This window comes from Protomyctophum bolini (assembly GCF_963924005.1).
Source record: "Protomyctophum bolini genome assembly, chromosome: 5".
NCBI lineage: Eukaryota > Metazoa > Chordata > Actinopteri > Myctophiformes > Myctophidae > Protomyctophum > Protomyctophum bolini.
This window is the reverse complement of record NC_137866.1, coordinates 212,679-340,178: the sequence shown is the minus strand read 5'-3', so window position 1 is coordinate 340,178 and position 127,500 is coordinate 212,679. Positions and strand designations below refer to the sequence as shown.

The window sequence follows — 127,500 nt, the reverse complement described above, 5'->3', positions numbered from 1 at the left end:
AGCTGTCAGTAACCTTTCTCAAACGTCTTGCTTTGTGTTTTTTTTTTATATAATCCTATTTTTTTATATACAAATGTTATACTGTTGCTCAAAACAAGGTTCAGTCAACAGTAGCTCCCAGATGGAAGAATGTCTCCAATAAATAAAGTGAACTTTCTCACCTAAAAACAAACAAAGAAAACAGTTGCTTAGGAACTAAGAGAGAAGAAATGTGAAGTGAACTCTGCTTGGCTCAGTTTGTAACAAATTAACCGCCTTTAATGTGATTTATTTTCCAGGAGGTTTAACAACACAACCTTTCTTTCTTTCTTTCTTTCTTGCTCTGGAGGCACCGTTACAGTGAAATATCTTTTCCCTCAAACAAAGTTCCCTTTCAGAGAGAAAGATAAATGTAGGAAAGGCCTACAAACACGTGGTCACATGACTAACCACAAGCGCATTTAATTATACTTGTGAGGACATCAACAGCATCGAAAATAACCATGAAAATAACCATGTTTTTAATATTGAGGTCCAGGAGAATAACCATGTTTTTAATGTGAGGTCTAGGAGAATAACCATGTTTTCAATATGAGGTCTAGGAGAATAACCATATTTTTAATATGAGGTCCAGGAGAATAACCATGTTTTTAATATGAGGTCCAGGAGAATAACCATGTTTTTAATGTGAGGTCTAGGAGAATAACCATGTTTTTAATGTGAGGTCCATGTTTTTAATATGAGGTCCAGATGAATAACCATGTTTTTAATGTGAGGTCCATGTTTCCCAATGACCTTGGACAATGTCCCAACTGTACAAATGTCCCAAACATAAACATTATCATGATGTCTATTTTATAAACCATAAAACAATAATTTCTCCTGAGGTCCACCTGGCTCTGCTCCAGAGAAATGGTCCCATTCTGCCATCTAGTGGTGAGTAAATGGACCGGTCCCAATGTCTATTTGTGAAGTTTTACTATACTTGTGAGGACAGTTTCATCACAAACTCAAGGAATTTTACCTGCAATAATTCTTGCAGGTCTAAAGTACAAAACAGCTGCAGTGCAACATCAACTGAAGCGTTCAAAATACAACATCATTGATGACTGAGTCATACTGAATGTGATCAGTTACTTTACAGTATCATTAACATATAGTATTAGGAATAGACCAGTTTAGTAAATACGTCACAGATACGTCACACCTGCTTCAAACCACCGCTAAATATGGAGACATAACGTCACAGATACGTCACAGATACGTCACAGATGATCGACTCGCACACATGATCAATCTATTTTACGAGACACGCTGTTAGTTCTGCTCTCGTCGCCGCCTGTGTTCATGGAAGGAACGACAACAGCTCTCTTTATGCGCCGCCGTCATGGAGCGAGACTCGCTAACGCACACAGAGCTAAAGTCGCTAACACACAGAGCTAACTCGCCAACACACTGAGAACTAACTTGCTGACTAACGCACAGGGAGCTAAAGTCGCTGAGGCAGAGAGTGAGACTTGCTAACACAGAGATAAAGTCGCTAGCGTACAGAGCTATCTTGCTAACCCACAGAGAGCTAAAGTCGCTGAGGCACAGAGGGCTAACTCGCTAACGCACACAGAGCGCAGATCTTCCTAAAGCGCAGAGACCGAGACTCACTAACACAGAGCTAAAGTCGCTAACAGGTATCGCAGATCTTTGGCCATGAGGGAACACTACGGAGGCTTCGCCACCAGCCTGGTGACTGACGTGGAGGAGTGCGTCCTCCTCAGAGACTCGTCCGACACGGAGAACAAACATCCCAAAGTCGCGGCGGCGCCGGCGGCCGTCGCGGGGCCCCGCCTCCGCGGCGCCGAGCTGCGTAACGTCCTGCTGCTGCTGTTCCTCTACGTCCTGCAGGGGGTGCCGTTGGGCCTGGCCGGGTCCATCCCGCTCATCCTCCAGAGCAGGAACGTCAGCTACACGGACCAGGCCTTCTTCAGCCTGGTGTTCTGGCCCTTCAGCCTCAAGCTGCTGTGGGCGCCCCTAGTGGACGCGTTGTACGTGAGGCGCGTCGGACGCAGGAAGACCTGGCTGGTTCCCACGCAGTACCTCCTGGGTCTGTTCATGCTCTACCTCTCCGTGACGGCCGAGACGCTGCTGCAGGGCCCCGGGGGGCCCCACGGGGGGCCCGGCGGGGGGCCCGACGTGGTCACGCTGACGGCCGTGTTCTTGGCGCTGGCGTTCCTGGCGGCCACGCAGGACATCGCGGTGGACGGCTGGGCGCTCACCATGCTGTCGCGGGACAACGTGGGCTACGCCTCCACCGTGAACTCGGTGGGCCAGACGGCGGGGTACTTCCTGGGCAACGTGTTCTTCCTGGTGCTGGAGAGCGCCGACTTCTGCAACAAGTACCTCCGCTCGGCCCCGCGGCCCCGCGGCATCGTCACGCTGTCGGGCTTCCTGTTCTTCTGGGGCGTGGCCTTCCTGGTGTCCACCACGCTGATGGCGCTCCTCAAGAAGGAGAAGGGCAGCAGCGCAGCGCGGAGTAGTTCGGAACGCGAACAGCGCTCTTGCTTCTCCGCCCCGCCGTCGGAGAAGAAGAAGCAGCGAGCCGCGGCGGCCCCGGAGGCGGAGCCGCAGGGCGTGCTCCAGACCTACCGCCTGCTCTACCACATCGTCCGCATGCCTCAGGTGTCGGCGCTGTGCGGCCTCCTCCTCACCGCCAAGGTGGGCTTCGCGGCGGCCGAAGCGGTGACGGGGCTGAAGCTCATCGAGGCGGGCGTTCCCAAGGAGCAGCTGGCCGTCCTGGCCGTCACCATGGTGCCCTTGCAGCTGGCGCTGCCCCTCCTCATCAGCCGCTACACGGCGGGCCCGCGGCCCCTCGACGTGTACTGCCGGGCCTTCCCCGTCCGCCTCGGCGCGGGCCTGGCGTACGCGGCGCTGGTGTGGTGGACGCCCACCGTCCTCCGCGAGGGCGGCGGCTTCCCCGCCTACTACTACGGCCTGCTGCTGCTGGCCTACGGCCTGCAGCAGGGGGCGCTGTACAGCATGTACGTGTCCAGCATGGCCTTCTACACGCAGGTGAGCGACCCGCTGATCGGCGGGACCTACATGACGCTGCTCAACACGGTCACCAACCTGGGCGGCGTCTGGCCGTCCACGCTGGCGCTGTGGCTGGTCGACCCGCTCACCGTGAGGGAGTGCCGTCCGGCAGGGGGCGGGGCCGGGGCCGCCGCGGGGGGCGGGGCCGGGGCCGGCGGGCAGAGCTGCGGCTCGGCGGAGAGCACCGGGCGGTGCGCGGCGGCGGGCGGAGCCTGCGTCACCGTGCTGGACGGATACTACATCGAGGCGGCGGTCTGCTTCGCCCTCGGCCTGGCCTGGTGGGCGTGGCTGGGGAAGAGGATGAGACGCCTGCAGGACCAGAGCCCCACGGCATGGAGGTGCAAGATGAACCACTAGCGCCCCCTGGAGGACCAGAGCCCTCTGGAGGTGCTTAACGGTCGATTGAAATGTGATCATACATTTCCCAAACAACGTCGTAACCTGGTCGTAACCCATGTCTTTGGCTTTCTTTTTTTTCTCCTATGAACAGCTTTGAGGGGCTCTATCCTGAACACATTAAGTTGTTCATGAGATGATGTATGATGATTGATGATGTATAATGATATAAGACAGGCCCCCTTCCTATACACACACAGACAGACAGACAGACAGACAGACAGACCTTTAAGCCATAAAAAGAACAAAACATCTTAACGTCTCCTAGATGTTTTGTGTTGGTTATTCATTAATAGCAGAACGGCCAATTAATGATACGTTGATGTGAAAAAGGTTGAACAGCAACCAATGGCTGAAGGGAGTGGGAAGGGAGTGAAGGGAGTGGGAATACATGAAGCATAATATTATAATATATGAATCATAATATAGGAAGCAACAACAACAATAACAACAACAACAACAACAACAAGGGTCTCACTGAGTCACTGCACAACCTTGACCTTCTAACAGAATGCTGTCATCATCAGACGAGATAACAAGGTTCACATGAACAGGATTCTGGTTGTTCTCAGAAAGATACAGAGTCCTGAGGCATCAGTGACTCAACTGAGAGAGAGGATTCCCACAACACTATCTATGGTTGACTCCTCCACACACACACGCACACACACACACACACACACACACACACACACACACACGCACGCACGCACGCACGCACGCACAACCCTCACGAACACCGGTTGACTCCTCCACACAAGACCACAGAGCCCAGAAACCACAGCTGGCCTGCAGAGGGTTGCACTGATGATGACACTTGGGCCTCTCTTCCACCAAAACAACTTTTAATAATGAGTAAAGTAAGCAATTATTAGCTCCATTTAATCACACTTCTTACATCTCGCTGTAATTGTTTTGTCCAGCTGATGTTTACTGGTATTGTATAGGTTTTTTTGTATGGATAGTTTAAGTTTTATCACCGTTTTTACCAGCCTGCTGAGTGCTGAGGGACTACAGATGAACATTAGCTTCTGGCTAACTTGTTGATTAATAAGAAAGAAAGAAAGAAAGAAAAAGAAAGAATAATAATTATTATTATTATTAGTAATAAAACCACAGACAATGATTTCCCCTCATTTTACAGCTCAATATACAATATATAGGCTTTGCTTCCACCTTGTGGTGATTACGGCACATTGCAGTATACATACAACATTGTTCATGTAGTTGCAGTTTGGTCCACAGACTCCACACTGGACCAGACCAGGGTTACAGTTTAACCACAATCCACAAAGCTTGTTGTTAAAGAAATAATTGGGCTAGAGTTATTATAATTATTATAATGATATATAATAATTAGGATGGCCCGTTTACATGGACTACAGACGCGTTGTGAGCTTGTAAGTCTTATATTTTCGGCGCGCGACACCGCCGTAGTTCTTCTAGCGTCCAGCCACCCGTGGTGTATGGAACATGTAGTTCTTAGAGGCTTAGAATGTAGTTCTCCTAGCGACCCGTGGTGTATGGAACATGTAGTTCTTAGAGGCTTAGAATGTAGTTCTCCAAGCGACCCGTGGTGGATGGAACATGTAGTTCATAAGTGTAGTCCTTGTGGCCACGTCCGGAATTATTGTGAAGAGAAACCGGAAGCTTTCACGTGGAGTTTGATGTGAAACTTAACACAAGACTCTGTTTTATTGTGAAGAGTAAACGGAAGTGGGCACGTGGTTACTAAAGGTGTAACTTGACGCAGTTAGCCAGTTAGCATGCTAGCATGCTAGCATAATGTCAACCTGATGCTCTGTTGTGTTCTACGATCGAAAATAGACCTACAAGCTCACAACGCGTCTCATTGTATTTTAGCTAAACTAGCGCCATATTGTGTAATAATAATAATAATGCGAATAATAACAAATTATAATAATAATAAAGTATAGGCCTATATTAATATTATTTAAATTAACCACACGAACATAAACCGTTCAACAGTTACAATAATAGATTATTATTATTGATGATGTTTAGTAACTTATTCAACTATCAACATTATTATATAATTTATTGTCTCATTATAAACGCTGTAGATTCATAGTTAAACTTTATTATGGCTTTGTGGTTAAACTGATTATTCTGCAATGTGCCGTTATCACCACAGGGCGGCAGCAAAGACTTACATTTTACCAATATGTTGTAAAATGAGTGGAAATCACGGTGGCTTCAATGACATTTAGCCTCTCAGACCCATTTGAGCCACGGACCACCATTTGATGACATTTAGCCTCTCAGTACCATTAGGAGAGATAACATGATGTTGGTACCATTAGGAGAGATAACATGATGTTGGTACCATTAAGAGAGATAAAACAGGCAAACGTTGATCAAAATAACAATTATTCTACATTCTCTCATTGTGTAGACTTCTAGTAATGCAGATGTTTAACAATAATTTAACTCTTAAATAAGAGAGCATGAAATTAAATTTGGTTTTGTATTGAGTTGTGCTTGAAATGTACCGTCATTCTCCAATCTGTTAATATTATCAATCAATCAATCAATCAATCATCTCAAGAGTTAAAAACGGGTCCATATGGTTACTCTCCATCATTTAGCTGCATGGGGACCACCTGGAACCTCCTCAAGGACCGCTGGTGGTCCGCGGACCACTGGTTGACTTGAAAACCACTGACCCTAGTTACTGTTGAGCTCTTCGTTTAGCTCTAGAGCCCGCCCTACCACATCCGGTAATTTAACATAAGTCTACAATGGCTGTTTCCGTATCTGCTGTAGACCGGATACGCAAGCTGAACCAGAAATCATACCGGCTCTGATCTGACGCAACATTACGTCAGGGTAAACCACGCCCCTTCTGATGTCAACACAAGCACCGATTGGCTCTCTAGTACTTTGAGTAGAGGAAGTAGCGTGCCTTGTTGCCATGTCTGCTCATTATAAGTGACTTTCAGAAAATGTATTATTACAATTGAAACGTATTTAATGTTATGGACCCTCAGATTATATGCATTGTATTTGTCTTTAACTTGGGTAGAAATACTACTACTAATACTAAACCTTTCCATACCAGGGACCCCCATAAGAGAAGGTTTTTACGGCTATAGCAGTGATTCTCAACCTGTTTAATTTCAAGGACCTCCAGTTTGACATGCATTAAGTCTACGGACCCCCATTTAATGGCATTTCTATCTCTGGGACGGTGGGACCCCCCTTTTATATGGTCAAATCAATGTTAGTTTATATACACATTTTATTTATTTTGATAATAGCAGATCTACAAGTAACAAGTTCACAACGCGTCAAGACGGTGACGCGTTGTGAGCTTGTAGATCTGCTATTTCCCTCGTCTCTTCCAGTCTTCATAGACTCTGCTTGCTTATTTCTCAGAACGTGGCAACCCCCGGTGGCGTGTGACAGCGTGTGTGTGAGCGCGTGCTCGCTGTAGTGTGTCAGTGCGTGTGATCCAACATGGCGGACAGTGTGATCCTCTTCATGTCCATCGGACTGAGCGAGCAGAAAGCTAAAGAAACTGCAAAGAACGAGGCTCTGAGCAACACCCTGAGGGACGCCATCATACAGGTACAATACATATACATTTATATGATACAACTAATGTAGTTTATACTGGTTTTACTGTACATTTATAGACATCTGATGAGCTGAGGTTCCTCAAACTAACCCCACCATGCTATCCACATGTTACTGTTCATTCATGTTATATACCTGTTTATAAACAAATATAACATTTATAAAACTAGTTTAGTTAAAGCTAGTGAGGTGTCTCTAACCAACCCTACCATGCTATCCACATGTTACTGTTATACATGTTAATAAGAAATATAGGCTATCATTTATAAAACTACTAGTTTAGTTAAAGCTAGTGTGTTGACTGAGGGTCTCAGTAACCATGTTAACGAAGCTGTGGACCAGAGATAGTTGCTTCCACATGTTATTCTGTTATACCGGTATGTTAATAATATATAACAAATGTATCATTTATAAAACTAGTTTAGTTAAAATAGTGTTACTGTAACTGCTATGGACCAGAGATAGTTGCTTCCACATGTTACTGTTAGTGTTAATTCATGTTATATATCTGTTTATAAACAAATATATCATTTATAAAACTAGTTTAGTTAAAATAGTGTTACTGTAACTTAACTCTGGTCCATAGCTCGTAGAAGCAGTAGAAGGTTATGAATCAGAGCTAACTGTAACTATGCTATGGACCAGAGATAGTTGCTTCATCTCAACTTACTTTATTATTCTGATGGTCTGACATTTTATTAATATTATATGAACATATAAGCACATTGTCTAGTTGACATTTAAGGCATCAGTATTATTGACATCTTAATGATCATACCTAGTGACATCATGTACATGACATCATGTTCTGTATGAAATAAAATAGATTAATTCATGTAAGGAGACTCTAGACTAGTCCAAGCTATGTAACATTACAGGTACTTTGGTAAATAATGCCATTAAAGCCGGGGACCCCCAGGGGTCCTTGAGTGAGTTCCAGGGGGTCCCCAGTTAAATGATAGTTTGGAACCAAATGGACCCTTATGGGTCTGTAACTCTGAGAGTGTAACACATGGAACCAAATGAACCCTTATGGGTCTGTAACTCTGAGAGTGTAACACATGGAACCAAATGAACCCTTATGGGTCTGTAACTCTGAGAGTGTACAAATAGAACCAAATGGACCCTTATGGGTCTGTAACTCTGAGAGTGTAACACATGGAACCAAATGGACCCTTATGGGTCTGTAACTCTGAGAGTGTAACACATGGAACCAAATGGACCCTTATGGGTCTCTAACTCTGAGAGTGTAACACATGGAACCAAATGGACCCTTATGGGTCTGTAACTCTGAGAGTGTACAAATAGAACCAAATGGACCCTTACGGGTCTGTAACTCTGAGAGTGTAACACATGGAACCAAATGGACCCTTATGGGTCTGTAACTCTGAGAGTGTAACACATGGAACCAAATGGACCCTTAGGGGTCTGTAACTCTGAGAGTATAACACATGGAACCAAATGGACCCTTAGGGGTCTGTAACTCTGAGAGTATAACCCATGGAACCAAATGGACCCTTAGGGGTCTGTAACTCTGAGAGTATAACCCATGGAACCAAATGGACCCTTAGGGGTCTGTAACTCTGAGAGTGTACACATGGAACCAAATGGACCCTTATGGGTCTGTAACTCTGAGAGTGTACACATGGAACCAAATGGACCCTTATGGGTCTGTAACTCTGAGAGTGTACAAATAGAACCAAATGGACCCTTAGGGGTCTGTAACTCTGAGAGTGTAACACATGGAACCAAATGGACCCTTATGGGTCTGTAACTCTGAGAGTGTACACATGGAACCAAATGGACCCTTAGGGGTCTGTAACTCTGAGAGTATAACACATGGAACCAAATGGACCCTTAGGGGTCTGTAACTCTGAGAGTATAACACATGGAACCAAATGGACCCTTAGGGGTCTGTAACTCTGAGAGTGTACACATGGAACCAAATGGACCCTTAGGGGTCTGTAACTCTGAGAGTATAACACATGGAACCAAATGGACCCTTAGGGGTCTGTAACTCTGAGAGTGTACACATGGAACCAAATGGACCCTTAGGGGTCTGTAACTCTGAGAGTATAACACATGGAACCAAATGGACCCTTAGGGGTCTGTAACTCTGAGAGTGTAACACATGGAACCAAATGGACCCTTATGGGTCTGTAACTCTGAGAGTGTAACACATGGAACCAAATGGACCCTTAGGGGTCTGTAACTCTGAGAGTGTACACATGGAACCAAATGGACCCTTATGGGTCTGTAACTCTGAGAGTGTACACATGGAACCAAATGGACCTGTTACACTCAGATATAGAAATGCCATTGAATGGGGGACGGGGGTCCGACTCCGTAGACTAACGCATGTCAAACTGGGGGTCCTTGACATAAAAATGGTTTCAAATCACTGCTAGAGGCCCAGGCGGTGGCGTAACCGTCTGGTAATCCAGTCGCAGTGTGCCGCGGGTTCGACTCCCGAGCCCGACACGGCCTTTACTGCATGTCTTCCCCCCCCCATCTCTCTCGCGTTTCCTGTCAGCCTACTGTCTGTCCCTTCAAAATACCAATAAAAGGCGTAAGCCACAAAAAAATATCTTAAAAAAAAAGAAGAAATCACTGCTAGAGTCGTAAACATCTTCTCTTATGGGGGGGTCCCTGCAATGGCCTGCATGACATATATATTTTCTAATGGGGGGTCCGCCGGGCGCGGGTTAATGAGTGTCAATTTGGGGGTCTGTCTGTCTGTCTGTCTGTCTGTCTGTCTGTCTGTCTGTCTGTCTGTCTGTCTGTCTGTCTGTCTGTCCGTCTGTGTCCCTAATGTTAATGCATCCCATAATATTCATTAACAATCCTCTAACATTAAAGGCATGATAGTACACGTCACTTTACCCTGTGTTTACGTAACAAAACGCACAGTTCTTTATTGTATCTATAGCGTAGCAGCAGTTATCTAATCAGTCACTGGTGGTGGCCATAGTACATAGCATAGTAGTATATATGTATAGTTCATATGTATAGTTTCATTATATAGATATTCCACTGTTACTTTCTTAGCTTACGCATGTTTCTTGATAAATGCTTTTATGTGATGTATTCCCATGCTTTTGTTCTTGCTTAATGTAAGTCGCTCTGGATTAAGAGCGTCTGCTAAATGCCTAAATTGTAAATTGTAAATTGTGGTGGTGGTTTATTACCTGTTAAGGCTCATACATAGTCTGGATTTTCACCGGAGAGGTGGTCACCTCACCACCGGAGTGGTGGTCACCTCACCACCGGAGTGGTGGTCACCTCACCACCGGAGTGGTGGTCACCTCACCACCAGAGTGGTGGTCACCTCACCACCAAAAATCCAGACTATGAAGTATGAATAGGCCTTTAGCCGTTAGGGTTAGGGTTAGCTGTGATTTATTACCTGCTGAACAAACTCTTTGTTTTGGTTTCCTGGCTTCCAAAAAACGACAGTGAAAAACTGAAAACTGGATGATGTGTTTCTGTAGTTTGGTAAACGGCACCATGGCTTCAAAATGAAATGCATGCTATTGTTTAGTTATTTAACCCATTTTGGACTGAGGTCGATGAAAAAAAAGGTTTCTAAATCCTAACATTTTCCTGAAAAACGTATGTTTCTATGTCAGTTGGTGCTCAACCTTTTTCATGTCAAGGACCCCCAGAATTATCTCTATTGGGCCACGTTAAAAATGTTTGCTCTGAAATATATATTCAATGATTTGCGCAACATTTTAACGATCTTTCAAAAATAGCAGACCTACAAGCTCGTAGCGCGCCACTAAGAGCTTGTAGATCTGCTATTTTTCGTAGCGCGCCACTATGAGCTTGTAGATCTGCTATTTTTCAATAGCTAAATTATAAAATAATGTTTAAAACACCAAAATGGATTAAACACAGGGAAAGGTTGCATACTGTTCCTATTTCTACCATAACGTGGCTTCACTCATTTCTACTGTACATGCTGAGTACAGTAGTGCATCCCGTGGATGCAGAGGTCGTTGTTTTATTACTTTAAGTACTCGGCCGATACCGAGTACCAATACGAGTACTTTTAATTTTTGTTGAGTAACCACTTATTCTTTTATTTCACCCCCTTTTTCTCAGAGCTGCAGATGGATCTCCGATATACACTAGTCAGTTGTCATGTACTGTATGCTTGTAGATCTGCTGTTTTTGGTGATCTGCTGCAGTGTTGGGTCAGACTTGCTCCTGTTGCATTCGTTCAGCCTCGGGTCACCTACTCGGGTCAGAGTATGGGGGCCGGTTCAGAGCACGAGGACTTGAGGACCGAGTAGCCGGTACCAGGCCCGAGTAGCCGGTACCAGGACCGAGTAGCCGGTACCAGGACCGAGTAGCCGGTACCAGGACCGAGTAGCCGGTACCAGTGTCTGTATCGGAAACATCTCTAGAGAAAATGGCATGTACAGCATATGGCTGGGACAGTACTCTGAGTCTTCTGTATGTTAAGCCTTCTGCGAACGCCGCACGTCAAAACAGCCGCCTCCGTTATTTTCAATGAACCTATCCTCCCACACCGGCAGCGTCCGACGCGCGTTCACGCCTCGCCTGGCGCTCCGATACGCCACTGTTCTATTTTCCAGGCGTTGCCGTGCCGCGTCGCTGTGCACCTGGTGTGTGTTGGGCTTAACAGGGAAAAGGTGATTCCTCTTGCAATACCTGTATTACGGCATTCTCCTAGTCCTAGTCTATGTCCTAGTCTATGTCCTAGTCTATGTCCTAGTCTATGTCCTAGTCTATGTCCTAGTCTATGGCCAGTGAATAAATGGCTGCAACACACAACACAGGGGGAGTTATTCACATGGCTACAGTACATACTTAGTAGACTAATGCATGTCAAACTGGGGGTCCTTAAATTAAACAGGTTTGAGAATCACTGCTAGAGACGTAAAATAATTCTCTCATGGGGGTCCCTGGCATATCTTTTCACATGGGGGTCTGCAGACTAATAAGTGTTGATTTGGGGGTCCTTGACATGAACAAGTTTGCGAACCACTGCTCTAGTCTACACCATGGTTCTTATCTTATATTATGTTAACATTAGGACAGGTCCGTGGGTACTCTCCTCTACACCATGGTTAGGGTTATCTTATGTTAACATTATGTTGTCTCTCTCTAGGCTCAGAATGTCAGCGGACCAGAGCTGGACAGGGCCGTGGGGACTCTCCTCTACACCATGGTTAGGGTTATCTTATGTTAACATTATGTTGTCTCTCTCTAGGCTCAGAATGTCAGCGGACCAGAGCTGGACAGGGCCGTGGGGACTCTCCTCTACACCATGGTTAGGGTTATCTTATGTTAACATTATGTTGTCTCTCTCTAGGCTCAGAATGTCAGCGGACCAGAGCTGGACAGGGCCGTGGGGACTCTCCTCTACACCATGGTTAGGGTTATCTTATGTTAACATTATGTTGTCTCTCTCTAGGCTCAGAATGTCAGCGGACCAGAGCTGGACAGGGCCGTGGGGACTCTCCTCTACACCATGGCCTCTCGCCTCAAAGACACCAAGCGACTGGCCTTCCTGTCGGAAAACATTGCCCGACGCAGGATCACCACTGAACTGCAACTGGCAGGTAGGTCAGGTTTAGGGTTAACCCTAACCCAGGTAGGTCAGGTTTAGGGTTAACCCTAACCCAGGGGCCTATTTCACGAAACTTGGATTAGAGATTAAGCCGGGCTTTAACACATATCCTGGCTTAATATATCCTGGATCAGTGCTTAACCGGTTTCATGAAAGCTGGTTGATCTTGCCAGATTAACTTAACCAGTTAACCTGGATATGTTGAGGCTTGATTCGGTTTCATGAAAGTGATGCTACATTAGTTACCATGGAAACTTATGCTTTAGACTTAGCCTGCTCCGGACCAGGCTAACAGCAGGTTTAACCTAATCCTGATGTCTTTACTGTTCATTAAGCAGTCAAACTGATCACAAACCAATTATGTTTTCCAGATTTATTCAATTATTATGGGTTAATGTTGCCTTATTTGTATCGGTCTGCATTAAAGGACTAATTTAAGCACTATATAAAATCAAATAACCAAAATATATAGGCTGCACAACATCATGACAGCTTGTGAGCTTGTAGATCAGCTGCTTTTGGTGAATGTTTCCCATGAATAGGTTTGCTGTCGTGCAAGTGCACGGTTAAGAATAATTATATTATATTATTATTCTTTTTAAAAGTGAAAACTACTAAATATTACCATTACTCATTGTTTTACAACATATTGTAACGTTTCACCCACTACTAGTCCTACATACTTACACCTAGAAACCCCATTCAAACCTATTTAGGTTCATCCTACGGTGGACATGTGTGCCTGAAAAGGAATCTTTGAAATGTTTCATAGTTTTAGAAATATAGTGCTTTCAAATTTGAGACATTTATAGGCAGATAGTGGCACTTCAAAAGATAACTTTCACCTAGAAACTCCATTCACACTTTGTAAAATTCAGCTTACTGTGGAAACACATGCTGGAACTTTTTACTTTGAAATGTTTTGTAGTTTCTGAGTTATTTAACTTAAACGCCCAATGCATTCTCAATGGCAATAGCACAAACTTTGGCATGCTAAATGAACCCATGAACCTATGAACCTCACCAGTCTGGCCCCTGTCTGGAAAACAACCCCCTTCCCCAAAGGTAGCTCCCTCAGAGGAGGGAGTTATGGCCAAATATCACAATGTGACAATATCATTATGCTTACAATATTAAGAATTCTGTTTTAAGTTAATAGTAGTGGTAAAATGTAAACTATATTTTTGGGGTAGTTAATCATTCAGTCTATCCACTATTGAGAGTATGTTCTCTCTTTAATTACAGCAGCAGTATTTATTTTAGAAGCTTAAGTCCTTGTATCAGTAAGTCTTGAATAGATTAGTAAAGATAATGAGATATACAGAAGGGGGCTGTAATGCAACTATTAAGGATGCAAACTGCCTTAATACCCCATGAAGAAGAAGGATCAGTAAATCTTTGATCCACAGAAGGGGTCTAGAGACAAAAAGCCAGACTGTCTATTAAGCCAGGCTTGCTGATCCCGGCTCGCCAAATCCACCAATTCTGAGCCTCGCTTGGCTTTAGTGGAACGGAATAAACCAGGCTGTAAAGATCAGGATTTAAAAAGCCTGGCTTTGGCCTATATCCTGGATTAGTTAATCCAAGATTCGTGAAATAGGCCCCAGGTAGGTCAGGTTTAATAATAATAATAATAATAATAATAAAACTTTATTTGTATAGCACCTTTCATGACATGAAATGCAGCTCACAGTGCTTTAGAGAAAAATGGAGAATAAAAGAAAAGCAAGGCAACAACATTAAAAACAAGCAGTAATGCAATACAGTGAGGACATGCATAACAAAAATAAAAAATAAAAGATCAATTAAAAGCAATGTTGTAGAAGTGGGTCTTGAGCTGAGCTTTAAAAATGTCTACAGAGGCTGCCTGACGAAGGTACAGTGGGAGTTTGTTCCATGCCGACGGCCCGTAGAAGCAAAAAGCTGCTTCCCCGTATTTTTTAGTTGCCATTTTCTTTGGCGAAGCGAGCAGGCCAGCAGTGGAAGACCTTGCAGTCAGAACTACAGACTCACTCCCAATCTGTAATCACCCCCCCCCCCACAGCGGCGTTGGACTTCGTGAAGAACCACCACCCTCAGGATCCCATCCACCAGAGGGACTTTGAGACGGCGTGTGGAGTGGGCGTGGTCATCACACCAGAACAGATTGAAAACGCAGTGAGTGATCAATAATATTGTGTTCTGATCGGATCGATACTAAGAGGCACAAGCTGATTGGTTGTCTCCCGGTATGGAGCGTATGATTGGTTGTCTCCCGGTATGGAGCGTATGGACTGTCAATCAGATGATAATAATAGCACCTTTCATGACATTAAATGCAGCTCCAAGTGCTTTACAGAACAATGGAGAAAAAAAAGAGAAGCATAAACATTATAATAATAGCAGTGATGCAGTGAAGACATAAACATGGGAGGTTGTTAAACTACAGAGGCTGCCTGTCGAAGGTACAGTGGGAGTTTGTTAAACTACAGAGGCTGCCTGTCGAAGGTACAGTGGGAGTTTGTTAAACTACAGAGGCTGCCTGTCGAAGGTACAGTGGGAGTTTGTTAAACTACAGAGGCTGCCTGTCGAAGGTACAGTGGGAGTTTGATAAACTACAGAGGCTGCCTGTCGAAGGTACAGTGGGAGTTTGTTAAACTACAGAGGCTGCCTGTCGAAGGTACAGTGGGAGTTTGTCGAAGATGTGAACGAAGCCTTTTTTCCAATTTAACAAATTATACATTAATAATGAATTTATTTGTGAATTAAAAATGCGAAAACGCACCCTGGGCGCAAGTATTTTTCTTAATGAACGGCAATTAAAGATATTTATGGGGGGGGGGGGGGGGTAATATCTCACAACAGGTAAGGGCTAGTTATAAGAGTTGTGATTGGCCAGAATGTGATGATGCAATGATGATGGTGTCCACTAGGTGGAGACGGTGATTCAGAAACACAAGGAGCAGCTCTTAAAGGAACGGTACCGCTACAACATGGGCCTGCTCATGGGTAATATGACCTCTCACCTTTCACTATGACAGGGACCCGTCCCCCATCTTACAATATGTTGTTCCAGGGACCCCCATCTTACAATATGTTGTTCCAGGGACCCCCATCTGAAAATATGTTGTTCCAGGGACCCCCATCTGAAAATATGTTGTTCCAGGGACCCCCATCTGAAAATATGTTGTTCCAGGGACCCCCATCTTACAATATGTTGTTCCAGGGACCCCCATCTTACAATATGTTGTTCCAGGGACCCCCATCTGAAAATATGTTGTTCCAGGGACCCCCATCTGAAAATATGTTGTTCCAGGGACCCCCATCTGAAAATATGTTGTTCCAGGGACCGCCCCCATCTTACAATATATTGTTCCAGCCCCCCCAGGAGCAAAGATATGAGTTAAAAATGTTCACTTTGGAAGAATATATATTCAAAGATTTGCACAAGTTTTCACGATTTATCAAAAATAGCAGATCTACAAGTTGAAAAACCTGGACATAAACCTGTGTTCCTCCTTAGTGAAAGTTAACCCTTTGTGTTCCTTAAAGGGGAAGCGCGCGCCGGACTCAAATGGGCCGACGGGAAGATCATCAAGAACGAGGTGGACATTCAGGTGAGTTTAGAATAGAGCGCCCTCTACTGTCAGTAGAGGGCGCCATAGGGGGGTTTTAGATCTCTTCATATAAGAACTGTGTTTGAAAAACAAACCGATCACCCCGGCCTTTTCACTCATATAATAATAATAATAATAAAGCTTTATTTGTATAGCACCTTATAAGAACAAGTCACAAAGTGCTTTTACAGAGAGACGGATATAAAAACATAGCAAGGAGGCACACAATAGAAGAAAATACATGACAATAACAACAAGAAATCAATAAAATCACAAATCACATGGGTAGGGGATTGAATGCAGCTTTGTAGAAATGAGTTTTAAGGAGTGATTTAAAACGGGGCACAGACTCGGCAAGCCTGATCTCTAGGGGCAAGGCATTCAACTGAAGGTGGAAATGTACAAATATACCCAAAGAGTAACAAAATAAGCGTTCGAAACGAGTCAGACTACATTTCCGGGTAGGCGGGGTTGCTGTAGCTGCCTGTCGCACAACAGAAACTGTTAATTAGGTTTATTTTTATTTTTATTTATTGATATTCAATATACGTTAGTACGAGTCGAGTGACTCGCCAGCTGAGCTTACGTCAACGAGGAATCTCAGGAACGCAATGTGTCGACAGCTGGGCGTGACGTATATTAGCAGCGACATTGCCTTCATATGTAGTTTCAAGGCTTTTGCGGCCACATTAATTCCATTTTCTCCAGAAACTGGTTGTATCAAATATTAATGAACATCATTAACGACACACGGTTTATTTTTCAAACACAGTTCTTATATGAAGCGACCTAAAATCCCCCTATGGTGATTTCAATGCAAACTAGAACATACTTGCTTGTTGCACACTAGTAGGCCATAGATGGTAAAGAGTATGTAGTTGTAATTTGATTAGCAGTATACTGTGGTTACTTGGTGCCAAAAAGTGACAGCCGTCAACTATTCTTTTGTGTATGCAAATCTGTGCCTGGTTTGCTGGGACCAGATTACACATTTTTCTTACGTCATCGTTGAGAGCTGGGACCAGAGTACATGGTGTGTATATGTATGACTAGCTCTCAATGATGACGTAAGAGAAATGGTCATCTGTGTAATCTGGTCCCAGCAAACCAGGCACAGATTTGCTTACACAGAAAAGTGGTTGATGGCTGTCACGTTGAAGAGACCGGGCGAAATTATTACTTGCGCGCTCTGCTTGCGCAAGTAATAAAGAGCTTTATGGAAGTTATCATTAGTTTGTATGTGTATCTATAGCTGTCCAATGACAACAGCATGGCTTAATGTCTTAGAATACAGATTATAGCTGTCCATTGACAACAAATGTCTTGTGTTTGGGATGAATGGATGGATGTGTTGTGTTTGCCTCTCAGGTGTTGCACCTCCTGGGTCCAAAGACAGAGGCTGACCTTGAGAAGAAACCCAAGGTAGAAAATTATAATCTTTATTTGATCGTCGTGCGTGCGTGCGCGCGTGTGTGTGTGCGTGCGTGCGTGCGTGCGTGCGTCTGTGCGTGCGTGCGTGCGTGCGTGCGTGCGTGCGTGCGTGCGTACGTGCGTGCGTCTGTGCGTGCGTGCGTGCGTGCGTGCGTGTGTGCAGAGGGGACTAAACGTACGCATGTGCGTTGAGTCCCCTCTGCAGCTTGGCTGGGATAAAGCCTGAGTGTCGTTCAGTTCCACTTGTGTTTTGCATTCTCTCGTGTTGTATAATAAAAGATGACTGGTTGTTACGCTGTTGCCGTTACGCCGTGTGGGTGGGGGGGGGGGGGAAGCCCGGTATGTTTTGGTACGGCCCGCCACTGTGGTTCAGTGAAGGTAATAGTGATGTTCTTCATGCAGGTCCAGAAGAACAAAGCTCCTGACAGTGACGTGAAGAAAGAGGAGGAGGCCGTGAACGGTAAGGAGTTAAACATGTGGTCTATGTCCTTAGTTAAACTAACTGTTAGTTAACTGTTAGTCTCTGTCGGCTGGACTTTAACTGTTAGCACGAAGCCCACCAGAACCGTAGAAAACGTAGGGTTAAATTAGTACCCTAGCCTGCCAGAACCTGAGCCTACGTTTTCCAGGGTTTACATTCTTTAATCCATGTTTTTATCCGATCGAATCGTTAGCTACCTTTCGTTCGCACGCACATGCACTCTCGTTGGAGAACTCCGTCCCATTAAATAGTTCCGCCCAGGATGGAGATTAACTGTTGAAGTTAGTCTACAAGCTAAGTGTACATTTGAGCTTGCTTCAATGCTTTTGTGGGACACTGTAGTATGATGAAGTACGGCGTTAGTTGAGGACAGAAAACACAAATGTAAAATGTGCAGATGATGAGAGGATCTTTACCAAAGGCTGTGATGTTCAGGGGAGGTGAAAGACTGTATAATAGTGTACTATACATGCATTATTGCATTCAGTGATGTATACAGTGATGCATTATATCTAAATGCATATGAAGTTGTATGTATAGTTAGTTAGTTAGTTAGTATTACAAATGTATAACTGTAAAGGTGATCCCTGTGTTGTTCAGGGGAGGTGAAAGACTGTGTATATTAGGGCTGACTTTTATTTAACAATTAAACAGCGCCTGAAACAGGCATTACCTCTCCATCAAATAAAAATATATATAATCCAAACTCCTCTGTCAATTGTAAACGAACGGTAACATGAATGAACTCTTCAAGACGTGTCAGAAATAAAATCAACCACGGTTGATTTTATTGATCATAAAGTTAATGTGACTGTGAGTGTGTGTATGGGAAAAAATATATAAACTTCACAGATTATAGCTCACTTGGAATTATAACAATCTGTTGAGTATTGCCTGAATAATGCCACTAGTGAAATCCCATTTTTTTTATCGACATGCGATGCCGATGGATAAATCCCACATAGTTAAATTACCTCATAGTCATGCTGCATGAGCTGTTGGTCGATGAAGAATTATAATGCAAGGTTTGTCAATCATATTATGGTTTATGGTTGAAAGTAAACCATAATAAGTAAACTTTAAGAAGAGATCTGCAGACTGCAGTGCAGAGTGCATGAGAGCAGCTCCGCTTGCTAATTGAGTTGACATTTGCGCAACTTCACTGCATGGCATTACAGTAATTAGTTATTTGCCAGCACCTGCTCCAATATAGGACTAAATCAAACTGTATTTATATAGCACATTTAAAACAATAAAAGCTGACCAAAGTGCTGTAGGCCTACAGGCTGAAACAAGTGGAGCATCACCATCGGCGCACAAAAAAAAACATAATTAAAAGAAAAAAACACAGGCAAATAGTATAGGCTACATAATTACAATAATACGATCAGGTGCAATTAAATGCCAAAGAGAAAAGGTGTTTTGGTCTAGATCTGTATAGGAGCTGCTCTGCTGCATGGGAGTTCACAGTGATGGAACAGGTCAGTCTTCAGACAAGAAAAAAAAAAGATATCGCTGGCAACGGCAAAATCAATTCTCCGCATCGCCAAAATAAATCTATAGGCCTAGTTTCATTCGTGCCATTATACTCAGCCAATATGCACAACGCAGCGCATGAGATTGCAGATCTTTGAATTTTCGGTGCGCGCACTGAGCGCACTCACCATGTGAATCCAAGCAGGTCCTCACAAGTATAATGTACACCCCCAGGCTCCACAAGGTTCTCAGCGCAATGGCGCATCGATAAAAGTTGGGATTTTATAGTGGTATTATTCAGGCAATACTCAACAGATTGTTATAATTCCAAGTGATCTATAATCTGTGAAGTTTATATTTTCATTTGGGTGTAAGTAATGTTTTTATATGACTTATCAAACATGGTAGCCTATATTTAATGTCCACTGAGCTGTGGTGCATACGCTTGCCTACACTCTCTCAATTAGGGATTTTCCCAGCGGTCATTTTCACTCTCGTGTAGCCTACAACCTTTATTCAAATAGGGTATTTTAAAATGCAACCACACTTTCGATTTATTTTTCCTGGCTCCTGGGACTGCAGCTGCACTTGTTCAGTTGACTTCCTTGTTGTTAACACGGGAAAAGAGGAGGCGTTGTGAGGTGCTGCGAGGCGCAAGCATGGCTCGCGGACCAAATGGGGCCGCTTTTTTTTAATGACTATTCGATTCAAAATTAAAAAATCGATTCCCGTGTGTATCGATTGAACGTCGATTAATCAGCCCTGGGTCAGCCCTAGTGTATATGCAGTACACAGTGTACTATACACTAGTACACACATACAGTGATATATATGCATTAGAGTATAATGTATAACTGTAAAGGTGATCCCTGTGTTGTTCAGGGGAGGTGAAAGACTGTGTATGCAGTACACAGTGTACTATACACTACACACATGCAGTGATATATACACTACACACATACAGTGATATATACACTACACACATACAGTGATATATACACTACACACATACAGTGATATATAATGTATAACTATAAAGGTGATCCCTGTGTTGTTCAGGGGAGGTGAAAACTGAAGCCAAGTCTCTGATGGAGCAGCTGAGAGGAGAGGCTCTGAAGTTCCATAAACCAGGTGAACACTTTGATCATCAGTCTAAGAATATAGAACATATAAATAGTCCTCTATTGATATTACATGTTTCACCTAAGACCTTGGAGTGCCTTGGATTCTTTTCTTTTCAAAGTCTGCAGGTTTAATAATGTAGTTTTATCGTGTCTTTAGGAGAGAACTATAAGACGGAGGGCTACGTGGTCACAGCCAACACCATGGACCTTCTGAAGAAACACCTGGAGATCACAGGAGAACAGGTATGGAACACACCTGGACATCACAGGAGAACAGGTATGGAACACACCTGGACATCACAGGTGTGAAATGGATGCTAGGTTTAGGTTTCAGAATATGGATTTTATTTACTTTATTTGGGACAATGCTCATTAATCAACATTTCAGTTTTCACTTCTGTGTAAATGTGCCAGAGTTAGCCATAAGCTAATTTACAACTGTAGTCCCTGAGAAGGCTCTTAAAATGGCACATACAGTACAATACAGTACAATACAACAACAATAAAACATTGCACAGGGACAAAAACACGTACAGTACAGTACAGTACAGTACAGTACAAATCAGAATATGGATGCTAGGTTCATGTTGTGACGTTATTGTTCAAATGAACAGGGTTTGAATTAAATAGTCTCCATTGTGTTTTAGATCCGAACCCGCTTCCCTCCAGAGCCCAACGGCATCCTGCACATCGGACACGCCAAGGCCATCAACTTCAACTTTGGTTATGCTAAGGTACGGATACCTTATCCATACCTTATATCGGTTATGCTAAGGTACGCTAGCATCCTACGTTTATACCTTATTGATATAAATGTATACCTTCTTGGTATAAATGCTCCCCCCGCAGGCCAACAGCGGTATTTGTTTCCTGAGGTACGACGACACAAACCCAGAGAAAGAGGAAGAGAAATATTTCACAGGAATCAAAAACATGGTGGAGTGGCTGGGTGAGTTACCATGACAACTGTTACTATGACAACAACAACAATAATACATGGTGGAGTGGCTGGGTGGGTTACCATGACAACTGTTACTATGACAACAACAACAATAATACATGGTGGAGTGGCTGGGTGGGTTACCATGACAACCATACTGTTACTATGACAACAACAACAATAATACATGGTGGAGTGGCTGGGTGGGTTACCATGACAACCTTACTGTTACTATGACAACAACAATAATACATGGTGGAGTGGCTGGGTGGGTTACCATGACAACCATACTGTTACTATGACAACAATAATACATGGTGGAGTGGCTGGGTGGGTTACCATGACAACCTTACTGTTACTATGACAACAACCACAATAATACATGGTGGAGTGGCTGGGTGGGTTACCATGACAACTGTTACTATGACAACAACCACAATAATACATGGTGGAGTGGCTGGGTGGGTTACCATGACAACTGTTACTATGACAACAACAACAATAATACATGGTGGAGTGGCTGGGTGGGTTACCATGACAACCTTACTGTTACTATGACAACAACAATAATACATGGTGGAGTGGCTGGGTGGGTTACCATGACAACCTTACTGTTACTATGACAACAACAACAATAATACATGGTGGAGTGGCTGGGTGGGTTACCATGACAACTGTTACTATGACAACAACAACAATAATACATGGTGGAGTGGCTGGGTGGGTTACCATGACAACTGTTACTATGACAACAACAACAATAATACATGGTGGAGTGGCTGGGTGGGTTACCATTAGGGTTGGGATTCGTTAGGATTTTAACGGTTCCGGATCCTTCCCGGATCCCTCTTAACGGTTCCGGTTCCTAACGGTTCCCTTAACGGATCCTAATATTATTATTTTCCCCTTTTTTCTGACATAGATTATGCTTATATTATAACTAACCTAACCAAGTACATAATAAACACAAATTCATTAATTCAATTATTGAAAATGCACTTTACAATTATGAGGTGGCACTGTTATTTAAACTTCACCACCAGCACCAGCAGCAGCTAGCCACCACAACAATATCATTGTTGCAATTTGTACTGTATATTAAATATACAGTACAGAGTACACAATAATGATATTGTTGTAGTGACAAATGTTGTCTATAATGTTCAAATTAATTTAATATGAATACCCTAATGGAACAAGCCATAGTGCTTTCTTGGATTATAGCAGACCTTCTATTGAAGTGTAGGCTACGTTCCTGTGCTTTTTCTCCGCAAATTGTTTATAAAGTAATCAATCTATGGCGGTATATGCACCTAAAGTTAAACGCTGGGCTCTCAACAGCCACACGATTAATTTATAGCCAAATCAAAAGCAGTTGAGTTGCATAAGTTGTAAAAGTAAGTGCAGACAAATTGATTTGGCTCTATAGTTAACGTGATTCATAAAATACAGTTGTACAATACGCCTAATGAAAAGCTCTGTAGACGTTAGTAGTTTTTATTTTCCATTACGTTACTAGCCTGGGGAAAGTAAACCAGCCTTGCATCAGATCGTCCCCCGCCGGCTGTGGTGGAGCTGCGGGGAGAGCGGGCACGGCTTTCCGCATGGCTCTCAAACGCGATGTGTAGGCATATTGATTTTGAGATGTTTCCTCAATGTGGACGTGGTACAAGTTGCAACAACCTTTGCTGGCAACTATCACATTTATTGCACTTTGCGTGCTCACTGCTCAGCCTCAGTCATGACTCATTTCCCTCTCTGTTAACCACACTTTGGCGACATACTGTCCCACTCGCTCCACAGTGGTCGCTGAATGCACAGAACAGTGGGCGAATCCCAACCCTAGTTACCATGACAACCATACTGTTACTATGACAACAACAACAATAATACATGGTGGAGTGGCTGGGTGGGTTACCATGACAGATAGGGTCCAAGGGTTAGGGGCTAGCTGTACACAGACAGACGGACACACACACACACACACACACACACACACACACACACACACACACACACACACACACACACACACACACACACACGCGCGGACGGAGTGCAAAGCATGCTATGGGGAGACAATAATAATTCTGCTTTGTGTCATACAGGCTATGAACCTCATGCTATCACCCATGTATTATAATAATAATAATAATAATAATTATGTGTCATACAGGCTATGAACCTCATGCTATCACCCATGTATTATAATAATAATAATAATAATAATAATAATAATAATAATTATGTGTCATACAGGCTATGAACCTCATGCTATCACCCATGCGTCAGACAACTTCCAGCAGCTGTATGACCTGGCTGTGGATCTGATTCGCAGGTGAGTTAAAGTTAATGTTATGTTGAGGTTAAGTTTAGGCTTATCAGCTGTATGACCTCCAGGTAAGATAAGGTCTTAATCTTTTTTTATTTGCATTTTTATTAGGTCATATTATTGGGCTTGTTTTGGCTTGTTTTTGGAGGTGGGTTGGCTTATTTCTCTCGCCAGAGTTGGCAACAATAGATACGACGATTATCTATTTCTTATTATCTATTATTTATTTAGAGCACTGGTTCCCAAAGCTTTTTCACGTCAAGGACCTCCAGATTGACCCTCATTATAGGACCCTGCTTAAAGAGATATTCACTCATTAGCCCCGCTTAAAGAGATATTCACTCATTAGCCCTGCTTAAAGAGATATTCACTCATTAGGCCTGCTTAAAGAGATATTCACTCATTAGCCCCGCTTAAAGAGATATTCACTCATTAGCCCCGCTTAAAGAGATATTCACTCATTAGCCCGCTTAAAGAGATATTCAGTCATTAGCCCCGCTTAAAGAGATATTCACTCATTAGCCCCGCTTAAAGAGATATTCACTCATTAGCCCCGCTTAAAGAGATATTCACTCATTAGCCCCGCTTAAAGAGATATTCACTCATTAGCCCCGCTTAAAGAGATATTCACTCATTAGCCCCGTTTAAAGAGATATTCACTCATTAGCCCCGTTTAAAGAGATATTCACTCATTAGCCCCGTTTAAAGAGATATTCACTCATTAGCCCCGCTTAAAGAGATATTCACTCATTAGCCCCGTTTGAAGAGATATTCACTCATTAGCCCCGCTTAAAGAGATATTCACTCATTAGCCCCGCTTAAAGAGATATTCACTCATTAGCCCCGTTTAAAGAGATATTCACTCATTAGCCCCGTTTGAAGAGATATTCACTCATTAGCCCCGCTTAAAGAGATATTCACTCATTAGCCCCGCTTAAAGAGATATTCACTCATTAGCCCCGCTTAAAGAGATATTCACTCATTAGCCCCGTTTAAAGAGATATTCACTCATTAGCCCCGTTTGAAGAGATATTCACTCATTAGCCCCGCTTAAAGAGATATTCACTCATTAGCCCCGCTTAAAGAGATATTCACTCATTAGCCCCGCTTAAAGAGATATTCACTCATTAGCCCCGCTTAAAGAGATATTCACTCATTAGCCCCGTTTAAAGAGATATTCACTCATTAGCCCCGCTTAAAGAGATATTCACTCATTAGCCCCGCTTAAAGAGATATTCACTCATTAGCCCCGTTTGAAGAGATATTCACTCATTAGCCCCGCTTAAAGAGATATTCACTCATTAGCCCGCTTAAAGAGATATTCACTCATTAGCCCCGCTTAAAGAGATATTCACTCATTAGCCCCGTTTAAAGAGATATTCACTCATTAGCCCCGCTTGAAGAGATATTCACTCATTAGCCCCGCTTAAAGAGATATTCACTCATTAGCCCCGTTTGAAGAGATATTCACTCATTAGCCCCGTTTGAAGAGATATTCACTCATTAGCCCCGTTTGAAGAGATATTCACTCATTAGCCCCGCTTAAAGAGATATTCACTCATTAGCCCCGTTTGAAGAGATATTCACTCATTAGCCCCGCTTAAAGAGATATTCACTCATTAGCCCCGCTTAAAGAGATATTCACTCATTAGCCCCGTTTAAAGAGATATTCACTCATTAGCCCCGCTTAAAGAGATATTCACTCATTAGCCCCGTTTGAAGAGATATTCACTCATTAGCCCCGTTTGAAGAGATATTCACTCATTAGCCCCGCTTAAAGAGATATTCACTCATTAGCCCCGCTTAAAGAGATATTCACTCATTAGCCCCGTTTGAAGAGATATTCACTCATTAGCCCCGTTTGAAGAGATATTCACTCATTAGCCCCGCTTAAAGAGATATTCACTCATTAGCCCCGCTTAAAGAGATTCACTCATTAGGCCTGCTTGAAGAGATATTCACTCATTAGCCCCGCTTAAAGAGATTCACTCATTAGGCCTGCTTGAAGAGATATTCACTCATTAGCCCCGCTTAAAGAGATATTCACTCATTAGCCCCGTTTGAAGAGATATTCACTCATTAGCCCGCTTAAAGAGATTCACTCATTAGCCCCGTTTGAAGAGATATTCCAGGGACCCCCATTTGAAGAGATATTCCAGGGACCCCCATTTGAAGAGATATTCCATGGACCCCCATAAGAGAAGCTGTAATTCTCAACCCGTTTAATTTCAACACTCTCAGAGTTACAGACCTTGCCATAAGGGTCCATTTGGTTCCATTTGTACACTCTCAGAGTTACAGACCCATAAGTGTCCATTTGGTTCCATTTGTACACTCTCAGAGTTACAGACCCATAAGGTTCCATTTGCTTCCTAACTATCATTTAGCTGGGGACTCCCTCAAGGACCCCTGGGGGTCCACGGACCCCACTAGTAGAGCCGGTAACAGAGTAGTAGTATGATGTATCTGCTACTGTTGATGATTCGTCTCCGCCTCCTGCAGAGGCCACGCCTACGTGTGCCACCAGAGGGGGGAGGAGCTTAAGGGCCACAACGTGCCCCCGTCCCCATGGAGAGAGCGCCCCCTAGAGGAGTCCCTGGTGCTGTTCGACAGGATGAGACGAGGCCTGTTCGCCGAGGGAGAGGCAACGCTGAGGATGAAGATTGTGATGGAGGACGGGAAGATGGACCCTGTGGCTTATCGTATTAAATACACTGTCCATCACAGGACTGGAGACGCATGGTACGTTAATACTACAATACTATACAAGATGGACCCTGTGGCTTATCGTATTAAATACACTGTCCATCACAGGACTGGAGACGCATGGTACGTTAATACTACAATACTACTAACTATACTATACAAGATGGACCCTGTGGCTTATCGTATTAAATACACTGTCCATCACAGGACTGGAGACGCATGGTACGTTAATACTACAATACTACTAACTATACTATACAATAATATACAAGATGGACCCTGTGGCTTATCGTATTAAATACACTGTCCATCACAGGACTGGAGACGCATGGTACGTTAATACTACAATACTACTAACTATACAATACTATACAAGATGGACCCTGTGGCTTATCGTATTAAATACACTGTCCATCACAGGACTGGAGACGCATGGTACGTTAATACTACAATACTACTAACTATACTATACAATAATATACAAGATGGACCCTGTGGCTTATCGTATTAAATACACTGTCCATCACAGGACTGGAGACGCATGGTACGTTAATACTACAATACTACTAACTATACTATACAAGATGGACCCTGTGGCTTATCGTATTAAATACACTGTCCATCACAGGACTGGAGACGCATGGTACGTTAATACTACAATACTACTAACTATACAATACTATACAAGATGAACCCTGTGGCTTATCGTATTAAATATAATGTTCACCACCGTACTCGTGACGCATGGTACATTAATACTACTACTACTACTACAAAAACTCGCACTTCCTCGATAGTGCGAGAACAATACTACACAATACTGTACAAGATGGACCATGTGGCGTACCGTACACATTTAGTAGTAGTGCACTACACGTTTAACACAATTTTCGCTAATCCTTTCAATCCTCCACAACAGAGAAAGGCTAATGTGATGAAGTCCATAATCTTCTCATTGTGGTTTTTAGAGTTGGCACAATCCATCCACGGGCCATTTATCTTTGTTCTCTTTTTCAAATGATGTTTCTAATAACTGATGCCTTTTTCTTTGCAGCCAACTACGGGTGTAACGATCTAGTAACTGCATTGAAATATCGATTTTAATAATCTGTATCGAATCGTTTTGCTATGCAAATAATGGTTTGTATCAATGCTACATTTTGCCGTTTTCTCGATTGTGCCGTTTTCTCGACTACACTCACTGTCTGTGATGGAGTATATATTGTAGATAGTATTTATAATAAAAATAATAATAATAATAAAACTTTATTTGTGCACCTTTAGAGCACCTTTTTATGACATGAAATGCAGCTCAAAGTGCTTTGCAGAACAATGGAGAATAAAAGAAAAGCAAGGCAACATTAACAACATTAAAAAACAAGCAGTAATGCAATACAGTGAGGACATGAATAACAAAAATAAAAAATAAAAGATAAATTAAAAGCAATGTTGTAGAAGTGGGTCTTGAGCTGAGCTTTAAAAATGTCTACAGAGGCTGCCTGACGAAGGTACAGTGGGAGCTTGTTCCATGCCGACGGCCCGTAGAAGCAAAAAGACCTTAGGGGGGTGGTTTGGGACATATTTAGGCAGGCAGTCATGTAGGTAGGAAGGTGCGAGACCATTGAGAGCTTTATAGACAAGTAAAATAATTAAAAAATCATCCTGAAAACAACCGGAAGCCAGTGCAGTGATGCCAAAACTGGAGTAATATGTTCTCTCATCTTAGTTCTAGTTAAAACTCTGGCTGCTGCATTTTGGACAAGTTGTTATCTGTCAGTTGTTTTCTTAGGCAGTCCTGAAAAAAGTGCATTGCAGTAATCAAGCCGAGAAAAAACAAAGGCGTGGATTAGCGTTTTTGCATCGTCCAAAGACAAATAGGCTCTGATTCGTGCAATATTTCTAAGGTGAAAAAAGGCAATCTTGGTGACATGATTAATGTGTGAATTAAAATTCAATTCAGAATCAATAATAACCCCCAGGTTCTTTACTGTACTGTTACTTTCTACAGTCAGGTTACCAAGTCTGCTTATTATTGATTATTTCTGCTCACTAGAACCGATTATGAGAACTTCTGTCTTATCCTCATTTAGCTTGAGAAAGTAATGTACTATTTATAATGTATTTATAATGTATTTCCAGGTGTATCTACCCCACCTACGACTACACTCACTGTCTGTGTGACTCCATCGAGAACATCACTCACTCTCTGTGTACCAAAGAGTTCCAGGCCAGGTGAGCGCACACACACACACACACACACACACACACACACACTCACACACACACACACACACACACACACACACACACACACACAAACACACACACACACACACACACACACACACACACACACACACACACAAACACTCGCACACACACACACACACACACACACACACACACACACACACACACACACACACACACACACACACACACACACACAGTACACCAAAGAGTTACAGGTGGTTAAATGGAGGTGCTGGAGGTGATGAATGAAGGTAGTTGGTTGTTCTGTACTTTCACTCCCAGACGGTTGTCATACTTCTGGCTGTGTAATGTTCTGGTTGTGTTCTGTCCGGTCCAGTAATGTGTCTCTCTGTAGGAGGTCGTCATACTTCTGGCTGTGTAATGTTCTGGTCGTGTTCTGTCCGGTCCAGTAACGTGTGTCTCTCTGTAGGAGGTCAGTGTAATGTTCTGGTCGTGTACTGTCCGGTCCAGTAATGTGTTTCTCTGTAGGAGGTCAGTGTAATGTTCTGGTCGTGTACTGTCCGGTCCAGTAACGTGTGTCTCTCTGTAGGAGGTCAGTGTAATGTTCTGGTCGTGTACTGTCCGGTCCAGTAACGTGTGTCTCTCTGTAGGAGGTCAGTGTAATGTTCTGGTCGTGTACTGTCCGGTCCAGTAACGTGTGTCTCTCTGTAGGAGGTCAGTGTAATGTTCTGGTCGTGTACTGTCCGGTCCAGTAACGTGTGTCTCTCTGTAGGAGGTCAGTGTAATGTTCTGGTTGTGTACTGTCCGGTCCAGTAACGTGTGTCTCTCTGTAGGAGGTCAGTGTAATGTTCTGGTCGTGTACTGTCCGGTCCAGTAACGTGTGTCTCTCTGTAGGAGGTCAGTGTAATGTTCTGGTCGTGTACTGTCCGGTCCAGTAACGTGTGTCTCTCTGTAGGAGGTCAGTGTAATGTTCTGGTCGTGTACTGTCCGGTCCAGTAACGTGTGTCTCTCTGTAGGAGGTCAGTGTAATGTTCTGGTTGTGTTCTGTCCGGTCCAGTAATGTGTCTCTCTGTAGGAGGTCGTCATACTTCTGGCTGTGTAATGTTCTGGTCGTGTTCTGTCCGGTCCAGTAACGTGTGTCTCTCTGTAGGAGGTCAGTGTAATGTTCTGGTTGTGTTCTGTCCGGTCCAGTAATGTGTTTCTCTGTAGGAGGTCGTCATACTTCTGGCTGTGTAATGTTCTGGTCGTGTACTGTCCGGTCCAGTAACGTGTGTCTCTCTGTAGGAGGTCAGTGTAATGTTCTGGTCGTGTACTGTCCGGTCCAGTAACGTGTGTCTCTCTGTAGGAGGTCAGTGTAATGTTCTGGTCGTGTACTGTCCGGTCCAGTAACGTGTGTCTCTCTGTAGGAGGTCAGTGTAATGTTCTGGTCGTGTACTGTCCGTTCCAGTAATGTGTCTCTCTGTAGGAGGTCAGTGTAATGTTCTGGTCGTGTACTGTCCGGTCCAGTAACGTGTGTCTCTCTGTAGGAGGTCAGTGTAATGTTCTGGTCGTGTACTGTCCGGTCCAGTAACGTGTGTCTCTCTGTAGGAGGTCAGTGTAATGTTCTGGTCGTGTACTGTCCGGTCCAGTAACGTGTGTCTCTCTGTAGGAGGTCAGTGTAATGTTCTGGTCGTGTTCTGTCCGGTCCAGTAACGTGTGTCTCTCTGTAGGAGGTCAGTGTAATGTTCTGGTCGTGTACTGTCCGGTCCAGTAAAGTGTGTCTCTCTGTAGGAGGTCAGTGTAATGTTCTGGTCGTGTTCTGTCCGGTCCAGTAACGTGTGTCTCTCTGTAGGAGGTCAGTGTAATGTTCTGGTCATGTACTGTCCGGTCCAGTAACGTGTGTCTCTCTGTAGGAGGTCAGTGTAATGTTCTGGTCGTGTACTGTCCGGTCCAGTAAAGTGTGTCTCTCTGTAGGAGGTCGTCATACTACTGGCTCTGCAACGCTCTAGACGTGTACTGTCCTGTCCAGTGGGAGTACGGCCGTCTGAACCTCACCTACACCGTGGTCTCCAAGAGGAAGATCATCAGGCTGGTGGAGACGGGAGTGGTCAGGTAAAAGGGGGAGTGGTCAGGTAAAAGGGGGAGTGGTCATTGGTATTTGAATGGTTCCAGAGGCTGTTCTTTATTATTAATTATATTGTATTTTAATGGTTCTCTATTGTTATTAATTATATTGTATTTTAATGGTTCTCTATTATTATTAATTATATTGTATTTTAATGGTTCTCTATTATTATTAATTATATTGTATTTTAATGGTTCTCTATTATTATTAATTATATTGTATTTAATGGTTCTCTATTGTTATTAATTATATTGTATTTTAATGGTTCTCTATTGTTATTAATTATATTGTATTTTAATGGTTCTCTATTGTTATTAATTATATTGTATTTTAATGGTTCTCTATTGTTATTAATTATATTGTATTTTTAATGGTTCTCTATTGTTATTAATTATATTGTATTTAATGGTTCTCTATTGTTATTAATTATATTGTATTTTAATGGTTCTCTATTGTTATTAATTATACTGTATTTTAATGGTTCCAGAGACTGGGATGATCCTCGTCTGTTCACTCTGACTGCACTCAGGAGGAGAGGATTTCCTGCCAAGGCCATCAACGCCTTCTGTGCACGGGTAGGATTACTATCAACTCCTTCTGTGCACGGGTAGGATTACTATCAACTCCTTCTGTGCACGGGTAGGATTACTATCAACTCCTTCTGTGCACAGGTAGGGTTACCCGTAGATCTACCCTTCCTGAACTAAAGACAAACATTAAACCTGTTTATAGGAGGGGCTGGCACCCTTCAAAAATAGTTAATATTTTTATCCCAAAGTATCTAAAACATTGTCGTGGCGCTGACATTGACCTCAGGAAGAATTGAGTTGCTTTTGTGTTTGTCGTTCATATGAAGAGTTGAATCAAATCATAAAGTTTTATTTGTTTCAGGTGGGAGTGACCGTTGCCCAGGTGACCATGGAGCCTCACCTGCTGGACTCCATCGTTAGAGACGACCTGAACGAGTCTGCTCCTCGAGTTATGGCCGTCCTGGACCCTCTCAGAGTGACCATAACCAACCTGCCTCTGGACGCTAAGGTACTCCCTTCTGGCTCCAAAACTGTGGAATGCACTTCCCATTGCAGTCAGAACTGCAGCATCACTCCCAATCTTCCGCCGTAGTCTGAAAACCCACCTTTTCAGACTCCATCATGGCCCATAGCACTTACCCCACCCCCTTAGATAGCAATTCTGTAGACTTAGATAGCATTTGATACAGACTTATAGCATGTTATGTAGACAGCATAAGTGCATTGTATGTAGTCATAGCACGTCATAGTACATATGTGTAGCATAGTAGTATAGATGTATAGCTTATATGTATAGTTTCATTATAGATATTCCACTGTTACTTTCTTAGCTTACGCATGTTTCATGATAAATGTCTTTATGTGATGTATTCCCATGCTTTTTTGTTCTTGCTTAATGTAAGTCGCTCTGGATTAAGAGCGTCTGCTAAATGCCTAAATTGTCTAAATTGTAATTGTACCATGAGTGACCGTGACATAGTGACCATAAGTGACCTTATCTCGTGTCCAGGCGGAGGTCAGCGTTCCAGACTTCCCTGCTAACGAGGCCAGAGGTTTCCACCTGGTTCCTTTCACTCAGACCATCTACATCGAACACACCGACTTCAGAGAGGTTACTGTTGTTATTATTATTATTACTATTATTATTATTATTAACAGTGACTTCAGAGAGGTTACTATTATTATTATTATTAACAGTGACTTCAGAGAGGTTACTGTTATTACTATTATTATTATTATTATTATTATTATTAATAGTGACTTCAGAGAGGTTACTGTTATTACTATTATTATTATTATTATTATTAACAGTGACTTCAGAGAGGTTACTGTTATTATTATTATTAACAGTGACTTCAGAGAGGTACAGTATCTATATCTGAATATAAACTATCTACACTTTATTATTGGTAAGAAACCAAATGGATTAAATGAACATATCAGATTGTGCGGCCTTGGCTTCCTTATACTGTAGGTAACAGAAAAGAGGCTGACCCCAGATCAGATTATCATTATGTTAATCTTCTCTAGGTAACAGAAGGGCTACAAGAGACTGACCCCAGATCAGATTATCATTATGTTAATCTTCTAGGTAACAGAGAAGGGCTACAAGAAACTGACCCCAGATCAGATTATCATTATGTTAATCTTCTCTAGGTAACAGAGAAGGGCTACAAGAGACTGACCCCAGATCAGCCGGTGGGTCTGAGGCATGCTGGCTATGTCATCTCTGTGCAGAAGGTCATCAAGGTGAGAGTCTAACACTAACCCATAACACTAATAATAAACACTACACATTGCTCCAGACTGTATGACGGAAGCATTTATATTTGACTCATGATCAGAGCTTCCGTTGCTCCAGATTGTATGACGGAAGCATTTATATTTTACTCATGATCAGAGCTTCCGTTGCTCCAGATTGTATGACGGAAGCATTTATATTTTACTCATGATCAGAGCTTCCGTTGCTCCAGATTGTATGACGGAAGCATTTATATTTTACTCATGATCAGAGCTTCCGTTGCTCCAGACTGTACGACGGAAGCATTTATATTTTACTCATGATCAGAGCTTCCGTTGCTCCAGATTGTATGACGGAAGCATTTATATTTTACTCATGATCAGAGCTTCCGTTGCTCCAGACTGTATGACGGAAGCATTTATATTTTACTCATGATCAGAGCTTCCGTTGCTCCAGATTGTATGACGGAAGCATTTATATTTTACTCATGATCAGAGCTTCCGTTGCTCCAGACTGTATGACGGAAGCATTTATATTTTACTCGTGATCAGAGCTTCCGTTGCTCCAGACTGTACGACGGAAGCATTTATATTTTACTCATGATCAGAGCTTCCGTTGCTCCAGACTGTATGACGGAAGCATTTATATTTTACTCGTGATCAGAGCTTCCGTTGCTCCAGACTGTACGACGGAAGCATTTATATTTTACTCATGATCAGAGCTTCCGTTGCTCCAGACTGTATGACGGAAGCATTTATATTTTACTCATGATCAGAGCTTCCGTTGCTCCAGATTGTATGACGGAAGCATTTATATTTTACTCATGATCAGAGCTTCCGTTGCTCCAGATTGTATGACGGAAGCATTTATATTTTACTCATGATCAGAGCTTCCGTTGTTCCAGATTGTATGACGGAAGCATTTATATTTTACTCATGATCAGAGCTTCCGTTGCTCCAGATTGTATGACGGAAGCATTTATATTTTACTCATGATCAGAGCTTCCGTTGCTCCAGATTGTATGACGGAAGCATTTATATTTGACTCATCAAGGTTCAAGGTTGTCTTTATTTCGTCTCCCTTGGGAGAAATTTGTCTTGGAGACAGGACCACAGCTGCATACATATAAACATACGTATAATCACATAGACAGAGACATTACAGCAAAACAAAACAAATACACCCCTGGTGCGTACACCCCGTTAAGGTACCAATTACTCATTAAACATTTTTATAGAGAGAGGAATGAAAGAGTGTTTATATCTGTTGTACTTGCACTGTGGCATCCTGTACCTTCTTCCTGATCTCATTAATTCATATTCGGAATACAGAACATGTGAGGGGTCAGAGGTTATATTCTTAGCTTGCCTTACTACAGTCTGTTCAAAAATGGCTTGGGGAGTCATCGGGGGGGAAGACAGGCCCATGATCTTCCCAGCCATTTTCGCAACTCTTGCAACTTGAGCTTTATATTTACAATTTACAATTTAGGCATTTAGCAGACGCTCTTAATCCAGAGCGACTTACATTAAGCAAGAACAAAAAAGCATGGGTATACATCACATAAAAACATTTATCATGAAACATGCGTAAGCTAAGAAAGTAACAGTGGAATATCTATAATGAAACTATACATATAAGCTATACATCTATACTACTATGCTATACATATGTACTATGACGTGCTATGACAATAGCACATACAATGCACTTATGCTGTCTACATAACATGCTATAAGTCTGTATCAAATGCTATCTAAGTCTATTTCACAGTCAGGTTACCATACCAGCTGGAGATTCCATATCTCAAGATAGATTCAATGCTAGCTCTATAGAAAATTAACATAATATTCAGGCTAACACCAAACGGCCTCAGTCTACGAAGAAAATGTAACCGCTGGTGTATTTTTGAACAGCAGGATTCAACATGTATGTGCCAGCTCATATCTTGGTCAATCTGCACTCCCAGATATTTATAGGAGGAGACCTGTTTGATGTCATTATCGTGAACCTTGATCAAGGTATGGTCTCCTATGGACCTCGGATCCACAATGATCATGATCAGAGCTTCCGTCGCTCCAGACTGTATGACGGAAGCATTTATATTTTACTCATGATCAGAGCTTCCGTTGCTCCAGACTGTATGACGGAAGCATTTATATTTTACTCGTGATCAGAGCTTCCGTCGCTCCAGACTGTGCGACGGAAGCATTTATATTTGACTCATGATCAGAGCTTCCGTTGCTCCAGACTGTACAACAGAAGCATTTATATTTGACTCATGATCAGAGCTTCCGTTGCTCCAGACTGTACGACGGAAGCATTTATATTTTACTCATGATCAGAGCTTCCGTTGCTCCAGACTGTACGACGGAAGCATTTATATTTTACTCATGATCAGAGCTTCCGTCGCTCCAGACTGTGCGACGTAAGCATTTATATTTGACTCATGATCAGAGCTTCCGTTGCTCCAGACTGTACAACAGAAGCATTTATATTTGACTCATGATCAGAGCTTCCGTTGCTCCAGACTGTACGACGGAAGCATTTATATTTTACTCATGATCAGAGCTTCCGTTGCTCCAGACTGTATGACGGAAGCATTTATATTTGACTCATGATCAGAGCTTCCGTTGCTCCAGACTGTATGACGGAAGCATTTATATTTTACTCATGATCAGAGCTTCCGTTGCTCCAGACTGTATGACGGAAGCATTTATATTTGACTCATGATCAGAGCTTCCGTTGCTCCAGACTGTATGACGGAAGCATTTATATTTTACTCGTGATCAGAGCTTCTGTTGCTCCAGACTGTATGACGGAAGCATTTATATTTGACTCATGATCAGAGCTTCCGTTGCTCCAGACTGTACACCAGAAGCATTTATATTTGACTCATGATCAGAGCTTCCGTTGCTCCAGACTGTACAACGGAAGCATTTATATTTTACTCGTGATCAGAGCTTCCGTTGCTCCAGACTGTATGACGGAAGCATTTATATTTGACTCATGATCAGAGCTTCCGTTGCTCCAGACTGTACAACAGAAGCATTTATATTTGACTCATGATCAGAGCTTCCGTTGCTCCAGACTGTACAACGGAAGCATTTATATTTGACTCATGATCAGAGCTTCTGTTGCTCCAGACTGTACAACAGAAGCATTTATATTTGACTCATGATCAGAGCTTCCGTTGCTCCAGACTGTACGACGGAAGCATTTATATTTTACTCATGATCAGAGCTTCCGTTGCTCCAGACTGTACGACGGAAGCAATTATATTTTACTCATGATCAGAGCTTCCGTTGCTCCAGACTGTACGACGGAAGCATTTATATTTTACTCATGATCAGAGCTTCCGTTGCTCCAGACTGTACGACGGAAGCATTTATATTTTACTCATGATCAGAGCTTCCGTTGCTCCAGACTGTACGACGGAAGCATTTGAACATTGTGGGAGGAAACAGTCTGGCAATGCGAGACTAACCAGAATGGTCAGTAACGTTGATGTGTGTCTATCTATCAGGATGTAACAGTAAATCTCTGTCTCTCTCTGTCTCTCTACCAGGACTCTCAGGGTAAAGTGGTGGAACTGGAGGTAAAGTGTTGTACTTCTACTGACGCTGCAGAGAAACCCAAAGCCTTCATTCACTGGGTCAGCCTTCCTCTGGAGTGTGAAGTACGCCTTTATGAATCACTGTAAGTTACAACCTAAACCCTAACCCTTCATTCACTGGGTCAGCCTTCCTCTGGAGTGTGAAGTACGCCTTTATGAATCACTGTAAGTTACACCCTAAACCCTAACCCTTCATTCACTGGGTCTGGAGTGTGAAGTCACCCCTAAACCCTAAACCCTAACCCCTAACCTAATCCCGTCAGCATTGAAAATGAGGGAGAACCTCAATTGCTCTTTCGAGAATAAATAAAGGTTTCAATCAATCAATCAATCAATCTCTAACCCAAACATCTCACCCTGTGTTTCAGCTTCCTGCACAGAAACCCAGAAGATCCTTCCGAGGTTCCCATGGGCTTCCTGAGTGACATCAACCCTGTAAGTGTTACTTTATGACAGCGTTGATTTTGTTGATATCATTATTTTGGTTACATGCTGACGCGTTGTGAGCTTGTAGATCTACTTTTTTTCAAAGCGCACCACTTGAGAGCATGCAACCAAATATAAAATAATTTGTCTTTTAGTTCTAATGGATCTCTTCTCCACTAGTCCCTCCCTGACATTTAGTTCTACTGGATCTCTTCTCCACTAGTCCCTCCCTGACATTTAGTTCTACTGGATCTCTTCTCCACTAGTCCCTCCCTGACATTTAGTTCTACTGGATCTCTTCTCCACTAGTCCCTCCCTGACATTTAGTTCTACTGGATCTCTTCTCCACTAGTCCCTCCCTGACATTTAGTTCTACTGGATCTCTTCTCCACTAGTCCCTCCCTGACATTTTGTTCTACTGGATCTCTTCTCCACTAGTCCCTCCCTGACATTTAGTTCTACTGGATCTCTTCTCCACTAGTCCCTCCCTGACATTTAGTTCTACTGGATCTCTTCTCCACTAGTCCCTCCCTGACATTTAGTTCTACTGGATCTCTTCTCCACTAGTCCCTCCCTGACATTTAGTTCTACTGGATCTCTTCTCCACTAGTCCCTCCCTGACATTTAGTTCTACTGGATCTCTTCTCCACTAGTCCCTCCCTGACATTTAGTTCTACTGGATCTCTTCTCCACTAGTCCCTCCCTGACATTTAGTTCTACTGGATCTCTTCTCCACTAGTCCCTTCCTAACAATTTAGTCTAGTTTTAATTTGTTGACTAAGGTCACATTCTCACCTAATACTTCGGTAGACTCGAATGCGTATGGGCGGGGATTTTGGGATTCTTGCATATTTAATTGGATGCGGTTTGCCTTCACACTGTCATTCGCAGCAATTGGAAACGCAGCAGGGGGGGACCTTTATCAATGTGTTCCATTCATAAACTAGCCTACACAGTGAAATCTATGGTAATAAAATTACACTCATAACGTGCATGTGTCGTGCCGTCTGGGGGACCCCCCTCTCTCTCTCTCTTTCTCTCTCTCTCTACGCAAGCAGCCACACACTGTTCTTTTGGGCATGGAGGCACAGCGCTGCATGAGCGCACTGATATAACTCCCCAGTCCCCACACAGTGACAGCACTGCATGTTTACGGCACGCACAGACAGACAGACAGAATATTCTGTAGGCTATAATAGGCTACACTGCAGTGTTTTTATGTGTTTTCTTAAGCAATTGATTAATGTACACGTCCTCATTTCGATCAGGGCTTCAGACAGTCTCCTCATTCGACCACGTCTATCCACAGTAACGGGACATCTTTGCGCTGCGTAAAATATGCCTTCTCCGTCTCCAACTGTGTTCAGCTCCTCACCCGCCACATTGTTTGCTTCATTTCCTTTATTTACTGCGGATTGCATTCACACCTGCACCGAATCGTAGTCAAGTGCGATTGGAAGCGAAGCGAAACCCCCGTTTTTGGGCGGAGTAAAATGCGGTTCTTTGCTGCGCATTAGGATTCGAATGAGCCTTCACACCTGCCAAACGAAGTGCACTTTCTGAAAATGCGCAGCAGGATTCGTTTTAATCGCAGCAAAGCTCTCTGGTGAGAATGTGACCTTAATTGTAAATATATTAGTCGAACATTTTTCGTCAGTTAATAATCAACAACCCTAATAACCCTAATAACCCTAATAACCCTAATAACCCTAACCCTGGTTGACGAGACCTAGGAAAGAAAAGTTCAACAAAGTTTCTCCTTTCTGTTTCACTTCATAGAACTCACTACAGGTGTCTTTGTGTCTCCATAGAACGCACTACAGGTGTCTTTGTGTCTCCATAGAACTCACTACAGGTGTCTTTGTGTCTCCATAGAACTCACTACAGGTGTCTTTGTGTCTCCATAGAACTCACTACAGGTGTCTTTGTGTCTCCATAGAACTCACTACAGGTGTCTTTGTGTCTCCATAGAACTCACTACAGGTGTCTTTGTGTCTCCATAGAACTCACTACAGGTGTCTTTGTGTCTCCATAGAACTCACTACAGGTCATCACCAGTGCCTTCGTGGACTGCTCGGTTAAGAGAGCCGCGGTCTTTGATAAGTTCCAGTTTGAGAGGGTGGGATACTTCTCCATGGACCCCGACAGCACAGCAGATAAGGTACAGCACCGTGTTGTATTCAATCCCAATTATTAACACCCCAAAACGCCCGGGGTTGTTAAATCCATTAAATCACAGCGCCCAGCGATTTATAGCAGCGGAGCACATTTTATGGACCGGATGTGGCTGAAGTAGCTAGATGTAGCTAGATGTAGCTAGATGTAGACAAAACACTCGATGTGATCGACAACAACGGAGGTATGATTAAATCTACCGCGACGGGACCGCGGTGGGCCGTCTGACACATCATCTTTTCTTAGAATTGGGCGGAATTATTTAGATCAAGAGTTATTAACGTTTTAAGATTTTCCATCTCGTCGGCTAAAATGGGGAACATTTTCGATGACGTCCCACAAAGCAAAGAAAAGTTACTATGTTTACCCAGGGTAACTGGACTAAAGGTACTATGTTTACCCTGCAGGGTAACTGGACTAAAGGTACTATGTTTACCCAGGGTAACTGGACTAAAGTTACTATGTTTACCCAGGGTAACTGGACTAAAGGTACTATGTTTACCCTGCAGGGTAACTGGACTAAAGGTACTATGTTTACCCAGGGTAACTGGACTAAAGGTACTATGTTTACCCTGCAGGGTAACTGGACTAAAGGTACTATGTTTACCCAGGGTAACTGGACTAAAGGTACTATGTTTACCCAGGGTAACTGGACTAAAGTTAGTATGTTTACCCAGGGTAACTGGACTAAAGGTACTATGTTTACCCAGGGTAACTGGACTAAAGGTACTATGTTTACCCAGGGTAACTGGACTAAAGTTAGTATGTTTACCCAGGGTAACTGGACTAAAGTTACTATGTTTACCCAGGGTAACTGTACTAAAGGTACTATGTTTACCCAGGGTAACTGGACTAAAGGTACTATGTTTACCCTTGTTTACAGCCATAGATAGATAGATAGATAAATAGATAGATCTTTATTTGGCATTGCTTGCATGAAACAACGAAATTCAGTTTAGAGCTTCACCACTGGCCCTGCTCATAGAACATTTCATGGTAGGGGTTCAATGCCTTGTCCAAGGGCACTTCAGCGGTGGTCATTTTAACGTGCCGGTCCGGGGATACGAACTATATCGACCTTCCGATATCAAGACCGCTCCGCAAACCGTTCGGCCACCGCTGCCACACAATAACATTGAGTTTCGTGTCGTGTTGTCTAACCTCTCCTTTCCTTTCTCTGCAGCTGGTGTTCAACAGGACGGTCACCCTGAAAGAAGACCCTGGGAAGATGTGAACCAACACGCTGGCTTCATCTCACCCCAACGTTTCTACGATGATCCCAAACCAGACCTACCGCTGGCCTCATCTGATCCCAAACCAGACCCACCGCTGGCTTCATCTGATCCCAAACCAGACCTACCGCTGGCTTCATCTGATCCCAAACCAGACCTACCGCTGGCTTCATCTGATCCCAAACCAGACCTACCGCTGGCTTCATCTCACCCCAACGTTTCTACGATGGTCCCACAGAAACATCTTCAGCGTCTGCTTGCTCTGTATCTGTCCAGGGTTAGGGTTAGGCAAACCCTAACCCTAACCCGGTGAGGAACTGCTTCTCCTCTGAGGGCTGAGATTAGGCCAAACCAAACCTGATCCACGTTCGTTTATTGATCAAATTATTGATGTGCAACAATAACACCTCGTCGATTCAAAAGTGAATCGCTGAAAACTCAAAAAACAAATGGAAATCTTTTCTCTGAGGCTTAAGCTTAGCTTAGCAACGTAACTACATAAGCAATTGATAAGGCAACTTCAGTTTGATCAATCCCAGTACTCAGATTGGCATTGATCAATCAATAATCAATCTGATCAGAGGATCTTACGCGGCCACATCGTGAAACGTTGCTATATCGTTGCTGTCGGCTGGAAACCTCCAATGTCCAAAACGGTTATTTTTACAGAAATGTAATAAAGAACCTTTTCTCTAATGTAGATTTTATTTAGTCACATGCTCCTGTTAATAGCTTCTTATTGGTTCAATATTTATAGAACCCACAGACTTTCAGATCACTTTCACTTCATTAAAAAAACAAAATAGTAACTGATCTACAAGCTCACAAAACGTCACCACATCACCGAGTTGTTGTGAGCTTGTAGGAAAAAAAATAAACAGTGGAAGCGAAGAACCGCATTCTTCATCTTTAAGATGTTTGAAGCAACTCCATTCTAGATGTCCCACATTCTCCAAACTCCTGCTGTGTACGAGGGCTTACATCTGGAAACTCCTTCATGTGTACGAGGGCTTACATCTGGAAATGGCCCTAAAATAATCCCTAACAGAACATAGGGCTGGTAAAGGCCCTAAAAATGTCCCGTAGGAAATAACAGCCATCCTTAAACAGGACCGTCTGATTGTCAAAGATCAACTAAATGGTAAATGTCTGAATCGCAGCAGCACAGCCTCCTGACACTTTGACACCGGAGGAGAAAATGAAGAAAGAGAAAAAACTAACATTATATTATAAAAACATAAAATATTAAATGTTGAGATGAAAGGTTTAGCCTGCGGAGCTCACGGCAACGATATGCTCTTATTGTGAAGTTTCACAGCTGGGGCTCAGTGTAACAACGATATGCTCTTATTGTGAAGTTTCACAGCTGGGGCTCAGTGTAACAACGATTATTGAATGTATGCACAACACCTTAAGTCATAGTTTAACAAAAGCCTACTTACGTCGGTTAGTTTTCTTGTTTTAGTCCTAAGATGATGCTTCACAGTACAGTACAGTACAGTACAGTACAGTACAGTACAGTACAGTACAGTACAGAGAATACAGATGCTTGAAATGGTTTTCTTACTGAGGTGGAGTCACCGTGTTTTGTATCCTCGGGGAGTCATTTTGACCAGGAAACCAATAAATAAATGATATTTAACAGAATGAAACTGGTCTTTGTTTCAGAATGCTGTTCAATAAAATCATGGTTTATTTAGTTTATATATATATATATATACAAACATTTATATTTATATAGAGATTTAAACTGGTCTTTGTTTTCAGAATGCTGTTCAATAAAATCATGGTTTATTTAGTTTATATATATATATATATATATATACAGTATATATATATATATACAAACATTTATATTTATATAGAGATTTAAACGGGTCTTTGTTTTCAGAATGCTGTTCAATAAAAGCATGGTTTATTTAGTTTATATATATATATATATATATATATATATATAAAAACATTTATACATTTATATTTATATAGAAAGTTAAACTGGTCTTTGTTTTCAGAATGCTGTTCAATAAAATCATGGCTTATTTAGTTTCAATTCATGAATAGAAATATCTGTCATATCTTCTATTCAGGGGTGGGAAGTGTTATGTCTTCAAGTAACAAGGCAGTATTATTATATTAATATTATTAATAACGAGGCAGTATTATTACATTAATATTATTAGTAACAAGGCAGTATTATTATATTAATATTATTAATGACGAGGCAGTGCACACGTTGGATCACTTTTATATCAACTTGGGAGCGACTGCATAACACACAGCCAACACTAAGTTGTTTTACTTAAGTGGAGTATTTAACATTTTCTATTCTACTCCACTACATCTCCAGAGACAAATATTGTACTTTTACTCCAAAACAATTACCTGAAAACACACTAATAATAATGTATATTTTAAAATGTTATATTGTATCACAACTACCATATTGCGTCATCTCGTTCTTATTATTTTAACTCAGTGAAAAAATAAATTAAAGAGTGAAAAGTGGATTTATTGACGACTTCCACTTGTACTGATGCATTTTATCCACAGGAGGGCGACACAATCCGTTGAATACAAACATGATCAGTAACTATCAACCCTATCAGTAATTGTTAGCCTAGCTCTGATCCATAGCCCTAAAAAACTAACGCCATAGCCCATAGCCTAAAAACTAAAACTAACTAACGATGAGTGGCTGGATGGTGACCACAACAAAGGTTCCCGGTTCGATCCCTGTGGGCTCCCCCAGAGTTGGTGTCGAAGTGTCCTTGAGCAAGACTCTGAACCCCTGATTGCTCCTGATTGATTGATTGAAATATTTATTAACATTTTGCAGAATTACAGTACATTTCAAGCACAACTCAATACAAAGACTGTTAACTGTGAGTGGACGACCCAATAAAGCATTACACTTGTTTACAAGAGGGTCCACCTTGTTCAATTCATCAAAAATGAATGGTTGGTGGTTTCCTCTGTCATCTGTGTGTGTGTGTGTGTGTGTGTGTGTGTGTGTGTGTGTGTGTGCGCGCGCGCGCGTGTGTGCGTGTGCGTGTGCGTGTGTGTGTCAGTGCGTCTCTCGTGGACCACCTTAAAACCTCCACAGCCAGGGACCCAGTGACCAACCACAGCCTGTGGGAGGTTTGTGGTGTAGTTAAGGTGGACTGGGGAGTTGGAACAACACGAAGGAACCTTAACACGGTGCTACTGACCCTACTAGGCGACGCTCCTTTAAGAGAGCCCCGAGTGTCGCGAGAACACGAGGTCGTGCTCTCGCGCGAGAAGAGGAAACGGCCGCTGATTGGTCAGACGCGTTGCCGCTGTTAAGATGGCGCCGAGCGGAACATGAGTGATGACGAAAGGAGGAAAATAAACAATAATAATAATAATACTATAATACTACACTGAGAGGCATTTAATGCAAAAACAATAACGATAATTAAAGACTAAAGCTCGCGCTGCGGAGCGTCAGCGGTGTGTCTGAGGCAGCTCTGCGGGCTTTGGGGAGGCTCTAGGCGGCCTGAGGGACCCCCACACCCCGGCCCTGTTCACTGAGTTCAGCGGTGTGTCTGAGGCAGCTCTGCGGGCTTGGAGGAGGCTCTGAGCGGCCTGAGGGACCCCCACACCTCGGCTCCTTTCAGCGGTGTGTCGGAGCAGACTCTGCGGGCTTTGAGGAGGTCCTAGGCGGCTTGAGGGACCCCCACACCTCGGCCCTGTTCAGCGGTGTGTCTGAGGCAGCTCTGCGGGCTTTTAGGAGGCTCTGAGCGGCCTGAGGGACCCCCACACCTCAGCGGTGTATCGGAGCAGACTCTGCGGGCTTGGAGGAGGCTCTGAGGGACCCCCACACCTCGGCCCGGGTGGGGTTCATTTGATTAGAAGAAGAGGAGAGAGGAGGTAAGCTAGCTAAGCTAACAGAGTTTGCATCAATAAACACTGGTCCGGGACCTGTTTGTGGGCCACGGAAATGTTTGTTATGGGTCCTTTATTTTGTTTTTGTTTCCTATGTGTTTATAATGCTAACAATAAGCTATACTAACATGTACTTATTATAGCGTTAGCTAGCTAGCTAGCTATTGCTAACTTTAGTGCTGGGAAAGGAGAACAAGATACATATTTAAGCTGTCGGTGTGTCAACATAATATTGTACAGATAGAAGACATGTATCCCTTGTTCACAAACTGTCACAATGTGAGCCCTTATTATTATTATTATTATTATTATTATTATTATTATTATTATTATTGTTGTTGTTATGTTTGTGAACACCTGCTGCAGCATGCTAGCTGTTTATCCTAGCCCTGTTCCCTGATAGCTTGTTGTTGTTGTGTAAACACTAACATAATATTAGTGGTTGGTGTTGGTAAAGTGATCACACACAGTGACATGCTGTTGTCATGTTGTGTAATTATTGTTATTAATAGTAATGAATTAATATTTAAACAGTAATGGTCCATTACTGTTTAAATATTAAATTAAATTAATGGAGTGTGTTGGTAAAGTGACCCTTAATGTCAGGGTTAGGATCCACACCCACAACACCAGAGGGAGTGCAACAAACCATGTGCAACCCAGATTCGGCACAAACAAGGGACTTCATTATTGTCGCTCCTATGCCACCAAAATGTGGAACGCCCTACCAACAGTCATTAAGACATGCAAATCCCTTGACTCCTTCAAAACCGCTCTCAAAGGGCACCTACGGACGGCTGCAATTCGAAACCGGCCCCCGGAAAATCTGAATCCACCCCCACCCCTTTTTGCCTTTTCCCCCTCACTGTATATGTTTTCTTTTCCCTTTTACCTCCTTTATAATGATTTCCTGTTCTTTAGCTATATTTGTGTATATTTGTATTTTGTACGTCTCTAAATGTTATGATGATTTGAACATGGTGGACCCTCTTGTAAACCAGTGTAATGCTTTATGGTGTCGTCCACTTGAGTTAACAGTCTTTTATTGAGTTGTGCTTGAAATGTACTTTAATTCTGTAAACTGTTAATTAATACTTAAATCAATCAATCCCATTCTGTTGCCCGTGGAACCTCTCTGCTATTAACCTATTAAGACCTGGGGCTGATTGACCTGGGGTTCAATTCTAGAACACATATGTTTACAATTTAATTTACCAAAACATACGTTTACATTTACCAAAGTGTCACAATATAATAGACGGGTTTATTATATGTGTCTTCTCTCAAACGAGCACTTGCCCGGTCGGGCAAGCAAACTCCACCTGCCCTGCCCGGAAGTTTTATTTAGCTGCCAGGGGCAGGTGGGCAACCCTTAGTGTTTTATTTAGCTGCCAGGGGCAGGTGGGCAACCCTTAGTGTTTTATCTAGCTGCCAGGGGCAGGTGTGCAACCCTTAGTGTTTTATCTAGCTGCCAGGGGCAGGTGGGCAGCACTTAGTGTTTTATTTAGCTGCCAGGGGCAGGTGGGCAACCCTTGGTGTTTTATTTAGCTGCCAGGGGCAGGTGGGCAACCCTTAGTGTTTTATTTAGCTGCCGGAACCCTTAGTGTTTTATCTAGCTGCCAGGGGCAGGTGGGCAACCCTTAGTGTTTTATCTAGCTGCCAGGGGCAGGTGGGCAGCACTTAGTGTTTTATTTAGCTGCCAGGGGGCAGGTGGGCAACCCTTAGTGTTTTATTACCTGCCATGGGCAGGTGGGCAACCCTTAAATCCTGTGTACTAAGAACATGAAACGGATGGATTGCAGATTTATTTTTTACATTTTTAACTCAATGCTTTTCTTCTGGTGGGGCTCCCTGAAACTAAATATTTTGATTTGGGGGTCTGCAGCTAAATCCATTTGTCTCATGACAAGTTTGATCACCACTGATATAGAAACACTAAACTGAAGACATTTGTAGACTCGAGTTTCAAGCATTATGTTACACTTCTTGCTATTGAAAAATAGCAGATCTACAAGCTCATAGCGCAGCACCGAGTGCCGTGCTACGAGCTTGTAGATTTTTGTTTTTAAATGTGGCGCAAACCATTGAATATACTGTATATTCTTTCAGAGTGAACGTTTTTTAACTCAAATCTTTGCTTCATATTTTCTAATGGGACTCTGCGGCCAAATACAGATAATTCTGGTGCTCCTTCGAATGAAATAGGTTGAGCACCACTGTCATAGAAACATAGGTTTTTCAGAAAACTGATTTAGAAGACATTTCTTTTAATTTCGACGTCAGGCCTAATTTAAATGTGTTAACATGTTGTTGTTTTTGTGTGTGTGTGTGTGAAAGTGACATACTTCCCCTCTCTGTTCCCCACAGATTCCCGTCCGTGTGGCGGATTATGAACAACTCCCTGGACGGGTCAGGAGGTTCCTACGAGGAGCTGGTCCGGCAGAAAGCCCGCAGCGTTCCTCAGCATCGCATGAAGGACTTCCTGGAGTCGCTGAGCAACAAGAGTCCCTCTGACGCTCTGGTGGAATTCAGCCAGAACGATTCTACCAGCACCACAACCACCATGGTCTACCAGACAGGAGGTAACTACTACTAACTAGTACTACTAACTAGTACTACTACCACCATGGTCTACCAGACAGGAGGTAACTACTACTAACTAGTACTACTAACTAGTACTACTACCACCATGGTCTACCAGACAGGAGGTAACCACTCAGTTCACACGGGTGTGATTTTACTAAAACTACAACATGACGTCACTGAGCCGCGGTGGTAAGAGACTCATCACCGCTCACCCAAACACATCTCTCTGTTTTTACTAAAACTACAACATGACGTCACTGAGCCGCGGTGGTAAGAGACTCACCGCTCACCCAAACACACCGCTCTGTTTTTACTAAAACTACAACATGACGTCACTGAGCCGCGGTGGTAAGAGACTCACCGCTCACCCCAAACACACCTCTGTTTTTACTAAAACTACAACATGACGTCACTGAGGTTACCATAACTAACTAACCATAACTCTACCTCTCCTCTAGCAGGAGGAGACCCCGCCCCCACCTCCACCACCATGGTCTACCAGCCAGACAACAACTGCATCTACACCGACAGCACTGAGGTGGCAGGATCTCTCCTGGAGCTGGCCTGTCCTGTAAGTTTATCACTGTAGGCTCTCTGGTGGAGCTGGCCTGTCCTGTAAGTTTATCACTGTAGGCTCTCTGGTGGAGCTGTCCTGTACGTCTATTACTGTAGGCTCTCTGGTGGAGCTGTCCTGTAAGTTTATTACTGTAGGCTCTCTGGTGGAGCTGTCCTGTCCTGTAAGTGTATCACTGTAGGCTCTCTGGTGGAGCTGGTCTGTCCTGTAAGTTTATTACTGTAGGCTCTCTGATGGAGCTGGCCTGTCCTGTACGTTTATTACTATAGTCTCTCTGATGGAGCTGGCCTGTCCTGTAAGTTTATTACTGTAGCCTCTCTGGTGGAGCTGGCCTGTCCTGTAAGTTTATTACTGTAGCCTCTCTGGTGGAGCTGGTCTGTCTTGTAAGTCTATTACTATTACTATAGGCTCTCTGATGGAGCTGGCCTGTCCTGTAAGTTTATTACTTTAGGCTCTCTGATGAAGCTGGCCTGTCCTGTAAGTTTATTACTGTAGGCTCTCTGGTGGAGCTGGCCTGTCCTGTAAGTTTATTACTGTAGGCTCTCTGGTGGAGCTGGCCTGTCCTGTAAGTTTATTACTGTAGGCTCTCTGGTGGAGCTGGCCTGTCCTGTATGTTTATTACTGTAGGCTCTCTGGTGGAGCTGGCCTGTCCTGTAAGTTTTTTACTGTAGGCTCTCTGGTGGAGCTGGCCTGTGAGTCTTTAATGCATTATCAGTTAACCATCCCCAGGCCCGCCTTTACCCTCTGCCTGTCTTCACCCAAGGGCACATGGGGACGTTACGTCCCACCGAACCTCTGGAAGAGGACCCACGTACAGTGCTCCGAAGTGCAGGGACCACTCGGCGGAGCAATGACACGTGCGACACGTGACACGAACGCCTACACGACTAACTGCATGTAGCTCAGCGGAGCATTAGATGCGTTACACGTGGTCTCTCCATAGAAAAGCTTGCGCGTATGGGTGTGCACGTGCACACGCACATACAGGCATGCGTGGGCGCGCGAAAAACGATGCGTGTCGAGGCCGACGGTGCACGAGTCGGTCCCCCGGCCAAACCCAAAAAGAGGAGTCGGTCCATGTGCTGTCGGTTTGATCAGCCTAGTAGGTTCTATGTTGGCATGTCCTGACATGGACCGAAAAGCGGAAACCGCACCATGGACGGACCCGATCGCCTTCCCACGCCACGTATTTATTACATACTTTCTTCTTCAGAGAACTAGATTTTAGAAGGATTTTTTGAATCGGCCACATGTTTAACAGTGTTGTGTGTTCTTAGCAGGTCCAGGTTCCACTTCTTTAAGTGTGTGTGTGTGTGTGTGTGTGTGTGTGTGTGTGTGTGTGTGTGTGTGTGTGTGTGTGTGTGTGTGTGTGTGTTTTTAACCCTTTCAGCAGGTCCAGGGTCAGCAGCATCAGATCCAGATCCAGCAGCAACAACACTCTGAGCAACAACACATCCAAGTCCAGGTTGGTGTTTTAACCCTAAAGTTCCTAAACCGTATCCTTAAACCCTAACCCAGGTTTAATTAACCCTAAACCGTATCCTTAAGCCCTAACCCAGGTTTAATTAACCCTAAACTGTATCCTTAAACCCTAAACCTAAACCCTAACCCAGGTTTAATTAACCCTAAACCATATCCTTAAACCCTAAACCGTATCCTTAAACCCTAAACCCTATTTCTGGTGGTTTTCGGTGAAAAAACTAAAACTCTGTTAGATTTTTCTCTCCACATCAGCTGACTCTTGGCAGGAGAGCCCAGCTGTGTGCTGACTGAATCAGCACCATGTTTAGAAGAGAAAAATCCGTTCGCTACAACCGTAGGATTCACTAGCCCCGATCTGACATTGCAAAATAATAATGACCATCCACGGCACGCTGTGATAGTCTGGCTGACTCTGTATTACTTCAAACGGCTGCCTTTCAGCAGAGCATCCGTCGGTAACAATTAGGGGTTCAGAGTCTTGCTCAAGGACACTTCCACACTAACTCTGGGGGAGCCCACAGGGATCGAACCGGCAACCTTGCGGTTACCATCCAGCCACTCCACCGCTGAGAGGAAAGGCTTCCGTGAGCTGATGAGTGTGCCCCCCCCCTGCCCCCCCCCCCCCCCCTATAACCAACCAGAGCCCGGTGGGCAAATATGGGGCTAATACTGAGAGGGAGGAGACTAATATTCACAGGGATATCGCTACGCAAGGTTAAAACCTGGTGGTGGGAACTGGTAACTGCATGTTAGTCCTTGTAGTTGAACAGAGTCAGACAGATATTTTGTAAAGCCACTAAGGAAATCGGGACATCCTGAAAGTTCATATAATGGCCTGTTGTGGCGCTGTCTGTCATTGGGCCCAAAAAAACCCATAGCTCCATAGAGGTCCATGTATTTGGGCCCAACTTCACCTAGACTGTATTACCTTAATAAACATGGTCATGAATACTTTCTGCTTCCAGTCACTAGTTTAAAGTCTCATTTCTCATGTCATAATATTATTTTTGGAAAATGATGGTCCCATTCTATTTTAAAAATGACCATAAAGTCGCGTATGTTCTGAGGGGCGTGGCTACCGTTACAGTCTATGATCGGGAGCCACCCCCCCGTTCGAGTCAAAATAAAAACCAATGAAGAAGAAGGGGGGGAAGTCCCGCCTCGTTGTCTGGGCCAGCCAATGACCAGCTGGGCCCAAACGGATCTAGAAAGATGGCGATTTACAATTCAAGGACTGACTGGCTTCATCTTACGTCCATATCAGACCCGGAGAACGCTTTGTCCATATTTTTTTTTACAGTCTGTAGTCCTAACCCATATGACCCCCCCCCCCCCCCCCCCAGGTGCAGATGATCCAGGGTCAGCAGCATGGTCAGATGCTGGGTCAGGTTCTCCAGATGCCCGCTGGGTCTCACCAGATCATCTCTGGGTCTCATCCTGGAGGAGTGACCATCCAGCACGGAGACCTGACGGAGGAGCAGCACCAACAGGTCAGTTTATATTTGAGCATTTATATTCTACCTATGATCAGAGCTTCCGTTGCTCCAGACTGTATGACGAAAGCATTTATATTTTACTCGTGATCAGAGCTTCCGTTACTCCAGACTGTATGACAGAAGCATTTATATTTGACTCGTGATCAGAGCTTCCGTTGCTCCAGACTGTACGACGGAAGCATTTATATTTTACTCATGATCAGAGCTTCCGTTGCTCCAGACTGTATGACGGAAGCATTTATATTCTACTCTTGATCAGAGCTTCCGTTGCTCCAGACTGTATGACAGAAGCATTTATATTTTACTCATGATCAGAGCTTCCGTTGCTCCAGACTGTATGACGGAAGCGTTTATATTTTACTCGTGATCAGAGCTTCCGTTGCTCCAGACTGTATGACAGAAGCATTTATATTTTACTCATATAGAGCTTCCGTTGCTCCAGACTGTATGACGGAAGCATTTATATTTTACTCGTGATCAGAGCTTCCGTTACTCCAGACTGTATGACAGAAGCATTTATATTTTACTCGTGATCAGAGCTTCCGTTGCTCCAGACTGTATGACAGAAGCATTTATATTTTACTCATATAGAGCTTCCGTTGCTCCAGACTGTATGACGGAAGCATTTATATTCTACTCTTGATCAGAGCTTCCGTTGCTCCAGACTGTATGACAGAAGCATTTATATTTTACTCATGATCATAGCTTCCGTTGCTCCAGACTGTATGACGGAAGCATTTATATTCTACTCTTGATCAGAGCTTCCGTTGCTCCAGACTGTATGACAGAAGCATTTATATTTTACTCATGATCATAGCTTCCGTTGCTCCAGACTGTATGACGGAAGCATTTATATTTTACTCGTGATCAGAGCTTCTGTTGCTCCAGACTGTACGACGAAAGCATTTATATTTTACTCGTGATCAGAGCTTCCGTTGTTCCAGACTGTATGACGGAATCATTTATATTTTACTCGTGATCAGAGCTTTCGTTGCTCCAGACTGTACGACGGAAACATTTATATTTTACTCGTGATCAGAGTTTCCGTTGCTCCAGACTGTACGACGGAAGCATTTATATTTTACTCGTGATCAGAGCTTCCGTTGCTCCAGACCAGACCTCGACATTGTACGGCCCGCGGGCCAAATACGGCCCGCCGGCTGACTCTGACCGGCCCGTGAAAGATTACTTGATAATCCGAAAATAAAACATACTTTCTAATTACCTTATGGGTGCACTAAAACCGCATTGCTTTTATTTTGAAGCCCATGTATTCTCACAGTGCACGTAATCTGCACGTCAACTGTGCACGTGAATTGCGTGTGATTGAGAACCTGTCTTTCCTCCTTTCCTCCTTCACCCCCCTCATATGCTCCAGACTGTATGACGGAAGCATTTATATTTTACTCATGATCAGAGCTTCCGTTGCTCCAGACTGTATGACGGAAGCATTTATATTTTACTCGTGATCAGAGCTTCCGTTGCTCCAGACTGTATGACAGAAGCATTTATATTTTACTCGTTATCAGAGCTTCCGTTGCTCCAGACTGTATGACGGAAGCATTTATATTTTACTCGTGATCAGAGCTTCCGTTGCTCCAGACTGTATGACGGAAGCATTTATATTTTACTCGTGATCAGAGCTTCCGTTGCTCCAGACTGTATGACGGAAGCATTTATATTTTACTCATGATCAGAGCTTCCGTTGCTCCAGACTGTATGACGGAAGCATTTATATTTTACTCGTGATCAGAGCTTCCGTTGCTCCAGACTGTATGACGGAAGCATTTATATTTGACTCGTGATCAGAGCTTCCGTTGCTCCAGACTGTACGACGGAAGCATTTATATTTTACTCGTGATCAGAGCTTCCGTTGCTCCAGACTGTATGACGGAAGCATTTATATTCTACTCTTGATCAGAGCTTCCGTTGCTCCAGACTGTATGACAGAAGCATTTATATTTTACTCATGATCAGAGCTTCCGTTGCTCCAGACTGTACGACGGAAGCATTTATATTTTACTCTTGATCAGAGCTTCCGTTGCTCCAGACTGTATGACAGAAGCATTTATATTTTACTCATATAGAGCTTCCGTTGCTCCAGACTGTATGACGGAAGCATTTATATTTTACTCGTGATCAGAGCTTCCGTTACTCCAGACTGTATGACAGAAGCATTTATATTTTACTCGTGATCAGAGCTTCCGTTGCTCCAGACTGTATGACAGAAGCATTTATATTTTACTCATATAGAGCTTCCGTTGCTCCAGACTGTATGACGGAAGCATTTATATTCTACTCTTGATCAGAGCTTCCGTTGCTCCAGACTGTATGACAGAAGCATTTATATTTTACTCATGATCATAGCTTCCGTTGCTCCAGACTGTATGACGGAAGCATTTATATTTTACTCGTGATCAGAGCTTCTGTTGCTCCAGACTGTACGACGAAAGCATTTATATTTTACTCGTGATCAGAGTTTCCGTTGCTCCAGACTGTACGACGGAAGCATTTATATTTTACTCGTGATCAGAGCTTCCGTTGCTCCAGACCAGACCTCGACATTGTACGGCCCGCGGGCCAAATACGGCCCGCCGGCTGACTCTGACCGGCCCGTGAAAGATTACTTGATAATCCGAAAATAAAACATACTTTCTAATTACCTTATGGGTGCACTAAAACCGCATTGCTTTTATTTTGAAGCCCATGTATTCTCACAGTGCACGTAATCTGCACGTCAACTGTGCACGTGAATTGCGTGTGATTGAGAACCTGTCTTTCTTCCTTCACCCCCCCTCATATGCGAAAATGTCGGCTTTTTGGATTTATTGTTGACTACGTCGGTGAATGCAAATAGCCATGAAGCATGCAGCTCCACAACACGGTAGGCGCAGGATTACCAAACTTCCTTGCAGGAGGACAAGTTAAATCCCATTATGCTTTATTTAACCCGCCTCGCCAATAAAGTTAAGATGTTTTATTTAAGATGCTGCCGTATGGCGTTGTTGCGCCCAGAATGTGGCATGCTTCTGAAGTTCAGAAAGCTTGGGCGATGCGCCGTGAGCTTGTGGATCGTCTGTTTTCGGCACACGAGTCGATCGACGTACCGTTGAACCACAAAGTAAATCTGGCAGAACGAACATGCACACGTCAACATACAGCGCCTGCCAGGCTGCCAAGTCTCAACAATAGTAAGCAGCGCGCCATGGGTTGTGAAAGTGGCACCTCCAGTGTCCTGCGAATGGAACTATTAACAGAGCTACCTTTAATGTTCTCATTGTTAAAAGAAAATGCTAGTATTTACAGGACTTGTAACTTAAACAAAAACATAGTTTTCAACTGGGACTGGAAACGTCTCAAGCCTGCAAGTAGAAAGTAAAAAAATCACACCCATGTGAAGTGAGGGGTGCTCTTATTGTACATCATCATGATGTAAAATAGTCACTGCCTATAATTTGAGTCAAATGTTTCACATTTAGTTTACCATTGCTTTGCAAAACAATGCCATTTACTGCTATTTATATAGAAATAAAATTGATATCATGCATAATTAAGTTCAGCTTTTTGGCCCGGCCCTCCAAAATATTTTCTGTTTCTCATTTGGCCCCTTGGGAAAAATAATTGCCCACCCCTGCTCCAGACTGTATGACGGAAGCATTTATATTTGACTCATGATCAGAGCTTCCGTTGCTCCAGACTGTATGACGGAAGCATTTATATTTTACTCATGATCAGAGCTTCTGTATATTTTACTCATGATCAGAGCTTCTGTATATTTTACTCATGATCTGAGCTTCTGTTGCTCCAGACTGTACGACGGAAGCATTTATATTTTACTCATGATCAGAGCTTCTGTATATTTTACTCATGATCAGAGCTTCTGTTGCTCCAGACTGTATGACGGAAGCATTTATATTTTACTCATGATCAGAGCTTCCGTTGCTCCAGACTGTATGACGGAAGCATTTATATTTTACTCGTGATCAGAGCTTCCGTTGCTCCAGACTGTACGACGGAAGCATTTATATTTTACTCATGATCAGAGCTTCCGTTGCTCCAGACTGTATGACGGAAGCATTTATATTTTACTCGTGATCAGAGCTTCCGTTGCTCCAGACTGTATGACAGACGCATTTATATTTGACTCGTGATCAGAGCTTCCGTTGCACCAGACTTTACGACGGAAGCATTTATATTTTACTCATGATCAGAGCTTCCGTTGCTCCAGACTGTATGACGGAAGCATTTATATTCTACTCTTGATCAGAGCTTCCGTTGCTCCAGACTGTATGACAGAAGCATTTATATTTTACTCATGATCAGAGCTTCCGTTGCTCCAGACTGTATGACAGAAGCATTTATATTTTACTCATATAGAGCTTCCGTTGCTCCAGACTGTATGACGGAAGCATTTATATTCTACTCTTGATCAGAGCTTCCGTTGCTCCAGACTGTATGACAGAAGCATTTATATTTTACTCATGATCATAGCTTCCGTTGCTCCAGACTGTATGACGGAAGCATTTATATTTGACTCGTGATCAGAGCTTCCGTTGCTCCAGACTGTATGACGGAAGCATTTATATTTTACTCCTGATCAGAGCTTCCGTTGCTCCAGACTGTATGACGGAAGCATTTATATTTTACTCGTGATCAGAGCTTCCGTTGCACCAGACTTTACAACGGAAGCATTTATATTTTACTCATGATCAGAGCTTCCGTTGCTCCAGACTGTATGACGGAAGCATTTATATTCTACTCTTGATCAGAGCTTCTGTTGCTCCAGACTGTATGACGGAAGCATTTATATTTTACTCATGATCAGAGCTTCCGTTGCTCCAGACTGTATGACGGAAGCATTTATATTTTACTCGTGATCAGAGCTTCCGTTGCTCCAGACTGTACGACGGAAGCATTTATATTTTACTCATGATCAGAGCTTCCGTTGCTCCAGACTGTATGACGGAAGCATTTATATTTTACTCGTGATCAGAGCTTCCGTTGCTCCAGACTGTATGACAGAAGCATTTATATTTGACTCATGATCAGAGCTTCCGTTGCACCAGACTTTACGACGGAAGCATTTATATTTTACTCATGATCAGAGCTTCCGTTGCTCCAGACTGTATGACAGAAGCATTTATATTTTACTCATGATCAGAGCTTCCGTTGCTCCAGACTTTATGACAGAAGCATTTATATTTTACTCATATAGAGCTTCCGTTGCTCCAGACTGTATGACGGAAGCATTTATATTCTACTCTTGATCAGAGCTTCTGTTGCTCCAGACTGTATGACAGAAGCATTTATATTTTACTCATGATCATAGCTTCCGTTGCTCCAGACTGTATGACGGAAGCATTTATATTTGACTCGTGATCAGAGCTTCCGTTGCTCCAGACTGTATGACGGAAGCATTTATATTTTACTCATGATCAGAGCTTCCGTTGCTCCAGACTGTATGACGGAAGCATTTATATTTTACTCGTGATCAGAGCTTCCGTTGCTCCAGACTGTATGACAGAAGCATTTATATTTTACTCGTTATCAGAGCTTCCGTTGCTCCAGACTGCCTATAATTTGAGTCAAATGTTTCACATTTAGTTTACCATTGCTTTGCAAAACAATGCCATTTACTGCTATTTATATAGAAATAAAATTGATATCATGCATAATTAAGTTCAGCTTTTTGGCCCGGCCCTCCAAAATATTTTCTGTTTCTCATTTGGCCCCTTGGGAAAAATAATTGCCCACCCCTGCTCCAGACTGTATGACGGAAGCATTTATATTTGACTCATGATCAGAGCTTCCGTTGCTCCAGACTGTATGACGGAAGCATTTATATTTTACTCATGATCAGAGCTTCCGTTGCTCCAGACTGTATGACGGAAGCATTTGTATTTTACTCATGATCAGAGCTTCCGTTGCTCCAGACTGTATGACGGAAGCATTTATATTTTACTCATGATCAGAGCTTCTGTATATTTTACTCATGATCAGAGCTTCTGTATATTTTACTCATGATCTGAGCTTCTGTTGCTCCAGACTGTACGACGGAAGCATTTATATTTTACTCATGATCAGAGCTTCTGTATATTTTACTCATGATCTGAGCTTCTGTTGCTCCAGACTGTACGACGGAAGCATTTATATTTTACTCATGATCAGAGCTTCTGTATATTTTACTCATGATCAGAGCTTCTGTTGCTCCAGACTGTATGACGGAAGCATTTATATTTTACTCATGATCAGAGCTTCCGTTGCTCCAGACTGTATGACGGAAGCATTTATATTTTACTCGTGATCAGAGCTTCCGTTGCTCCAGACTGTACGACGGAAGCATTTATATTTTACTCATGATCAGAGCTTCCGTTGCTCCAGACTGTATGACGGAAGCATTTGTATTTTACTCATGATCAGAGCTTCCGTTGCTCCAGACTGTATGACGGAAGCATTTATATTTTACTCGTGATCAGAGCTTCCGTTGCTCCAGACTGTATGACGGAAGCATTTATATTCTACTCTTGATCAGAGCTTCCGTTGCTCCAGACTGTATGACAGAAGCATTTATATTTTACTCATGATCATAGCTTCCGTTGCTCCAGACTGTATGACGGAAGCATTTATATTTGACTCGTGATCAGAGCTTCCGTTGCTCCAGACTGTATGACGGAAGCATTTATATTTTACTCGTGATCAGAGCTTCCGTTGCTCCAGACTGTATGACGGAAGCATTTATATTTTACTCGTGATCAGAGCTTCCGTTGCACCAGACTTTACAACGGAAGCATTTATATTTTACTCATGATCAGAGCTTCCGTTGCTCCAGACTGTATGACGGAAGCATTTATATTCTACTCTTGATCAGAGCTTCTGTTGCTCCAGACTGTATGACGGAAGCATTTATATTTTACTCATGATCAGAGCTTCCGTTGCTCCAGACTGTATGACGGAAGCATTTATATTTTACTCGTGATCAGAGCTTCCGTTGCTCCAGACTGTACGACGGAAGCATTTATATTTTACTCATGATCAGAGCTTCCGTTGCTCCAGACTGTATGACGGAAGCATTTATATTTTACTCGTGATCAGAGCTTCCGTTGCTCCAGACTGTATGACAGAAGCATTTATATTTGACTCGTGATCAGAGCTTCCGTTGCACCAGACTTTACGACGGAAGCATTTATATTTTACTCATGATCAGAGCTTCCGTTGCTCCAGACTGTATGACGGAAGCATTTATATTCTACTCTTGATCAGAGCTTCCGTTGCTCCAGACTGTATGACAGAAGCATTTATATTTTACTCATGATCAGAGCTTCCGTTGCTCCAGACTGTATGACAGAAGCATTTATATTTTACTCATATAGAGCTTCCGTTGCTCCAGACTGTATGACGGAAGCATTTATATTCTACTCTTGATCAGAGCTTCCGTTGCTCCAGACTGTATGACAGAAGCATTTATATTTTACTCATGATCATAGCTTCCGTTGCTCCAGACTGTATGACGGAAGCATTTATATTTGACTCGTGATCAGAGCTTCCGTTGCTCCAGACTGTATGACGGAAGCATTTATATTTTACTCATGATCAGAGCTTCCGTTGCTCCAGACTGTATGACGGAAGCATTTATATTTTACTCGTGATCAGAGCTTCCGTTGCTCCAGACTGTATGACAGAAGCATTTATATTTTACTCGTTATCAGAGCTTCCGTTGCTCCAGACTGCCTATAATTTGAGTCAAATGTTTCACATTTAGTTTACCATTGCTTTGCAAAACAATGCCATTTACTGCTATTTATATAGAAATAAAATTGATATCATGCATAATTAAGTTCAGCTTTTTGGCCCGGCCCTCCAAAATATTTTCTGTTTCTCATTTGGCCCCTTGGGAAAAATAATTGCCCACCCCTGCTCCAGACTGTATGACGGAAGCATTTATATTTGACTCATGATCAGAGCTTCCGTTGCTCCAGACTGTATGACGGAAGCATTTATATTTTACTCATGATCAGAGCTTCCGTTGCTCCAGACTGTATGACGGAAGCATTTGTATTTTACTCATGATCAGAGCTTCCGTTGCTCCAGACTGTATGACGGAAGCATTTATATTTTACTCATGATCAGAGCTTCTGTATATTTTACTCATGATCAGAGCTTCTGTATATTTTACTCATGATCTGAGCTTCTGTTGCTCCAGACTGTACGACGGAAGCATTTATATTTTACTCATGATCAGAGCTTCTGTATATTTTACTCATGATCAGAGCTTCTGTTGCTCCAGACTGTATGACGGAAGCATTTATATTTTACTCATGATCAGAGCTTCCGTTGCTCCAGACTGTATGACGGAAGCATTTATATTTTACTCGTGATCAGAGCTTCCGTTGCTCCAGACTGTACGACGGAAGCATTTATATTTTACTCATGATCAGAGCTTCCGTTGCTCCAGACTGTATGACGGAAGCATTTATATTTTACTCGTGATCAGAGCTTCCGTTGCTCCAGACTGTATGACAGAAGCATTTATATTTGACTCGTGATCAGAGCTTCCGTTGCACCAGACTTTACGACGGAAGCATTTATATTTTACTCATGATCAGAGCTTCCGTTGCTCCAGACTGTATGACGGAAGCATTTATATTCTACTCTTGATCAGAGCTTCCGTTGCTCCAGACTGTATGACAGAAGCATTTATATTTTACTCATGATCAGAGCTTCCGTTGCTCCAGACTGTATGACAGAAGCATTTATATTTTACTCATATAGAGCTTCCGTTGCTCCAGACTGTATGACGGAAGCATTTATATTCTACTCTTGATCAGAGCTTCCGTTGCTCCAGACTGTATGACAGAAGCATTTATATTTTACTCATGATCATAGCTTCCGTTGCTCCAGACTGTATGACGGAAGCATTTATATTTGACTCGTGATCAGAGCTTCCGTTGCTCCAGACTGTATGACGGAAGCATTTATATTTTACTCATGATCAGAGCTTCCGTTGCTCCAGACTGTATGACGGAAGCATTTATATTTTACTCGTGATCAGAGCTTCCGTTGCTCCAGACTGTATGACGGAAGCATTTATATTTTACTCATGATCAGAGCTTCCGTTGCTCCAGACTGTATGACGGAAGCATTTGTATTTTACTCATGATCAGAGCTTCCGTTGCTCCAGACTGTATGACGGAAGCATTTATATTTTACTCGTGATCAGAGCTTCCGTTGCACCAGACTTTACGACGGAAGCATTTATATTTTACTCATGATCAGAGCTTCCGTTGCTCCAGACTGTATGACGGAAGCATTTATATTCTACTCTTGATCAGAGCTTCCGTTGCTCCAGACTGTATGACAGAAGCATTTATATTTTACTCATGATCAGAGCTTCCGTTGCTCCAGACTGTATGACAGAAGCATTTATATTCTACTCTTGATCAGAGCTTCCGTTGCTCCAGACTGTATGACGGAAGCATTTATATTTTACTCATGATCAGAGCTTCCGTTGCTCCAGACTGTATGACGGAAGCATTTATATTCTACTCTTGATCAGAGCTTCCGTTGCTCCAGACTGTATGACAGAAGCATTTATATTTTACTCATGATCAGAGCTTCCGTTGCTCCAGACTGTATGACAGAAGCATTTATATTTTACTCATATAGAGCTTCCGTTGCTCCAGACTGTATGACAGAAGCATTTATATTTTACTCGTTATCAGAGCTTCCGTTGCTCCAGACTGTATGACGGAAGCATTTATATTTTACTCGTGATCAGAGCTTCCGTTGCTCCAGACTGTATGACGGAAGCATTTATATTTTACTCGTGATCAGAGCTTCCGTTGCTCCAGACTGTATGACGGAAGCATTTATATTTTACTCATGATCAGAGCTTCTGTTGCTCCAGACTGTATGACGGAAGCATTTATATTTTACTCGTGATCAGAGCTTCCGTTGCTCCAGACTGTATGACGGAAGCATTTATATTTGACTCGTGATCAGAGCTTCCGTTGCTCCAGACTGTACGACGGAAGCATTTATATTTTACTCATGATCAGAGCTTCCGTTGCTCCAGACTGTATGACGGAAGCATTTATATTCTACTCTTGATCAGAGCTTCCGCTGCTCCAGACTGTATGACAGAAGCATTTATATTTTACTCTTGATCAGAGCTTCCGTTGCTCCAGACTGTATGACAGAAGCATTTATATTTTACTCATATAGAGCTTCCGTTGCTCCAGACTGTATGACGGAAGCATTTCTATTTTACTCGTGATCAGAGCTTCCGTTACTCCAGACTGTATGACAGAAGCATTTATATTTTACTCGTGATCAGAGCTTCCGTTGCTCCAGACTGTATGACAGAAGCATTTATATTTTACTCATATAGAGCTTCCGTTGCTCCAGACTGTATGACGGAAGCATTTATATTCTACTCTTGATCAGAGCTTCCGTTGCTCCAGACTGTATGACAGAAGCATTTATATTTTACTCATGATCATAGCTTCCGTTGCTCCAGACTGTATGACGGAAGCATTTATATTTGACTCGTGATCAGAGCTTCCGTTGCTCCAGACTGTATGACGGAAGCATTTATATTTTACTCATGATCAGAGCTTCCGTTGCTCCAGACTGTATGACGGAAGCATTTATATTTTACTCGTGATCAGAGCTTCCGTTGCTCCAGACTGTATGACAGAAGCATTTATATTTTACTCGTTATCAGAGCTTCCGTTGCTCCAGACTGTATGACGGAAGCATTTATATTTTACTCATGATCAGAGCTTCCGTTGCTCCAGACTGTATGACGGAAGCATTTATATTTTACTCGTCATCAGAGCTTCCGTTGCTCCAGACTGTATGACGGAAGCATTTATATTTGACTCGTGATCAGAGCTTCCTTTGCTCCAGACTGTATGACGGAAGCATTTATATTTTACTCGTGATCAGAGCTTCCGTTGCTCCAGACTGTATGACGGAAGCATTTATATTTTACTCGTGATCAGAGCTTCCGTTGCTCCAGACTGTATGACGGAAGCATTTATATTTTGCTCATGATCAGAGCTTCCGTTGCTCCAGACTGTATGACGGAAGCATTTATATATTTATTTTTTTTGTTTAAATTTTTATCCCACAATTTTGTAACCCAGTTTTATTTTCACCCAGTGCCAATTATCTAATGTAATCCTGGGCGCTACACTTCCTCTGCCAACCTGGGGGGGCAGCGGACTGACCTCATGCCTCCTTCTATGCATGAGGAGTCCAAGCTGCTTCTTTTCACCTGACAGGGGGGAGTTTCCCCGGCCGGACGTAGAGCGTGGAAGGGACACGTTATTCCGACCAGTTCCTTTTCCCCTCCATCAGGTGCCCCGGCTGGCCAGGGGGAGGTAGTTTTAGAGACCAGGATTACTGCATGTTTTTGTGAGGGTATCTACCCTAGGGGACACGGGGAGAACATGCAAACTCCACACAGGAAGGCCCTTTCGCCAACCCCGCCTCAGGTATGGGCACTGATGACGCGGAGGAGGGAACACGCCGCCAGTGCCCACAGCGTCCCCAGCGGGAATCGAACCCAGGACCTTCTAGCTGTGAGGCGACAGCACTACCAACTGTGCCACCGTGCCCCCAGCATTTATATTTTACTCGTGATCAGAGCTTCCGTTGCTCCAGACTGTATGACGGAAGCATTTATATTTGACTCGTGATCAGAGCTTCCGTTGCTCCAGACTGTACGACGGAAGCATTTATATTTTACTCATGATCAGAGCTTCCGTTGCTCCAGACTGTATGACGGAAGCATTTATATTTTACTCGTGATCAGAGCTTCCGTTGCTCCAGACTGTACGACGGAAGCATTTATATTTTACTCATGATCAGAGCTTCCGTTGCTCCAGACTGTATGACGGAAGCATTTATATTTTACTCGTGATCAGAGCTTCCGTTGCTCCAGACTGTATGACGGAAGCATTTATATTTGACTCGTGATCAGAGCTTCCGTTGCTCCAGACTGTATGACGGAAGCATTTATATTCTACTCTTGATCAGAGCTTCCGTTGCTCCAGACTGTATGACAGAAGCATTTATATTTTACTCATGATCAGAGCTTCCGTTGCTCCAGACTCTACGACGGAAGCATTCATATTTTACTCGTGATCAGAGCTTCCGTTGCACCAGACTGTATGACGGTAGCATTTATATTTTACTCGTGATCAGAGCTTCCGTTGCTCCAGACTGTATGACGGAAGCATTTATATTTTACTCGTGATCAGAGTTTCCGTTGCTCCAGACTGTACGACGGAAGCATTTATATTTTACTCGTGATCAGAGCTTCCGTTGCTCCAGACCAGACCTCGACATTGTACGGCCCGCGGGCAAATACTAACCTGACGCTGCCAGATCCAAAAAGCTTGCTACACAAATTTGTTTCACAGCTTATTGGGATCTGGGATCGCGGAAGCAAATTCGATGACGGGGCTGTTCCTTTTTTTCAAGATACATGGTAGATGATTGGATGGGAGCGTCTGTCTATCACCGTGTGGGCGTGCAAACACAACCAATCATATTGACGTGTCTATATAGCTTCACATCCGGTTTCGCACATAGCTCACGCTGATTGGTTCGGTACGAAGCAGATCTGACTCAGGGCTCAACTCCGTCAGAGATCCCAGATGAGTGTTGTGTTGGGGAATATGTTTCCCCAATACCGCCCTCATCTGGCAGCGTCAGGTTAGGCAAATACGGCCCGCCGGCCAAATACGGCCCGCCGGCTGACTCTGACCGGCCCGTGAAAGATTACTTGATAATCCGAAAATAAAACATACTTTCTAATTACCTTATGGGTGCACTAAAACCGCATTGCTTTTATTTTGAAGCCCATGTATTCTCACAGTGCACGTAATCTGCACGTCAACTGTGCACGTGAATTGCGTGTGATTGAGAACCTGTCTTTCCTCCTTCACCCCCCTCATATGCGAAAATGTCGGCTTTTTGGATTTATTGTTGACTACGTCGGTGAATGCAAATAGCCATGAAGCATGCAGCTCCACAACACGGTAGGCGCAGGCGCATGCTTTGATTACCAAACTTCCTTGCAGGAGGACAAGTTAAATCCCATTATGCTTCATTGCTTTATTTAACCCGCCTCGCCAATAAAGTTAAGATGTTTTATTTAAGATGCTGCCGTATGGCGTTGTTGCGCCCAGAATGTGGCATGCTTCTGAAGTTCAGAAAGCTTGGGCGATGCGCCGTGAGCTTGTGGATCGTCTGTTTTCGGCACACGAGTCAATCGACGTACCGTTGAACCACAAAGTAAATCTGGCAGAACGAACATGCACACGTCAACATACAGCGCCTGCCAGGCTGCCAAGTCTCAACAATAGTAAGCAGCGCGCCATGGGTTGTGAAAGTGGCACCTCCAGTGTCCTGCGAATGGAACTATTAACAGAGCTACCTATAATGTTCTCATTGTTAAAAGAAAATGCTAGTATTTACAGGACTTGTAACTTAAACAAAAACATAGTTTTCAACTGGGAATGGAAACGTCTCAAGCCTGCAAGTAGAAAGTAAAAAAATCACACCCATGTGAAGTGAGGGGTGCTCTTATTGTACATCATCATGATGTAAAATAGTCACTGCCTATAATTTGAGTCAAATGTTTCACATTTAGTTTACCATTGCTTTGCAAAACAATGCCATTTACTGCTATTTATATAGAAATAAAATTGATATCATGCATAATTAAGTTCAGCCTTTTGGCCCGGCCCTCCAAAATATTTTCTGTTTCTCATTTGGCCCCTTGGGAAAAATAATTGCCCACCCCTGCTCCAGACTGTATGACGGAAGCATTTATATTTGACTCATGATCAGAGCTTCCGTTGCTCCAGACTGTATGACGGAAGCATTTATATTTTACTCATGATCAGAGCTTCCGTTGCTCCAGACTGTATGACGGAAGCATTTGTATTTTACTCATGATCAGAGCTTCCGTTGCTCCAGACTGTATGACGGAAGCATTTATATTTTACTCATGATCAGAGCTTCTGTATATTTTACTCATGATCAGAGCTTCTGTATATTTTACTCATGATCTGAGCTTCTGTTGCTCCAGACTGTACGACGGAAGCATTTATATTTTACTCATGATCAGAGCTTCTGTATATTTTACTCATGATCAGAGCTTCTGTTGCTCCAGACTGTACGACGGAAGCATTTATATTTTACTCATGATCAGAGCTTCTGTATATTTTACTCATGATCAGAGCTTCCGTTGCTCCAGACTGTACGACGGAAGCATTTATATTTTACTCATGATCAGAGCTTCTGTTGCTCCAGACTGTATGACGGAAGTGTTTATATTTTACTCGTGATCTGAGCTTCTGTTGTTCCAGACTGTACGACGGAAGCATTTATATTTTACTCATGATCAGAGCTTCTGTATATTTTACTCATGATCAGAGCTTCCGTTGCTCCAGACTGTACGACGGAAGCATTTATATTTTACTCATGATCAGAGCTTCCGTTGCTCCAGACTGTACGACGGAAGCATTTATATTTCTCTCTCTCTCTGTCTCTCTCTCTCTCTCTGTCTCTCTCTCTCTGTCTCTCTCTCTCTCTCTCTCTCTCTCTCTCTCTCTCTCTCTCTCTCTCTCTCTCTCTCTCTCTCTCCTGGCTATCCCTCAGGTAATCCTAATAATAATAGTGTGTGTGTGTGTGTGAGTGTCCCCTCTACAGCGGTTAGGGGTGATGGTTATGATGGGATGGTTGTATAGAGCTTCGCAGTCCCGCCCCCTTTCAGAACAGCGAGTGGCCCAGGAAATGATTCCCCGTTCATTTTCTCCATAGGCTTTTCAAAAAGTATTTAAAGACGGTTATTCCACGGACAAAGCCAACTCGGATCGTGACAAATCATGACAATGAACACAATGTTTTGGGCCGATCAAATAATTTATAAGAAGAAAAACAAAACAAATAGTGTTGTCTCCTGCCTTTATTTTCTTCTTTCAAATTTTTTGATCGGCCCAAATTATTGTGTTCGTTGTCATGATTTGTCACGATCTGAGTTGGCTTTGTCCGCGGCGTAACCGTCTTTAAATAAATACTTTTTAAAAAGCCTATGGAGAAAATGAACGGAGAATAATTTCCTGGGCCACTCGTTGTTCTGAAAGGGGGCGGGACTGCGACGCTCTATAGAGCGTCCCTCCCCCTTTCAGAACGACGAGTGGCCCAGGAAATGAATCGCAATGCATTTTGACCATAGGCATTTCTTAAATTATTAATTTAAAGACTTTTTAAGCGTCGTACGAAGCCAACTCTTGTCGTGACAAATCATGACAACACACACAATATTTTGGACCAAACAAAGAATTAGAAAGTAGAAAAAGACGGCAGGTTACAACATTTTTTTTGTTGTTTTTCTTCTTTGTAATTATTAGTTTGGTCCAAAATATTGTGTGTGTTGTCATGATTTGTCACGACAAGAGTTGGCTTCGTACGACGCTTAAAAGGTTTTTAAATAAATAATTTAAGAAATGCCTATGGTCAAAATGCCTTGCGATTAATTTCCTGGGCCACTCGTTGTTCTGAAAGGGGGCGGGACTGCGACGCTCTATTGGGACATGTTGTGATGTGATGTATTGTATCCCCTCTTCAGCGGTTAGGCGTGATGGTTTTGGTGGGATGGTTGTATTGTATCTCCTCTACAGTGGTTAGGGGTGATGGTTATGATGGGGTGGTTGTATTGTATCTCCTCTACAGCGGTTAGGGGTGATGGTTATGATGGGGTGGTTGTATTGTATCTCCTCTACAGTGGTTAGGGGTGATGGTTATGATGGGGTGGTTTTATTGTATCTCCTCTGCAGCGGTTAGGGGTGATGGTTATGATGGGGTGGTTGTATTGTATCTCCTCTACAGTGGTTAGGGGTGATGGTTATGATGGGATGGTTGTATTGTATCTCCTCTACAGTGGTTAGGGGTGATGGTTATGATGGGGTGGTTGTATTGTATCTCCTCTACAGTGGTTAGGGGTGATGGTTATGATGGGGTGGTTGTATTGTATCTCCTCTACAGTGGTTAGGGGTGATGGTTATGATGGGATGGTTGTATTGTATCTCCTCTACAGTGGTTAGGGGTGATGGTTATGATGGGGTGGTTGTATTGTATCTCCTCTACAGTGGTTAGGGGTGATGGTTATGATGGGATGGTTGTATTGTATCTCCTCTACAGCGGTTAGGGGTGATGGTTATGATGGGATGGTTGTATTGTATCTCCTCTACAGCGGTTAGGGGTGATGGTTATGATGGGGTGGTTGTATTGTATCTCCTCTGCAGCGGTTAGGGGTGATGGTTATGATGGGATGGTTGTATTGTATCTCCTCTACAGCGGTTAGGGGTGATGGTTATGATGGGGTGGTTGTATTGTATCTCCTCTACAGTGGTTAGGGGTGATGGTTATGATGGGGTGGTTGTATTGTATCTCCTCTTCAGCGGTTAGGGGTGATGGTTATGATGGGGTGGTTGTATTGTATCTCCTCTTCAGCGGTTAGGGGTGATGGTTATGATGGGGTGGTTGTATTGTATCTCCTCTGCAGCGGTTAGGGGTGATGGTTATGATGGGGTGGTTGTATTGTATCTCCTCTACAGTGGTTAGGGGTGATGGTTATGATGGGGTGGTTGTATTGTATCTCCTCTACAGTGGTTAGGGGTGATGGTTGTAGTGGGACATGTTGTGATGGTTGTATTGTATCTCCTCAGGGTCATCAGCAGAGCTACGTCCAGCTGCGACCAGACCTCCTGACGGTGGACAGCTCTCACCTCTACAGCGCTACGGGAACCATCACTAGTCCTACTGGGGAGACCTGGACCATCCCCGTTTACTCTGCCCCAGGAGGGGCAGGGGGGAGAGGGGAGGTCACCCACATCACCATACCACAGGTAACCATAACCCTACAGCCCCTAACCCTACACCACTACACCACACTACAGACCTCTACCTGGGGGAGAGGGGAGGTCACCCACATCACTAAACCACAGGTAACCATAACCCTACAGCCCCTGGGGGGGAGGGGGGGGAAGAGGTCACTCACATCACTCACATCACTCACATCACTAAACCACAGGTAATCATAACCCTACAGCCCCTGGGGGGGGAGGGGGGGGAAGAGGTCACTCACATCACTCACATCACTCACATCACTAAACCACAGGTAACCATAACCCTACAGCCCCTGGGGGGGGGAGGGGGGGGAAGAGGTCACTCACATCACTAAACCACAGGTAACCATAACCCTACAGCCCCTGGGGGGGGGGGGGGGGGGGGGGAAGAGGTCACTCACATCACTCACATCACTAAACCACAGGTAACCATAACCCTACAGCCCCTGGGGGGGGGGGGGGGGGGGAAGAGGTCACTCACATCACTCACATCACTAAACCACAGGTAACCATAACCCTACAGCCCCTGGGGGGGGGGGGGGGGGGAAGAGGTCACTCACATCACTCACATCACTAAACCACAGGTAACCATAACCCTACAGCCCCTGGGGGGGGGGGGGGGGGAAGAGGTCACTCACATCACTAAACCACAGGTAACCATAACCCTACAGCCCCTGGGGGGGGGGGGGGGGTAACCCACACATCACCATCGTAGTGCGGCACAGACTCACCGAGTGCCGCGCCACGAGCTTGTAAATCTGCTATTTTAGAAAAATCGTGAAAATGTGACGCACATCTTTGAATATATATATTCTTTCACAGCGGACGTTTTTAACTCAAACCTTTGAGGGGTCCCTGGAACAACATATTAACTCAAACCTTTGAGGGGTCCCTGGAACAACATATTAACTCAAACCTTTGAGGGGTCCCTGGAACAACATATTAACTCAAACCTTTGAGGGGTCCCTGGAACAACATATTAACTCAAACCTTTGAGGGGTCCCTGGAACAACATATTAACTCAAACCTTTGAGGGGTCCCTGAGGGGTCCCTGTAACAACATATTAACTCAAACCTTTGAGGGGTCCCTGTAACAACATATTAACTCAAACCTTTGAGGGGTCCCTGGAACAACATATTAACTCAAACCTTTGAGGGGTCCCTGGAACAACATATTAACTCAAACCTTTGAGGGGTCCCTGAAGGGTCCCTGGAACAACATATTTTCAGATGGGAGTCAGCGGCCACTTACATAATGTTTGGGGTCCGTGACATGAAACATAGTTTGAGAACCACTAATATAGAAGACTGTCATGATTTAGAAGACAATTTTGTAGAATCTTGGGCAGCTCAACTGGGTGTTCAGAGATGCGGAGACAGGATGAGTCCCTATAGAACAAAACCCAATAGCAGGAATAGCACTAATCTACCCTTCCATTTCTCAGCCAAGAGTCTCGGAAGAAGATCAATATAAATAATATGTGCCGTTAAACATACATTGAAAATGTGGGTTTCAGTGCAAAAACAGCCCTATCAAGAGCCATGACTATTGTAGGCAACATAGAATTTATTCCATCTATTGGACGGAGCATATAAAAGATGGGCGGAAAGAGGTTTGATTACAATCAACCAATTGTTTGATGGGAATGTATTTAAATCTTAAATAAGGGTTATGACCTGCGCCAACAGATTTATATAGATATTTACAAATTAGAAACTATATTACAAAAAAATAAAGATTGGGACGCAATTAAAAGAATGCCGAACAATATGGAGCAACATTTTATTGAAATCTCTGAACACCAACAAAAAAAACAAGTATCCCTTAAAAGATTAAGGTTAGATAAATTATGTCAGATAATACTCTTCATATCAAGAGACAAATGGAGTTGAACATTATAATAGAAGATGATTATGGGAAGATATATGTTCTGGCTGTCATGGAGGACTACAGAGACAAATAGGGAAAGAATTTAACTGGAAATCTAAAATTGGGTTATTTAGGACCCCTTTAACCCTAACCCCCTTCGACAGCCAGTCCATATAAGCCCAACTCCACTGAGTCGGAGAAACTGTGATATGATTGGTGACCATACCCATATATTTTGGGACTGCCCAAAAATACAGACTTATTGGAAAAAGGTAAAAACGGAATTAAGACAAAATCTTTAAAAGAGATATTCTACTGAACTCAAGGTCATCTTTATTAGATATATATTATCCCATTCTGAACGGGAACCCATTTTGGTGTTGGCATCATGTTATGCTTTAGCTATTGAAAAATAGCAGATCTACAAGCTCATAGCGCGCCACCGAGTGGCGCGCTACGAGCTTGTAGGTCTGCCATTTCTTTTAGAATCTGATCTCAGGTCAGAATGGGTTAATCAGACCAGTGTGTGTCCAGTGGAAACCTCGTATGAATCTGATCTCAGGTCAGAATGGGTTATACGAATGACCAGTGCTCTATAATGCACATTCTGTTGATAGTTGAATGACCAGTGCTCTATAATGCACATTCTGTTGATAGTTGCAAGAAAGATTGTGACACTTAATTGGATGAAACCCAACCCCCCTACTATTGATCAGTGGCTACAGAAAGTTAAACGGATATATAAGATAATAACACAGCACAGTTACACATTAAGCTCCCTAACAAACGGAGATGGGACTTGTAGATAACGTAACGTCTAACCCTCGGTCTCCTCCAGACTTGTAGATAACGTAACGTCTAACCCTCGGTCTCCTCCAGGAGGCGTACGGCGCTGTGCAGAGTCACGACAGACACGCCCTGAAGATGAGCCAGACGGCGCAGGCCGTCTCCTCCATCACCAGCTCCTCAGGAGGAGGAGGAGGTCTCCAAGACGAGGTGCTCCACACCCTCTCCACCTTCCACGGAGCACAGCTGATGAACGGAAACCAGATCCACATCTACCCCAACGCCACGCACCCCCTGATCTGGGACCCCCAGCAGCAGGTGTTGCACACGCAGGACAACCAGCAGGTACAGGTGAGACCTTAGAGAACGTTTACAGCCGCTGCCGGTTCCTCCTCCTCCTCCAATCCATCTCCCTACACTGGCACGGCTTACGGCTATCAAGTTAGTGATATGTGCTATCGATGTTTGAGGGTTTTCTCGTCAGCGAAAAGTCAACAAACAGTACACGGTGACATGCATGCTGATCTTCCTTAATAATAAAAAAAGGCTTAGCCCATGATGCGTCCAGTGGCTTTATAGGTATCGGTTGCTCAGATCTGGACTGGACTTATTTATGTTTTGGACTAGAACTGGTGGACCTCTGTACTGTAGACGCGCAGATGCATGCATCATGCAGATGCGATGCGTTGTTTATTGATGATTAAGCCTACAACAATTTATTTATATTGTTAAATGTTGCTTTTTAGTTTGTCTTTTAAAAAAGGAGCATAAATAAATGTATACCATTCGTCTACCAACTTTAATTATGTAGCCCAGGGGTCGGCAACCTTAGGCACGCGTGCCAACGATGGCACGCCGGGTGGTATCGGCTGGCACGCTGCCAGATTCTGGGAGAATCTTTTTTTTTTTTTTTTTAATTTTAATTATTATAATAATTTTATATTTATTAAATGAATTGCAAGTCCCCTTGCATGTGCATGTTGTAAAATAAATTATACCTTCTGCAGTATTCATGCTGAGTTTTATATGTGCTGCGACGCATTGTGAGCTTGTAGATTGGCTGTTTTCAACGCAAGGAGCGGGGGCTGTTAACATTACGTCATATTCGCAGGACGCCGGTGTGTGTGCGACTGCACTCATGTTGTTGTGGCTCCGTGTGAGAGAACATTACAAAGATGGCTAAAAAGGCCAAATTAGATTCCCTGAGCATTCCAGCCCACATGGAGAGATGAATATGGATTTGTTCAGCAGCAAGATCGCGCTGTCTGCGTTTTATGTCTTGAGAATGTTGTGTGTCGGACGTCAAGCGTTAAGCGTCACTTTGAAACTAGACACGAAAAATCTTTCAAAGATACGGCAGACAAGACAGAGGCAATAAAAAGAGCTTTATCCGCTTACGACAAGCAAACCAACACACTGAAAGCTTTTTCCACTGCTAAACACCATGGCACTGAAGCAAGTTATCAAATTGCCCACTGCATCGCCAAACGTGGAAAGCCATTCACCGACGGTGAATACATCAAAGAGGCATTCCAGTTAAGTGCAGATGCTTTGTTTGATGGCTTGCCAAATAAAGAGACAATCAAGTCCAGAATAAAAGAAATCCCCACGTCTGCCAGAACAGTCCAGCGACGCATAGAAGAAATGGCAGAAAATATTAATTCACAGCAAACTGCTGTGTTGAAAGATGCCACTGTATTTAGTGTTGCACTTGATGAGAGCGTGGATATAAATGACATGCCACGTTTGGCAGTAATGACAAAATTCTGTGATTCGACTGTAAGAGAAGAACTTTGCTGCTTAGAACCAATGCCCGACACAACAAAAGGTGCCGATGTAGCAAAGGTGTTTATTGATCATTTTAAGGAATGAGGGGTTGATATCAAAAAGATATTTGCAGTGACAACAGACGGCGCTGCTGCCATGACTGGGAAAAACATAGGAGCTGTCAAATTGATTGAGGATGCAGTCGGCCACCCCGTCATGAAACTACACTGCATAATACACCAAGAAAACCTCTGTGCAAAAATGTCAAATTCAGATCTTAATAAGGTTATGGATACAGTGACCAAAATTGTTAACTTCATAGTTAAGCGATCTGCTCTCACACACCGCCAGTTCCAGTCCCTACTCGAGGAAATGGACAGCACATACAAAGATATCCCTCTCCATTGCGCAGTTAGGTGGCTCAGCTGTGGGAAAGTGTTGGAGAGATTTGTAGGCTGTTTTGACGCTGTAAAAGCCTTCCTTGTTGAAAAGGGCCAAAACTACCCAGAAATGGAGGATGAGAAGTGGGTGATGAAACTCATGTTTCTGGCTGATATCACTGGGCATCTGAACGAGCTCAATCTCCAGTTACAAGGTGCGGGTCAAACGGTTTTGGACATGTATGAAACGTGGGCTACTTTTGTCGGCAAGCTGCCAGTCTTTAAAAAAGACATTGCAACCTCCGTTTTCCGCTATTTCAAGCACGTAGGGGAGCTCGTACTAAAGCTGTCAGCGGAGGCCGAGGCTGAGCACCGCGAGCACCGCATCGACACCACTGGGATCGGCAAATACATCGGTGACCTGGAATCTGAGTTCTTGAGACGATTTGTGGACTTTAGGAAATATGGCGACATGTTCTCTTTTTTGATCAAGCCCGACAGCTTTGATGGACACGAGTTTGATTCATCTCTGATAGACTGGCTGGGCACACAGGATTTGGAAATGCAGCTGATTGAACTAAAAAGTTCAGCACTATGGGTGACTAAGTTTGCAGAGCTACGCAAAGAGTTGGAAACTACAGCAGTGAAAAATCATTCAACCTGCATCTACACGTGTTGGATATCCGTACCAGACAAATTCTGCTGCCTCAAGAACGTTGCATTGGCTCTGTTATCAGTCTTCGGTTCAACCTATCTCTGTGAGCAAATCTTTTCACACATGAAGGACGTACTCAGCCCCTCCCGCAGTCGTTTGACTGCTGACCGCTCTGAAGCATGTGTGCAACTGAAAGTGACCAATTATAACCCCCAGATAACGGAGCTTAGCAAAGGGAAACAGGGCCAGGGCTCACACTGACTGGTAGGCTTTCTTTATTTTCTGTAGGCTGCAACATGGCCTCTTTTTTTTATAACAAGATATTGCACTGTCCTGTTTTTTTTAAAATGTTAGTTAAAGAGAGAGAGAGAAAGAGAGACTTCTGAAAATATTGCACTGATCTATGACAGTTCCTGTTACTTTTATTTTAGTTAAAGGAGAGAAAGAGACTGTTCTGAAAATATTGCACTGATCTATGACTCATGTTTATTTTATTTTAGTTAAAGGAGAGAAAGAGACTGTTCTGAAAATATTGCACTGATCTATGACTCATGTTTATTTTATTTTAGTTAAAAAGGAGAGAAAGAGACTGTTCTGAAAATATTGCACTGATCTATGACTCATGTTTATTTTATTTTAGTTAAAGGAGAGAAAGAGACTGTTCTGAAAATATTGCACTGATCTATGACTCATGTTTATTTTATTTTAGTTAAAAAGGAGAGCAAGAGACTGTTCTGAAAATATTGCACTGAGTTTTTAGTTTTAATTTATTTTATTTAAAACAAAAAGAGTCTGTTCTGTCATGATGTGAAACTATGAGTCTATAACTGTTCTAAGGTGGACATATTGCCCTGAGTTTATAACTGTTCTAATGTGGAAATATGCATGACATGTAGAAACACAAAATGGACAATAAAATATGTGGAAACCGTGGAAATGTACTATTGACTAAGGGAATTTATTACTATGGCACTCTGAGTATCAAGGAAAAATATCATGGCACTTCATGTCAAAAAGGTTGCCTACCCCTGATGTAGCCTATACATGCATATTACATTTGGGGTAGCCTATTAAAAAAAAGAAAAAAATCAACCACTATCCGTTAATGACCCGGTTAATCCTGTCGGCTAACCGGCTGGGAAATTATCCGTTACTGACATCCCTAGTCAGGGGCGGTATTGCAGTCGCTGTAACGCTCACTGTTGTGACGAAAAGAGAGTTGAGCCAGAAGGCAAAGCTCTCTGTCTAAGCGAGCAATCTTCATTCCTACTCTCACCTTATATGGTCATGAAGTGTTCCTACTCTCACCTATGGTCATGAAGTGTTCCTACTCTCACCTATGGTCATGAAGTGTTCCTACTCTCACCTATGGTCATGAAGTGTTCCTACTCTCACCTATGGTCATGAACTGTTCCTACTCTCACCTATGGTCATGAACTGTTCCTACTCTCACCTATGGTCATGAACTGTTCCTACTCTCACCTATGGTCATGAACTGTTCCTACTCTCACCTATGGTCATGAAGTGTTCCTACTCTCACCTATGGTCATGAAGTGTTCCTACTCTCACCTATGGTCATAAAGTGTTCCTACTCTCACCTATGGTCATGAAGTGTTCCTACTCTCACCTATGGTCATGAACTGTTCCTACTCTCACCTATGGTCATGAAGTGTGGGTCATGACCCAAAGAATAAGGTTGTGAATACAAACGGCCAACATGAAGAATGATGGGGTGAGAAGGAGGAGCCCCCGGGTCACAGTATCGGAAATAGTTCTATTAAACAAACAACATATTGATGCTGTATGTATGAAGTCTATGAAGATGCTTGGTATATTGAGAAAAATCTGCCCTTTTGTTCTTCCTTCATGTCATTTAACACTCTATTATAGCTTAATTTTCCCTCATATTAATTACTGTAATATTGTCTGGGCTGCTACATATTCAACACATCTCACTAAATTACTGATCATTCAAAAAAGGTTTCTGAGAATGATTTCACATTCAAATCGGTATGAGCCGTCTGCCCCGCTCTTTATTAAATACTCGCTATTACCCATTGACAAAGTAAACGTTTTTCAGACCTGTTTATTTATGTTTAAATTCAAAAAATGCATACAAGACCTTCCGTCTTCTTTTCACAATTTCTTCCGTGTTACTTCGGATATTCACTCCTACCCCACAAGGCAAAGAGATCATTTTGAATTACCCTATTGTCGCACGTCCAAACATCAATCTCTCATCAAATTTAGAGGCCCTCATCTATGGAACTCCCTAGATGCCTCACTTAAATCCTCATTGTCCTTGCCAATATTCAAAAAACATCTAAAGAAATATCTTATTTCTTCCTCTCTGTAGATTACATGTTTTACCTTGATGTGTTATATTTTCTTTTGTGTGTTTGTTGTTGTATTGTTTATTTCTGTTTTCTGTGCAGTCTGTGTTTTTATTTTCTTTACTGCACAGCTGCCCCCCTTTGACAACTTGTAGATTTATGTACTGTTCTTTATGAACTTTTAATCTTTTAAACCAATGAAAGGATTCCATATAAGCCTATAAGGCTTCTTCCTTTCCTTGCATTATATTTTTGTTTCTTTGATATGTTATTGTAATTTTTTTGTACTATATGCTAAATAAATAAACCTAAACCATTACTGTGTTTACAGCAGGGTGGTCAGACGGTGACCCTATCAGATGGTCAGCAGCAGCATCAGGTCCAGGTCCAGGAGTTGCTCCTCCCCTCGTCTCTGAAGCCAGAGGAAGGTCTGGAGGTTTGGAGAATCTGGGCTCAGAGGAAGAACTGTGAGCTGGACAAGGACGAGAAGAACCAGCTGGCTCCCATCGGACGTGAGTCTATGCTATCTATATCTATATAGAAGAACCAGCTGGCTCCCATCAGACGTGAGTCTATGTTATCCATATAGAACCAGCTGGCTCCCATCGGACGTGAGTCTATGTTATCTATATAGAACCAGCTGGCTCCCATCGGACGTGAGTCTATGTTATCTATATCTTTATCTATATAGAAGAACCAGCTGGCTCCCATCGGACGTGAGTCTATGTTATCTATATAGAACCACCTGGCTCCCATCGGACGTGAGTCTATGTTATCTATATCTATATAGAAGAACCAGCTGGCTCCCATCGGACGCGAGTGGACAACCCTAATATGTATATATATCCCATTTAGGCCTAAGGCCGATTCTAAAAACGCCTCTAAATCCTGACATAAGGTTTCTGAAAAACTTCAAATATTTATATAGCAGCATCAAAAAATTTACATTTTTGAATACTGTACAGAACCCAAATATGGGTTCCCGGCCTGAGGGGGTAAGATACCAATATGGGTTCCTGCCCAGAATGGGTTAGAAGAAGAAGAAGAAATGCGTTCTGGTAAATCAAGTTTACCAAGGGTAACTCGACTAAGCATCAGATACTTGTTTACAGCAAGGCCCACATGGAGCATTTCATGGTAGAGGTTCAATGCCTTGTCCAAGGGCACTTCAACGGTGGTAATTTTAACGTGTCGGATCGCTGATTCGAACTGGCGACCTTCCGGTATCTAGACCGCTCCGCAATCCACTCGGCCACCGCTGCCTCGTTAAATACAGCTCCATCTCAATGAATTAGAATATTTTGTCAAAGTAAATTTTCTTAGTATTTAAAGTATTTCAAACCTTTTTTTGTTTTAATCCTGATTATGGCATACAGCTCATGAAAATAAAAGAAAACTAATTAGAATATTTTACGAGACCACTAAAAAAATGTTTTTTTTTTAAACGAGAAATGTCGACCATCTGTCAAGTATATTAATGTATGACGTCAATACTTGGTCTGGGCTACTTTTGAATGTGTGTGTGTGCGTGTGCGTGTGCGTGTGCGTGTGCGTGTGTGTGTGTGTGTGTGTGTGTGTGTGTGTGTGTGCGTGTGCGCGTGCGTGTGTGTGTAGGCCGCCAGGCCCTGCGTTTTAGGGAGGATCTGGTATCGTGTGCGGTGGCTGAGCTGAGCATGGCTCTGTGTCACATGACCCAGGAGACCAGAGGACCTGAAGGAGAACCGTACGAGGCTGATGTACTCTACTATGTGTTCCTCTGTATACAGAAAGTATGTTTATACACTACTATAATACTACTACACTATACTCAGGGCTGCACACAACTTTCTTTGGTCTAGTACTCAGAGGAGCACCTGGAGGAGTTACTTGGTCTAGTACTCAGAGGAGCACCTGGAGGAGTTACTTGGTGTTAACTGAGAGGGGTCGAATTTATCTTTGGTTTTACTAACAAGATGTTGTAACTCTCTCTCGCTCTCGCTCTCGCTCTCGCTCTCTCTCTCTCTCTCTGTCTCTCTCTCTCTCTCTCTCTCTCTCTCTCTCTCCAGTATCTATTTGACAACGGTCGAGTGGACGATATATTCTCAGATCCGTACTACGCTCGCTTCTCTCACAGTCTGCACCGAATCCTGGAGCCCTGGAGGTCTACTGTCCACCCCCTAGGTATCTATATGATCTATATCTATACTGTCCACCCCCTAGGTATCTATCTCACAGCTGTCAGTGTTATTTTGCATGGCTGTGTTGTTGAACACACACACAGCTTAACGTCATGGCTGTGTTGTTGAACACACACACACACAGCTTAACGTCATGGCTGTGTTGTTGAACACACACACACAGCTTAACGTCATGGCTGTGTTGTTGAACACACACACACACACAGCTTAACGTCATGGCTGTGTTGTTGAACACACACACACACAGCTTAATGTCATGGCTGTGTTGTTGAACACACACACACAGCTTAACGTCATGGCTGTGTTGTTGAACACACACACAGCTTAACGTCATGGCTGTGTTGTTGAACACACACACAGCTTAACGTCATGGCTGTGTTGTTGAACACACACACAGCTTAACGTCATGGCTGTGTTGTTGAACACACACACAGCTTAACGTCATGGCTGTGTTGTTGAACACACACACACACACAGCTTAACGTCATGGCTGTGTTGTTGAACACACACATACACAGCTTAACGTCATGGCTGTGTTGTTGAACACACACACACAGCTTAACGTCATGGCTGTGTTGTTGAACACACACACAGCTTAACGTCATGGCTGTGTTGTTGAACACACACACAGCTTAACGTCATGGCTGTCTCTCTCTGTCTGTCTCTCTCTCTCTCTCTCTCTGTCTCTCTCTCTGTCTCTCTCAGGTTACATCATCCCCAGTCATGTGTCAGAGGAGATGTTGTGGGAGTGTAAACAGCTGGGAGCTCACTCTCCTTCCACGCTGCTAACAACTCTGATGTTCTTCAACACAAAGTGAGTTTGTAGCAGCTGCCTGTCTGACACAGTGTAGCAGCTGCCTGTCTGACACAATGTAGCAGCTGCCTGTCTGTCTGACACCGGGGCGGCGGTGGCTCAGGGGTAGAGTGCCTGGATGGGAACCGCAAGGTTGCCAGTTCGAACCCGGGCTCCCCCAGAGTTACTGTCGAAGTGTCCTTGAGCAAGACACTGAACCCCTAATTGCTCCCGATGTGCTAGTTGGTGCCTTGCATGGTTTCTGCTGCCATCGGTGTGTGAATGGGTGAATGTAATGCACAATCTATGTAAAGCGCCTTGGATAAAGGCGCTATATAAATGCACCATTTACCATTTATGTAGCAGCTGCCTGTCTGCCACAATGTAGCAGCTGCCTGTCTGCCACAATGTAGCAGCTGTCTGTCTGCCGCAATGTAGCAGCTGCCTGTCTGACACAATGTAGCAGCTGTCTGTCTGACACAGTGTAGCAGCTGTCTGTCTGACACAGTGTAGCAGCTGTCTGTCTGCCACAATGTAGCAGCTGCCTGTCTGACACAATGTAGCAGCTGTCTGTCTGCCACAATGTAGCAGCTGTCTGTCTGCCACAATGTAGCAGCTGTCTGTCTGCCACAATGTAGCAGCTGCCTGTCTGTCTGACACAGTGTAGCAGCTGCCTGTCTGACACAGTGTAGCAGCTGCCTGTCTGCCACAATGTAGCAGCTGCCTGTCTGTCTGACACAGTGTAGCAGCTGCCTGTCTGACACAGTGTAGCAGCTGCCTGTCTGACACAGTGTAGCAGCTGCCTGTCTGCCACAATGTAGCAGCTGCCTGTCTGTCTGACACAGTGTAGCAGCTGCCTGTCTGACACAGTGTAGCAGCTGCCTGTCTGACACAGTGTAGCAGCTGCCTGTCTGCCACAATGTAGCAGCTGCCTGTCTGACACAATGTAGCAGCTGCCTGTCTGCCACAATGTAGCAGCTGCCTGTCTGTCTGACACAGTGTAGCAGCTGCCTGTCTGACACAGTGTAGCAGCTGCCTGTCTGACACAGTGTAGCAGCTGCCTGTCTGCCACAATGTAGCAGCTGCCTGTCTGACACAATGTAGCAGCTGCCTGTCTGCCACAATGTAGCAGCTGCCTGTCTGACACAATGTAGCAGCTGCCTGTCTGCCACAATGTAGCAGCTACCGCAAGGTTGCCAGTTCGAACCCGGGCTCCCCCAGAGTTACTGTCGAAGTGTCCTTGAGCAAGACACTGAACCCCTAATTGCTCCCGATGTGCTAGTTGGTGCCTTGCATGGTTTCTGCTGCCATCGGTGTGTGGATGGTGTGTGAACCCAGTGGTTGTCCTGGGCTCTGCAGGTATTTATTAACCCATTGTGTCCCTTCCTCTCTGCAGGTATTTCCACCTGCGGACGGTGGAACAGCATCTGAAGGTAGCGTTCTCCAAGGTGTTGAGACACACCAGGAAGAGTCCCAGTAACCCCAAAGACAAGACCACGAGCATCCGCTATCTGAAGGCCTCGGAGAGGTTCCAGGGACAGAAAGGTAGGTTAAAACTATCTCTGAAGGCCCCAGAGAGGTTCCAGGGACAGAAAGGTAGGTTACAACTATCTCTGAAGGCCTCAGAGAGGTTCCAGGGGCAGAAAGGTAGGTTAAAACTATCTCTGAAGGCCTCGGAGAGGTTCCAGGGACAGAAAGGTAGGTTAGAACTATCCCTGAAGGCCTCGGAGAGGTTCCAGGGACAGAAAGGTAGGTTCCAGGGGCAGTAACAGATGACATGTATTGATATATTTACAGTAACATATGACATGTATTGATATATTTACAGTAACAGATGACATGTATTGATATATGTACAGTAACAGATGACATGTATTGATATATTTACAGTAACAGATGACCCAGAGAACCCTTTCAGATGTATATTACTGTATTTATTACTGTATTATTGATGTGTTTACTGTATATATGTTACAGTAACAGATGACATGTATGCAGAGCAGCAGGAGGACCCAGAGAACCCTCTCAGATGCCCCATCAAGCTCTACGACTTCTACCTCTTCAAATGGTATATTTATAACTTCTACCTCTTCAAATGGTACATTTATATATTTATAACTTCTACCTCTTCAAATGGTACATTTATATATTTATAACTTCTACCTCTTCAAATGGTATATTTATAACTTCTACCTCTTCAAATGGTACATTTATATATTTATAACTTCTACCTCTTCAAATGGTACATTTATAACTTCTACCTCTTCAAATGGTACATTTATATATTTATAACTTCTACCTCTTTAAATGGTACATTTATATATTTATAACTTCTACCTCTTCAAATGGTACATTTATATATTTATAACTTCTACCTCTTCAAATGGTACATTTCATATTTCATATTTATAACTTCTACCTCTTTAAATGGTATATTTATATATTTATAACTTCTACCTCTTCAAATGGTACATTTCATATTTCATATTAATAACTTCTACCTCTTCAAATGGTACACTCGCACCGGAAGTTGGATGAATACACGGCAGTGGATGGGAGCCCGCTGGACATCTTGTAAACAAACATTATTTATGAACGATAGCGACCTTTGTCATATAATCGGTCCAGGAATATAATAGAAGACATATCACAGATTGTTTTCCGACTGGGTGTTTTTCGACTTGCTAACTGTTTAATTTTATTCAGAAATCTAAAGAGCACAGAGTATATGGCTCTGTAACCTGGTTAATAAACCAGACTAATATCGCACGGACCGCGGGATATTAGTCTGGGGAGAATCAGCTTGGATTTAATTTCCAGGGCGGCGGGTTGAAACTTTTTCTCTTTGACACAATTGGTCAGAGCTACTGTCAGTCAAAGGTCTCAAGCATTGAAAGTCACTGTACCAAAGCCCGCCCATATTGCATACCGTGTCCCTATTGGCCGCCCCATTTCTCTGGTGTAGGAAATGGGCGTACAATTGAGCCTCTCCAGACCGTAATCCGCCGGCAGGCTTTTTTTTTTTTGCTAACGGCTGATTCGGTCTGGTTTATTAACCAGGCTAATGGCTCTGGGCTGCATGGGCTTAACCTGACTCCGCCAGCTGGGGGCAGTATTGGGTTCACAATCCTGCCTCCAAAAGCCCATAGGCCTATATTGTTTTTAATTCATCAACATTACAAACTAAATAACGCTTAAAAAATGTTGAGAATAAAGGATTTTGCAATATTACAAGTCAGTGGCGTTTGATGAAATACTTTAGTATTAGTAAAAGTAAAAGTTGCCTAGCAGTATCACAATGTAATAATTATGCTCTGGTGGTTAGGTTTCAGAATACATACGCAAATTAACAGTAGCCTTAGGACCAACCTGCCTAGTATAACACAACAGTGGTTTTAAGTAGTACAACGTAATAGTAGTCTAGTAATAATAACTAATAATTGTAGTGAAAGTATAATATCTGCATGTGAAATGTAGAGGTAATAATAAACGATTTAAGTGCCATGTGTCCCTCAAAATATAGTAGGCATAGCCATACCTTAAAGAAGTTAATGCTTGCCCTATCAACTCCAGACTTTGCCTTATTCAGTTTCGAGTTAAATATGAATGAATGAATGAATGACTGGCTAAATGAAATGACTATATAGTGCACTGTGTACTTCATCTTGAGAGAATACGTTTTTCTTGAAAAACAAAGAGAAGCATTTTAACCCATTCTGAACGGGAACCCATTTTCGTGTTAGCATCATGTTATGCTTTAGCTATTGAAACAAATAGCAGATCTACAAGCTCATAGCGCGCCACCGAGTGGCGCGCTATGAGCTTGTAGGTCTGCTATTTTTGAAAAATCAAAGAACGACTGACATTTTTTAGAATCTGATCTCAGGTCAGAATGGGTTAATCAGGGGGCACAGTGGCACAGTTGGTAGTGCTGTCGCCTCACAGCTAGAAGGTCCTGGGTTCGATTCCCGCTGGGAACGTTGTGGGCACTGGCGGCGTGTTCCCTCCTCCGCGTCATCAGTGCCCATACCCGAGGCGGGGGTTGGCGATAGGGCCTTTCTGTGTGGAGTTTGCATGTTCTCCCCGTGTCCCCTAGGGTAGATACCCTCACAAAAATATGCCGTAATCCTGGTCTCTAAAACTACCTCCCCCTGGCCAGCCGGGGCGCCTGATGGAGGGGAAAGGAACTGGTCCGAATAACGTGTCCCTTCCACGCGCTACGTCCGGCCGGGGAAATTCCCCTCTGTCAGGTGAAAAAAGAAGCAGCTTGGACTCCTCATGCATAGAAGAAGGCATGAGGTCAGTCCGCTGCCCCCCCCCAGGTTGGCAGAGGAAGTGTAGCGCCCAGGATTACTTAGATAATTGGCACTGGGTGAAAAGAAAAACTGGGTTACAAAATCGTGGGATAAAAATGTATTTAAAAAAAAAAAGAATGGGTTAATCAGATCAGTGTGTGTCCAGTGGAAACCTCGTATGAATCTGATCTCAGGTCAGAATGGGTTAATAAGGTTTATTTGAGTAGAAGCACCTAATGGACAGGATGGTGTCATGGTGATTTTCTTTTACTGGTACCACGGAACGTGACGCATGCGTGCATGTGCGCATCGCATCGTGACAGTTTTCTGAAAAAGCTATTTTTCTATGTCAGTCGTTCTTCGATTTAAAAAAAAAATAGCAGACCCGAGTGGCGCGCTACGAGCTTGTAGATCTGATATCTTTCAATAGCTAAAGCATAACGTAATGCCAACACCAAAAGGGGATCCCGCCCAAAATGGGTTAAATATTGTATGAGTTTTAGACACAAACAAAACACAAAAGTAGACTTAAAATGGTCAGACAAACATCTTTACTGAACACTACAGCGAAACTAAAAGCTTTGCTTTGGACGAATATATCTGTAAGTGTTCTGTGATGGAGGAGAATACCACACAGCAGCAGCAGCCTCTGGAGCCATAGCAGTCCACACTGCTGTAAGTTACCGGCTACGTGCGCTCACAGTCACCGCTCAGGTAGAAGCTGTTTTTCAACAGCCAAAAGTGTCAAATAATGTTTTAGGAGCTGTTTCTCAACAACCAAAAGTGTCAAATCATGGTTAGAAGCTGTTTCTCAACAACCAAAAGTGTCAAATAATGGTTAGAAGCTGTTTTTCAACACCCAAAAGTGTCAAATAATGTTTTAGGAGCTGTTTCTCAACAGCCAAAATTGTCAAATAGTGGCCATTCGGCAGGGTACTTGACACGGTGTGAAAATAGGGGGAGATGGGTGTCGGTAAGCCTAGACCACTGGGTACTTGGTGGTGACTTCAAGACAGTAGAAAGTAATGTGTGATGTCTTCTGTTATGTTGTACAGAAGCGTTTATTTTACAATGGTCTCAATCATTCAGAAAGTGTTTATTTATATGCTTGTCTATACTTTGCTCCATTTACTTCAATATTCCACTAGTCAGTCAGTCAGTGTCTGCTTCAGTTTGTGACCAATCTGCCGGCTGGAATTGCAGACAGTCTTCATGTTCAGAAATATACTTTGTGTAATTTTATAGGGCTATCCAAAGTGCACAGTGTACACATCGAGAAGCAACACAGCAGACAATAATGTGTTAATATGTCTTCTGTTATTTTCCAGAAATTATTATTTTACAATGGTCACAAACGTTCAGAAATAGAGTTTGTTCGTGTGCTTGTCCACTCGGCTCCATTCACTCCAATGCAATCCCAGCGGTTTCGGCAGCAGATTTGGCACACACTGTGACCAATCTGCCGGCTTGAATTGCAAGGTAGAGAAAATGACGTTGGCGTCTTTTCCTTCTCTAGCTTTCTTGGCGTGCGATAGCTAATCGCTACAGCACGTTGAAATGTTCTAATGTGTGTTGTCTCCCCCCTCCCCCTCCCCAACTCCTCCTTTCTCTGTGTCTCTGTCTCTCTCTCACACACACACACACACACACACACACACACAGTCTATCGTGAGTCATCTTTTTGTTATCGCTATTAGTCTTAGCTATTCAATATTCTATGAGTATAAAATATATATTTTTTAACTGAGCTTGAGTCAATTCCTGCTGAGTTTATATATCTGATATTTTTTAATCTAAAACAACACAGATGCTTTTATCTGCTAATATCTATGATATTGTAGATCTAATATCTAATGTACTTGGAGACATTGTGAGCTTGTAGATCGGCTATTTTGGGGCGACTGTTACATGTTGAGGTGACACTGATTGACTAAGATATCAAAGATTGTCAATCCCCTGAAACAATCGCTAAAGAAAATACATCATTGTTTAGTTCCACCTCTGTTTATCTACATCCATTAGTTCCATGTCCTACTCGCGTAACATGCATTAGTTCCAGCTCTGCTCGCGTACATCGGTTAGTTCCATTAGTTCCTATTACATCCTCTTCCTCTCTTACGTACTTCCTCTTCCTCTCTGGTTCTCCTTCCAGTCCGCAGACCGCTAAGGGCCGTAACGACACCTTCTACCTGACCCCGGAGCCCGTGGTGGCGCCCAACAGCCCCATCTGGTACTCCGCTAACGCCATGCCGCGAGAGACCCTGGAGCACATGCTGGCTCGCATCCTGCTGGTCCGCGAGATACAAGACACGCAGGTGGCCATGATGTCTGCCAACTGCCACTAGCACACTGCCCCCCGGTGGCCTGGAGGGGAGATGCAGGACAGCCAGGTGGCCATGATGTAACACTCATAGATATTTAAATAAATCGATGGCTCATTGGCCGCTGCAGTCCGTTGGAGAGACCTCATTGGCCGCTGCAGTCCGTTGGAGAGACCTCATTGGCTGCTGCAGTCCGTTGGAGCGACCTCATTGGCCGCTGCAGTTCGATGGAGCGACCTCATTGGCCGCTGCAGTTGGATGGAGCGATGCGTGTCCAGTGTAAAGGGCTTCACACACCGTCTGCCAACGGCGCGCGTCAAAACAGCCGCCTCCGTTCGACGCGCGCTGACGCTCCGATAGAAACCAGTTCTATGTTCCAGGCGTCGCTGCGCGGCGGCGCGCCCGGTGTGTGTGTCGGGCTTCAGACGGACGTCACGCTGCGGCGCTGCCAAAGCAAAGTGCCGCTGGGAAAGAGGGAGTCACGCCTGCTCTGATTGGCCGACCGAACTTCCCCTTCCGTTACGCACACGGAAGCGCTTCCGCTTTCCTTCGCAAGGAATCTGAGGAAAGCTTTGCCTCGTGTTGCCTCACGACTCACGAGGCACGCCCCAGAGCCTCCATGTTGCCCTGGGTTAGGGTTAGCCCTAACCCTAACCCTAGAGAGAGAGAGAGACGCCCCAGAGCCTTATGGTCTGTTGTGTGAAGACGAGGACTCCTCCTTAGCGCTGTGCGTCTGTAACGTACCGTACCGGTCTGTTGTGTGAAGACGAGGACTCTTCCTTAGCGCTGTGCGTCTGTAACGTACCGGTCTGTTGTGTGAAGACGAGGACTCCTCCTTAGCGCTGTGCGTCTGTAACGTACCGTACCGGTCTGTTGTGTGAAGACGAGGACTCTTCCTTAGCGCTGTGCGTCTGTAACGTACCGCACCGGTCTGTTGTGTGAAGACGAGGACTCTTCCTTAGCGCTGTGCGTCTGTAACGTACCGTACCGGTCTGTTGTGTGAAGACGAGGACTCCTCCTTAGCTCTGTGCGTCTGTAACGTACCGTACCGGTCTGTTGTGTGAAGACGAGGACTCCTCCTTAGCGCTGTGCGTCTGTAACGTACCGTACCGGTCTGTTGTGTGAAGACGAGGACTCCTCCTTAGCGCTGTGCGTCTGTAACGTACCGCACCGGTCTGTTGTGTGAAGACGAGGACTCCTCCTTAGCGCTGTGCGTCTGTAACGTAACGTACCATACCGTACCGTACGGGTGTTCTCCCTCACACACACACAACTGCCGTCTAAACTCCAGTAAGAATACTACAATTAAAATATTTTTTGCTACTCTGCAAAACAAAACAATAGGCTCTGGGGTGTGTGTGTCTCTGATTGTGCAAACCACTGGTTTTTAGACATCAAAGGGATTCCTGTATGTGTTTATAGACACATTTATACGTAACAATATGAAGACCGTTTTATTTTGATATTTCGCTAGAGGAACTATTAGCCCCTTGGTTTTGGTTTTCAACGGGGTCCTTTTGTCCAGAAACAGACCATGTGTAGATGACATGTTTCCACCTAATCATATTTCAACCCTAACCTGCACGTGATTTATATTAGGTTTGTTTTGCCAAAGGATGTAGTGTCCATTTCTTTTTTTAATATCTTTATTGGACCCGAACTCTTAATTTAAAATGTTATATATATTTTTTTTAATAACGTGTTGGTTATCCTGGCTATGGAATAATCGTACATTGTTCATTGCTTGTTTAGTTTATTTTTTGTAATTTGTATAAATGTAAATGTGTATATCTAGGTTTCTCCATCGTGTTATTATTCTGGTCATAGAGTCCAGACCTAGAGTCCTCAGTGTAACAGCAGATCTACAAGCTCAAAATATGTTACATTGTGACGCGTTTTGAGCTTGTAGATCTGCTATTTGTTTTGCTTACTTTTTGCTCCATACAGCCGATTGCAGCTCCCTGCAACACAGAGGATAGCCACCAGAGAGAGCACTTCTGCTGTTGTATTGTATTATTTTTTATTACAATACAGTGCTATAATCAGTATAATCTGAAACTACATTCTGATTGGATCAAACTGGTATCCCTGACCTGCATGAAAAGACATGTTCTCTTTAAGAGAACAAACACTTTCCATAATGATAGAAAGTTATATGTAACCCTATTTAACACGACAAAAGAAAATCTCTTAACTGCACAGCATACATTATGTAATGTTTCTATTATGTAATGTTTGTATTCTACTCTGAGCTGCTGTAGTTTAGTGACTAAATGCTCATCTAACAATAGGTGTTGGATTACAGCCGAGTGAAGTCTGCCCTGTAGAACCAGTTCAACCAGACGTCTGCTGTAATGAAGGCCTGGGAACTAAAGCACCAGGACTCTGTTCTTATAGCCTCGTTTTAGATCTGTAATGAAGGGGTTGACACTAAGGTCTCAGAGGCCTGTTCTTATAGCCTCGTTTTAGATCTGTAATGAAGGGGTTGACACTAAGGTCTCAGAGGCCTGGGCAAGTAGCCTACAGGTCATGTTCTACTTGCCCAAATGACCACTTGCCCGGTCGGGTAACCTGAAAGCAAAATCCCACCTGCCAAAAGTTTTATTTAGCTGGGCAGGTGGGCAACCCTTACTGTTCTATTTAGCTGCCAGGGGCAGGTGGGCAACCCTTAGTGTTTTATTTACCTGCCAGGGGCAGGTGGGCAACCCTTAGTGTTTTATTTAGCTGCCAGGGGCAGGTGGGCGACCCTTAGTGTTCTATTTAGCTGCCAGGGGGCAGGTGGGCGACCCTTAGTGTTTTATTTAGCTGCCAGGGGCAGGTGGGCAACCCTTAGTGTTTTATTTAGCTGCCAGGGGCAGGTGGGCAACCCTTAGTGTTTTATTTAGCTGCCAGGGGCAGGTGGGCGACCCTTGGTGTTCTATTTAGCTGCCAGGGGGCAGGTGGGCGACCCTTAGTGTTCTATTTAGCTGCCAGGGGCAGGTGGGCGACCCTTAGTGTTTTATTTAGCTGCCAGGGGCAGGTGGGCGACCTGCAATCTGATAACCAGAGGAGAGCAACGGACTGACCTCATGCTTCCTTCTATGCATGAGTGAGCAGGACGCGTCTTATCACCTGATGGGGGAAACAACCAGTCCCTTTAGAAGTGTACTTTCTATAGTATAAACTAAGCCTTTTGAGACTTCACACAGCTTTACCTCCATTCAACCCATTCTGACCTGAGATCAGATTCTAAAAATGAGTCAGTCGCTCTTCGATCTTTCAAAAATAGTAGAACTACAAGCTATGAGCTTGTAGATCTGCTATTTTTCAATAGCTAAAGCACAAAATGGGTTAATAATAATAATAATTAGACAATATAATGCCCGTTCCATTCCTATACGGATTACATTAAGCAACGTTAAACGACATTAAAGTTTTGCCACTCATTTATGAATGCACATAAACCCTGTATGGATGCATCCTGTTAAAGGATAATTCCATACTAGAATGCTTTCTTACCTTTCTTTGTAGTTATGTCCCCACCAAAGTCCAGGTGTTATTTTGTGCAAAAGCTCCTTATTGGCTATTTCCCCTACCATAAGCCCTACATGAATTGCATTGAATGGGGCTATGGGGTGTTGTGCTAATTTGCTTATTTCCATCGCTCAAAATTATAATTTCTTTGTATATATCCTCTCTTCATAATGTAAATAATATCCAAAGCGGCACACTTTACTACTTCTTTCGATGGAAATAAGCTAATTAGCATAACACCCCATAGCCCCATTCAATTCCCATTCTATGCAATGCAATTCATTGAGGGCTTATGGTAGGGAAAATAGCCAATAAGGATTTTTTGCACAAAAAAACACCTGGACCTCTTTGGTGGGGACGTAACGACTACAAAGAAAGATAAGAAAGCATTCTAGCATGGAATTCTCCTTTAATGTCAACAAACAGAAACAACAGCAGTAAAAATGATTGAATGGTTCAAAATCAGAATAAGGAAATACACTTTTAAAATGAACAATATTATATACAATCCCTAAACTAAGCACACATTTATACAATCCCTAAAGTTTACTAAGAAGCACACATTTATACAATCCCTAAAGTTTACTAAGAAGCACACTTTAATGAGAAGTGAGAGTAAAGGTTGATGAATGGAAGTGCTGTCCCATTCCTTTCATGCCATTTGGAGTCGACTGTCTCTCAGAGCACTTTAACCAATTCTGACCTGAGATCAGATTCACTGTGTCTCTCTGAGAGCACTTTAAAACCACCTCCATAAGTCACACTGCAGGCTCTCTCGCTCTCTCTCTCCATCTCTCTCTCCCTCTCTCTCTCCCCCCCCCCCCCTCTCTCTCCCCCCCCCCCCCCCCCCCCCCCCCCCCTCTCTCTCGTGTCCCCATACAGTAAATCCATAATGGTTCAAGGCTTTATGGAGGATGTTGGAACTGGGCCAACAATGTCTACCGTTTTAAGTCCCAGACAGACATGACTGTTGAGTGACGTGTTTAATAGACCGGCTGTGTTTCTGTGCATCGTGTAGCTTCACCTGCCCTAGCCTCCACGACCTTAGGTCAAAGGTTAAACTAGCCTCCACGACCTTAGGTCAAAGGTCAACCTAGGACTACCTTACAGGCGTGTGCAAAGGCTCAACTCATGTAACTTAGATAGTAGATCTATAGATACTCACAGCTTCACTATACACATATTCTACTGTTAGACAGATATTAGGTTCTTAGCTTGCCTATGATACCTGATGACTGTTTCTATTGTACCCTAATTGTCCAGAATATAATAACACTTCTTTCCAATGGAAATATCCTAAAAACAGGGTTGTATTATAATCGGGGACTAGACTTTGACATTCAATGTTATTTTTCCACACATTAAATTGCTCTTGAAAGACGGGGGGGTTGTCTTACAATAAGAGCGGTCTTATATTTGGCACAATACGGTATGTGATATGTATCACCATGTGTTGTCCTTTCTCACAGTAAATCACTCTGATAAATGAATACATTGTAAATGTTCAGAAGGCGAGTCTAGCTTTGTGGACTGAAGGTCACATGAGCAGAAGGGGAGGAGGAGGAGGAAGGCAGGATCCTCCTCAGAAAGTTCCCCGGGTTGGTCAGGATGCTCTGCAGAGAGTTCTGGACCGTCTGGAGCTGAGGAGAGAGTTGCTCACTGCGGGATCGTCTTCTCGCTCTGCCTCCTCCTCCCCCTCCTCCTCCTCCTCCCCCTCGGCCTGAAGAGGAGCTGTGCTGCTCCTGTGGACTGTAGAGACAGAGAGATAACGGTATTAGTTTAAACACACCATCTATTAAAACCTGACGTATATTAGTCTGCTCCATTCATTATGCTGTAGATATTTAACATTATTATACTGTGGATATTTAACATTAATTATTCTCACCGAGCAGAGATTCCCTGAGATCCTCTTCTGAGCCACTGGAGGAGACACTGATGGACGAGAATGTACTGCTCCTGAACACACACACACACACACACACACACACATTTGAAATGTTTATTTATGTCCACATAATGAGAAGTACAGGAATACCTTGTTACTGTACAAAGGACATAAACACTGCCAGTGCAGTTTGACAGTGGGAGAGCAGCCAGTTACAACGTGCATGGATGGCAAAGCATCGTTACATACAGTACAGCTGACATGTCGGACACAGGGCAGCATCGTTACATACAGTACAGCTGACATGTCGGACACAGGGCAGCATCGTTACATACAGTACAGCTGACATGTGGGACACAGGACAGCATCGTTACATACAGTACAGCTGACATGTCGGACACAGGACAGCATCGTTACATACAGTACAGCTGACATGTCAGACACAGGACAGCATCGTTACATACAGTTCAGCTGACATGTCGGACACAGGACAGCATCGTTACATACAGTACAGCTGACATGTCGGACACAGGACAGCATCGTTACATACAGTACAGCTGACATGTCGGACACAGGACAGCATCGTTACATACAGTACAGCTGACATGTCAGACACAGGACAGCATCGTTACATACAGTACAGCTGACATGTCGGACACAGGACAGCATCGTTACATACAGTACAGCTGACATGTCGGACACAGGGCAGCATCGTTACATACAGTACAGCTGACATGTCGGACACAGGACAGCATCGTTACATACAGTACAGCTGACATGTCAGACACAGGACAGCATCGTTACATACAGTACAGCAGACATAAATCATGGATAAAGGAAACCCACCTCTTCAGACTCCATGGCCCGTAGCACTTGCCCTAGCCTCGCCCCTTAGATAGCACTTCATGTAGACTTGGATAGTATTTTAGACAGACTTATAGCTCGTTACGTAGACGGCACTAGAATTGCATTTTATGTAGTCATAGCACTTTATAGTACACATAGTTATCATAAATACAATTTGTGGTTCAGTGTCTTTGCCCAAGGACACTTCGACAGGTAGACGAGTGGAGGAGCCGGGATTCGAACCGCCGACCCAGGGATCATTGGACGACCTGCTCTACCTCCTGAGGGGTTACAGGTCAGGGGTCATGGGGGGGGGGGGGTACTTACCAGCGTCTGGACCATCCACATACGATGTCGTCTCAGATCCTCCACCGCCGCTCTGACGTCAGGCCAGACTCCTCGAGAACACAGCTGGGTCAGCCACAGCAACGACACCATGACCCCTGACCTGCCCACCCCCGCACTGTGGAACCAATCAGAGGAGAGAACACAGCTGGGTCAGCCACAGCAACGATACCATGATGACCCCTGACCTGCCACTGTGGACCAATCGGAGAAGAGAACAGCCCACCTGCAGTGAACCACGGCCGGCCCCAGCCGAGGGGAGGAGTCCAGGTGTCTGCGGACGACCTCCGTCAGAGCGAGGAGAGAGGAGGGGTCTCTGGGGACCCCCTGGTCAGGCCAGGAGGGGTAGTGGTAGTGGGTAAGGGTCCTGTCTGTGGTGCAGCCCCTCTGAAACACACACACACACACACACATACACTGTCAGTACTGTCTGTGGTACAGCCTCTCTGAAACACACACACACACACTGTCAGTACTGTCTGTGATTCAGATTCAGATTCAGATACCTTTATTAGCCATTTGTGTATACACACATAGGAATTTGTTTTGACGTAAACATGAGTGCATTCAATTATTTTTTCACAAATGTGGTACAGCCTCTCTGAAACACACACACACACACACTGTCAGTACTGCCTGTGGTACAGCCTCTCTGAAACACACACACACACACACACACTGTCAGTACTGTCTGTGGTACAGCCTCTCTGAAACACACACACTGTCAGTAGTGGTAGTAACTCCCGGTGCACGCGTCGCGCCAGCCTCTAAACTGCATGATGTGAGAATAACTCTGATTCTTTAAATATGACATCTGTAGCACAGAACGTTCCTGGTGTATCCTCACCTGTCTCAGGTGAATGCTGGTGGTGAAATAATGCGGACCTTGTTAGGGGTTATAGGGGGTAGGGTTTAGGGGCTAGGGGGTAGGGTTACCTGTCTCAGGTGGATGCTGGTGGTGAAATAATGCGGACCTTGCTGCTTTCTGGACAGCGTTGTAACCTGAATGGATCCGTGCCACACCGAGCCTGCTTCCAGTGGCCAGTATTGATCACACAGAATCTATAGAAACACATCGATATGATAGATCAGTATTGATTACCTAGAATCTATAGAAACGGATCAATATGATACTGTAGATCAGTATTGATTACCTAGAATCTATAGAAACGGATCAATATGATACTGTAGATCAGTATTGATTACCTAGAATCTATAGAAACAGATCGATATGATAGATCAGTATTGATTACCTAGAATCTATAGAAACAGATCGATATGATAGATCAGTATTGATTACCTAGAATCTATAGAAACGGATCGATATGATAGATCAGTATTGATTACCTAGAATCTATAGAAACAGATCGATATGATAGATCAGTATTGATTACCTAGAATCTATAGAAACAGATCAATATGATAGATCAGTATTGATTACGTAGAATCCAGGAACATGATAAGAGCTCCAGCATGCTATAGGATTCTTACAGATTTTCACACATTTGCCACAATAATATAATAAAACAGCACATAAGTATAGTAGCTACTAGCTAATTGGAAGTAGCTTATATTGATTGATTATATTGTTTTTTTACGCACGCACGCACACACACACACACACACACACACACAGCTTGTGTCTCACTGTGTCTTTGCTTCTGGTCGCTGTAACCATGACGATAACGGAGACACTTTGTTCCCAAACCATCCTCCAGAAGTCAGCCATGGTGTTCCTGAGAGGACCCTGAGTACAGACGAAGTCCCTCTCTGTTCCTCCTCCCTAAAATATATATATATACATTATTATACACATTATAATACACTGTATAACTCCATGGTGTTCCTGAGAGGACCCTGAGTCTCTGTTCCTCCTCCCTAAAATATACATTATAATACACTTTATAACTCCATGGTGTTCCTGAGAGGACCCTGAGTACAGGCGAAGTCCCTCTCTGTTCCTCCTCCCTAAAATATACATTATTATACACTTTATAATATATATATAATATAAATGTACAAAGCTGATGTAGTCAGAGGTTAGTAATAGTATAGAGTGTTGCAGTCCCGCCCCCTACCAGGGCCCAGGAAATGATTATCCGTTCATTTCCCTCATCGACATTTCAAAAAGTATTTATTTAAAGACCTTTTAAGCCTCGTACGAAGCCAAACTGGAGTTGTGACAAATCATGACAACACACACAATATTTTGGACCAAACAAATAATTACAAAGAAGAAAAACAACAAAGAAAGTGTTGTAACCTGCCGTTTTTTTTCTACTTTCTAATTCTTTGTTTGGCCCGAAATATTGTGTGTGTCGTCATGATTTGTCACGACAAGAGTTGGCTTCGTACGACGCTTAAAAGGTCTTTAAATAAATTAAATAAGAACTGCCTATGGGGAAATGCATTGCGTTTTCATTTCCTGGGCCGTCCGTTGTTCTGAAAGGGGGAGGGACTGCGCCGCTCTACAGTAATAGTGCAGTACTATATACTATACTAGTTAATGTACTCACAGGTACAAAGCTTGCATTGATGTAGTCAGAGGTTAGGTTAGGGTAACGTTAGTACTAGTATAGTAGTAGTACAGTAGTAGTACTCACAGGTACAAAGCTTGCATTGATGTAGTCAGAGGTTAGGTTAGGGTAACGTTAGTACTAGTATAGTAGTAGTACAGTAGTAGTACTCACAGGTACAAAGCTTGCATTGATGTAGTCAGAGGTTAGGTTAGGGTAACGTTAGTACTAGTATAGTAGTAGTACAGTAGTAGTACTCACAGGTACAAAGCTTGCATTGATGTAGTCAGAGTGAGGCTGCTGCTCTTGGAGTGACAGTCGGACTCGACAGTGGTCATCTATACAATAAATACACAATAATACAATTCATAAATAATGAGTTTAATCCATTTTGGGCGGGAACCCCTTTTGGTGTCAGCATCATGTCGTGCTTTAGCTATTGAAAAACAGCAGATCTACAAGCTCATAGCGCGCCACCAGCTTATAGGTCTGCTATTGTTTTTTAATCGAAGAACGACTGACATAGAAACATAGCTTTTTCAGAAAACTCAGGATGTAGAAGATATTTTTAGAATCTGATCTCAGGTCAAAATGGATTAATGTGTACTCTACTCACAGCTAGTTTAATGTGTACTTAGTACAGCTAGTATTTAGTGTTTACTCACAGGTATTTAGTGTGTACTCACAGCTAGTATTTAGTGTGTACTCACAGCTAGTATTTAGTGTGTAGTACTCACAGCTAGTATTTAGTGTGTAGTACTCACAGCTAGTATTTAGTGTGTAGTACTCACAGGCGCTAGTATTTAGTGTGTAGTACTCACAGCTAGTATTTAGTGTGTAGTACTCACAGCTAGTATTTAGTGTGTAGTACTCACAGCTAGTATTTAGTGTGTACTCACAGGGTAAAATGGTGGGGTAGCGGTTCTTGTCCCGGTTGGACTCCAGACTCCCGACCCGAGTGGACAGTTCTTTACCAACGTCATTTAACTCCTTAAAACACAACAAGAGAATAGTTAAGGTACATTCTAGTGGTATTAGTAGTAGTTAGTTAGTCGTTTTAGTGGTATTAATAATCTGCTGATATTCTGCCTGAACTAAATTATTTAGTGTGACTGTAGTGAGATAAGAGAGGTTTCTGCCTGATAGCAACGATATGCTGTAAACGCTGTTTCTATACATGAGACAGTAATATGTACATTGTACTGTTTAGCCAGCCAGCCAGCCAGTCAGTCAGCCAGCCAGCCAGCCAGTCAGTCAGTCAGCCAGCCAGCCAGTCAGTCAGTCAGTCAGTCAGTCAGTCGTCAGTCAGTCAGTCAGCCAGCCAGCCAGTCAGTCAGTCAGCCAGTCAGTCAGCCAGCCAGTCAGTCAGTCAGTCAGTCAGCCAGTCAGTCAGCCAGTCAGCCAGTCAGTCAGTCAGTCAGTCACTTTATGTGTTGCTCTTGCCAGCGCTCTGTAAACGATGCACCTTATCAGTTACTATAATTATCTACTTCTGTTCTAACGTTCCTCATTCCATTATGTTTGTCTTTCCTTTCTTCAGACCTCGTGTGTGTATTTACTGTATTATTTACTGTATTTACTTTACTCTTATCAGGAATGTCTGACGTTTCTAGAATGTTTTCCAGTCGTTTTCCCTTTCCTGACAACATGACAGGAGTTTGTACAGAAAGGGAACTTTATTTTTACACCTCCGGAAATCAGTGATGTGACAAAACCTTAAACACACGTATACATAGCTTTAATAAAAACCTCAATGTTGTTTAGTTGAGGGTGAGTTAAACACACGTATACATAGCTTTAATAAATAGTCTAAAACACAACGCTTGTGGAATGTTCACAGTCTGAACAAACATTACCTCAAACTCCTGTTTAAAAGCTCTGTTGTCACAGGCCGCCAGAGACTGGCAGTGCAGCTGGAACTGCTGCAGGATGTGAGCTCTGGATAGAGGCTGTACCCTGAAACACATTATTAATATTATTATTATTATTATAGAGGCTGTACCCTGAAACACATTATATTATTATTAATACTACTAGACCTGTACGTGCCCGTCGGCATTGGCCTACTTGAGAACGATGCAACTTGAGAACCTAATAATACCCGTTTTAACTATCTGTCTGTGTCCCACATGGAGATCTCTGTGTCTGTCTGTCTGTGTCCCACATGGAGATCTCTGTGTCTGTCTGTCTGTCTGTCTGTCTGTCTGTGTCCCACATGGAGATCTGAGCTGAGCTTGTAGATCTGCTATATGTTCTTGCCATTCTTGGCCAAACTACAAGCTGTGAGCTTGTAGATCTGCAGTTATTAGACAGCATACGTATAGGACTTTGGGAACTACACAGCTTGAAGATGAAACATTTTCCTTACCTCATAATTCCCCTGAAGTGCTTTAGAATTTACTTAAAATAAATCATGGATATATTCCCACTGGGGGGAGGGAGAGAGAGGGGGGGGGGGGGGACAGAGAGAGAGAGAGGATAATTAGTAATAATTGTATTGGTAATAATTAGTAAAGTCATAAATAATGTGTGTTGCCTCAACAGGGCTACATGTGACACCAAACTATTGCAATAAGTAAACCACTTAAGTTCTACACGTGTGATATGTATAATATTTTATGTATATATTATTATAGTGATATTTATATATTATTTATGTGTGATATGAATTATGTCAACATGTCCTTTTTCTTATGATTTATCCTTTGAAGCTTTGAATTAGTGTCAGCTTGTTTTAAAGGCTGTAAAGCACCTCTACATGTGATGTTGTTTTAAAGCACCTCTACATGTGATGTTTTAAAGCACCTCTACATGTGATGTTGTTTTAAAGCACCTCTACATGTGATGTTGTTTTAAAGCACCTCTACATGTGATGTTGTTTTAAAGCACCTCTACATGTGATGTTGTTTTAAAGCACCTCTACATGTGATGTTGTTTTAAAGCACCTCTACATGTGATGTTGTTTTAAAGCACCTCTACATGTGATGTTGTTTTAAAGCACCTCTACATGTGATGTTGTTTTAAAGCACCTCTACATGTGATGTTGTTTTAAAGCACCTCTACATGTGATGTTGTTTTAAAGCACCTCTACATGTGATGTTGTTTTAAAGCACCTCTACATGTGATGTTGTTTTAAAGCACCTCTACATGTGATGTTGTTTTAAAGCACCTCTACATGTGATGTTGTTTTAAAGCACCTCTACATGTGATGTTGTTTTAAAGCACCTCTACATGTGATGTTGTTTTAAAGCACCTCTACATGTGATGTTGTTTTAAAGCACCTCTACATGTGATGTTGTTTTAAAGCACCTCTACATGTGATGTTGTTTTAAAGCACCTCTACGTGTGATGTTGTTTTAAAGCACCTCTACGTGTGATGTTGTTTTAAAGCACCTCTACGTGTGATGTTGTTTTAAAGCACCTCTACATGTGATGTTGTTTTAAAGCACCTCTACATGTGATGTTGTTTTAAAGCACCTCTACATGTGATGTTGTTTTAAAGCACCTCTACATGTGATGTTGTTTTAAAGCACCTCTACATGTGATGTTGTTTTAAAGCACCTCTACATGTGATGTTGTTTTAAAGCACCTCTACATGTGATGTTGACAATACAGTGAAGACTTAACAACATGAATATGAACACATGTTCTACACACAGCATTAATTATAGCCGGATCAATTAAGACTATCGTGGATGTTAGTGTTGATCCAAGACTACACAATTATCACTATTTATTTACCATGCCCTATGTGGTACTGCCCTGTGGTAATGTGTTTACCAGCCTATAGCTGTCAAAATACACAATTAAATAATCATACACATAGCGGTGTTATAATTAGTCCACCCCTGACTTGCAGCATATTCCATGGTTGCTATATTTCACATAAATTACAATATCAATTAAATAAACCCTATTATAATGTGTCTATTTCAACACTAACCTCACTCCCCACTAGGGGGCGCCTACAAAACGGGTAAACTGCTCAAACTAGTTCTGGACATTTACTTCCTCCAGTCAGAAACACAAAGAACGGATACTATAAACAAAGATAATAACTAGGGTTATAAATATAATAGTACTTAATGAATGAATCCATACCTTTCCAACTGGAGCTCTTAGTTTAAAGTCAGTGACTCCAGGCTACACACTGAGGCTAAACACAGTCATAAAACACTTAGAAACTGTCCGCTATTAAAAAATGATCTTCCTTCTCTCTCTCTCTCTCTCTCTCTCACTCTCTCAGGTACAGGTGGGCGGAGTCCAGTGTTGCCAGATTAGGGAAATAACAAGCAACAAGTATAATGAAAAGAAGCCCAAAAGAAACGACTATTTACTAGTTAACTTTAAACATGTTTGATCTTTGATGTATTTTGTTCATGTTTTTATTTATTTATTAAACCTTAGAGTTTAATAACTCTATGGTTTCGGTCTGTCTGTCTGTCTGCCTGTCTGCCTGCCTGCCTGCCTGCCTGCCTGCCTGCCTGCCTGCCTGCCTGCCTGCCTGCCTGCCTGCCTGCCTGTCTGTCTGCCTGCCTGCCTGCCTGCCTGCCTGCCTGTCTGCACTGAGAATGTTTGACGTCTAAATGCTACAGACTTTGTGTTGGAGTAAGAACGCTGCAAAGATCTGGACTGCTTGGAAGCCCTCAATATTGTCAGGTCCAACACAGTCCTACATCAAACAAAAATAGTGGTGACATTATGCAGTTACTACAGTTACAACTTTAATGAAGTTTAAACATGAGTGGTGGAGGCTGATGCTTTGATTGATTGATTGAAATCTTTATTAACAGTTTGCAGAATTACAGTACATTTCAAGCACAAACTCAATACAAAGACTGTTAACTGTGAGTGGACGACCCAATTAAGCCTTACACTTGTTTACAACAGGGTCCACATTGTTCAATTCATCAAAACATTTAGAGACAAACAAATAGACACTTCTATGTAGTTAAAGAACAGAACAGGAATTCATCATATAGGAAGCGAAAAGGGAAAAAAAAGTATATATACAGTGAGGGGAACAGGGGGATAAAAGAAAAGAAAACGAAAGACAGAGTGTAGGGCGCCTGCACACAACACCATGCGTTGATGCCATGTGTGCATATGTGCAGGCACCCAACACCACGTCCATACAAAAACATAGTACAATCCATAGTACAAAGACAGAGTGTAGGGCGCCTGCACACAACACCATGCGTTGATGCCATGTGTGCATATGTGCAGGCACCCAACACCACGTCCATACAAAAACATAGTACAATCCAGATACAAATTCAGCTTTTACAGAGGCCAGTTTCGAATTGCAGCCATCCGTAGGTGCCCTTTGAGAGCAGTTTTGAAGGAGCCAAGGGATTCACATGTCTTAATGACTGTTGGTAGGGCGTTCCACATTTTGGTCGCATAGGAGCGAAAAGAATTTAGTCCCTTGTTTGTGCCGAATCTGGGTTGTACATGGTTTGTTGCACTCCCTCTGGTGTTGTGGGTGTGGACTTCGTTTACATTAAGGAAGTATTTAGACAGGTACATGGGTATCTTGGTGGTGTATCTAATCTTGTGGACCAGACCCATTGCAAGATGCTGTACTCTGTCGTCGACCCTAAGCCATCCCAGCCTGTCAAAGTGGGCAGGGGTGAGGTGGGTTCGGGGGGTGAGGCCAAGTAGGAGCCTGACCAGTTTGTTTTGGGAGGTCTGGAGCCTTGTTTTAAGGGCCTTTGAGGTGCTGTGGTACCAGGAGGTGGATGCATAGTCAAAGAAACCTTGTACAAGGGCTCCTGTTAAGGTCTTCAAGGTGTTTTTGTCGACCAGTGAGGAGATCCTGTAGAGGAATCTTGTTCTTTGATTGACTTTTTTGATTACGTTGGTGGCCATCTTATCACCGGAAAGATTGGCCTCCAGGATGGAACCTAGGTAGGTAATTTGATCCTTCCGTGTGATAATATCATCACCAACTCTAACCAAGAAGCCATCTGCCTTTTTGAGATTACTATTTGATCCGAAGAGAATGGATTCAGTTTTTCCCAGGTGTAAGGATAGTTTGTTATCAGCGAGCCAGGTGCAGATTCTACCGAGTTCAGAGCTGAGGGTCTTTTCAACCTGCAGTTTGTTCCTGTCCGAGACCAGCAGTGCTGAGTCGTCTGCGAACAGGAACAAGTTGCAGTCACAAGCTGAAGTCATGTCGTTTACATATATTAGGAACAGTAAAGGCCCTAGTATGCTTCCTTGTGGGACGCCACAGCTCACTGGGAGGGGGGGGGACAGTGTTCCGTTCACTTCCACCATCTGTTCTCTCCCCTCCAGGTAGGATTGCATCCAGCTCACTGATGTGCTATCAAAACCAATAGCTTTAAGCTTGTTAACCAGTATGGAGTGGTTCACGGTGTCAAAAGCCTTTTGGAGGTCCAGCATGACCATGCCGCAGTATTTTCCAGCATCCACCTCGTGTTTGATGTGGTCGCTCAAATAGAGAAGGCATGTGTCAGTGGAGTGGGATGTTCTGAAACCAGATTGGAACTCGTACAACAATTTATTAGTGGCAAGATACTTTTCAACCTGTTCATAGACTATTTTTTCCATCACTTTCGAGATGGAGCTTAGAATAGAAATAGGGCGGTAGTTGCCGGGTTCTAATTTGCTCCCTTTTTTGTACAGGGGGGTTACTTTGGCCAGTTTAAAATCTCTGGGGACCTGTCCTTGTTTGATGGAGAGGTTAACTATGTGGGTGATGACTGGAGCTATGGAAATGGCTGAGTCTCTGAGAAATTTGGAGGGAATATTGTCATGGCCAGTGGCCTTGTGGGGTTGGAGGGCACTCAGTTTCTTAAGTACCTCCTCAGTTGTTACCATTGTCATTTTAAAATCATCTTTACAAACACCTAGGTTTTTGTAGAAGCCTTTGATGTGCTCTACACCAAAACGCCCAGAGTGGGAGGGCAGTTTGTTAACCAGCATTGTTGCAATGTTTGTAAAGAAGATGTTCAAGTGATTGGCTACATCAACCTTGTCAGTGATGAGGGTGTTATTTGATTTGATGTTTATGTTAGTAAACCTGGTTTTAAGTTTCTGACCACAGCCTAGTTGGTTGTTTAGTAGCTTCCAGAGCTCCCGAGGATTGTTTTTGATTTCCTCGGCTTTATCATTGATAAAGTTACTTTTGGCTGATTTGGTCATGGCAATTACACCGTTTCTTAGCTTGTTACATTGGGTTTTAAGGATGCACAGTTTGGTTTGGAGATCACTGTCGAAGCGCTTAGCTAGCTTGGACTTGCATTTAAGAAGTTCAGAGCATTTGTTGTCTCTGGCTTTCATTGCAGTCAGTATGTCCGAATTCATCCATGGCTCCGAGCGGGTTTTGACCCTGATGGTTCTCAGAGGAGCCATGTTGTTTAGTACTGTTGTAAATTTGGTTTTAAAGCCAAGCCATGCTTCTTCGACTAGTGAGCTCCTGAGCACATCGGACCAATCCAGTCTCTCCAGTTCTAGGTTAAAGGCCTCACTAGAGTAGGTTTTGAGGTCCCTAGATATGACTGTTTTGTGACAGTCAAATTTTAGTTTCTGTATTTTGCGGGTACAGAAAATCATAAAATGATCACTGAGCCCACATACAATAACCCCTTTCTTGGAGATTCTGGATTTGTCCGAGGTCAGAATGAGATCAATGACAGTTTGAGTAGAATCACACACTCTTGTGGGTTGGGTAATTAGCTGGCTGAAACCATGCAGATCACAGAGCCGACTAAACGATTTAAACACAGGCACTTCCTTACGATGCATGTCCGTATTCCAGTCGCCAATCAGGATTTTCTCTACAGATTCCTCCCCAGCTAAGCACCCCTCAAGAATATCATAGAACCCGTGCTGATCAGGCGGTCTATAGACGGTGCCAACTAGTACTGATTTAGCATTTTTGAAAATTAATTCAACCCACACAGTTTCAATTTCATCATGCTGTAATTCAGTACGAGTAACATATTCAGTGTCTTTGTGAATATACATGCACACGCCACCACCATGCCTGTTTCTGTCGTTCCTAATGACAGTATAGTTTTCTATTTCTATCTCTGGGTCCTTAGTGGACTCGTCAAGCTTAGTTTCAGAAAAACACAGGATGTTTGCCTTACCGTTTTGAAATAGATGTCTGATCTCTGCCAGTTTGCGACTCAGGCTATTCACATTCAAATGAAACAGATGAAGGCCGTTGGTTTCGACGATTGTGTTAATTTCGTCGGTGTTGAAATAGTCTGAGGTGTGAATGTGGATGGGCGGTGGAATTTCCGTGGCTGAGGTGTGAGTGGGGAGGGGCGGTGGAATGTCAATGCCATTGTCCTCAGTAGTCCTGGATTGACTGTGCATGTCAGGACATGTCCTGCACATGTCAGGACATGTCCTGCACATGTCAATGCCATTGTCCTCAGTAGTCCTGGATTGACTGGGGGTGTGGGGGAGGGGGGGGTGTTCCTCGGTTTCGATCACAGCCGGGTTGGTTTCAGCAAGCATAACGCCCGCGGTGAAATAAGGGGGTCCGCTGGCGTTGGTTGTATGCTGTGGGGGAGAGGCTGGAGAGCGTTCCCAGGCTGATCTTGGAGTTGCGTCCGTGGTCAAGTCCATGGAGGCGGCGCTCTGGAAGCCGTGGCGCGTTGCGATGGAAACGGCTGTGGCTTGCGGAAGTACCTCTTGCTGTAGGAGCAGTCTCGCTTGTGAGACCGCTTGTGATCGTGTAACCGGTCCAGGATTGAAATGAATGTCTCCCGATAGCAACAGGCATAAAATAATCACAGTTCTGCGATCCATTTTGCCAGTCGGGGGCTTGTACTTGCGATTCGGGTTCGCTGTTAACAGGCCATGAATCGCCGCCGACCCAAAAGAAATGTGTTTGCATTCCAAACCATTTAGGAGGAAATAGTCGCTGTGAAACTCAAACTCCTCTGCTTCGTTTCCGTATCGTTCCATCTCTTCTTGGTGTAAACTCCATGTTGAATTAAAGCATGCGTCCGTAATCCATAGGATGAAGAATAGGTAAAAGGCGGAACAAGTTGAAAACATAGCTACCGGTTCTTGGTTGGAGAGAGCTCCTGGGAATGCGACTGCTCAGGTCGAATGCAGAAGTCGAATGCTGTTGATGGCTGTGTCTTGCTGGGTAGCTGAGAGAGAGAGAGAGAGAGAGAGAGAGAGAGAGAGAGAGAGAGAGAGAGAGAGAGAGAGAGAGAGAGAGAGAGACAGAACATTAATGAAAATATAATGTTAACGTTATAATGCTATGGAGTCCACACAACTACAAACACAAGTTTAGTGTGGGTTCTGTGGACCAACACTAGGGGGCAGCAGATACCATTTACAATTTAGGCATTTAGCAGACGCTCTTAATCCAGAGCGATTTACATTAAGCAAGAAAAAATTATGGGAATACAATACATAAAAACATTTATCATGAAACATGCGTAAGCTAAGAAAGTAACAGTGGAATATCTATATAATGAAACTATACATATAAACTATAGGCTACATAGATGTACTTTGTTACAAGTAGAAATCCAGAATTCAAAATGTGCATAAAAGTACATAAATGCTGTATGTCTCATTTAAAGTTTTGAAAATATTTTTTTAAATAGCTGATCTACAAGCCTGCAATGCATCGCAATGCGACTCAGGGGTCAAAACATGTTGAGCTTGTAGATCGGCTATTTTTGCCACTCTGGAGTGATTGTGGAAATATAGTGGCCCTCTCCATATAGCATCAAAGTTATAAAAGAATACAGACAAGGCTTTGAAAGTTACACCAAAATACCTTTTAATTAATCATTGCTAATATAACAGTGTACACTTTCAAATAAAACGCTCATTTAAAAGTTTCCAAATCCCTACAATATTTGTTTTTAAACGTCATAATTTATCTTAAGGTGGACTGATCGAGAAGCTACTTTAATAGTTTAGTAGTCACAGATTTGATCAATTTACATTACTGTATGTGTGCATATGTACAAACATATTATTCAAACACATGCAAAAACTACAAACGTGCAAACATCACTCAAAAGTACAAAATGGTACTATAAGTGCATATACTCATATTACTCAAATGTATAAAAAGGTAAGACGTGCAATGTAAGTGCAAACGTTTACTTAAAAGTATAATATGGTACAACAGTAAGTACCTACCAGTGATTCTTTGCCTCTGCAATACCATGCCTTTATACTTGCATGTGAATTGTTTTGTTTTGAAGGTACTTGTACTGTTCTACATTTTAATACAATATTAATTTAATCAATCAATCAAACCCATTAATTATAACACAGATATGCTATTAACTATTGCTATTCATGTCAACATGCTCTCTGAGTCTCAATAATAAGTATAACTGCTGTTTAATCTATCAGAAGAGGCAATTAATTGAACACAGTTTGGCACAATTTTAACATCCCAGATCGATTGAAATATGAATCTACTGTGCTGACTACAGCAGGGCAATATATAGTTCTAATGCCCATTAGAGCTATGGACCAGAGCTAGACTACACCATGATATAATATTAGGAGTACAATAACTTTGCATTGTGAATAGAAAGGTAGCCACAGTGTGGTTGCAGTGTAATGCTGAAGGTTTAATCACAGGTGTGTCTGCTTCATGCAGTAAGAAGTGAGGTCACGTGCACACATCTGCCTGGGTGACGGCAGACTGCTGGGCGAGCGCTGGTGCTTTGGCATGGGGGGGGGGGGTCAGATCAACATATGGAATTAATTCTGTACTGGCCATATATGGAGCGTGTCTTGAGTGTACAGGGTTTGATGAGGTCAGATCAACATAATGGAATTTCAAAAAACATGGGCTATAACCCACCGTTTTTTTTCATTTTTCATTTTTTTCAAATCCTCAAAAATGATGAAAAACGGCGTGCCATAGTATGCCGTACGATATGGGCTATAGCCCACGGTCCAAAATGATGAGAAACGAGGCTAACTTTTTTTTTTCAAAATTTCAAAAAACATGGGCTATAACCCACCGTTTTTTTCATTTTTAATTTTTTTCAAATCCTCAAAAATGATGAAAAACGGCGTGCCATAGTATGCCGTACGATATGGGCTATAGCCCACGGTCCAAAATGATGAGAAACGAGGCTAACTTTTTTTTTCAAAATTTCAAAAAACATGGGCTATAACCCACCGTTTTTTTCATTTTTCATTTTTTTCAAATCCTCAAAAATGATGAAAAACGGCGTGCCATAGTATGCCGTACGATATGGGCTATAGTCCATGGTCCAAAATGATGAGAAACGAGGCTAACTCTTTTTTTCAAAATTTCAAAAAACATGGGCTATAACCCACCGTTTTTTCCATTTTTCATTTTTTTCAAATCCTCAAAAATGATGAAAAACGGCGTGCCATAGTATGCCGTACGATATGGGCTATAGCCCACGGTCCAAAATGATGAGAAACGAGGCTAACTTTCTTTTTCAAAATTTCAAAAAACATGGGCTATAACCCACCGTTTTTTTCATTTTTCATTTTTTTCAAATCCTCAAAAATGATGAAAAACGGCGTGCCATAGTATGCCGTACGATATGGGCTATAGCCCACGGTCCAAAATGATGAGAAACGAGGCTAACTTTTTTTTTCAAAATTTCAAAAAACATGGGCTATAACCCACCGTTTTTTTCATTTTTCATTTTTTTCAAATCCTCAAAAATGATGAAAAACGGCGTGCCATTGTATGCCGTACGATATGGGCTATAGCCCACGGTCCAAAATGATGAGAAACGAGGCTAACTTTTTTTTTCAAAATTTCAAAAAACATGGGCTATAACCCACCGTTTTTTTTATTTTTCATTTTTTTTAAATCCTCAAAAATGATGAAAAACGGCGTGCCATAGTATGCCGTACGATATGGGCTATAGCCCACGGTCCAAAATGATGAGAAACGAGGCTAACTTTTTTTTTCAAAATTTCAAAAAACATGGGCTATAACCCACCGTTTTTTTCATTTTTCATTTTTTTCAAATCCTCAAAAATGATGAAAAACGGCGTGCCATAGTATGCCGTACGATATGGGCTATAGCCCACGGTCCAAAATGATGAGAAACGAGGCTAACTTTTTTTTTCAAAATTAAAAAAAACATGGGCTATAACCCACGGTTTTTTTCATTTTTAATTTTTTTCAAATCCTCAAAAATGATGAAAAACGGCGTGCCATAGTATGCCGTACGATATGGGCTATAGCCCACGGTCCAAAATGATGAGAAACGAGGCTAACTTTTTTTTTCAAAATTTCAAAAAACATGGGCTATAACCCACCGTTTTTTTCATTTTTCATTTTTTTCAAATCCTCAAAAATGATGAAAAACGGCGTGCCATAGTATGCCGTACGATATGGGCTATAGCCCACGGTCCAAAATGATGAGAAACGAGGCTAACTTTTTTTTTCAAAATTTCAAAAAACATGGGCTATAACCCACCGTTTTTTTCATTTTTCTTTTTTTTCAAATCCTCAAAAATGATGAAAAACGGCGTGCCATAGTATGCCGTACGATATGGGCTATAGCCCACGGTCCAAAATGATGAGAAACGAGGCTAACTTTTTTTTTCAAAATTTCAAAAAACATGGGCTATAACCCACCGTTTTTTTCATTTTTCATTTTTTTTAAATCCTCAAAAATGATGAAAAACGGCGTGCCATAGTATGCCGTACGATATGGGCTATAGCCCACGGTCCAAAATGATGAGAAACGAGGCTAACTTTTTTTTTCAAAATTTCAAAAAACATGGGCTATAACCCACCGTTTTTTTCATTTTTCATTTTTTTCAAATCCTCAAAAATGATGAAAAACGGCGTGCCATAGTATGCCGTACGATATGGGCTATAGCCCACGGTCCAAAATGATGAGAAACGAGGCTAACTTTTTTTTTCAAAATTTCAAAAAACATGGGCTATAACCCACCGTTTTTTTTTCATTTTTCATTTTTTTCAAATCCTCAAAAATGATGAAAAACGGCGTGCCATAGTATGCCGTACGATATGGGCTATAGCCCACGGTCCAAAATGATGAGAAACGAGGCTAACTTTTTTTTTCAAAATTTCAAAAAACATGGGCTATAACCCACCGTTTTTTTCATTTTTCATTTTTTTCAAATCCTCAAAAATGATGAAAAACGGCGTGCCATAGTATGCCGTACGATATGGGCTATAGCCCACGGTCCAAAATGATGAGAAACGAGGCTAACTTTTTTTTTCAAAATTTCAAAAAACATGGGCTATAACCCACCGTTTTTTTTTCATTTTTCATTTTTTTCAAATCCTCAAAAATGATGAAAAACGGCGTGCCATAGTATGCCGTACGATATGGGCTATAGCCCACGGTCCAAAATGATGAGAAACGAGGCTAACTCTTTTTTTTCAAAATTTCAAAAAACATGGGCTATAACCCACCGTTTTTTTCATTTTTCATTTTTTTCAAATCCTCAAAAATGATGAAAAACGGCGTGCCATAGTATGCCGTACGATATGGGCTATAGCCCACGGTCCAAAATGATGAGAAACGAGGCTAACTTTTTTTTTCAAAATTTCAAAAAACATGGGCTATAACCCACCGTTTTTTTCATTTTTCATTTTTTTCAAATCCTCAAAAATGATGAAAAACGGCGTGCCATAGTATGCCGTACGATATGGGCTATAGCCCACGGTCCAAAATGATGAGAAACGAGGCTAACTTTTTTTTTCAAAATTTCAAAAAACATGGGCTATAACCCACCGTTTTTTTCATTTTTCATTTTTTTCAAATCCTCAAAAATGATGAAAAACGGCGTGCCATAGTATGCCGTACGATATGGGCTATAGCCCACGGTCCAAAATGATGAGAAACGAGGCTAACTTTTTTTTTCAAAATTTCAAAAAACATGGGCTATAACCCACCGTTTTTTTCATTTTTCATTTTTTTCAAATCCTCAAAAATGATGAAAAACGGCGTGCCATAGTATGCCGTACGATATGGGCTATAGCCCACGGTCCAAAATGATGAGAAACGAGGCTAACTTTTTTTTTCAAAATTTCAAAAAACATGGGCACACCGTTTTTTTCATTTTTCATTTTTTTCAAATCCTCAAAAATGATGAAAAACGGCGTGCCATAGTGTGCCGTACGATATGGGCTATAGCCCACGGTCCAAAATGATGAGAAACGAGGCTAACTTTTTTTTTCAAAATTTCAAAAAACATGGGCTATAACCCACCGTTTTTTTCATTTTTCATTTTTTTTAAATCCTCAAAAATGATGAAAAACGGCGTGCCATAGTATGCCGTACGATATGGGCTATAGCCCACGGTCCAAAATGATGAGAAACGAGGCTAACTTTTTTTTTCAAAATTTCAAAAAACATGGGCTATAACCCACCGTTTTTTTCATTTTTCATTTTTTTCAAATCCTCAAAAATGATGAAAAACGGCGTGCCATAGTATGCCGTACGATATGGGCTATAGCCCACGGTCCAAAATGATGAGAAACGAGGCTAACTTTTTTTTCCAAAATTTCAAAAAACATGGGCTATAACCCACCGTTTTTTTAATTTTTCATTTTTTTCAAATCCTCAAAAATGATGAAAAACGGCGTGCCATAGTATGCCGTACGATATGGGCTATAGCCCACGGTCCAAAATGATGAGAAACGAGGCTAACTTTTTTTTTCAAAATTCCAAAAAACATGGGCTATAACCCACCGTTTTTTTCATTTTTCATTTTTTTCAAATCCTCAAAAATGATGAAAAACGGCGTGCCATAGTATGCCGTACGATATGGGCTATAGCCCACGGTCCAAAATGATGAGAAACGAGGCTAACTTTTTTTTTCAAAATTTCAAAAAACATGGGCTATAACCCACCGTTTTTTTCATTTTTCATTTTTTTCAAATCCTCAAAAATGATGAAAAACGGCGTGCCATAGTATGCCGTACGATATGGGCTATAGCCCACGGTCCAAAATGATGAGAAACGAGGCTAACTTTTTTTTTCAAAATTTCAAAAAACATGGGCTATAACCCACCGTTTTTTTCATTTTTAATTTTTTTCAAATCCTCAAAAATGATGAAAAACGGCGTGCCATAGTATGCCGTACGATATGGGCTATAGCCCACGGTCCAAAATGATGAGAAACGAGGCTAACTTTTTTTTTCAAAATTTCAAAAAACATGGGCTATAACCCACCGTTTTTTTCATTTTTCATTTTTTTCAAATCCTCAAAAATGATGAAAAACGGCGTGCCATAGTATGCCGTACGATATGGGCTATAGCCCACGGTCCAAAATGATGAGAAACGAGGCTAACTTTTTTTTTCAAAATTTCAAAAAACATGGGCTATAACCCACCGTTTTTTTCATTTTTCATTTTTTTCAAATCCTCAAAAATGATGAAAAACGGCGTGCCATAGTATGCCGTACGATATGGGCTATAGCCCACGGTCCAAAATGATGAGAAACGAGGCTAACTTTTTTTTTCAAAATTTCAAAAAACATGGGCTATAACCCACCGTTTTTTTCATTTTTCATTTTTTTCAAATCCTCAAAAATGATGAAAAACGGCGTGCCATAGTATGCCGTACGATATGGGCTATAGCTCACGGTCCAAAATGATGAGAAACGAGGCTAACTTTTTTTTTCAAAATTTCAAAAAACATGGGCTATAACCCACCGTTTTTTTAATTTTTCATTTTTTTCAAATCCTCAAAAATGATGAAAAACGGCGTGCATAGTATGCCGTACGATATGGGCTATAGCCCACGGTCCAAAATGATGAGAAACGAGGCTAACTTTTTTTTTCAAAATTTCAAAAAACATGGGCTATAACCCACCGTTATTTTCATTTTTCATTTTTTTCAAATCCTCAAAAATGATGAAAAACGGCGTGCCATAGTATGCCGTACGATATGGGCTATAGTCCATGGTCCAAAATGATGAGAAACGAGGCTAACTTTTTTTTTCAAAATTTCAAAAAACATGGGCTATAACCCACCGTTTTTTCCATTTTTCATTTTTTTCAAATCCTCAAAAATGATGAAAAACGGCGTGCCATAGTATGCCGTACGATATGGGCTATAGCCCACGGTCCAAAATGATGAGAAACGAGGCTAACTTTCTTTTTCAAAATTTCAAAAAACATGGGCTATAACCACCGTTTTTTTCATTTTTCATTTTTTTCAAATCCTCAAAAATGATGAAAAACGGCGTGCCATAGTATGCCGTACGATATGGGCTATAGCCCACGGTCCAAAATGATGAGAAACGAGGCTAACTTTTTTTTTCAAAATTTCAAAAAACATGGGCTATAACCCACCGTTTTTTTCATTTTTCATTTTTTTCAAATCCTCAAAAATGATGAAAAACGGCGTGCCATAGTATGCCGTACGATATGGGCTATAGTCCATGGTCCAAAATGATGAGAAACGAGGCTAACTTTTTTTTTCAAAATTTCAAAAAACATGGGCTATAACCCACCGTTTTTTCCATTTTTCATTTTTTTCAAATCCTCAAAAATGATGAAAAACGGCGTGCCATAGTATGCCGTACGATATGGGCTATAGCCCACGGTCCAAAAATGATGAGAAACGAGGCTAACTTTCTTTTTCAAAATTTCAAAAAACATGGGCTATAACCCACCGTTTTTTTCATTTTTCATTTTTTTCAAATCCTCAAAAATGATGAAAAACGGCGTGCCATAGTATGCCGTACGATATGGGCTATAGCCCACGGTCCAAAATGATGAGAAACGAGGCTAACTTTTTTTTTCAAAATTTCAAAAAACATGGGCTATAACCCACCGTTTTTTTCATTTTTCATTTTTTCAAATCCTCAAAAATGATGAAAAACGGCGTGCCATTGTATGCCGTACGATATGGGCTATAGCCCACGGTCCAAAATGATGAGAAACGAGGCTAACGTTTTTTTTTCAAAATTTCAAAAAACATGGGCTATAACCCACCGTTTTTTTTATTTTTCATTTTTTTAAATCCTCAAAAATGATGAAAAACGGCGTGCCATAGTATGCCGTACGATATGGGCTATAGCCCACGGTCCAAAATGATGAGAAACGAGGCTAACTTTTTTTTTCAAAATTTCAAAAACATGGGCTATAACCCACCGTTTTTTTCATTTTTCATTTTTTTCAAATCCTCAAAAATGATGAAAAACGGCGTGCCATAGTATGCCGTACAATATGGGCTATAGCCCACGGTCCAAAATGATGAGAAACGAGGCTAACTTTTTTTTTCAAAATTTAAAAAAACATGGGCTATAACCCACGGTTTTTTTCATTTTTAATTTTTTTCAAATCCTCAAAAATGATGAAAAACGGCGTGCCATAGTATGCCGTACGATATGGGCTATAGCCCACGGTCCAAAATGATGAGAAACGAGGCTAACTTTTTTTTTCAAAATTTCAAAAAACATGGGCTATAACCCACCGTTTTTTTCATTTTTCATTTTTTTCAAATCCTCAAAAATGATGAAAAACGGCGTGCCATAGTATGCCGTACGATATGGGCTATAGCCCACGGTCCAAAATGATGAGAAACGAGGCTAACTTTTTTTTTCAAAATTTCAAAAAACATGGGCTATAACCCACCGTTTTTTTCATTTTTCATTTTTTTCAAATCCTCAAAAATGATGAAAAACGGCGTGCCATAGTATGCCGTACGATATGGGCTATAGCCCACGGTCCAAAATGATGAGAAACGAGGCTAACTTTTTTTTTCAAAATTTCAAAAAACATGGGCTATAACCCACCGTTTTTTTCATTTTTCATTTTTTTTAAATCCTCAAAAATGATGAAAAACGGCGTGCCATAGTTATGCCGTACGATATGGGCTATAGCCCACGGTCCAAAATGATGAGAAACGAGGCTAACTTTTTTTTCAAAATTTCAAAAAACATGGGCTATAACCCACCGTTTTTTTCATTTTTAATTTTTTTCAAATCCTCAAAAATGATGAAAAACGGCGTGCCATAGTATGCCGTACGATATGGGCTATAGCCCACGGTCCAAAATGATGAGAAACAAGGCTAACTTTTTTTTTCAAAATTTCAAAAAACATGGGCTATAACCCACCGTTTTTTTCATTTTTCATTTTTTTCAAATCCTCAAAAATGATGAAAAACGGCGTGCCATAGTATGCCGTACGATATGGGCTATAGCCCACGGTCCAAAATGATGAGAAACGAGGTTAACTTTTTTTTTCAAAATTTCAAAAAACATGGGCTATAACCCACCGTTTTTTTAATTTTTAATTTTTTTCAAATCCTCAAAAATGATGAAAAACGGCGTGCCATAGTATGCCGTACGATATGGGCTATAGCCCACGGTCCAAAATGATGAGAAACGAGGCTAACTTTTTTTTTCAAAATTTCAAAAAACATGGGCTATAACCCACCGTTTTTTTCATTTTTATTTTTTTTCAAATCCTCAAAAATGATGAAAAACGGCGTGCCATAGTATGCCGTACGATATGGGCTATAGCCCACGGTCCAAAATGATGAGAAACGAGGCTAACTTTTTTTTCAAAATTTCAAAAAACATGGGCTATAACCCACCGTTTTTTTCATTTTTCATTTTTTTCAAATCCTCAAAAATGATGAAAAACGGCGTGCCATAGTATGCCGTACGATATGGGCTATAGCCCACGGTCCAAAATGATGAGAAACGAGGCTAACTTGTTTTTTTCAAAATTTCAAAAAACATGGGCTATAACCCACCGTTTTTTTCATTTTTCATTTTTTTCAAATCCTCAAAAATGATGAAAAACGGCGTGCCATAGTATGCCGTACGATATGGGCTATAGCCCACGGTCCAAAATGATGAGAAACGAGGCTAACTTTTTTTTTCAAAATTTCAAAAAACATGGGCTATAACCCACCGTTTTTTTCATTTTTCATTTTTTTCAAATCCTCAAAAATGATGAAAAACGGCGTGCCATAGTATGCCGTACGATATGGGCTATAGCCCACGGTCCAAAATGATGAGAAACGAGGCTAACTTTTTTTTTCAAAATTTCAAAAAACATGGGCTATAACCCACCGTTTTTTTCATTTTTCATTTTTTTCAAATCCTCAAAAATGATGAAAAACGGCGTGCCATAGTATGCCGTACGATATGGGCTATAGCCCACGGTCCAAAATGATGAGAAACGAGGCTAACTTTTTTTTTCAAAATTTCAAAAAACATGGGCTATAACCCACCGTTTTTTTCATTTTTCATTTTTTTCAAATCCTCAAAAATGATGAAAAACGGCGTGCCATAGTATGCCGTACGATATGGGCTATAGCCCACGGTCCAAAATGATGAGAAACGAGGCTAACTTTTTTTTTCAAAATTTCAAAAAACATGGGCTATAACCCACCGTTTTTTTCATTTTTCATTTTTTTCAAATCCTCAAAAATGATGAAAAACGGCGTGCCATAGTATGCCGTACGATATGGGCTATAGCCCACGGTCCAAAATGATGAGAAACGAGGCTAACTTTTTTTTTCAAAATTTCAAAAAACATGGGCTATAACCCACCGTTTTTTTCATTTTTCATTTTTTTCAAATCCTCAAAAATGATGAAAAACGGCGTGCCATAGTATGCCGTACGATATGGGCTATAGCCCACGGTCCAAAATGATGAGAAACGAGGCTAACTTTTTTTTTCAAAATTTCAAAAAACATGGGCTATAACCCACCGTTTTTTTCATTTTTCATTTTTTTCAAATCCTCAAAAATGATGAAAAACGGCGTGCCATAGTATGCCGTACGATATGGGCTATAGCCCACGGTCCAAAATGATGAGAAACGAGGCTAACTTTTTTTTTCAAAATTTCAAAAAACATGGGCTATAACCCACCGTTTTTTTCATTTTTCATTTTTTTCAAATCCTCAAAAATGATGAAAAACGGCGTGCCATAGTATGCCGTACGATATGGGCTATAGCCCACGGTCCAAAATGATGAGAAACGAGGCTAACTTTTTTTTTCAAAATTTCAAAAAACATGGGCTATAACCCACCGTTTTTTTCATTTTTCATTTTTTTCAAATCCTCAAAAATGATGAAAAACGGCGTGCCATAGTATGCCGTACGATATGGGCTATAGCCCACGGTCCAAAATGATGAGAAACGAGGCTAACTTTTTTTTTCAAAATTTCAAAAAACATGGGCTATAACCCACCGTTTTTTTCATTTTTCATTTTTTTCAAATCCTCAAAAATGATGAAAAACGGCGTGCCATAGTATGCCGTACGATATGGGCTATAGCCCACGGTCCAAAATGATGAGAAACGAGGCTAACTTTTTTTTTCAAAATTTCAAAAAACATGGGCTATAACCCACCGTTTTTTTCATTTTTCATTTTTTTCAAATCCTCAAAAATGATGAAAAACGGCGTGCCATAGTATGCCGTACGATATGGGCTATAGCCCACGGTCCAAAATGATGAGAAACGAGGCTAACTTTTTTTTTCAAAATTTCAAAAAACATGGGCTATAACCCACCGTTTTTTTCATTTTTCATTTTTTTCAAATCCTCAAAAATGATGAAAAACGGCGTGCCATAGTATGCCGTACGATATGGGCTATAGCCCACGGTCCAAAATGATGAGAAACGAGGCTAACTTTTTTTTTCAAAATTTCAAAAAACATGGGCTATAACCCACCGTTTTTTTCATTTTTCATTTTTTTCAAATCCTCAAAAATGATGAAAAACGGCGTGCCATAGTATGCCGTACGATATGGGCTATAGCCCACGGTCCAAAATGATGAGAAACGAGGCTAACTTTTTTTTTCAAAATTTCAAAAAACATGGGCTATAACCCACCGTTTTTTTCATTTTTCATTTTTTTCAAATCCTCAAAAATGATGAAAAACGGCGTGCCATAGTATGCCGTACGATATGGGCTATAGCCCACGGTCCAAAATGATGAGAAACGAGGCTAACTTTTTTTTTCAAAATTTCAAAAAACATGGGCTATAACCCACCGTTTTTTTCATTTTTCATTTTTTTCAAATCCTCAAAAATGATGAAAAACGGCGTGCCATAGTATGCCGTACGATATGGGCTATAGCCCACGGTCCAAAATGATGAGAAACGAGGCTAACTTTTTTTTTCAAAATTTCAAAAAACATGGGCTATAACCCACCGTTTTTTTCATTTTTCATTTTTTTCAAATCCTCAAAAATGATGAAAAACGGCGTGCCATAGTATGCCGTACGATATGGGCTATAGCCCACGGTCCAAAATGATGAGAAACGAGGCTAACTTTTTTTTCCAAAATTTCAAAAAACATGGGCTATAACCCACCGTTTTTTTCATTTTTCATTTTTTTCAAATCCTCAAAAATGATGAAAAACGGCGTGCCATAGTATGCCGTACGATATGGGCTATAGCCCACGGTCCAAAATGATGAGAAACGAGGCTAACTTTTTTTTTCAAAATTTCAAAAAACATGGGCTATAACCCACCGTTTTTTTCATTTTTCATTTTTTTCAAATCCTCAAAAATGATGAAAAACGGCGTGCCATAGTATGCCGTACGATATGGGCTATAGCCCACGGTTATGCCGTACGATATGGGCTATAGCCCACGGTCCAAAATGATGAGAAACGAGGCTAACTTTTTTTTTCCAAAATTTCAAAAAACATGGGCTATAACCCACCGTTTTTCATTTATTTTTCAAATCCTCAAAAATGATGAAAAACGGCGTGCCATAGTATGCCGTACGATATGGGCTATAGCCCACGGTCCAAAATGATGAGAAACGAGGCTAACTTTTTTTTCAAAATTTCAAAAAACATGGGCTATAACCCACCGTTTTTTCATTTTCATTTTTTCAAATCCTCAAAAATGATGAAAAACGGCGTGCCATAGTATGCCGTACGATATGGGCTATAGCCCACGGTCCAAAATGATGAGAAACGAGGCTAACTTTTTTTTTTCAAAATTTTAAAAAACATGGGCTATAACCCACCGTTTTTTTCATTTTCATTTTTTTCAAATCCTCAAAAATTATGAAAAACGGCGTGCCATAGTATGCCGTACGATATGGGCTATAGCCCACGGTCCAAAATGATGAGAAACGAGGCTAACTTTTTTTTTCAAAATTTCAAAAAACATGGGCTATAACCCACCGTTTTTTTCATTTTTCATTTTTTTCAAATCCTCAAAAATGATGAAAAACGGCGTGCCATAGTATGCCGTACGATATGGGCTATAGCCCACGGTCCAAAATGATGAGAAACGAGGCTAACTTTTTTTTCAAAATTTCAAAAACATGGGCTATAACCCACCGTTTTTTTCATTTTTCATTTTTTTCAAATCCTCAAAAATGATGAAAAACGGCGTGCCATAGTATGCCGTACGATATGGGCTATAGCCCACGGTCCAAAATGATGAGAAACGAGGCTAACTTTTTTTTTCAAAATTTCAAAAAACATGGGCTATAACCCACCGTTTTTTTCATTTTTCATTTTTTTCAAATCCTCAAAAATGATGAAAAACGGCGTGCCATAGTATGCCGTACGATATGGGCTATAGCCCACGGTCCAAAATGATGAGAAACGAGGCTAACTTTTTTTTTCAAAATTTCAAAAAACATGGGCTATAACCCACCGTTTTTTTCATTTTTCATTTTTTTCAAATCCTCAAAAATGATGAAAAACGGCGTGCCATAGTATGCCGTACGATATGGGCTATAGCCCACGGTCCAAAATGATGAGAAACGAGGCTAACTTTTTTTTTCAAAATTTCAAAAAACATGGGCTATAACCCACCGTTTTTTTCATTTTTCATTTTTTTCAAATCCTCAAAAATGATGAAAAACGGCGTGCCATAGTATGCCGTACGATATGGGCTATAGCCCACGGTCCAAAATGATGAGAAACGAGGCTAACTTTTTTTTCAAAATTTCAAAAAACATGGGCTATAACCCACCGTTTTTCATTTTTTTTCAAATCCTCAAAAATGATGAAAAACGGCGTGCCATAGTATGCCGTACGATATGGGCTATAGCCCACGGTCCAAAATGATGAGAAACGAGGCTAACTTTTTTTTCAAAATTTCAAAAAACATGGGCTATAACCCACCGTTTTTTTCATTTTTCATTTTTTCAAATCCTCAAAAATGATGAAAAACGGCGTGCCATAGTATGCCGTACGATATGGGCTACAGCCCACGGTCCAAAATGATGAGAAACGAGGCTAACTTTTTTTTTCAAAATTTCAAAAAACATGGGCTATAACCCACCGTTTTTAATTTTTTTCAAATCCTCAAAAATGATGAAAAACGGCGTGCCATAGTATGCCGTACGATATGGGCTATAGCCCACGGTCCAAAATGATGAGAAACGAGGCTAACTTTTTTTTTCAAAATTACAAAAAACATGGGCTATAACCCACCGTTTTTTTCATTTTTCATTTTTTTCAAATCCTCAAAAATGATGAAAAACGGCGTGCCATAGTATGCCGTACGATATGGGCTATAGCCCACGGTCCAAAATGATGAGAAACGAGGCTAACTTTTTTTTTCAAATTTCAAAAAACATGGGCTATAACCCACCGTTTTTTTCATTTTTCATTTTTTTCAAATCCTCAAAAATGATGAAAAACGGCGTGCCATAGTATGCCGTACGATATGGGCTATAGCCCACGGTCCAAAATGATGAGAAACGAGGCTAACTTTTTTTTTCAAAATTTCAAAAAACATGGGCTATAACCCACCGTTTTTTTCATTTTTCACTTTTTTCAAATCCTCAAAAATGATGAAAAACGGCGTGCCATAGTATGCCGTACGATATGGGCTATAGCCCACGGTCCAAAATGATGAGAAACGAGGCTAACTTTTTTTTTCAAAATTTCAAAAAACATGGGCTATAACCCACCGTTTTTTTCATTTTTCATTTTTTTCAAATCCTCAAAAATGATGAAAAACGGCGTGCCATAGTATGCCGTACGATATGGGCTATAGCCCACGGTCCAAAATGATGAGAAACGAGGCTAACTTTTTTTTTCAAAATTTCAAAAAACATGGGCTATAACCCACCGTTTTTCATTTTTTTCAAATCCTCAAAAATGATGAAAAACGGCGTGCCATAGTATGCCGTACGATATGGGCTATAGCCCACGGTCCAAAATGATGAGAAACGAGGCTAACTTTCTTTTTTCAAAATTTCAAAAAACATGGGCTATAACCCACCGTTTTTTTCATTTTTCATTTTTTTCAAATCCTCAAAAATGATGAAAAACGGCGTGCCATAGTATGCCGTACGATATGGGCTATAGCCCACGGTCCAAAATGATGAGAAACGAGGCTAACTTTTTTTTTCAAAATTTAAAAAACATGGGCTATAACCCACCGTTTTTTTCATTTTTCATTTTTTTCAAATCCTCAAAAATGATGAAAAACGGCGTGCCATAGTATGCCGTACGATATGGGCTATAGCCCACGGTCCAAAATGATGAGAAACGAGGCTAACTTTTTTTTTCAAAATTTCAAAAAACATGGGCTATAACCCACCGTTTTTTTCATTTTTCATTTTTTTCAAATCCTCAAAAATGATGAAAAACGGCGTGCCATAGGATACGATATGGGCTATAGCCCACGGTCCAAAATGATGAGAAACGAGGCTAACTTTTTTTTTTTAATTTAAAAAAACATGGGCTATAACCCACCGTTTTTCATTTTTTTCAAATCCTCAAAAATGATGAAAAGCGGCGTGCCATAGTATGCCGTACGATATGGGCTATAGCCCACGGTCCAAAATGATGAGAAACGAGGCTAACTTTTTTTTTCAAAATTTCAAAAAACATGGGCTATAACCCACCGTTTTTTTCATTTTTCTTCAAATCCTCAAAAATGATGAAAAACGGCGTGCCATAGTTTGCCGTACGATATGGGCTATAGCCCACGGTCCAAAATGATGAGAAACGAGGCTAACTTTTTTTTTCAAAATTTCAAAAAACATGGGCTATAACCCACCGTTTTTTTCATTTTTCATTTTTTTCAAATCCTCAAAAATGATGAAAAACGGCGTGCCATAGTATGCCGTACGATATGGGCTATAGCCCACGGTCCAAAATGATGAGAAACGAGGCTAACTTTTTTTTCAAAATTTCAAAAAACATGGGCTATAACACACCGTTTTTTTCATTTTTCATTTTTTTCAAATCCTCAAAAATGATGAAAAACGGCGTGCCATAGTATGCCGTACGATATGGGCTATAGCCCACGGTCCAAAATGATGAGAAACGAGGCTAACTTTTTTTTCAAAATTTCAAAAAACATTGGCTATAACCCACCGTTTTTCATTTTTTTCAAATCCTCAAAAATGATGAAAAACGGCGTGCCATAGGATACGATATGGGCTATAGCCCACGGTCCAAAATGATGAGAAACGAGGCTAACTTTTTTTTTTTAATTTAAAAAAACATGGGCTATAACCCACCGTTTTTCATTTTTTTTCAAATCCTCAAAAATGATGAAAAACGGCGTGCCATAGTATGCCGTACGATATGGGCTATAGCCCACGGTCCAAAATGATGAGAAACGAGGCTAACTTTTTTTTTCAAAATTTTAAAAAACATGGGCTATAACCCACCGTTTTTTTCATTTTTCATTTTTTTCAAATCCTCAAAAATTATGAAAAACGGCGTGCCATAGTATGCCGTACGATATGGGCTATAGCCCACGGTCCAAAATGATGAGAAACGAGGCTAACTTTTTTTTTCAAAATTTCAAAAAACATGGGCTATAACCCACCGTTTTTTTCATTTTTCATTTTTTTCAAATCCTCAAAAATGATGAAAAACGGCGTGCCATAGTATGCCGTACGATATGGGCTATAGCCCACGGTCCAAAATGATGAGAAACGAGGCTAACCTTTTTTTTTCAAAATTTCAAAAAACATGGGCTATAACCCACCGTTTATTTCATTTTTCATTTTTTTCAAATCCTCAAAAATGATGAAAAACGGCGTGCCATAGTATGCCGTACGATATGGGCTATAGCCCACGGTCCAAAATGATGAGAAACGAGGCTAACTTTTTTTTTCAAAATTTCAAAAAACATGGGCTATAACCCACCGTTTTTTTCATTTTTCATTTTTTTCAAATCCTCAAAAATGATGAAAAACGGCGTGCCATAGTATGCCGTACGATATGGGCTATAGCCCACGGTCCAAAATGATGAGAAACGAGGCTAACTTTTTTTTTCAAAATTTCAAAAAACATGGGCTATAACCCACCGTTTTTTTCATTTTTCATTTTTTTCAAATCCTCAAAAATGATGAAAAACGGCGTGCCATAGTATGCCGTACGATATGGGCTATAGCCCACGGTCCAAAATGATGAGAAACGAGGCTAACTTTTTTTTCAAAATTTCAAAAAACATGGGCTATAACCCACCGTTTTTCATTTTTTTCAAATCCTCAAAAATGATGAAAAACGGCGTGCCATAGTATGCCGTACGATATGGGCTATAGCCCACGGTCCAAAATGATGAGAAACGAGGCTAACTTTTTTTTTCAAAATTTAAAAAACATGGGCTATAACCCACCGTTTTTTTCATTTTTCATTTTTTCAAATCCTCAAAAATTATGAAAAACGGCGTGCCATAGTATGCCGTACGATATGGGCTATAGCCCACGGTCCAAAATGATGAGAAACGAGGCTAACTTTTTTTTTCAAAATTTCAAAAAACATGGGCTATAACCCACCGTTTTTTTCATTTTTCATTTTTTTCAAATCCTCAAAAATGATGAAAAACGGCGTGCCATAGTATGCCGTACGATATGGGCTATAGCCCACGGTCCAAAATGATGAGAAACGAGGCTAACTTTTTTTTTCAAAATTTCAAAAAACATGGGCTATAACCCACCGTTTTTTTCATTTTTCATTTTTTTCAAATCCTCAAAAATGATGAAAAACGGCGTGCCATAGTATGCCGTACGATATGGGCTATAGCCCACGGTCCAAAATGATGAGAAACGAGGCTAACCTTTTTTTTCAAAATTTCAAAAAACATGGGCTATAACCCACCGTTTATTTCATTTTTCATTTTTTTCAAATCCTCAAAAATGATGAAAAACGGCGTGCCATAGTATGCCGTACGATATGGGCTATAGCCCACGGTCCAAAATGATGAGAAACGAGGCTAACTTTTTTTTTCAAAATTTCAAAAAACATGGGCTATAACCCACCGTTTTTTTCATTTTTCATTTTTTTCAAATCCTCAAAAATGATGAAAAACGGCGTGCCATAGTATGCCGTACGATATGGGCTATAGCCCACGGTCCAAAATGATGAGAAACGAGGCTAACTTTTTTTTTCAAAATTTCAAAAAACATGGGCTATAACCCACCGTTTTTTTCATTTTTCATTTTTTTCAAATCCTCAAAAATGATGAAAAACGGCGTGCCATAGTATGCCGTACGATATGGGCTATAGCCCACGGTCCAAAATGATGAGAAACGAGGCTAACTTTTTTTTTCAAAATTTCAAAAAACATGGGCTATAACCCACCGTTTTTTCATTTTTTTTCAAATCCTCAAAAATGATGAAAAACGGCGTGCCATAGTATGCCGTACGATATGGGCTATAGCCCACGGTCCAAAATGATGAGAAACGAGGCTAACTTTTTTTTCAAAATTTCAAAAAACATGGGCTATAACCCACCGTTTTTTTCATTTTTCATTTTTTTCAAATCCTCAAAAATGATGAAAAACGGCGTGCCATAGTATGCCGTACGATATGGGCTACAGCCCACGGTCCAAAATGATGAGAAACGAGGCTAACTTTTTTTTTCAAAATTTCAAAAAACATGGGCTATAACCCACCGTTTTTAATTTTTTTCAAATCCTCAAAAATGATGAAAAACGGCGTGCCATAGTATGCCGTACGATATGGGCTATAGCCCACGGTCCAAAATGATGAGAAACGAGGCTAACTTTTTTTTTCAAAATAAAAAAAAACATGGGCTATAACCCACCGTTTTTTTCATTTTTCATTTTTTTCAAATCCTCAAAAATGATGAAAAACGGCGTGCCATAGTATGCCGTACGATATGGGCTATAGCCCACGGTCCAAAATGATGAGAAACGAGGCTAACTTTTTTTTTCAAATTTCAAAAAACATGGGCTATAACCCACCGTTTTTTTCATTTTTCATTTTTTTCAAATCCTCAAAAATGATGAAAAACGGCGTGCCATAGTATGCCGTACGATATGGGCTATAGCCCACGGTCCAAAATGATGAGAAACGAGGCTAACTTTTTTTTTCAAAATTTCAAAAAACATGGGCTATAACCCACCGTTTTTTTCATTTTTCATTTTTTTCAAATCCTCAAAAATGATGAAAAACGGCGTGCCATAGTATGCCGTACGATATGGGCTATAGCCCACGGTCCAAAATGATGAGAAACGAGGCTAACCTTTTTTTTCAAAATTTCAAAAAACATGGGCTATAACCCACCGTTTATTTCATTTTTCATTTTTTTCAAATCCTCAAAAATGATGAAAAACGGCGTGCCATAGTATGCCGTACGATATGGGCTATAGCCCACGGTCCAAAATGATGAGAAACGAGGCTAACTTTTTTTTTCAAAATTTCAAAAAACATGGGCTATAACCCACCGTTTTTTTCATTTTTCATTTTTTTCAAATCCTCAAAAATGATGAAAAACGGCGTGCCATAGTATGCCGTACGATATGGGCTATAGCCCACGGTCCAAAATGATGAGAAACGAGGCTAACTTTTTTTTCAAAATTTCAAAAAACATGGGCTATAACCCACCGTTTTTTTCATTTTTCATTTTTTTCAAATCCTCAAAAATGATGAAAAACGGCGTGCCATAGTATGCCGTACGATATGGGCTATAGCCCACGGTCCAAAATGATGAGAAACGAGGCTAACTTTTTTTTTCAAAATTTCAAAAAACATGGGCTATAACCCACCGTTTTTCATTTTTTTCAAATCCTCAAAAATGATGAAAAACGGCGTGCCATAGTATGCCGTACGATATGGGCTATAGCCCACGGTCCAAAATGATGAGAAACGAGGCTAACTTTTTTTTCAAAATTTCAAAAAACATGGGCTATAACCCACCGTTTTTTTCATTTTTCATTTTTTTCAAATCCTCAAAAATGATGAAAAACGGCGTGCCATAGTATGCCGTACGATATGGGCTACAGCCCACGGTCCAAAATGATGAGAAACGAGGCTAACTTTTTTTTTCAAAATTTCAAAAAACATGGGCTATAACCCACCGTTTTTTAATTTTTTTCAAATCCTCAAAAATGATGAAAAACGGCGTGCCATAGTATGCCGTACGATATGGGCTATAGCCCACGGTCCAAAATGATGAGAAACGAGGCTAACTTTTTTTTTCAAAATTAAAAAAAACATGGGCTATAACCCACCGTTTTTTTCATTTTTCATTTTTTTCAAATCCTCAAAAATGATGAAAAACGGCGTGCCATAGTATGCCGTACGATATGGGCTATAGCCCACGGTCCAAAATGATGAGAAACGAGGCTAACTTTTTTTTTCAAATTTCAAAAAACATGGGCTATAACCCACCGTTTTTTCATTTTTCATTTTTTTCAAATCCTCAAAAATGATGAAAAACGGCGTGCCATAGTATGCCGTACGATATGGGCTATAGCCCACGGTCCAAAATGATGAGAAACGAGGCTAACCTTTTTTTTCAAAATTTCAAAAAACATGGGCTATAACCCACCGTTTATTTCATTTTTCATTTTTTTCAAATCCTCAAAAATGATGAAAAACGGCGTGCCATAGTATGCCGTACGATATGGGCTATAGCCCACGGTCCAAAATGATGAGAAACGAGGCTAACTTTTTTTTTCAAAATTTCAAAAAACATGGGCTATAACCCACCGTTTTTTTCATTTTTCATTTTTTTCAAATCCTCAAAAATGATGAAAAACGGCGTGCCATAGTATGCCGTACGATATGGGCTATAGCCCACGGTCCAAAATGATGAGAAACGAGGCTAACTTTTTTTTTCAAAATTTCAAAAAACATGGGCTATAACCCACCGTTTTTTTCATTTTTCATTTTTTCAAATCCTCAAAAATGATGAAAAACGGCGTGCCATAGTATGCCGTACGATATGGGCTATAGCCCACGGTCCAAAATGATGAGAAACGAGGCTAACTTTTTTTTTCAAAATTTCAAAAAACATGGGCTATAACCCACCGTTTTTTCATTTTTTTCAAATCCTCAAAAATGATGAAAAACGGCGTGCCATAGTATGCCGTACGATATGGGCTATAGCCCACGGTCCAAAATGATGAGAAACGAGGCTAACTTTTTTTTCAAAATTTCAAAAAACATGGGCTATAACCCACCGTTTTTTTCATTTTTCATTTTTTTCAAATCCTCAAAAATGATGAAAAACGGCGTGCCATAGTATGCCGTACGATATGGGCTACTAGCCCACGGTCCAAAATGATGAGAAACGAGGCTAACTTTTTTTTTCAAAATTTCAAAAAACATGGGCTATAACCCACCGTTTTTTAATTTTTTTCAAATCCTCAAAATGATGAAAAACGGCGTGCCATAGTATGCCGTACGATATGGGCTATAGCCCACGGTCCAAAATGATGAGAAACGAGGCTAACTTTTTTTTCAAAATAAAAAAAACATGGGCTATAACCCACCGTTTTTTTCATTTTCATTTTTTTCAAATCCTCAAAAATGATGAAAAACGGCGTGCCATAGTATGCCGTACGATATGGGCTATAGCCCACGGTCCAAAATGATGAGAAACGAGGCTAACTTTTTTTTCAAATTTCAAAAAACATGGGCTATAACCCACCGTTTTTTCATTTTCATTTTTTTCAAATCCTCAAAAATGATGAAAAACGGCGTGCCATAGTATGCCGTACGATATGGGCTATAGCCCACGGTCCAAAATGATGAGAAACGAGGCTAACTTTTTTTTTCAAATTTCAAAAACATGGGCTATAACCCACCGTTTTTTTCATTTTTCATTTTTTCAAATCCTCAAAAATGATGAAAAACGGCGTGCCATAGTATGCCGTACGATATGGGCTATAGCCCACGGTCCAAATGATGAGAAACGAGGCTAACTTTTTTTTTCAAAATTTCAAAAAACATGGGCTATAACCCACCGTTTTTTTCATTTTTCATTTTTTTCAAATCCTCAAAAAATGATGAAAAACGGCGTGCCATAGTATGCCGTACGATATGGGCTATAGCCCACGGTCCAAATGATGAGAAACGAGGCTAACTTTTTTTTTCAAAATTTCAAAAAACATGGGCTATAACCCACCGTTTTTAATTTTTTTCAAATCCTCAAAAATGATGAAAAACGGCGTGCCATAGTATGCCGTACGATATGGGCTATAGCCCACGGTCCAAAATGATGAGAAACGAGGCTAACTTTTTTTTTCAAATTTAAAAAAACATGGGCTATAACCCACCGTTTTTTCATTTTTCATTTTTCAAATCCTCAAAAATGATGAAAAACGGCGTGCCATAGTATGCCGTACGATATGGGCTATAGCCCACGGTCCAAAATGATGAGAAACGAGGCTAACTTTTTTTTCAAATTTCAAAAAACATGGGCTATAACCCACCGTTTTTTCATTTTTCATTTTTTTCAAATCCTCAAAATGATGAAAAACGGCGTGCCATAGTATGCCGTACGATATGGGCTATAGCCCACGGTCCAAAATGATGAGAAACGAGGCTAACTTTTTTTTTCAAAATTTCAAAAAACATGGGCTATAACCCACCGTTTTTTTTCATTTTTCATTTTTTTCAAATCCTCAAAAATGATGAAAAACGGCGTGCCATAGTATGCCGTACGATATGGGCTATAGCCCACGGTCCAAAATGATGAGAAACGAGGCTAACTTTTTTTTTCAAAATTTCAAAAACATGGGCTATAACCCACCGTTTTTTTCTTTTTCATTTTTTCAAATCCTCAAAAATGATGAAAAACGGCGTGCCATAGTATGCCGTACGATATGGGCTATAGCCCACGGTCCAAAATGATGAGAAACGAGGCTAACTTTTTTTTCAAAATTTCAAAAAACATGGCTATAACCCACCGTTTTTTTCATTTTCATTTTTCAAATCCTCAAAAATGATGAAAAACGGCGTGCCATAGTATGCCGTACGATATGGGCTATAGCCCACGGTCCAAAATGATGAGAAACGAGGCTAACTTTCTTTTTTCAAAATTTCAAAAAACATGGGCTATAACCCACCGTTTTTTTCATTTTTCATTTTTTTCAAATCCTCAAAAATGATGAAAAACGGCGTGCCATAGTATGCCGTACGATATGGGCTATAGCCCACGGTCCAAAATGATGAGAAACGAGGCTAACTTTTTTTTTCAAAATTTAAAAAAACATGGGCTATAACCCACCGTTTTTTTCATTTTTCATTTTTTTCAAATCTTTAAAAATGATGAAAAACGGCGTGCCATAGTATGCCGTACGATATGGGCTATAGCCCACGGTCCAAAATGATGAGAAACGAGGCTAACTTTTTTTTTCAAAATTTCAAAAAACATGGGCTATAACCCACCGTTTTTCATTTTTTTCAAATCCTCAAAAATGATGAAAAACGGCGTGCCATAGTATGCCGTACGATATGGGCTATAGCCCACGGTCCAAAATGATGAGAACGAGGCTAACTTTTTTTTCAAAATTTCAAAAAACATGGGCTATAACCCACCGTTTTTTTTTCAATTTTTCATTTTTTTCAAATCCTCAAAAATGATGAAAAACGGCGTGCCATAGTATGCCGTACGATATGGGCTATAGCCCACGGTCCAAAATGATGAGAAACGAGGCTAACTTTTTTTTCAAAATTTCAAAAAACATGGGCTATAACCCACCGTTTTTTCATTTTCATTTTTTTCAAATCCTCAAAAATGATGAAAAACGGCGTGCCATAGTATGCCGTACGATATGGGCTATAGCCCACGGTCCAAAATGATGAGAAACGAGGCTAACTTTTTTTTCAAAATTTCAAAAAACATGGGCTATAACCCACCGTTTTTTTTCATTTTCATTTTTTTAAAATCCTCAAAATGATGAAAAACGGCGTGCCATAGTATGCCGTACGATATGGGCTATAGCCCACGGTCCAAAATGATGAGAAACGAGGCTAACTTTTTTTTTCAAAATTTCAAAAAACATGGGCTATAACCCACCGTTTTTTTCATTTTTCATTTTTTTCAATCCTCAAAAATGATGAAAAACGGCGTGCCATA

At 42.0% G+C, this 127,500-nt stretch overlaps 4 protein-coding genes across 5 annotated transcripts; 3 read left to right on the top strand and 1 right to left on the bottom strand.

The window, feature by feature from the left end:
- Positions 1-1,683: 1,683 nt before the first annotated feature.
- On the top strand, positions 1,684-3,420 carry LOC308316017 (acetyl-coenzyme A transporter 1-like; the record flags this gene model as incomplete). Its single annotated transcript, XM_080764335.1, has 1 exon — positions 1,684-3,420. The coding sequence occupies one exon, from the start codon at positions 1,684-1,686 to the stop codon at positions 3,418-3,420; it is 1,737 nt and encodes a 578-aa protein (XP_080620461.1).
- A 3,518-nt stretch (positions 3,421-6,938) lies between these two features.
- qars1 (glutaminyl-tRNA synthetase 1) lies at positions 6,939-40,982 on the top strand. 2 transcript variants are annotated; one of them, XM_080764441.1, is made up of 24 exons: positions 6,939-7,050; positions 12,506-12,653; positions 14,706-14,818; positions 15,574-15,649; positions 16,193-16,257; positions 17,626-17,679; positions 18,091-18,148; positions 20,705-20,776; positions 20,927-21,012; positions 21,417-21,503; positions 21,619-21,718; positions 23,969-24,047; positions 26,544-26,783; positions 28,887-28,979; positions 30,171-30,226; positions 30,971-31,052; positions 31,553-31,640; positions 31,957-32,103; positions 32,605-32,706; positions 33,252-33,344; positions 36,905-37,035; positions 37,321-37,387; positions 39,414-39,539; positions 40,737-40,982. In XM_080764441.1, the coding sequence occupies exons 1-24, from the start codon at positions 6,940-6,942 to the stop codon at positions 40,785-40,787; spliced, it is 2,325 nt and encodes a 774-aa protein (XP_080620567.1). In that variant the 5' UTR covers position 6,939; the 3' UTR covers positions 40,788-40,982. The 2 variants fall into 2 exon arrangements, with proteins under 2 accessions (XP_080620567.1, XP_080620566.1); XM_080764440.1 differs by lacking the exon at positions 30,171-30,226 and having other exon boundaries at positions 30,915-31,052.
- Positions 40,983-44,120: 3,138 nt separating this feature from the next.
- Positions 44,121-86,778, top strand: LOC308316016 (transcriptional regulator QRICH1-like). The gene is made up of 16 exons (XM_080764334.1): positions 44,121-44,676; positions 47,059-47,273; positions 47,736-47,848; positions 49,242-49,316; positions 50,677-50,823; positions 64,054-64,134; positions 65,488-65,505; positions 67,575-67,754; positions 70,504-70,761; positions 75,877-76,057; positions 77,160-77,314; positions 77,591-77,705; positions 78,428-78,536; positions 79,912-80,060; positions 80,493-80,583; positions 84,963-86,778. The coding sequence occupies exons 2-16, from the start codon at positions 47,081-47,083 to the stop codon at positions 85,153-85,155; spliced, it is 2,058 nt and encodes a 685-aa protein (XP_080620460.1). The 5' UTR covers positions 44,121-44,676; positions 47,059-47,080; the 3' UTR covers positions 85,156-86,778.
- A 3,349-nt stretch (positions 86,779-90,127) lies between these two features.
- On the bottom strand, positions 90,128-96,669 carry LOC308315188 (receptor-type tyrosine-protein phosphatase beta-like). The gene is made up of 11 exons (XM_080763031.1): positions 96,608-96,669; positions 96,096-96,195; positions 95,139-95,229; positions 94,501-94,577; positions 93,372-93,506; positions 92,698-92,785; positions 92,571-92,608; positions 91,950-92,110; positions 91,706-91,841; positions 90,533-90,603; positions 90,128-90,393 (listed from the first exon to the last, which is right to left on the bottom strand). Exons 1-11 carry the CDS (start codon positions 96,610-96,612, stop codon positions 90,162-90,164), a joined length of 1,134 nt encoding a protein of 377 aa, XP_080619157.1. The 5' UTR covers positions 96,613-96,669; the 3' UTR covers positions 90,128-90,161.
- Between the last annotated feature and the right edge of the window lie 30,831 nt (positions 96,670-127,500).

Bases quoted from the DNA above. Each gene is read 5' to 3' on its own strand.
- qars1 (XM_080764440.1), top strand. From the start codon at position 6,940: ATGGCGGACAGTGTGATCCTCTTCATGTCCATCGGACTGAGCGAGCAG. The intron at 16,258-17,625 runs GTGAGTTTAGAA...TTTGCCTCTCAG, and splicing joins AGAACGAGGTGGACATTCAG to GTGTTGCACCTCCTGGGTCC. The intron at 32,707-33,251 runs GTTACTGTTGTT...AATCTTCTCTAG, and splicing joins AACACACCGACTTCAGAGAG to GTAACAGAGAAGGGCTACAA.
- LOC308316016 (XM_080764334.1), top strand. From the start codon at position 47,081: ATGAACAACTCCCTGGACGGGTCAGGAGGTTCCTACGAGGAGCTGGTC. The intron at 70,762-75,876 runs GTGAGACCTTAG...CTGTGTTTACAG, and splicing joins AGGACAACCAGCAGGTACAG to CAGGGTGGTCAGACGGTGAC. The intron at 78,537-79,911 runs GTGAGTTTGTAG...TCCTCTCTGCAG, and splicing joins CTGATGTTCTTCAACACAAA to GTATTTCCACCTGCGGACGG.
- LOC308315188 (XM_080763031.1), bottom strand. The intron at 95,230-96,095 runs GTAATGTTTGTT...TTGTGTTTTAAG, and splicing joins CTTTTAAACAGGAGTTTGAG to GAGTTAAATGACGTTGGTAA. The intron at 93,507-94,500 runs GTGAGTACTACT...TATATATTTTAG, and splicing joins TCAATGCAAGCTTTGTACCT to GGAGGAGGAACAGAGAGGGA.